The 121896-nt window shown below is 40.6% G+C and overlaps 2 protein-coding genes, 2 long non-coding RNA genes and 1 other non-coding gene across 14 annotated transcripts in view; 4 read left to right on the forward strand and 1 right to left on the reverse strand.

Annotated features, from left to right (window-relative positions):
- Nucleotides 1-7545, forward strand: part of LOC112985938 (uncharacterized) — a 16075-nt gene extending 8530 nt beyond the window's left edge. Inside the window, exons 3-4 of the long non-coding RNA XR_003259860.2 lie at nt 1-4481; nt 5454-7545. The exon at nt 1-4481 is cut by the window's left edge and continues 3932 nt beyond it. This is a non-coding gene — a long non-coding RNA (uncharacterized LOC112985938). The remainder of the gene's footprint in view (nt 4482-5453) is intronic.
- A 9107-nt stretch (nt 7546-16652) lies between these two features.
- On the forward strand, nt 16653-20838 carry RPS3A (ribosomal protein S3A). The gene is made up of 6 exons (XM_026104921.2): nt 16653-16803; nt 17472-17575; nt 18808-18995; nt 19181-19389; nt 19995-20104; nt 20677-20838. The coding sequence occupies exons 1-6, from the start codon at nt 16742-16744 to the stop codon at nt 20796-20798; spliced, it is 795 nt and encodes a 264-aa protein (XP_025960706.1). The 5' UTR covers nt 16653-16741; the 3' UTR covers nt 20799-20838.
- On the forward strand, nt 20341-20410 carry LOC112985964 (small nucleolar RNA SNORD73). Its single transcript, XR_003259871.1, has one exon. It is a non-coding gene; the product is annotated as a small nucleolar RNA SNORD73 (small nucleolar RNA).
- A 3342-nt stretch (nt 20839-24180) lies between the features above and the next one.
- Nucleotides 24181-109673, reverse strand: SH3D19 (SH3 domain containing 19). Of its 10 annotated transcripts, none has more exons than XM_064510813.1 (21): nt 109499-109517; nt 90252-90291; nt 68041-68081; nt 61447-61487; nt 60451-60493; nt 59309-59456; nt 58918-59119; nt 57258-58256; nt 46311-46418; nt 42800-42912; nt 40326-40384; nt 38261-38525; nt 37060-37128; nt 35693-35765; nt 35219-35376; nt 32863-32921; nt 30955-31160; nt 30638-30690; nt 29917-30103; nt 28910-29007; nt 24181-27556 (listed from the first exon to the last, which is right to left on the reverse strand). In XM_064510813.1, exons 4-21 carry the CDS (start codon nt 61460-61462, stop codon nt 27440-27442), a joined length of 2973 nt encoding a protein of 990 aa, XP_064366883.1. In that variant the 5' UTR covers nt 61463-61487; nt 68041-68081; nt 90252-90291; nt 109499-109517; the 3' UTR covers nt 24181-27439. The 10 variants fall into 10 exon arrangements, with proteins under 10 accessions (XP_064366883.1, XP_064366884.1, XP_064366885.1 ...); XM_064510814.1 differs by lacking the exon at nt 109499-109517 and adding an exon at nt 107397-107508; XM_064510815.1 differs by lacking the exon at nt 109499-109517 and adding an exon at nt 91853-91981.
- Nucleotides 109674-109844: 171 nt separating this feature from the next.
- Nucleotides 109845-121217, forward strand: LOC135328210 (uncharacterized). The gene is made up of 3 exons (XR_010388973.1): nt 109845-109894; nt 112251-112376; nt 116333-121217. It is a non-coding gene; the product is annotated as an uncharacterized LOC135328210 (long non-coding RNA).
- The last annotated feature ends 679 nt before the right edge of the window (nt 121218-121896 follow it).

Consider the following 121896-nt stretch of genomic DNA (forward strand, 5'->3'; position numbering starts at 1 on the left):
CTTTTGTTTAGAAGAGTAATTGGTATCTCAATTTTTCTGCATTGTATGTGTTCATGATTGGTGGATTGCAGCTATCTGTGTTTAAACAGCACTGAAATAATAAATGAATATTTAATGAGCCTCATCTTGGTGGCATTAGAAAATAAATTTCCATTCTCTCAGGAAATTATGCTGATCGTGACCTAAAGAAGCTGCTTTAGCTCATTTCTTCTGTTCCCTTAGCTTAGAAAAGATCCTCAAAATGTCAGTGTAAGATCCAAGCTATGTCAGGATATACCTCATCTCCGTCAAAGTAAAGAAAATACAAACTTTTACCAAAGTAAATTCTGAGTGAACTTAGGAAACAACTCATTGTGCCTTACACTATTTTTAGTGACCATTCCTTACTTTTTCTTTTGAGTCATACACCCTTAGTTAGCATTTTTCCACTCTCCCCTTTGTTCTAAAGATGTAGTTGGTGTTGTGAAAGTATTCTTCAGAATCCAGTTTCCAGCAGCATTGTAAGAAATGTTTACTTTGTTTTCTACTTTGGTAGTAGGCTCTGTGTTTTATCAGTTTGGGCAAAATAGAGACATAAGACATTAGCATAGAAAAAATACTACAAATCATGTTTCTTCACTAAGGCCCTATTCACTGAAACCTGAATTTAAATGACGTATTCATCAGAGCACATAACTATATGCTTGAACAGTCTGCTGGATGGAGATGGCCTTGAGAATGTGCTTCACTATCTTCTGTGCTAGACTGGAACTATTCTATTAACTTCTGGAAACAGATGTTCCCAGTTGGGCTGCTGCTCTGTCCTCCCTTTTCATTACACTGGCTTGCGTTGCACAGTGTGACTTCTTAGGTACTGTTAAAACTGTCCAGCCAACCCTTGCTTTGCTGTTTGAAAGGCAAGAACAGAACACAGAGAGTCAAAAAGAAGGAAAACACCTAGAAATAGCTCCTAACTAGAGTTTTGAGGGGGATTATGAACGGTTTTCTGCACAAAACTCTAGTATGATCTCAGAGGACTCTTTGAAATCCCCTACAAATCACATTTCACAGGAGTTGGATAAAGATCTGTGGGGTAAATGCAGTTACAGGCCTGTGGTACATCATAAAAGGGGATGAGTGACAAAATTAAACTTGAAATACCGTGATTACTGTGGAAACAACTCACTGTTGTTATGTATTGTGATGCTGCAATCATTCAGCTCTGGTGTATGGTTCCAAGTACAAAGATTAGAGTTGCTCCTGTAATGAACACATAAGCTATGTAATCTCCATCTGGCTTTTAGTACTTCTCTGGATAGCCACACTCTGAACTAAAAATCATTAGAAGAGAATAGAAAAGCCTGAGGATTTGGGGTAAGTCACTGTTTCCCAGAGACAACACAGAAACGAGTGACTACAAAAAAAGGAAAAGGAGGGGTTTCTCTGATAATTCATGTTATATTTGTTATTCTTCCTTTTAAACAGCTTTTATACATTTTTTGGACATTGTATTAATTTTGGCCTAGTTGAACTTTTATATATATTTTACTCCATCATACATATTTTTTATCATTTTGTTTTCTCTTCTCTGAAGAGACATTTGCTCCCTCTGAAGAGAGATATGTCTAGGATTCAGAGGGAAGAGGTTCTGTTGGAGTGGAGAAAACTTAATAATGCTGTGGGTATGAAGATGAGCAGGAAGAGGAAGTGGCACTGGAAGGAAGGAGAGAGACTGTATCAAAATGGTGAGGTGAAGAAAAAACAGGTGAGAGAACAGCAAAAAGTAGGAAGAATGTGGACTAAGAGGCTGTTTTAATAGAAAGAAGGATCAATGGCAAAGAGAAGGTACACAGCGAGACAGTCCATGCAGAGCAGTAAAGAATCATGAGAATCAGTTTTAGGAATGGCATGAAAACACAAAAGTTTAGGAGACTGCAGGCGTTACCAGGCTCTTCCAAAATGCAGTGTCTTTCATTTGAGTATATAATAGCCATGTGCTTGCATCTACTGAGGAACATTCTTTTACATATTTACTTACTTAAGAAATCACAATAAACTGAACTGATCAAGGATTTTCTGAATAGATTAGCTGTGGTTATACGTGTGTCATTAAAACATGTATTGAAAGATAAGAGCTGGCCACTTTGCAAGGCAGCCAAGCTCTGGAAGACAGTTGCTGATTGTTAAGTATCAGATACTGTGGAAGTCACTGTCTTTCCTGAAGATGAAAACCTTTTGCATAATCCTTTCGGTATTAGCCCCACATATCCCCACTACATTTGTGCAACTGGAGATTCACAATTTATCAGATGACTCCAGTTAGCACTAACTGAAAAAAAAAGAAAACCATAACCCTCTCCCCCACTCAAAATGCTGTGAGTGTCTAGCTAACTATGGGGAAAATAGGAGCTCTAGAGAAAATCTGGAATCCATTAACTGAAAAACCTCTAAAAAGATGAGAGGCCTGATGCCTGGAGCTAGCCGCAAGTGGTCCTGAAGTCAAAAGCTAGGAACATGTCAAAAAGAAAGCTCTTCCTCTTGTGAAGAAGAAACTGTACACTGTGATTAGGTGCAGGGTACCACAAGAACAGGCACTTACTCCATAGGTGAAGAACACACACATACTGACAAAGATTTCCATATATTTGGCAGCAAGGCAGGGCTGAATAATTGTATTTGAGGTTGGCTGTGGTATTACTTGGTAGTAAAATTTTGCCTGAACTTAAGAAATGATTTGAGCAAAGGTAGTTCTGTACAATCTGCATGGCATTATTGCCATCTTGGCTTGGTAACACTTGACCAGATGGTAACACATTGATAAGTAGTTCTACTGACGTTACAGCAATTAGTCTATTGGAAATGCCAATACTGAACACAAAGGCAGTCCTGCTAATTATCTAGATGAATACTAAGGTTGAAGTTTGTTTTCTTTATGTTAATAAGGGGTGAATTGTGGGACAAGTTGATTGAGTTGCATAGTGACTTAAATATGATATCAAATTATAACCCCAAACTGTTCATTATAATGTTATTAGTAAAAGCCAGAGTAATACATCTCTGCAGCTCTTCCATCCACTCACCTATTTAAGAGATAAGCTGATCCATTTCTGTTAAAGAGGATCAGCAACCATTATGGAAACTATTGATTTACATATGTACAGGTAAATTAAATTAAATTTGTGATACGCTATTGTACTTTATTCAAAAATCAGCAGTATGCTAGCGCTTGGAAAGCTGGCAAAAATTCTGAGCCAGACTCTGATATACTGCCACATTGTCTCAATCTAGTCCATTTCAGTAGAGTAAAAATATTATTCTGATCCCTAAACAGCTAGAAAGGAGCAGTTTGGGAATGGTACAGTACAGCCTCCATATGTATCCTCAGCCTTATCAGAAGGCTACATGCCAGCAATGCAGATTAAAGCTTCTCAGCACCTGTGATTTCTGCAGATGTTCTGTGTGCTATCAGGAAGTTGCAGGTATCTCTCTGGTGAACTACAGTAAAACCAGTTGCCTGGACATGCAAAGTGCAAGGACAAAATCAAGAGCGTAACAATTAGATTCCACAAATCCTTAGTGGTGTTCTGGAAAAGTCTGGGTGACTTTACCGTTCTAGTAATCAACTAGGATACTTGTTACTGCTTATAATTTCAATCTGGAATGTAACTATTACAGATAGCAAATGAGTTAGTCACTAGCAGAAAAATATGGCGGTTTCTTGTGAGCCTACACCTCATCCAGTCAACAGCCAGAACATTACTAGGTATCTTGCATATTTCTTGCATGTACTTGCAGTTCAAGGAGTTGAGTCCAAAATTTTAGTGTATGTTTGTAGGGATATTTGCACTGCACTGGTTCTACAACACTGGTCAATGCAAAAAGACCCCAGGCATCCCGAGTCTTTTCAAAACTGTTAGTCCAGTGCTTCTCATAAATGCTAAATTCACACACAGTTCTTCAAGCAAAAATATTCGTGTGAGGCTTCGGTTTTCAAATTCATGTCAGGAGGCTAGAGAGATATTCAGGATTGTTTTAATCAGAGATATGCGTCAGATGAAGCTGCCTATGCTTCAGGTCATTGGCAGATGCCAAAGGAGATGATGGAAAGATCAAAAGAGAGAGGAGACGAGAAAAGAGTATGGAGTTAACATAGCACATCTTATTTTCTTTATTTCTGGTGCATTTAGGAGTGGTGATTTTTCAGGTGGGAGAAGCAGCTTAGTGGGCACTGAAAATCTTTAGATCAGAGCTTCAAAAATTGTAACACATGCCAGTGTTGGCATACAGACCATTGCCAAGTGGCATGCTGTCCAGCAAAGAGGCAAGAGCTGCTACTGCCATGGGACTTCCAAGAGTTACTTCAGCTATTACACTTCTTTCTCCTCAGACTGGCCAGGTTCCGCGGAGCATGCTACCAAAGGTCTTTTTATAGGTACTTACTGAGTCCTCCTCCAGGTTGCACTGTATATGTGATCCACTTCCGGATACCTCATGTATCTGAGGTAAGATATAGGCTATTTCAAATTCTACACTTAGGTAATTCTGAGGTGAAGTCATTACATCCAAGGTGGGTTGTTTTTTCCAAGTATAGTTAATGTTGCACTACAATAATAATTTTTATTATTCTTAATTAAGGCTCTTGCCTTTTTGGCTTTTAATTTTTAATTACTCTGTCAATTTCACCACTAATGGGTTCCCTTTATGATAAAAAGTTAGCTTTCTTCTTCATGTTTCCATCTCTGTTATGTTCTTATGAGCTTACAAATCTGTAAGCACTTTGTACCATTTGCGACCCAGTGTAGGGAGGTCACGATGTTTATAAGGAGCTGGAATTCCAAAAAATTCATTTTGTATTTTAGTTTTGATTATTGCCACTTGAGTATAATTGCTACATTCAGCCAGTTTAAAGTTCAGTTTCATTGGAAATTGCTTTTTTTCCAGTAAACCTTGCTAATCAAAAATATATGAGCAATGCTTTCATAAGTAAAGAACAGTAAAATACTCTCGTAAGTAAAATAAAATAAAAAATGGAGAGCGAACAACTTTCTGTTCTAACGTGGCCATCTGTCATTTATAAAGACATCACCTCATTAACCTGTCTAATCAACTCCATTCTTTTTTCAAAGTTGGTTAAGTAAGTTTATGAGGAGACATAGATGTTCACTTGATTAAATCTGTTGTAAAACAGCCTCCCTGGTGTTCTGCTTTGTGTGCATTTACACATATAAAGGTAATTACAAGTACACATTACTACTGTAAATTCCATGCTTGTCATATTACAGTACATGACATTTTCATTTCCTCCTGGTGAAAATGAAATCTGATATTTTCTGTTCAAGCAATAATGACCAATTAGAGTTTGTTATTATTAATGTTTGTCTTAAAATGCTCCAAGTCATGAGGTGGTTTCCTCCTAAGAAGCTGAATTTATGATGTGAAAAAAAGGTTTTGACATGTTGCTATTCCACCTTCAGCCGCATTTGCCTCTCAAGTCTGGTTATTCCTTCAAGAAGCTAGGAGATCTCCATGGAAAGCCTGCTGCATAGGCAAGAACATTACTGAGTTCAAGTTTAAAGTGGAGAGCTGTAATAACATTGATTCTTCTCATCAGAAATTTCTGAAGCCTCTCTCTGATCTTTCCTCCTTGGCATTTTGCTTTTATCTCAGGGACCAGAGCTTAGTTCTGTTGCAAGTGAATGTAGCTCTGCAAAAGACAGTTAAGTTGCATCAATTTCTCATATGATTTGGGCAGAAATCTTCAATGCCTTCAGATTCTACCGGTAATTGGAGAACTTTTTGAAACTCACTGTTTGAAGAACTGCCAAAGGAGTGAATACAAATAACTGTGCTATATCTGGGAACCACAATAGAAAGGCTTTCATAATTTGCAATCACGGTTTATGTAAGTAGCTGAAATACCAAATATGTTTTAAAAGCTTTATCAGTCACTTAGATGAGATTCAGAGAAGTGATATTTGATTATATTAACCACTGCGAATTTCAGCATCTGGATATTTTGTTTCAATAGAGATATATTATCTGATTCTCCTTTTATTTAAAGTATTTTATATGTGTCTTGAAACCCTGAGATGAGCAGATTTATGCATACGGAGCATTTTTTGTAATGACCCTTTAACAGTGACTGAAAGCACCCTTATTTTTAGAGGAGTATTGAGCACTAGGTTTGAGACCCAAACGTCTTTACGTTTTATGTGAAATCTCTTTACAGTAGAAACTCTCTTCTCCGTAAATACCTGGGGAGAAAGGCAACACACAAGCCCAGAATGAAGAGAAGATGAAAGAAAATTCCAGATCATATGTGGAGGCAGAGAGGATTAAAAAATAGCAGGTAGCTGGGAGCATGTCACAACACATCAAATCATGATGGAAAGGCAGAAGACAACTTTTGGAGTGTTCCATTTGGAAGATGGTAAAAGATCTGCTCTACTCTGACTGAAATCCAATGAAGAAAGCTTGCAAAGTAGCTGTTGGGGATTATTACAATTCAGTGAGTGGCCAGCACATCTCCTGGCTGATCTCGGGGTAAGGGAAATTCAAAGGCAGCTTAAACATATTCATCCAAAACCAAATACACACCCATAATCTTGTCTCGAGCACAGAAACAGAAGAATGGAACATGTGTTCATGGATCTTTCCTGTCCACTCCCTCCTCTTTCCCAGTTTTAAGTACCTGGGGCATAGTCATAGATAGAAAATGGAAAATGTTTCCTCATCTTTTTCTTTTCCTGGAGAAACCTGACACTTTGAAAAATAAGGAGTAAGCTTATGCTGCCCTTACTGTCTGAAAGCAACTGGATGTAATGTCATGTGGCAGCTCAAAATCTCAGTGTTACGGAACCGTGAATGTTGTTGGGGCCTGGATATAGCATTATTCCAGTGATACGTCTTTTTTCTGCTTTTTGAAAATGAATTTTCCACTAAGATTATGACTGCCAGATTTCCTGCACCATTTTCTACCCTCAAATATCTTAGAGGCTCCCATCATCTTAACACAAACTATAAAAGGAATGATGTGGCCCTGGGACCACCTATGTGCCTGTTACTATGACACTTCAGACCACTGGTAGGCTGAAGATAAGCCTTTTGAAACCCTTGTGTGAGTGAATAGCCTTGCTCCCCGCTTACTAAATTCATTTAACTAGCTACATTGTCAGCTTATACTGTGAGCCGTGCATTCTTTGAGATGAAGCATGTTACTCTTTAAATAATAGTGTAAATTGAAATATTTATTCCTTCAAGAAAAAAAAGAATTACAGAAATATCTTTAACTGTGGCATGTGATCTTTTCTGTTTTTAATGTATCTGCTCAGCACAACTAATGATTAGATAAATAGACATTCAGTCCTTTTAGACAAAAGCTTTTAAAGTCACATTTTCTTTTCTTAATTTGAAAGGGGTGAAGGATAAAATGCATGAGAAAAGTCAGATTTTTCTGCCAAATGCTGCATAGTGGAAACCTTCTTGTATAATGAAGTGTTAACTAAGTCATGCTTTTGCAGAATGATTTAAAGTGTGATTTTACCAGCAAGAGATTGTAAAAAAAAAAAAAAAAAAAAAAAAAGCAGGGCTCCATGGTGTCTCAGTAATTTTAGTATAAAATATGCTGAGTGTGCAAAGAAAAAAGGTGGGAGTGTTTGCTTTGGGGATTTTTTCCCCTCCTAATTTCGAGTCCTCCAAGCTCCTCCTTTGAGTTTTTTGCATCGCATGCATCATTACCTGGAATAAATTATCATCATACTAAATGGCATGATTAACTATAGTTGAGTTGGCAGTAGGGGGAGAGAGACTTTGACTTACAGCATGAGCAAATTTGGTGGGAAATAACTGATAAAACAATCATCTTGCTAGAACACTTTTCACAAAATGATCTTTTAGAGAAGAATCAGAGATTTACAGTAAGAATAATGATAAGATAGAACAGCCTAGCTTAAACAAAAGTGTGATATTCTGGTTCCAAGAAAACAAACTGCAACCAAACAACAACCAGTTTTATGGGAAAATATCAGATTGTTCTATTAAAACAGTATTTAAAATTTCAGAAAATTGAGAACAACAGAGATAAAAGCAAAATCTTGAGAACAAATTATTTGCTTAGCAAAAAATGAAGAGAGAATAGGCTTTTTTCAATGCAAGTACTTTACACAGAAATCTTCTAAGACAAGTAATTCTGCATATTAGCAGACACTGAAGGAGAATTTAAAAGACCAGAAGATTATAGAGCACAGGAACTATCTGGCCCCACCCTATTTAATTTGCATAAATAAAAATTAACAGGCCGCATTTAACCATTCTGTATGGAGATCTATTTAAAACACATGATTTTTAATTTTACTTAAAAGCAATCAAAATTAAAAATTAAAATACTTACATGCACAGAGACAATGTTTTGCAATTAAATCAATACAACTGTGCAACCACATGCAAAAACATGTCAGCTGTAGCAACAGGCTAAAAAATATTTAAAATAAATTTCTGAAGTATTGAGACAAATGCTACTATGTGGAATTCCACCTTCACAATCAGTTACACAACTTCATTATAAAGACAGCCATCAGAAATCTTTTTTGATTAAATTGCAAATCTTTCCTTATAAAACTGGTGTAACACTTGCCTGTATCTGTCTTAAGAACTTACTTGGCCTCCCATTCCTGGAGTGTTCTGGCACCTCTCAATAACTGATGAAAACCAGGGCTCAGTGTGTGACTGACTGCACAGTGCTACCAGCTCTTCCTTATCATATGACATGGGACGACTAGCAATTGGCACAGGGAGAGAATGAAGAACTATCGCCTCACTGCCCCTTTTCTAACTCCATTAAACTTGACCTTAAATCCTCTTATCATCTGTGTAGGGTAGAAAAGTGTATTACCTTTTTCTTACTATTTTTATTTAGATATGTAAATCAGATGGATGCTTAAATGCCTTGAAGGATATGGGCTTAATTGATTTTGGTCAATGTCACTTAAAAATCTTGAAGAGGATCTTTGAAGCTACATCATAACCATTGGACTATCTTTCTTCCCAGCGAAGCACATCTCTCCTCCTTTCTATACACCCCACTCCCTCGTAACTGCACCTGCTTTAGCTCACCCAGGCCCTATCCCCTGCATCTATGATGCTAGTTCTGTTCAGTGCCCAGAAAAATCAGCAAGTCTTTGAATGCACCTGCAGGCTACCCTTTTGGAGCCTTAGACTTAATCTTTAGCAGTTGAGTCACGTGTGCCAGCCCTTCAAATATTTGGTAGGTAAAATTGTATCATACTGTGGTCTGATTCTCAGCAGATCAGCCCTTGAGGGACAGAAGTCCTTGCTCCAGGTGACTTTTCTCGCAGGACTGTCTGGGCCTTCACGCTTTAAATACAAAATGAAATGAGCGTAGCCACCTTAGACATAGATCTAACGCGTTTGTTCAGATCATTGCGCATATGTATCCTGTGCCCAATCCACAGGACTTCAAACTCTTCAGATAAATCTGATTAGACAGATTATCCATCACAGCAAAGAAGGCCGTGTCCAACCATAGGACTCTTAGATACTAGCTCTACCTGTGCAGCTCATCTTCAGAATCTCCCCAATCCATCCTCCAAAGCAGCGGCAGAAGGAAAAAAATGGTGATTTTCTAGGAGGAAGGCAGATAACAGCCCATGGGAGTCTCCCTTCCCTGCCCATTCACCAGTGTTGAGAGAGAGCGCCACAGCAAAAGGCCATTTTTACAGCAATGGTGCAAGAGGGGCTGGAGATACAGTGTGCTGCCCCATTATTGTTAACACTGGGAGGTGATCCCTGCTCGCAGTAGGTTTTTTAATCAGTAATTTGTGCATTACGCCATAATGTTCTGCCACTGTGGGATTCAAAATATTTCCAGTATTTTTAATTAGTGAGGACCCAGGAGGGAAGAAAGCTGTAGGCATACAAGGAAATATAAAAACACAGAGGTTTTGATGTGACCTCCAAATTCAAAGGAACTAGGAAAATACTGTCTAATGATATATAAGGTTGTCTGTACCTAGATTTAGACTCTGGTATAAATACTTACAGCATACCAAATAATGAAAATTCAAAGCAAAAGCAAAGATAGAACCTTAAGTAGGCTCTAGCAGTGCTATGAAAAAAACCTATAAAATGACCAGGAATGAGCATTCCTGACAAAGCATTGAGACCCCAATTCATTCTGCCTAGATTACACCTGAATTGATGGCTAACGTTACTTCAGCTAACCAGATGAAATTCAGGTTTGATTAATCTATTGCTTAATTGCTGCCAGTTGTAGGTATAAGTAGAGTTATATAGCACAATCTAAATACATTTCCTAATTTAGAGGCTTTCATGTATAATGTTAATCTAAGTGAATTTGCTATAGAAGCAGGATATCTAGCATGCTGTGCAGAGATACAAGATACAGAGATATTTTTTGCTTACTTTTGCTGTGCTAGTTATTTCTGTAGACTCACCTTGTCAATAAGATTTGCTAATCTAGAAATGCAAAAATGGTTGTATGCAGTTATCTGAGAAGGGGAGGGGGAGATTAAAAATGAACAGTTTGTGCTTTACATTAATCTTAAGGTATGTGAAATTTGTGAATAGTATATATAAATACCTTTTAGTATGCTTTATTGCAACTAAAATAAGAGGGAAGATTGACCTTTTTATATCTAGTAAGAATAATCTTTCTGGTTTAGATACTAAGCAAAATGCTGATAATTCCTTCCTGATGTATGAGCACATAAATAAATTATACAAGAATACTTATTTTGTTACACAGTATATTCATAAATATTAGATCTAAAAAAAAAAATCTCAATTACAGAAAACAACAAAAGCTAGCTAAGTCTCTTGAGTTTCCCTCTTACGGAGGAAAAAAAAAAAGGTGATCTTGTTTGGATTCTTAAAAGTTCAGTCCAGAAGTTAAATGTGTTTATATAAATTGACTGCATAGATTAGAAAGGAAGGCCCGACACTACAGTCAGATTTTTTGGAGGAAGTTTTTAATCTGGTTGGTTAAAAAGTATATATTAAATAAAGCAGGATTTCTGTCGACTACTTGATAACTGTATGATTACTTGATAACTAAAAAAATCTTGCACCGTTATGGTATTTTTTTTTGAACTTCTTAGTTAGGAACATATTTTAAAATAAATCTCTGACAGCTGTACAAGAAAAGTGTTATAAAAAGGATGATCATTTAAATAAAATTCCATTTTGTTTAGATTGGAAACATGAAAGGACAAGAATGAGCAAGACTGTTGTGCCATTTTTTAAAAAAACGAATAGTCATATCCTGAAGTGTTGACTGAGCTGTATGCTTACAGATCTCCTTGACTTTAAAGGTGCCCTTTATTTCATCTCTGCTGTATGATAAGGGCAGTGGTTTCTCCTTTCTTCTCAGCAGGAACTGATTTGATTAGGGAAGCTGAGAACAAGCAAGTTTCTCATACTTGCATTGTTCCTCTCCTGTAAAAATTAGTAGAAAAGCAAACGGCAGCATCCCTCCGTTTAAAGGAAACTGATGGCAAAGGTCAGTAGTGTTTGGTGGCAGAGATGGAGTCTCAAAGCTATTGAGCAGTTTCGTGGGAAATGGAGAAAGTTGGAGGAGGAGACAGAGATCTTGCTTCCTGTACATTTCTAAAGATTTATAGGGAGCTGGATAAAAGGTCCCAGCTTCTGCATTAGGAAACTACATCTATTCCTAAGTTGGGGTTTCAACCCCTCAGGAGGCAAATACACCTTTTTTCCAAAATTCTTTTTCCACAAAGCCCTCCTGTTATGAATAGAGGTGCTACACTGTTGTAATTAAAGTGAAAACTTCTTTCCAACATGCTGAACTGGCAGCAGCTACTTTCCTAAAGAAAGCAATTTTATTTATGATGCTAGCAGTAAAATACCTTACAGTAAAAGACTGTAAACAGTCTTTAATCTCATTTACGAAGTTTTTGCCTAGAGGCAATCTCTAGGATTCCTGTGTGTAATTTAGTCATAGTGAGAAATATTTTTTACTTGTATAACTATCAGTTTTTCAGTAGAAAGGATGCCATTTTCTTCAGCTTATTTTTGCCTTTTTTCTCCCCTCTTCCACTCCTATCTGAAGTGCTGATTTAGTTACAAGGTGATTTCAAGGATCTGAAAATGCCCAAGCTCTGCATTGTATCCAAACAAGAGAACAATACAAATGATTCCTGGTATTTCCTAGAAATGGCTGGTTTTCAGAGAAATTATTTTCTTGCTCAGCTAACAACAAAGAAACAAAGATTGCTGAAGCAGTGCTCAACAATAAGTGTAGGTAGGGCTTGGGGGGTGCTACCTTGTATTTGCAGTAGCCAGCTATACCTATGAAAAATTAGGGCAAAATGCTGCTCCAAGCACAGGACTCTGGAAGTAGGCTGTGGGGTTATCTGCAAAAGAAAGAAACTAACAAAAACAGCATCTAGTACCTTTTTTTTTTCCTTGAAGGACTAATACACTGCAGGGATAAATGTTTTGTCATCTTCTGAACTTAAAACCTAAGAACAGTTGGCTCCAGTTACTGATGTTTCCATGCCCCAACTTACTAAGTTCCCTTCCTTCCTAAGGATGACACAAGAGGAAATTTTGCAGGGCATAGTTGATTGGGGCATCAGGAAGAGTCAAGAGCGGCCCTGTGTGTTGACCGTTTCAGTAGTGAAAGACGGTTGCAGGGGGAAGGTAGCAAGACAACGTATAACAAGCCTGCTTGGACTGCCTCTTGATTCATTTTGGTAATCTTGGTACCTCTGCTTATGCCTAGGTTTTTCAGGAAGACGTATGGAATTAGAGTATAAAACTGCAGAGAAATATGTGTGGCTTTTTCTTTGTGCATCTTCTCTTGGGAATGGATGCTCAAGAACCAGAATGAAAATAAGGAAAAAGGAAGAAAGTGTGTTCTACTAGCTGCAACAGTGACCTATTTCCTGTGAGTGGGATTCTGAAAATACTTCAATACTATATAAGAACATTGAGAATAATTATAAAAGGTGCTGTCTTCTTAATTGTAGTGGTTATTGTGCAATATTTAATCAATATTATATTAGTTAGAATCCACTATCAATTTAGTGTTTCATAGAGGGTTAAGCCATAGACTATTTAATTGCAATTAGTTGCCATTAATATCTTAACTTTGAGAAGATCCAGCTTGTCTGCAATAAAGCTGTATTTGGAGTGGGGGTAGGGGGAAAGAGGGGTATCATCTACAACTGGGAAATCTGTTAACCACAAAGCTTGATTTAATTACGTATTCTCTGATATCTATATTTAGAAGGCTTTGCCCTTTTTAGGAACTAGAGCAAGCCAACCCCATTCAATTATCACACTCAACAGGGAAGTGACTAAAAAAGGAAAAAAAGAAAAAAGCCATCAGGTCCTTCAGCTTAGAGAATTGCAGGCGGAGTTCTGCAGTTTGAGAACTAAGAAGGAAAAGGAGGAAGGTGCATTCTCTGTTCATTGCAAAGAAGGTAGGAAGGAAGGGTGAAAAATGCCTCCTGGAGACATAGTTCATAGCAGATAGATTATCTGTTCTGTTTTGACAACCTGCCTATTGAGACAAATTCTGTTGAGAGACAACCAAAACCCAGTTTCCTGTGTGGCAAAGTTTGGAATCATAGAAAAAGCTACGATGTCATCCAGTCTGACCCCTGCTCAAAACAGCTAACTTCAAAGTTAGATCAGTCTTAAAGGCACGTTTCCTCCTGAAGAAACTATGTTAAGACAGAAAAAAATTTTTAAGCCTTGAACTGCTAAAGGCCTTTGAAGTATTTGCTCAGCTTTCCAATTCTTCTTTTGAAATGCTGGATGGTAGCATCTGGGAGAAGTGCCAGGCTGATTGCATCAGATTCATTGTGACTTTGTTGCCAGCAGGTTTTCCAAGGTTCTTGCTGGGCACCTCTCCTCCTCAGATTTTATTTTTGACGTTTCCTCCCTGCCTTTTCAGCTGGTTCCAAACTCATTTAGGAGAGGAGTACCAAGACAATAAAATCCCTGAGGTTGGTACATGGAAGTGCCTTAGAGCTTGGGAAGTCTTCAGTTACTGTGCAGGGCAAATACAGAGGGTAGGTATTGTCAGGTAAACAGGTTAGTTGTGGTATCTGATTGAGAAACTACTAGGAAATCCAAGAAGTTCTCCTCAGCAGATACGTAGTTTCAAGAGCTATGAGGTACCTTATTTGTGCAAGTGAGATTTTAAAGTTAACTCTCTGCTGCAGGGAATCCTAATTAATAATGTGCCAACAAAGCAGAATAATTGAGACGAGGCTCTTGCAGCTCTGCAGCCTGGAGAAGGAGACTGCAGCTTGTCGTGGTGGGGGTCGCTTTACCCTGCCATTCAGGAGAAAACATGAAGATTTCTTGTCTTCAAGCCTGATTACCTAGAGGTAGTGGGCAGGAGGTCTGCTCTTGTCTGATTGAGTTCTCAGTCCGATAGTGTGAGTTACTGATGGAATCCAGTTGCTTTAGGCATGCAGATGAAATTCCAGGCTGGCGTGAAAGAAATTGATGAAGTAATCAGAACCGTGCCTGCTGCTCTGGTTTCATTTGTAAAATATAACAGATGGTGTTTGTGTGGCTGACAACTGCCCCTTCCCAAGTGCAAGATTTTTATTACCTTGGACATGTTGTAACTCATGAGTTATAACAGATTCAGAAGCCCCAACCAGCTCATGCCCCAGCCTCAGACCTGTGCGGCAGGCAAGCAGCTGTAACGCTGCAAAAGGATGGAGCCAGGATCTGCCACCATGCCCAAGGCTGCCCATGCTTCTGGGCTGGTACACCAGTTGTGAGGCAGCCTGTTAGTTTAATCTGTGATCTGCTGAGCACCTGTGCTCATCATGCAAGCAGCCGGAGCGGGCCGTGGCCTATGCTGCAGCTGGTGTTAGCGTGTTGTGTACGTAGTGATGGAAGGCAGACGCGCCAGGCTGCAGCCTAGCATTACAGGCTCTTCCCACCATGTAACTGGTTGTGCTTGTCTTATGCCCTTGGCATGTGACTCAAGTTGATGAGTGAAAGAATGTGAAAGCAGGAACAAGTAATTGGAGAGCCAAACTTGGAGTGCTTTGAGCGCGTGTTTGGACATTTCTGTTACAAAGCAAACTACTAAGAAAGACAGCCTGAACATCTCACAGTATTAATTATTGTGCTTGCAACACTTTAATCTAAAAGGATTTCCTGTGTCTGGGATGTAGGAATCATATGATGTCAACACTTAGTTACAAATTACTCTTCATAATCATGACAAAACTTGTAAAAAAAACAAACCCAGAACATAATTATATCTGAACTAAGTATGTAGAATACATATGGCAGTATTTGTCCATGTCTGTAAGAAGCATGACGTAACACCCTGGAAAGTATGAGCTACAATTTAAGTTGATTAATCATGATGAAGCTGGAGGGGGTCAGTATGATTATCCAACCTGACCTCCTGTATAACTCAAACCACAAGTCATCTTTGAATGAATTCCCATTTGAGCCAAACTTACCATTAGGAAAAAAATACCCGTATCAATTTAGACATGCCTGGGGGCAGGGAAGGGGAAGAGGTATTGGCAGTCTGTAAGTTATTCCAAAGTCTAATTATGCTTGTTTCTTTTAAATGGCTTATTTCTAATAGGCATTCACATATTGTGAATTTACAGTGGTAGATCTCATGTAGTCTATCAACCAAAGATAAGACAGCCTTTTATGATCACGTTTCCCTTCCCCATGTAGGTACTTAGTGACACAGTTTTATTTCCTCTTTGTGAAGCTTTGTAAAGGGTTTGTAGAATTCCTAAGTATGAGGGTGTTTGTTTGTAAAACTTCTCCACATTTTTTTCATCGTCTTCAATTCATTCTTTTGTCACGGGTGCTGAATTCTAGCAGTAGCCACGGTGGTGCCCAGCATGGGGGTAATGCAGCCCTTCACCTCCCAGAACTCCTGCTGGATGGGCTGCGACGACAGTGACTCACATCACTTTAGCACAGTAACTCGCCTGAATCTTTCTCCTGAACCGCCCTGTTTAGGTAGCTGACAGCTGAGCCCTCCCTTCTTACAGGGCGCGCAGGACAGACATGTGGAAAGAGGCTGTGTCTTGTCCCAGCAGGGCTTCGTGGTGGATGTCACGCTGCCTTCAGATCCAAAGACAGTGGTGCTGGCGCGCGGGAGGAAGCCAAGCTGCGGTTAGCAAGCCGCACGTCCTGGTACGGGGCTGCCTGGTCCTGCGCTGCCCTTTCCACACAAGAAGGGCAACGTTGAGCGGCGCCTGGTGTCTTTGTGTTCGGCATATACTGTGTTTCTGTGGTCCCCGGAGAAAACTGGGATTCTTACTGTTTCCCCTAAAGAAAGGCCAATCCCAAGGTTTCCTGAGGTAGTCTGGTCTCGGGGGTTCACCCGACTATGAGATCCTCCGCTTTCCTTTTTCACGTAACATTTTATTTTATTTTATTTTATTTTTAATTTTATTTATTTATTTATTTATTGGGCTCTGGAAGGAGCTGGGCTCCGCCGAAGAGCTCGGCAGCTCCTTCTGCCTTGGGGCTGCGGAGCGCTGCCGTGCCGGAGCCGAGAAGCGCGGGACCGCGCTCCGAGTGAGTTTTTGGGGCGTTTCTGCGGCCTCGCACCCGCAGGGCGCGCTGTGCTCTCGCGAGAGGCGCCCCGTTCTCGCGAGATCGCCGCCGCTGGAGCTCTCGCGCGAGCGGCGGTCTCGTATAATCTCGCGCGAGGAGCGGCTTCCGCCTTTTCCGTCGGCGGGGCGGCACCATGGCGGTCGGCAAGAACAAGCGCCTCACCAAAGGCGGCAAGAAGGGCGCCAAGAAGAAAGTGTACGGCCGGCCCAGGGGCGCCGCGGCGGGGCGGGGGGGCGTCGCCGCGCGGGTCGCGGCGCCGGGATGCCGCGGATGCGGGGCGGATGGCGGCGGGCCGCGGATGGCGGCGGCGGCGGCGGCTGTCATGGCGGCGGCGGGAGCCGGCCCCGGTGTGGCGGTTGGCGGGGGGGGGTGGGGGCGCACAGCGCGGGGCGCCGGGCCGCGGCCTGGCGGGGGGAGGCCGGCGGGGGCCAGGCCTGGAGCCGGCCGGCGGCGTGCGGGGCCGGCTGCAGTTGTTCCCTGGTGCCTGTTAAGTGCTGCGCCCCGCGGTCGCCCAGTGAAGTGAGGCCTCAACAGAAGTGTGAAAATACGCTGCCTGCCTCATCTGAAAACGTCAGCCTGAGCTGTAGCGCTGTATTGCTTTTTGACGTCCTAGCCCCGTGATGTTTCTCAAGTTGCTTTCCTTTTTTCTGAGGTACACTGTGATTTTTGTGTGCTTCATTATAAAGTGCAGTATTAACTGTTTACATTAACACACTTATTAACCTGTCCATCTTAAGCTTGCAAACACCACATTTTGAAGTTTGCATTTCTATTTCACAAAGCATATGGGGAGGAATTACTTACTTCAGCCAGGTTTAATCCAAAAAATGAATGAAAATCTTTCTTGTTTTATTTAAATTAAGGGTTGATCCCTTCTCCAAAAAGGACTGGTATGATGTCAAAGCACCAGCAATGTTTAATATCCGAAACATTGGGAAGACACTTGTCACCAGGACTCAAGGAACTAGTGAGTAGAGGAGTTTTATGCAGTATATGCATGTCTGTTTGTTCCATGTGATAGTACTAAATGAGAATTAAGTGAAGAAATGGTGACACGTAGTTCTTGTTCACAATAGTATAAAGTAACATAAAATAAGAAAAGATTTCTAACTTGCTTGATTCCAGTGATCTTTCTTCATTTGACAGAGTGGTTTAAACCGATGGGCTTGGTTGCAGTGATTTAAAGGGGGGAGTTAATGCGGTGTGGCCCTTGTTTGCACAAGAGTACCAAAGTATGGAAATGATATGGGAAAAACACGCCTGAACTTTCTAGTAAATAGCTATTGTGGTAATTTAATGAATTTGAGAAAAGTTAAGAATTAAGGAATCATTGGGAATATCAGTGAGGGAGATGTGGAGACTGTTACAGGAGACTGTGGTCATGATAGGATCATAGAGACTTTCCCTATAGAAGGGACTGAGATTTGAAGCTTTTATGCAAGAGATCTTTGTCATGTGTATGGTTGCAAATGTAATCGGAGCATATGTAAACTTACTACTGAATGGGTAAAGGTTTTTTCTTTTTATATATAATACGAGGTACAGGTAATGCTTAGGTTGGTTGGTAGGGAAAGGAACTTTCTGTTAATACACAGCGATCTAGATAGACACAACAAAATGTTTTTGGACAGTTAGCCACATAGTATGGCTAAATACTTGCGTTCTGCTCTCCCAGTTGCATTTTAAGATATGCAGATTCTCAATACTATCTTAAACTATGCATGTGAAACAAGTAAAATTAGGGTCACTGCAGACAGCGTATGAGTCAGCTAATATTAATAAGGTTCATTGTTAGAGGCAGAGCTGTGAAATAGCTTGACTGTACTCAGATGTTTGTTACTTCTTTGTCTTTGAGTACACGTTGCTTTTTACATTTATCTTTTCATTAGTGTGTCTCAAAGTACTTTGCAACCTCTGCCCCCTTTTTTAAAACTACTAGGAATGCTGGAATTTACACCATACTGGTATTTGTTTTTAGTATCTGACTTATTGTAGAACGACTCCTCACAAAATTAATAAAACAAGGTGGTACTTTAAGTTGATTTATTTATGCTTAAGGCACATACACAGTTCAGCGTCACAAAGATAGTGGCATCACCTAACATTAGAACACATCAAACAGAAGTTCAGCATCTATCTAGTTTGAATAATACTTTTCTAAGTATAATAAAAGGTATTTTATTTTGTTGCATAATACAGAAATCGCCTCTGATGGACTTAAGGGTCGAGTATTTGAAGTGAGTCTGGCTGATTTGCAGAATGATGAAGTTGCCTTCCGTAAATTTAAACTGATAACTGAGGACGTTCAGGGCAAAAATTGTCTGACCAACTTCCATGGGATGGACCTAACCCGGGATAAGATGTGCTCCATGGTCAAAAAATGGCAGGTAAGTAGAGAACATAGTCTGTGTTGTTAGCAGTGTTGGTAGTATCTTTAGGAAAGGAAGTAACCATTGACACATTTTAAACTTATGTTCGAAGTGGCATCAGCAGATATTAATGAATGTCAGATGTATATTTCTGAGAAACCTCTCTGTCATGTTGAAGACACATGACTATGTTTCTCCTTTAGACGATGATTGAAGCCCACGTAGACGTCAAAACTACGGATGGTTACCTGCTGCGCCTCTTCTGTGTGGGTTTTACGAAGAAGCGTAATAACCAGATCCGCAAGACCTCATATGCCCAGCATCAGCAGGTTCGCCAGATTCGCAAGAAGATGATGGAAATCATGACCCGAGAGGTGCAAACCAATGACCTCAAAGAAGTTGTCAATAAGCTGTAAGCTTTGGTTATGTTATTCCCTCCACCACCACTGTTTTAAATAGTTGTATGTTTATATATTGAGTACTCACTGTGTGAGTGAGTCACCAGTGCTTCACTTAACTGTTTGGCATAGAACATGCAAGGTATCTCGTCTGTGTTGAAAAGCTAGTGTGCCATTTTGTTTGCATGTTCTCTCGGTCTCAGCATCATATATGATTTCCATCAACAATTGTGTTTGCATAAATGTAAAATCAAACTCTTGGAGATTTTTTTGATTCATGTTTCTAAAATTGTAATTTTGGTCAGCTGGAGTTGCAAATGTTCTAGGTTCTTCTGATAGAATGAAGTTTTTGGAAGTACAGTGTTTGCTTCCAAAAGCTGGATTGCAGATTCAGTGTCAAAATGAGGGCACTTGTGTTCTGTCCCTTACAACATTGCAAAGAAAACTGTATCTTGTAGTCTAAACATACTCGAAAAAATTGCCAGAGTGTGAAGGTGGTATTGAAGCAAACTCCTGCTTAAAATTATGTATTCTTAAGGATAACTTTAAATGTATGCTGCTGATTAGAAGCAGGTGAAATTTGAGCATTCTGATACTGATTTGCTCTCTGACTTCTCAGGATCCCAGACAGCATTGGCAAAGACATAGAGAAGGCTTGTCAGTCCATTTACCCTCTTCACGATGTCTATGTCCGCAAGGTGAAGATGCTGAAGAAGCCTAAGTTTGAATGTAAGTCAATTACTGCTACCATCTAGAGCTTTAAGAGGGACAGTGCTGTTTTAAAATGTCTGCTTTTAGGTAAAGACTTTTTAAAGCAGCATCACAGCTATAGCAGTTAAAAGGCTTGTCCTTCTAGTCCAACATTGGCTGTCAGGTTTGAAAGCCAAACAGTGATTATTCAGTTTGGAGCATTTTTATGTTCTTGGCTGAAGAAGCTACCAAATGTTTAAAGACTCTGGCTTGGGAATGAATGATGACAAAATGTTTCGGTCCCAGATGACTTGAAATGATTTTATTTTCCCATATTCTGACATTCCCAAAACTATTAAAAAAAAAAAAAAAAAAAAAAAAGCTTAACTAGATACTTCATTCTGTAACATAGTTATTGCACTGCTAGTTTTTGTCCCATTGTGTCAGTTAATTATGTAGTCTCCTTGCACAAGTTTTGTGGAATTGACTGTATAATATCTACATTAAATGTTCTTGTGGTTTAATTTTCAATGATGAGCAGTTCAATAACTGCTCTAAAACTCTCTTAAGTAGGTGTATCTCTCACCATTTACATTACTTTATCTTTTTAGTGGGCAAGCTCATGGAACTTCATGGTGAAGGTGGTGGTGCTGGAAAACCCTCTGGGGATGAGGCAGGCGCTAAAGTAGAGAGAGCTGATGGATACGAGCCGCCTGTGCAAGAGTCCGTCTGAAACTAAAAATGGCTCAAAAATAAAGTTTTATTATACAGAACTAGTGTTTGGTTGCCTGTATTGCTACTAGACAACTTTGCTACTGGACATGAATGGGTATTTAGTAAGGTAAAATTACTACTTTGATTTGGAAGGGGAGGGGGAGAATCCTTAATTGACTTGGACAGCTGTTTTTTGTGATTGGTGTTGCAAGATAGGTGGAACTGTGTTGCTTGTTCTTTCTTGAAAGGTGCTGTTGGAAAGTACAATACTGAGGTTTCTGCATGTATTTTTTTCTAATTGCTTGTTCCTCACAAAAAGAACATTCTTATGGATATGTGTAGAAGTTGTAGCTTCAGTTATATTGGCGGTTCAAGGTGCTTCAAAAGCTAATCTGTAATTAGGATGCTGAAAAGGGAAAGGTATTCTCATTTCAGAATTTTCTGTTATAAGGGGTTCTTAAGGCTTTATCAGACTGTTCTTGAGAGTTACATGTGTTTAAGCTTTTGGGTAATTATTTGATGTGACCTCTTTTATTGTATAGATTTGGTCTCTGACACTGAAAAATGTTAATAGGTTTTTAAGTTGTAATTTTCATTATAGAAGCAGTAATAAGAGTTTTGAGCAATGTTGAAATGTAGAATATGCTTGAGAATAGGTTTGTGTGTGTGGCTTGCTAAAACTCCCAGAATTGAGAGGTAATCATAATCGCGATTGAAAGGCAGTGCTCTCCATCTTGAAAATATAGCACTGAAAAGTCGTTAAGCAAATCAGTAAAGAGCACTGTTGCATTGTCTGGGTTTAAGATGGCTCTTCTCATTTTTGCTTGCTGATTGGCTTATGCAAGCTTAAAAATTGGAGAGTCTGTTTTTCTGGATAGAACAACGTGTTGCACCGTCAGTATGTTCTGTCCAAAATTAATACAGGATCAAACCTAAGCTTTTTGCTGTTAAACTTGTAAGTTTGTGATTTTGAAACTGAGAGCAAAATGGTACTCACTGACCTGTTTTGGGAGGTCTTTTAGAGAATAGTTGTGGTTCTTACTGTTAGCTGTGAAATCCCTTGGGAAAAGACATAAAGTAAGGAAAAGTTACAGTATTGTGGGGTTTTTTTTTTTGTTTTTTTTTTTTTTTTTAAAGATATTAGGGGAAAAAAGTAGATTGAGGGACACTACAGATACAGGCTGTACTTTCAAGAATTTTTGCCTTTTCGTAGTGATAGATGTAGACAGTCATAGATAATTCTGTTTTGGAACAAAGAACACTGCAAAATCAAAAGCATGTGCTGTAATCGGTTATTTAGAGACTTGTAGGTGATTTCATGTAGTAATTCCAAATTACTATTTTAATAGGAATCCAAATCGGGTTTTGGCCAATGATGCTTTTGGTTTAAGGTATAAAATGCCATATTGACTCAAGGTAAGTCTTTCTGGGGCAAAGAATGTCTCTTTCTGCCTCTTCAAATAGTGCACATTTTTAGTCAAAAAGTTGGGAAGCAGGCACAGATACAATACTGGTAGACACTGTGTCATTTCGGCATTCAGCCGGCGCTGCATTCCTGCACTTCGCAGGGCTGCGGAGGAGTGAATGAGGGAGATGGATACCTCCAGGCTGGGGAAGTGACTCGGTGAGTGCGCGTGGCACCCCCGCAACAACAGGAGCATGGGACTGGGAAGGCTCACAGTGAAGGGCACAGCCACAATGTTATTTCTGTACTCAGAGACATAATACTTGCTCCCACAACCCTTACGTTTCATTGTAAAAATGATTTAAATAGGTTGTTCAATAGGGATTATAATCAGGATGTCACATACTAATGTAAACAGTTACTGTAGATTGCATTTCACATAGTTGTATCTCCACAGTTTCATTCTACTCAACTGTGGCAAATCCTATTCATTCTGCTATTCTGTGCAACATTCTGCATTGAATTTTGTGTTTGTCATATCAGTGAGTGAGCGCGATACTCCAGTGAGTCTGAATACAAGCTTTTAAGAGGAAGAATTGAATTTTTTAATTGCCATCTTCTCTTTTGCTGTAAAGGAGTGTCCAAATGTGACATCTGGGATGTTTTATTATGAGGTAAGTTTATAGTCAAAACTATGTTTTAAATGAGGCAGGACTCTTTTTAAATGGTAAATCACCTTATGGGAGAATTATGAAACTCGGTGAACTGATTTGTTAATTCATCTTAATCTTACAAATCACTGCTCTGATCTGAATATGAATACCAAAATTAGCAAGATACTAAGTTCCATACCATAGATTTGTCAGGGATTAAGCGCTCTAAATGCTGTTGCTGGCAAGTTCCCAGTACAGAATGTGTTAGGCAGTGAACACATCCACCAAAAATCTTGTAAGATCTTGAAAGTGATAGGATGTTTACTTCTGCCTCCACTTTTTTGTTCCTATTTTTCTGAGTATAGAAATATCTTTGTTATGTAGCTAAGTTCTAAATCAGTTAACGGGTTAAAGAAAATTTCCACTTGCAGATTTTTAAGTGAGGAACCTCACTATTTCAGGTCTGAGGATTGTCACTAATAGTTCTGGATGAGTTATTACTATAGTATCTGCAAGATCTATATACTAAGCAGAATATACAAATGCCTATATAGGCATTTTATTGCTAAATCATTTCCAAGCTCATTTCGCGGACGTATTTTTTTGTCGTTACTTTTTCCTTCTGTTTGTTGGTGTGAGGAGTATATCTTGCAGAAAGTGCAAGAGCATTTTGGAAAATAACAAGAACATATTCTTAAGTTTGACTTCAAAAATTGTTCTGCTGTTTCATGCTGTGGGTGGGGTTTTTTTGTTTGTTTTTTGTGTTTAAACAGTAAGCTATTTGCTAGCATTGCCATATAGGAGCTTTAGGTAAATGGTATGCTTTATAAAATAATTGCAAATGGAGAAAAGTAAGCAGAAGGAAAACTTTGTGCATTTTCTGTATTTCTTTTTTTTTTTTTTTTTTTTTTTTTTTTTTTTACAAAAAAAAGACAGAAAATCATGGCTTGTGAATAGCAGCAATCGGCAGAGCACGTTTAAGGTACGCTTAGAATTGCTAATCACTTCTGTTTGTTACCACTTGGGCTTGGCCTGTGGTTTAGTCACAGTGCGAGCGGAGTATTAACTTCCTGTGTGATGCCAGGTGGTTGCAGGTAGCAAATGTTTTGGATTCTGCAGGGGGCAAGTGAAACACACCTGAAACTGAAGGCTTGATTAAGCTGTGTTAGAGTTGTCAGGAGCCTTTGGGGGGTTTTGGACTACTCATGAAAGGATGCAATACTGTACTATATTAATTTTTTTTAGCTCTTTCGTTAAAAATCTAAGCAGAATAAAACCATCATGCCAAGTGGAGACCTCAGCTCTCCACAATATACAACGATAAAAATGCAGTCATGACTTAATTATATTTAAAAAAAAATTTACTGGTTAATTACATCTTTAATTTACAGTGGTACCATAACAAACTTAGTGGACTTGTAAAAGTTTACTTAACACACTGATATTTGTACACAAAACAAAGTCTTCCTCCTAAAGGTATTTCCAGAGGATGGGTCAAACAAGAGAAGCCTTGAGTGTATCAAAACCATTCTCTATCCTACTAATGTGTCAGGCCCTAGCTGAATTTCAAGGTTACATCTGAGATTTGCTACTATGCTGCAGGTATGATTTGTGACCTCATTCCTACTTTGGTACAAATTATGTACTGTATACTTTCTGTAAAAGCCAAGCAGTTAATTTCCTTCATTTTTAACAAAAAAAATTGATTTTAGCTGACTGCAGTAATGCACACAGCCTTCAGATGGCACTCCTTGCTCTGAATGTCAGGCTTTGCTGCTCTTCTAGCCCTACATAGTAAGGAGGAGAGGATTAAAGTAAAGCAGAGTGGGTTTATCTACTGACAGGCACAGACTTTAAACACCGAACGTAAGTTACAAAAACAACTGATCAATGTACAATTATAAAAATAGGGGGAGAGGAAATTGAAAAAATATAAAAATTTAATTCTACTTTAAGACTTGTATCAAAATTTTAGAAAACTGCCAGACAAAAAATAAGTAAACATCATACACTTAATCCTCACCTACCTCCACAATGATTACGTGTATCTTTGGAGGACTTGGGTATTCTGTTTTATTTATTTATTTTATTTTGTTCTCCCCTTCCTGTGCTTACAAGAGGTTCATGAAGTGCCCTGGCAGGGGTCATGGAGAAGCAGCATGTTTTAATAGAGTGATCCACTGAAAGTTTGTGGCTGAGAAGGCTTGCAGCAGTCAGAAACCTCTCTCTCTCTGCTTCCTCAGAGTCCTACAGAAGGAAATAGATGTTATCTCTGAATAAACAATAAGAATCTTTGGCCTTTCCTGGCAGGAGAGCTTGCGGAGTGGGAAGCGTTGTCCTCAGACGTGGTTTGTGTTAGTCTGATTCCACAGGAGCTCAGGACGGGCTCGGCGGTAAGGTAAAACTGAGTAACAGCTGTATAAATTGTCTTGTTTCCATCTTTGTGGAATAGCACAGGGTTTATAATTCTGTTTTCCTAATGTTAATCCCCTTAAAGAGTAAAAATCCAATTCTCAGCTTGCTAAAGCTGTGTGTGATCTTCATCCCCCAGATGCGGTAGCAAGTACTGATGCAGAATAAACATGTAATGCTCTTTCATGAAACTTCGAGAGAAGCTGCGGTGGTAAACCGGAGCGCTAATGACCGCGTCTGCATTTGCAAGCACTGTGGTACCGCAGCGCCCCTCGGGAGCAGAGCGGTGCTGAGGGTGTCCGGGCTGCACGCACTTCAGCGGGGGGTGGCAGCAGGTGAGCTCCGGCCTGCGCGCGCGATGCTGCACACCCATTCCCTGCTGGGGAGACTTTCGGGGGAGTTTTGGCTGAAAGCTTGCGCCTGCTGCCATGGGAACAACAGTGCGCTGAGTGGGGAGGGCTGCCCTCAAGGTCCGGCTCGCTTACCTGCAGCTAAACGCTAATTTAGACGCAGCCCAGCCTACTGTAGCTGTATGTCTTCGTTGCCGTACCTGGATCTCCCATCGATAAACCTTTAAGCAGATACGTGACTAAATCAAACTCTCCCAAGGTCAGTCATGATGATGCGAGTTTCCACCATCTCCACTTGCACTCAGCTACTGGCCCTTTTGGCCGCCTGAACTTTCCAGGCCTGCAAATAAGCATTTGTAAGCAGTGGTCCTTGGGAAAGGCGTCACCTCCCTCGCTGAAGTAAGAACTCATGCTTAACAACTTATGTTTCCTTTCTTACATGGTACAAAAGCAATGGATGGAATACTGTCAATGCTGAAAGAGCCAACCACAGCATAATTTTGTTTTATATTTCAGTCTGGTAAGTTAGCTATTAATCAAGATACGTTTAAACTAGTTTGTCAGGGGCCAAGTGTCATGAGAAGTAGTTTACTTCTCGAAGTTCTTATAATCTGAAGCTACCTCAATCATGTTTGTTTTAGTTTATGTACTTCAAATTGCACTGCCTTTTACTAAATTATTTTGTTACAGCTTCTTGAAGTAACTTCTCCCCAGCTGCTTGTTTTTTTTCCTTCCCTTAAGGCCTTGATAAACCATTTATAATGATACTCAGTATAGCAGTATGTGGTAACAAAGTGAAAATGAATCCCTGTGGCTGCTGAAAGCTAAAACTGAGGCTGTTTCATATCCTTCACGTCAAGGATAGGAATAGCATTACTGAAGTATGTTCCAGTGCTGGAGAGTGACAAATGAAACGCAGAGCGAGTGAGGACTGGCTTTCCCTGGACGTACAGGAGGAGGGGGGGGGGGGCAAATAGCCTAACTACTGCAGAGGGGGGATCTGAGGAAGCTTGTGCTGGACACTGCTTATTGATTTAACTTCAGCCAGGAGAAGAAGGGTAGGGTGGTGCTTGAAGAACAGCAGATCATGGAAAAAATACCCTACAACTGCAAAGGACTGGGGGGGTGGGAAGGTTTAAGAAATGACTTGCACTGGTTTAAACACTATCAAGAGGCAAAACACTTAAATTTTACTTTTCTGATCCCCCTGTATGAACAGTTTTAGCAGAGTACTACACACAAGGATTCACTTCTGAGTTTTTCCTCTATCATTATTAGATTTGATAGTTTTCTACAGAGATAAGTTATCTTCCTTATCATCTAAGTCATAAAACAAGTGGATTCTACTTCAATGTGGAAGTCAAGCAGTAATAAAACCTGAATATTGAACTTGATCTACATACTGAATGCTGTAATTATATCTTAAAAACTATTTTTTAATTTAGATTTAAGAAACAGTTTTTAAAGAAGCTCAAAGAAGCTTATTTTATGCAGACTTTATACATGATAAATGTACTACCAGACAGTAAACTTAGTAGAATGTTAAGAACAAGTTAAAAATTTAAGTGAAAATGGTACTTCACCACCATACTTCCCTCGTTGGAATCTGCTAAAAATCCTGCTTTTACTTACTCTCAGAGCATTCATGAAGCATGACTGAATACACTGTCACAAAAGACTAAAATTATCGTATCTGACTTCAAGATACGGGTATGACTGTCTAGAAAAAGTAGTGCAAAACATTTTGATAGTCAAAAAATGGCAATGTCCTTGTTTGCTGTGCCTTTGGGATGGAAAACATTCTCTCCCACACGCAGGGAGCACGAAGGCAGGCAACGCTTTATGGTGTTTTCAAAATTTGAACAAAGTTTTTGGGAAATATCCCAGATTTTCCTTGCATCTCTCCACTCATCCAGTCCTCATCTACAGATTCCAGCTCTGTTATCGTATCGCCTGCCTGCAAGAGAATGAGTAATGTGAGCCAGGACAGCTTACTGTAAAATGTTAATGCATGCAAAGCTGATGTTCTTCAGAAGCAGTTTGTATCAATCACACAGAAGACAAGTAGGACAAGGTCAGTCTCTCTTCTCCTGGTAGTTAGGCCTCTTTGAGACTACATTTGCCAAAAAGGGTTCTAACTCCTATTAAGGTAAGCAAAGACCTGTCATATGTTGAAAAATCACCACTTTCTGGAAAGAAAAAGTAGTACACCTAAACAACTTCTTGTGTTGCTCAAGCGCTTTAGGGTAGGTATGTTAGCTGGCCTACAGGCTGCTGCCTTACGCACTGTTTGAGCATATTCTCGCTTTATTAAAGGGTTTCTTCAAATGCTTCAAAGCTTTTCTTTCAATTTAGTCCCATTATTTCCAGCACTTTTGAGCTCTCCTCTCAGTAGAAGTTCCCCAAAAGGTATGCAGCGGTCTAACTTCAGTCTGGTCTTTCAAATAAACTCCAGATCTTGTTTGATCTTTGTTCCTGTTTTCATCTTCCCATGCCCCACCCTTCATCTGAAGTATTGTCATAGCCCTCGCCTTTCTTCCAGTACCTCAGAGTCCCCCTTTTCCTCTTTAAATAATCACCTATTCTTTCAGCATTGCAAGCTCCTAATGCAGAAACTAATTATCTTGCCAGCCTTAGAAAGAGAAAAAGAGTATGTTCTTGCTAATAAATGCTCTTTTGGACCTGCTGTCAAAGTCTGCTGCTTCTCAGAAACTTGCTTTTGAGGATATAGTTATCTAAATCATGACTTGCAATCTAAAATGGCATGCTGTTTCTTATTCATGCTTCTTAACATTATCTAGGCATCCAGCAAGAATTGCATTTCTCCCCTTGCCCCCACAGCAATTACGTATCATGCTGCCAAACCCTTTTGGAGTCCCAGACTCTTCTATACTACGCGTCCCTTAGAGCCATCACTGCTGTAACACTGGTGCTCTTGCTGTTATCACACCTTCTCTGCTGCCTTTCTAATTAAACAAGAGGCTCCTTTAACTGTATCAACTGATCAAGAACTGAATATAGCATTTCTGCAAAATGAGGGTGGCTTTGTTTTGTCAAGTTTGCTGGAATAGTTAAGTCGGAGGTAGACTGATTCCTGACCTTTTTTCAGTGTCTCCTGTTCCATATTGGTGAAATCTTTGAAGTTTTGGTAAGGACAAAACCTTCGAGAAAGGCTGTTTATCAAATATGTTAGTATTTATTCCTCATCCTTGTGCTTCATTCATTTTATGTCTGTTTTTAATACAGATAAATCCTTTTTAAGCATTCCTTATGACCACAGGTTTTAAAAATTTGGTTAAGAGGTACTTACTCTGAATGAAAGCTCATCTTCATTTTCTCCATGAAAATTATAAAGAGCTTTGGCTTTTCCTTTCCTGCCTCCTTGAGATTGTGACGTCTCTACCCTGGCTGCAGAATACAGACAACACAAGTTATTTGGGTTGGAGTGAACTACATATCTTTGTTTCTAGAGAAGTTTCCTGTCCTCCTTGTGGTCTCTCCCCAGTACAGTGCCCACTGCTGATGTTTAGTAAATGCAGGGTCCTGCTGGGGGAAAAAAAGCCTGTCTCTACTCATGCCAGTTCATTTTACGGTACTAACTCATTCTCATGCCCTGCTTATAAAGGGGCTACATTTAAAGTCAACTTTCTTAAACTTTCCAATGGCAGTATTGAATGAAAGCTGTATTTTCCTCTTTGGAAGTGAAAGTGGGTTTGTACAGCTGCACTTCCAGGTAGGTGGGCTTTATTCCTGCTTTGCTTTCACTCATGGCTTTACTTTCAAACTATGAAAAACTTGATTGTTTGAGTCCTCTGAGAAGGTTTTGACTGCATGGATTCTAGGGAAAAGGAGCAGCTTTCTCTAGGGAAAAGAGAGCCAGCAGTTAATCTCCTCTTCCACCAACACAATTACAGTAGTTTTGTGGGAAGACTGAGCAGTTGCAGTAGTGTTTCTGTCCAGCTGAGAGAGACTCTGGGTCCCCACCATCATTTACAGCCCTGAAGTCCTACGGAAGATAGCTCAAGAGCTGCATGAGTGAAAGGGAGGAATCGGACTGTGGCTGATGGCCCTGTTTTGCCGGTGCCCAAACCAACCATTTCAGAACCTAAATCACGCTCCCCAGATTACTTGATGTCTAAAGCACTATATTGCCATTATTTGTGATAATACTTCAGGACCTGGTTTAGCTTTAGGATATTATATCAGAGGTGTCACGTGGCTTGTAATGCAATGGAATAGTTGGCTTCTCCCCAAACTCAGTATCTTACGGTCACAACCTATGAAATAATGATTTGCCTTCTAATAGGAGCACTGTACCTGAGAAGGTCCGAACAAAAACTGCTGGGAAAATCCCTTCCTTTTCATTCAGTCTTCCTCTGTACCACTCTGAATCTACTTGTTCCAGGATTTGGATGCAGTCTCCCTTTTTAAAGGATAAATCATCTTTGGTTTCTGCTGTAAAATCATGAAGTGCTTCACACCACTCTACTGAATGTCTGTTGTTCTATTAAAGTGAACAACAACAACAAAAAATTAATTTCCGAAGCGTTAATGGAGACCATAAGCTCATCAATTCTGGTGAAAACAGGGGCAGACTTGGATATCCTGACTTTTCCCTCATACAATCCCGTCACTGCACATGTAGACTAGAATGGCATTTCAGTAATTATCACAGAACTCTGCCTGTGCTCAGAAGCATTCCTTTTTATCGTTAGTGGCTGGAGACAGGATTAATAAGAAATTCAAAATTAATCCACTGCAACAATACTTAAAAAAAAACAGAGCTAATGAAAACTTTGCATAGGCGCAAAGGATTAAAAAAAGAAACTTAGGTTAATTTGCAAGAAGTTATAAATTTATCAATTTAGACCAACTGTCACATTTCTAGATGTAACCATGCAACACTATGCAACTGTGGGAGTTGTGTTAAGTTTGCAATTTAAAGCTGTGCAGCAAATCTGCCATTATAATAGAAAGTCTGTGTAAGTCGATGAAAGATCTACATAAACTCTGGCCCCAGCCTATAAAATTCTATTACCTGAGGGAGGGAAGAGGAAACTTCCATCTTGTTCTTCAGTGATGCTCCTACACCTGTGTAGCAAAGGACAGCTTAGAATAGCAGCAGTGACTTTCAAAATGTTACTAATGCTGGAAATTTTAAATATTTGAAGTAATTATTAAGAACAACTTTTAAGTCCTACTATTTCTTATGTCTTCTCTCCTCTTTCCAACTCCTTCCCCCGTGCATTTTCCTTTTGGACTTTTACCCTATATCTTTTTATACTACCTGTATGTATGCAGTACAAAACTATGTTCTTGAGGAAGTTTTTTGCAGGGTTGCTAACATATTCATACCTGTTTCTGGCAGATCTTCAATTACTTCCACAAAATTCAAGGGGAAAATTCCAGATGTGCCTCTGAGCTCTCCTTTGGCCCATTCTTCATTTACATATTCTTTAAGGATAATAGTTTCACCTTCTGAAAAACTGAGCTCATCTTTCTGGTCTCCAATAAATTCGAATCGTGCAATGCATCTTGGGCCTCTGTACAAACAAGAAAAGCTATATATTTACTATTATTATCCACTTAGTAGTAAGAAGGCAGCATTATACAAAAAAATGATTGATATTATTTCATTAAAAAAGGGGAAAGAATGCACTGAAGATAGAACAGGTGGAAAACTTGGGTCTAACTCTGGTTATCTCTGCTCTCTAAGGAGGATGAATATGGTGTTTGAAGGGGCTGGATCAATACATGCTTTTTGCATTCAATTCCTGGTTGCTGCAGTATTTGGCACAAGCCCTTCTTTCTCTTCCAAAGGTAGCAAGAAAATCACCTTGATTCTGGGCTGTTAAGGGTTTGAGGGTTTTTTGAGTTGGCATCCAATTCAGACACAGTCAACCATGGCGGGGGGGGAGGCTTCTATTTGTCCCAAGTTTCAAATATATGGAGGTTTCATAGGGGAAAAGTAGTTTTTATGTACTTTGACAAACTTTATTCTGTACAATCCATTCCAAGGGTGGGAAAGTAAGTTATCTACCTAAGAGAGCAGCATTCATACATCTGTTAAGTTTAAAGAATTTGGTATGATACTGAACAGTGAATTAAGCTTTTTTTCCTAGCTTAAATAGAGTGAAAAAAATGTTTTCAATAAAAATTTGTGGACTACCATAAACACCATGCCAGAAAAGCAGAAATAGTAGAAATAGACTTTACTTCTTTCTACAGCATCATTTAATCAAATGTAGAAACTTGATTTCCACCCACCCACCCCAGTCATTCCTTCCTAAAAGGTTCAGGACGGCTGTATTACTTTGTTTTTATTTGTCAGTTGCAGGAGCAGCTTTTAAAAATAATATTTCAGTTAAGACAAGTCAAACTGTTAATTCCATTGATACTAGTCCCCAGCTCAAGCTGTGCAAGGTTGTTTGGTTTCTCCAAAGTGAAGACTCGCATAGCAGGTCACCTCAGCCTGACTCTGCTTTAATCACTGTTTAAACTTCACTTGGTTGTGAAATCCAACAACCCATCACTGAGTAGAAACACTATGGAAAGTTATTCCTTGTCCGCAACTCTTACAAGTTGTATGCAAACCAGAAATGAAAGTGCTTAACCCTGCAAATAAAGTGGTTGATGCATAGCCCAGTACATCTGAAAATCTGGTCTAAGAGAATCTCAGATTCACCTGTATAATTACAATACTTTAAAGTTAGATAGAGCGCTCTACTTAAAGTATAGCTATATTCCGGTCTATTTCTTCTTAATCTGTCAAACAAGCAGAAGCCCTGGAACGTCACCTCTTATTTAGGACGTGGGAGGAAAGTAACACAGCCAAAATCAGGAGAAAAGAGGACAGCGCGATGCTGCTGAAGTTAACCAAATAAATGCTTCAACTTTTCTCTAAATAATTTTTAGGATAAATTATGGGAGCTGCTCTTCTAATAGAGCTAAAGAGGAGGGAAAGGGAGTGAAGGGGGCTACATCTGTTTAAACAGACTTATTTTAAAGAGAAAAGTGATCAACTGATTTTTTTGAACCCATTAAGTGAGTTTTTAGTTTTTAATCTTTTACTTAAATGGAAAAGTCTTATTAAAACTTCATAAACTTTTAAAAATTAAGCTGTCAAAACATTAAAATATATTTTGGTGAGGTAGCCGTTAACCATATTAAGTTCAGTGCAGATGACACCAGCTTCCAATTTATCTTTCTTTTTACTTCCTAATAAATCAAGATGAAAAAGAAAGTAAGATTTATCTGACTCACTTAATAGAATGTGATGAACAGAGTATTTTTTTCCTGTTGTTTTCTTCTGGAACATCAATCTAATAAGAAAAAATACATACATGTAACTATAGTAAACTTAGCTGTTGTTAAAAATCATCTATTTGCAATTAAGCATCAGCTCTAGTTGTGACATCCATGTGACACTACACAATCACTCATATGCTCTGATATACGACTGTATTTATGAGCTTTTTGGTTTTTTGTACGTCTAATTTCTCATTTTTCAACATCATGCAAACAAGAAGCACTATTTAATGCTTCTATTATTAGTATGTTTTAATATTTCTACTGTGCGTGGTTGATTGACAGAAAAATGGGACTGGATGCTACTACATAGCACCAAACTCAATTGATAATTGCTGTGTGATCTACTAGCACAAAAAAAAAAATCTCACAATAGACAAAATTACTGTTTAGATGTTTGGGGTTTGGTAGTCCAGCATTTGCCATCTGTACTCGAAACAAAAACCTCTCACTTCAGCATGGATGCAGTGGCTGTGTACAAAGAAAGGTTAGTCTGGAAAAAAACAAAGTAATTGTTTTCATCTCATTTGCAGCTAGGCACCATGTGCTAATTATAAGACTTGGAGAAATCTAATTAAAACAAAATCACTATGTACACATCACACAGCCAGTTCCTTATCGCAAGAGGCCTGCAATTGTATTTTTGTTATGATACGAAGGATGGCTGACGAGATTGAGGCTAAGACTACAACCCTACAAACCCGAGCTAGGGGTCTTGGGTCACCGCTCCCTGTCACATAAGCCAGTGCCCATAAAAACAACAAGAACCTAATGTTTGTGGTGCTCTGAAAGTTTTAAAAGAAATAATAATAATGTATTGTTATTGGACATTCAGACATCAACCTGCTATCCAGCTCAATATTGTGAGACACACTGTACTGTACAGAGACCTTGCATCCAGATCACATCTCTGACATGAATGAGCAGGAATCAGAATTTACTCAGTAAATTAGTCCAGGTACTGTTCTCTTTCCCTAGTAGCTTTTTCAAATTTTGATGAAACAAAAGACTTTTGTACTCAAAGGGCAATTGTCTTTCAAAACTAAAACAAAAGTTTGAAAAGCATCTTCCCTCGCTTTTATGAAATTCTACGTTTGTATCAACGCTGAATTTGCCCCAAATATTCATTCCATTAACACAGTCTTTTTTTTAACTAGTCATCAGTAATGAGAACCTGCACATTAAATCGGTTGTGTAGAAGAGGCTAATTGATTTAGCTAGCAAATCTTCCTTGTGGAAGCAAGTTGAGCGTTGTTGCATTATTTCTAACCATGAATCTGTTTTTTTTTTTTGTTCAGCAAGTTTTCAACTGCTAAAATTCCTCTACAATCACACCACCACAAACTCAACAGGCACCCTACCTAACACGTTGTGATGATTACCGAATATTTAGTATTTTCGACGTAGCAGCGGTTCTCATCTCCTGCCAGCTGCCCCAGCTGAACACAGGCTTTTGCCGTCTTTAACGCCCAGCCCAGCCGGCCGCCTTCACTGCAGCCTGGCAGCGGTGCAGCGCTGCTCCGGGCCCGGGGCTGGTGAGCACGGCACAGCGGCCCTCTGTGCTGCTGCAGAAGGGACTTCACTCTTAAGAGGCCGGCAACGGACACAACCCAGATTTTTGAGGCACCGAACCATCCTCTATCTCTGTCCAAGATGAGCTGCCCAATTTGTATCAGCTGGGCTCCAAAACGGTACCCGTCTCTCGCCCGCAGCTCACAGCGAAGCGTCCCACTCAGCGACAGGCTTGCTTACGCTGCTCGGCTGCAGTAACAGCCTCCCTGCACTGTGCCAACGCACCCATTTGTGCTCCCTCCATACGGGGAGCACAGGGGACGCGATCCAGGTGAAAAATAATTTTGGAAAGGAAAACAACGCTTTGTTGGGCTGAATTGCTACCCTGCTCCAGCACGCTACTTGGCTGTAAAAGCACTGACCCTGGAACAGGTCAAGGGGACAAGAGCGAGAGAGAAGCCGGGGCAGGGGGCAAAAAGCAATCACCTTGCTGAATTTTGATTCTTAAATGCAGCTGGGAAAAATAACCTGCTGTACAGTCCCAGAGAAACTACCCCCGTTAACAGAGGAAATCTGGTGAGGGCTGTGGTTTTCCCACTCGGCTTGAAATTAACAGGAACATAATACCCAGACCATAAGTGGGGCTGCCAAATCAAGCATCTTTCAAATACCATGCAAACACGTTGATACCTCTTCTGTGCTGCCAGAGGGAAAAGGGGTTATTGAAATAGCGAATGGAATAGAACACACAGGAGCTATAGTAAACTGGAACCAGAAAACAAATGCAGTAGGATCTTACATAGCAGCATATACAAAGCCTACATACAACTACTTTAACAAAGCTGGCAGGAAATATCCCTGTGCGATTCCCACATTTTCCTCTGTACCACTCAGCATCGATTTTCTCCAGAAGGCAAACGGTGTCTCCAGAATGAAGGTCCAAGTCATCAGCGTGCTCTGTAAGACAGCATCATTACAGTTAAAGCAGCTGTCACAGGTGCTGATTTTTTTCTAAGTAAAGCCTTCTTGATATGAATACCCCAGACAAAAGCAGAATGCGTTTTTAAAAAGCCTTAAATAAACACTGCTAAACAAGTTTAGTTTAACTAAAAGACTGGCCCAACTATAGCTAAACCCATGGATTCGAACAACTTCACACGCAGAACTTGCAGGCTGAGCTTCCTGATTATTTTTAAGTTGTAATTCCTAAGAAAATTCCCATGTTGAAAGCTGTGGAGTAAAACAAGCTTCCAAAATATTAACCTGTACTTACCCGCAGTAAAATCATGCAAGACTACAGCATGAGGCGCATTTCTGTCAGAAACCTTTGGAGAATTGTTTGAATCCTGTCAACAATAAATAAATCCAAGTAGTGTATAAATCATGAAAGATACTAATACAGATTCCCTGTTATTTATTCTGAAAGTCATTTTCTGATTTTGGACACAATATTGTTATGATATCATACCTTTGGAGGTGACAATCAGTATTAGTCACAGACTGATGGGTCTGCGTCCTGTATGTCTTTTACCAATATAAACCAGAAGGGATTTCACTGAAATCTATTTTTCATCTAGTAAAGGGGAGGCAGGGAGTGATCACAGCAACCTTTCCTAGTGCAGACAAAGCCTCAGCTCTCTGGAGCTATCTTAGCAACCCTCAAGGCAAGGGTTATGCCCAATTTTGTGTGCAGCAGTGTGCTGTTGCTTGCTGTGTCACCAAGTATTTTCTTACTTCCTTGCTTTGAGAGAGCATCTCAGCCCAACTATCCCTATAACACAGAGCAGGGGCAGCAGATCTGTCACCTGCCAAATATTTTGGAGGGGAGAACAAGCCACTAGGCCTTTGCTTACAGGAACATAACGGTGAGGATAAATGACAAGTTTGTTATGGGATCTTTATAAAGGGAAATTATGCTATCAATGCTGACCCTTCACCTCTATCTCACCCACTAGGCTTTTCTAGCCTGTACTGACAGTCACTGTGAATTACTTTGAATGTAATTCATTGCATGCAAAAAAAAAAGAAAGAAAAGAAAAAAGACAACTCTAAAAAAAATCCCCAGCATGGATAAAGATAAGAACAGAATAGTATGAATTACAACCGATTCCATAGAAATCTATTTAAACCATGGAGGTTTCTGATAAAAATCAAAAAGGCTGCTTATAGCTCAGTTACTTGTTAAAATTTATCCTGTAGTAATACAGTCATGCCCTAAAACAGGTTAAGTCCTATATAAGCAAAAAGAGAGGAAAATACTTTGAAATCCATACGTCAAAGCTAATTCACTGGTGTGTCACGTACAGCACATTACAAAACTAAATGCTTACCTTCTGCCCACTTTTCAGACATGCAGCAAGGGAAGTGAGAACCTTCATATGAGACAGAGGAACTTTACCAGCTTCCTCTCCATTCTGGCACTCCAAGTAATTACTGTCGCTCTGCTCCACAGCAGACTGTCCCCAGGCTTTAAGGCGCTTCATTTTTTTTTTGTGGTTGTTTTGTTTTTATTAAAGATTTAATAAACCACTACTATATTTTTCAGTGTAACTTTCTATAGCTTATGTTAAAGCATTCAATGCTTTAATATAATAGGAATCTTAATGATTAAATATGTATCAGTAGAGACACATGCTTTACCTTACAGGACAGTTCTCCATGGTTCCTGGGAAGAAAGTTTTCCTTGGCAACTCCATGAGGCACAGGTAGCTTGAACAGAAACAGAGGGGAACAGAACAGTTTGTTTCATTTCTAAGCATCTCAAATTTCTATTGCATGTGAAAATACTCAGATGATGGAACTACTCAGACCACCTACTATACCCATTTAGGAGTCTGGCAGAAGAAGATAGGTTCCTTTGGAAAGCATTCAAAACAAGTCTGCAGGCGGTATGAACTGCCTTTGGGAGAAACCTGAGTGTTGTCATCAGCTTTAAAGGTATCTTAGCCACCTAACTTACACCACGCCACACGGTACCTGATGTTCAGCAATGGACTGTAATACAGGAAAGCGTTCTTCTGTCACGGAGGGCACTGGAGAAACAGTCTGGGAGGAAAATTTCATAGACACTAACATGTGAGAGCAGGGAATTACTAGTGAACTGCTACTGGAAAAAAATCTCACCTATGAAATACGTCAAATGTTTCTTACATAAACACGAAGGAGTATACCAGATAGCAATCAACATGTTTCCCTTATCTCAGCTCATGTCCCTGCTCATGCTAAGATACCACTTTTTCTTTTACTCCTCCTCTCCACCAAGCATCTAAAGGCAGGAGTGCAGATCAAAGAGAAGGCAACAGAAGGCTTCCACTTTGGGCTGAATGTGGTTTTTATGCTACGGTTGTGTGTTCACTTCTTTGGCAATAGCACTGGTTCAAGCAGTCCCTAGCTCTGCTCACTAACCAGTTCTAAGCATCTAGAGGAAGACTCCTTTTTATCACTGATATTCATCTATTTATACTTCCTATCCTCTAAAAATGCACACAATACCAAAAGAAACACTTTAGAATGAAAAGGCATGGCATCAACAGGATGAAAGCCCTAGGAGGCACAGGCTCAGTCTCTGAGCTGATTGTGAAGGCTGACTTTTTTTTTTTTTTTAAATACACACACAGACACACACACACACACACACTTAGCATTTATATAGTGCTTTCTCCTCTGTTACATTCCATTGCATATTACTACTTATCTGTTAGTGTTTTCTAAGGAAGACTTTGCTGATAGATGAATTGTGACAGCCGTATCATAGTAACCTACCTTCATATTTTTTTCACTACTGTTTTCACCAGCACTGTTTTGTAAACAATAATCTCAGACAGAATATCTCAACTCTCACCATGTATTTCTTGTAGAGAGGATGACCTGGTTTAGGCCTAGGAGGTAATGCTGGATCCTGATTTTTTAAGACTTGGCTCTTTGCTCTCCTGGGTCCCAGTCTGAACTTGCTGGGTTTTTTATCACAAGCGATGTCAGACGTGGAACAAGAAAGAGGGTCCTTTAGGGAGGAGGTCTTGACTGCAGAGAGTTTTGGTGGAGGTGGCCTTCCAGGAACACCTTTAGGTGGGGGAGGTCGAGCCGGTATAATCCTTCCATCCACAGGCCTAAAAAATAGGGTGAACCATCAAAGTAATATACATCTTAGTAAGCCTGCCACCTTATCCTCCACCATAGCTTTAGCCATGGAGCACTGAATCAGGAAATCTGACTCACGATGACCTGTATGACTGTGGTACCTACAGCTCTCCAGGCATACATGAACCCTTCAGATACTGGGACTCAATGATCAAATCCTTAGACAGATTCTTTTACTACATATTTCCAAGTCTGCTCACCACTTCTGCTAATCAACGGCCTACTAGCTTTCTTGGGACCTCAACATGCACTGCAGATGTAAAATCTTGGCTACATGTGCTTATGGGCCCTGGAAGTAAAACTATTCCAAAAATACAATTTTGTTTGGGTGTTACTGGAAAATCTTTGGCCCCTTACTGCAACTTTCTGCTACAGTTCGTTCTCTCCCTCTCTCCCATATAGCGTAATTCAGCATAATTATTTATTAGCATGAAGTTCTCAACGATCCATAAAAATTGTCAAACCATAACAGAATGTGCACTAATGGGATTTTGGGGTGTCCTAATATGTCTGTGTTATCCACCACTTAAGAAGAATATTACCAGTTTATTACTGCACCCACTAGGAGTTCTCTATTGCTATTGAGCATGGATTTTTTTAAAAATTTCAAAGCAGATTTACACTTACATTCACTTCCACCTCCCCCCTTCTTTGCCTCATCCTTTTTTTAATTTTGACAAAAGAAGAAATTTCAATTTAGACTGTTCTAAATCTAGACACAAACCAACTCACATGTTTGTGAGGAGACTCAGGTAAACAAGAAAACCGTATCAGGCAAATCACTGAATTATTATTCCTTACTTTTTTTTTTTCTTAAATCAATTTGAGCAGAAAAGCAAAGGGACAAAATTTTTTATCTACTGCAATTCCAGAGAACCTCAGGAAAATCAGAAATACTGCTAAACAGATGAGGAAAAAAAGTAACAAACACCTAAGGGGCAATATTAAAGTGTTTCCACATCAGGTACAATCACACTCCTTCCTGCGAACAAACACTTATTATTATCATTAGACTAAGATTCATAACTGAAATAAGATTCTCTTCTCCTGACACTACGAACAGAGTAAACTCTGTGTTTAAACACACAGATTTACTGTGTGGATAACAACAGAGCCTTATTGGGTGTATCTCCCACCAGTTTGCCTGTGGCAGCCTGAATCTAAGGCTGGTCCAGCTACTTTCGCCTCTGCAGAACTTCCCTGTTAGTTCAAAAGAAAAAAAAAAAACAGAACAAAACAAGAAAACTTATAAAGGTTGTCATCGCTTCCGCAATTTCACTGGGATTTTAGGTCTGGAGTGAACAGCAGAGGCATTGTATAAACTAGCCACTGCTTCAGGGAAGGTGCCGGCCCAATATCTGTCCTTTTTGGGGAGGTTGCATCTGCCGCCTCCACTCCTTCACCACTCAGACCCAGCCACAAGCGCAAGGGCTGTTGATCAAAAGGTCAGCAACAAGCAGGAGGCGATGTTCCCCGTTCAGCTATGGGTGAATAGGTTAAAGATGCAGAAAGGAATGACTGTCAACAGCCACTGTACATCAGCTGAAGAGCCAAACAGCTGTCCTCCTATCACGTCCCTACTCATACTGACATGGTGTGAATCAGCTAGCTATGTGGTCCTGCCTATTTAATAGCGAGTGTATTAAAAATAAAACATACCCAAGCTTATTGGGTTAGGAACAGAGTTTGTAGCATCTACAAAGAGACTAACTGAGCAAACTAACATAGAAACACATCTTTTAAGCAAATCGCTGGAAAATGCTGCTCACCTCGCGGGTAGCACAGGTTCTAGGTGAGGTGTTCCAGCCTGTTCTGAATGATCCAACTCCTAAAGGAATAAAAAGAGACAAGACATTTCATTAAACCTAAGAAACAAAAAGGATCTCGTTTAAATGATGCATTTCGTATTTTAAATTATATTCTACAGACAAGAAAAATGAGTTTCTGGAGTTCTGGGAACACAGTAAAAAAAAAAAATCATGTTTTGTTCTAGCATTTTAAAGTCTTGATGGACATGCACAGAGATGTAAATAACCTGGCTGACTACCTGAATCACAGCTTAAATTGTGCATTAGGCATGAGCCAGCCCTCTTTTCCTACTACATTAAAATTAGGGCCTAAAAGCCAAGTTCAGGCCAGACAAAAATGTACAATTTCACTGCCTGTAAGATGCCAGTTTGGCTGCAAGTACATTATCAAATTTGATTTAACATTGACAGATGAAGCACTTAGCCTGGATCAGGCTTAGAGCAGAAAACATGATGTTGATGCAACTCACACAGCAAATAACGTTAGCTGTGATTCAAGAAGGCATCTAAATATGTTTCCTAAGGATCTAACAGGTAAGACCTGGGGAATCTTGCTTCGACAGATTAAGCAGTTACTGCTCCCAGTTGCCCATCCTGTCCCTGTCAGAGATTACTGTCCTGCAGCAGAGTCAGCGGAAGGAAACACGTGCCATGTCTGAAGGGCTCGGACCGCAGTAATGGATTAAGGAGTTACCATCCTTCTGCCTCCTGCAGTTCGTTTTCATCCCAGTGCCAGAGGGTACTGCCAGCTCAGTTGAACCAACGCAACTCTTTGTGGGACAGCTTAGTAAATCATATTGCTGAATCTGGGTTCGAAAATAACCTTGAACAAATAATTTTAAAAGGTCTGAACAGTCTCCTTTACTTAACTGGGGACACATGTGCTTGAAACTGGTGAAGAATTTCTCTTCTTTTTCCTCACCTAGAAAATACCTGAATGTATATTGTAGTAAAATTTTGACCTTTGACTAAGTCCCTAAATGCACGTTCTTGATTAATAAAAAGAAAACAACCTGCCACTTTCAGATGGGGATATCATCCTATTACCTAAAATTTTCCTCTTCTGTGTGAAAAGGCACAATCATGCCTCAACTGCGGCCTGTGCTAAACAGCTTTTATGGTTGCCAGTTAATCACTTCCACAGAGAAACAGTCCTAGTTTTGGAAGCGCTGGTTTATGCAATACTTTATTATGAATTCATTCTCAATATTCACCACTTAACAACAGAAATAGGTTGAAATAACATATTCAATTTGGAGTTTATATTTAGAGGGGGAAACTCAAAATAGGTAACAGATTGTTGAAAGATTAGTGTATGAAGCCCCCGCATTAAAGGCTACTGATGGACGTAACAGCAAAAAGAAGTTTTAATCTTTGCAAAGATAGGATTTAAATGTTTCGCTGGGTCTGATGCAGTCTTTTCTAAGAAGGAAAAATGAGATCCTCTGAAGCTTACCCGAGATCTTCCACACGTTTTTCACAACCGCCTGGATGATCACACAGTAAATGTTTCAGGGTTGTATTGTGTAACATGCTGTTTAGCGTCTTATATCTGGAAATTATTTCTTCAGCATTATTGAGAAGAGATAAGACCTCTAATAAACAGCCTCTTCAATCACAATGGTTAAAAAACACTTTATCCTCTTAGCAGAGGTAGTCACAAAGACATTTGTTGGCAGCTGTCCACCTAGCGAGGGTTTTTGATTTGATTCGATCTTGTTACTGCCTATGGTTTCCACAAGAATCTCTGCCATTCTTGCCAACACAGCTCTCTGCATTTGGAAATTCATTTGGCTATGCCACATTCTAGTTTATTTAGTAAATCTGTGTCAAAGGGCTTGCAGGATGCAGAACTATGATGTGTACCGTTACTATTTGCTCAGGAGTGAGGAGCAGAGCCCTCCTTTTTGAAACAGACTGTTCTGCTCAGGCTCTGACCAAACCAAGAGAAAACAACCGTGAGGGAAGAGCTCAAAAAAGCTGGCTGCCCTCCCCTTTCTGTCTACAGCACCATTTTCTTTTGATTTGAGATTAGCACAGATATAGCGAGGTGCCTTCTGTGTGAAGGTAAAAAAAAGTGTCTAAAGGACTTTGACAGGTTTTGACTATGTAAATCCTAGACTTCGAACCACTTTGCAGTGTTTTGAAAACTAAACCGTAGAACGCCATGGTTCCAGCCGCAAAGTACAGAAAACTGAAGACAGATGTGATCAAAGTTTAGTAAAATCAACAAAGTGCTTTTCAGAACTGAGAGCAGTTTAAATTATCTGATGAAATTAGAGGACACATTTAAAAGAGGCAAACCTTATATTTTTGAGTAGTCCCTTTCATCCTTTGGTCCTTCAAGTAACTTGCTTTACAAATGAGTGAGAGTCACAGGAGATTGTTAATCAAAGCAGACGAAGTTTTAACACAGGAAAACAGTTCTAACTTACCCCTTTTTTTACTTGACCACCATTGCTGGGTTTTCCCACTGTGATAGTAGAGGTGTTCCCAATTGGCTTTTCAGCAGGAAGTGGTGGAGGGCTATGTGGAATTTCATTTAAAGCTGTAAAAAAAGTTCCCAAACGAAAGCTTAATTAATAGTTTCTTTACAGGGACCAAAAACAGAAGAGAGAAAATCCACCTTGTTTTTGTGTGTCTATCACATTTTTGCGAACACAGCTGCCTCAAAGCCTGGGCAGCCAATGGGCAGGATCACTCAAAGACTAGCAGGGGAAAAAAAAGGATGCAAAAGGAACACCCTCACTCTGAGGCTGACCGTAGGACTACTTCCCCTTCTGCATAATGTACCTTCACTGAAATAACTTGCTGATGTCCTGCAAGTTAAGGGTTTCAGCTGCGATACTTGTTGCTAAAATAGTGGAGGGGTAGCATGGTTTCTACCCCTGGGAATGTCAGACTCATCACTGGATACCCTGAAACACCATCACCATCTCTCAGCCACATTTCTAAACTGGCTCACTTTTTTCAGCTGTCAGCTCCTGGAATATCCTTTAGACTGGAAAACAGCTGAGGGTTATTTCAAGTAACCCTGAAAGATCAGGAGACTTGGATGGAAGAATCACCAGAAAGGTAAAAGCAGAAACAGAAACTGTTGCCTGCTAGAAAATTCAGGGCGAGAGAAAGAAGAGAGAGAGACAGGAGTACCCTGATAGTCCTAAAAGAGCTAAGCAAATTTAGGACATCAAAGAGGAAATGGTACCGCTTTTATTATGGAAGAGAGACGACCTCCTTAGTCTCAATAAAGAACACAAAAAAATGTTAATTATCATATGAGATTTGCTTTAAATGCCTCTGCTATTGAAACCTGTGAAGCACATGGACCAGTTTTGCCAGCATATTTACCACTCAATTTGTCTTTACATGTTGGAACTTTGCCATCTATTTTACAGGGTATTTGTCTATCAAAATAATTCATTTCATACAACAAACTTCAGACACTTAAGGTCTTTCCGGCCTTGGAACTATGTAAAAACATGTATAGACACCCTCTACATTTACGGACTAATGACAAATATGAGGGGAAATTCCACCCAAATGAAAACTTTTGGTTGCTCATTTCATGAAAAGAACTCTCATGAAAGAAAGAAACCCACAAGAAGATGAAGTACTGTTTGTTTTTAATACTTCAGTTGCCTTGCCATGATCTAAAAGGCTGGTGGGATTTTTTAAAATGGATCAATTCAAAGATAAGTCTCTCCCTCAGTCTTAAGGGCAAGTGTTGGCAATGACTGAGCACAGGAAGAAAAAAAAAAAAGGTAAAGTTCTTCCACTCTTCTAAACCAGCGTGATGAGAAGTAAAAACAATGCCCGCCAGTAGCTGCAAGAGAAATTTCCTGTTATTATACCTTACTGATATATAATGAGCACTAGAGATTTACATAGATACCACTTCCAATCTTAATATATACACAGATGGCTTAATTTCTTTACCTTTACTCTTTATAAAAACAAAATTAAAAGCATTAAAGGAAGAAAGAAGCCTCAATAACCAGAAAGTAGGTGTTATTTTCAGTGATTTCTAAGTGTAAAAACTGAAGTGGAAGTTCAGTGCTGCCCTTGTAATCACAGCCCAGTAAAAGTGCTGATAGGGAACCACTAAAGCACTAGCTCAAATTCCCAAGCATCCAGGTCTGCCCCCTCTTTGATAGTGCTGGCTTTTTTGGTTTATTGGAGTTTTTCTTTTTGGTTTGCACTGGTCCTTATAGAACTAATCTCCCTCCAGTCCCAGGAATGCAAAAGACCCCTTGTACTGAGACCACGTGGCTAAGGCCCACCTACAAGGCAAATCCTATTAAATCCACGTGTGGAGGTTACACCTTTGCCCAACTGTAGCTGTCTCATTTTTAAACTTGCAACAGCTTACATTGCTACAGCAGCTCCTATCTGACAAAAGGCTATTCTGCTTACTTGTAACCTGCTCCTGTTCCTCCACATCCCATTAATCTTCCAGCCGCAGCCTCCTACAAAGCAGTCATTCACACCCCTCTGACAACTGCAGTTAAGTCCAGTATGACTGGCAGCCCCTTGCGGGAAGGTCAATCGCCACTAGAGAGCAGCAAGGGGCCAGTTTATCTACAAGTTCAAAAGAGAATCCAGTTAAGAAAAAGATAATAGTGAATTCGTCAGGTCATCTTTTTTTTTAAATGGAAATTACAAGGAAAGATTTCCTTTGTGGAGAATAATTGAGTCTCAGGTTCTTTATAGCGGTTCATAAACACATTTTTCCAATTGAAAAAGCTTTTTATTTATGCTCAGTTATTAACAGAAAGACTTTTCCTAACAGACTTATCTTCACTCTCCTCTGCATTTTTAATCATTTCCACTGCATTTCTCACATACACAAAGGAACAGAAAACCTAGAATTTGAGCAGGGAGGGGAAAGGGAAATCTTCTGGAAACAATGAAAGAACGCCTTAGGAACAATACCACCAGGACATCTTGTTCCTACAAATTTGGCTCTACACATACTCAGTGTAGTGAAACATGAGTTTGAAAAATGAGTTTTAAGAGTTATCTTGTGACATTTTTCCTAAGCGTCAACGATAAAACATACAGCTAAACGTAAGCAACTATTTACTGAAGCATACAAACACCTCTCACGCCTCTCTGATAAATTCCTAGTCTGTGAAGCATTGTCAGTGTTATTTCTAAAGCTGTAGAGGATTGGAGGTGGAAGGCATTAGGGATAACTACCAGAAACTATAGTCAGGACCTTTACACTACAGTGAACACATAAGGTTTTTGCACGCAAGTTCTTGCATGCATTTTTCACTCCCTCAATTGCTACCAAGCATCCAAGTTCCTGCATGCCTTTTTTACTCCCTCACTTACTACCAAAACACTACTGCTTAAATAGCCAGAGATTTCAGACCCAACATTTCCCTTGACCCTTGTTAATACAAGCTGTGAAAGTTATGTTTACATCCTGATGAAGCAAAATGTGTGTTTGAAGCAAAGCTTAATACACTGATGTTGGCCCTCTGACAAGTGCGGGCCCTGCTCCCAGGAAGCACGGGAACAGCATTAAAACATCCTCAGCTGAAGTCAGAACATGAGTCAACTTGACTGAAGATACAGATCAACAATACAGCTGAGCTGACTAAACTAGCTCGCTTCTGCTCCCCCACGCTTCGGTGCTGGCCCTTAGATCTCCCCCACTGTATCCCCTCCGATGCCTACAAGCTCTGCAAGATTTAAGGAGCATCCAACTCAGTGCAAGGGAGGGTGCCCACAAAGTAGCTGGGAGGCAGGGAGAGGAACAGGACTCCCTTCTCCCCCCCCAGCCCTCAGACTGCCTCAACTGTCTTGTCAAACTGTGCCATGAGATGCCTTTGATAGCTACTATAGCTAGTTAGCACCAATTCGATTTGTAAATAGTAAATCCCAGTTAAAAGGATTTCCTAATACAAATTTCTCAGATGATTCAGGAGAAGAACTTACATTTCCCGGGTTTAGCTGGGATTCGGATAACAGTGGGTTTCCGGGCTAAAGCTGGTTGAACCGTCTGTTCCTTTGCAGGCTCACTTTTGGAGAGGAGCTGAAATGGATCTAAATGCAAAAAAAAGAAAAAAAGAAAAGAAAGAGATAAATTAATATTTCTTTGCTTAACACAAATCTCACCAAGTATTGCTTTCATTACTAAGGATATTTGTATTTCATGCCTGAGGGAGTAATCAACAAAAATCTCAGTTTCCAGGGACAATAAACAACAGGCTGATGAAAAGAGAGTACTCAGCTCTCTCTTTTCTGTGCATCTGCATTCAAAGTTGTGTTAACATAAATATATTCCAGATGCCTTTTGAGATTATCCAAGTCACTGAACAAGAGCAACTGCATTGCTTGGTAGTAGGGAGCTGAAATCAGGATGGCTTTAGGGAAACACGCTCTAAAAGCAGTTGCTGTAATATGCAGGCATAACTGAACACATTGGCCAAAAAGTTTTAATCAATTAAATCTCGCCAAAGCTAAAAAGTCAGCACCACAGCAGATAAAATGCCTACAGAAAGAAAACAAAACAAAGCATTTAAACATTACACTGACTACAAAATATTTTTGCTGTAGAATAACTAATTCACCTTGAAGAGTGTGTGTAATTTTGCTGATTATAAACCTCAGATCAGGGGGAAGACTGGGAGTCCTCTTTGAGCTCTGCCCCTGTGGCTATCACTCATTCCTGTATAAGCCTGTCCAATCATTCAATCATTTTCCATCGGTAAGATAGGAGCAATGTTTTCTATGCTTTATGAATTTAAGCACTGGTCTCTTATTAACAGGCACAGGAACATATGTGCATGTAGAAGGCAGCTGTAAAAATACATGTGCATAAATAAAATCCAAATCAATTAGTCCTTTCTTAAGCAGACCTTCGTGTCAAAGAGCAATACTTCATTTATACCTGTTCTATGTTATTAACAAATGTTACCCTTTTCTCTGAATGCTACCCTTTTCTCCAGCATTACCAAAAAGTGCGGTAAAATGACAACATTTAAATGCATCAAAAATGTATAAGGTAGAAACTGGAGAAGCCCTCTGGCCAATAAATTCTCCATGACACATATTCATAGTCCCAACAACGGAGTTTGATCTCCTCTGGTGGCCTTTTCAGATGTAGAGCTCAATGAGATGTTATTTATGGAGTGTCAGAATCACTCGGAGCATGCTGGGCATCTCTTTAAATTCTTCGGGGCTTTTAATAAGACATACCCCTTCCCAAAACTCCTACCACACTTTCTGAACAAAGTTGGAAGCCTGGTATCTGGTACAATTCTACCTTTATGTTCAACACCTAGAAATAGCTTAAAAAAAAAAAAGAAGTACATAGCATGAAGTCATGATTTCTTACAGATAATTTTGGGTACTACAATATAATGCCTTTTATCAGTACATTTGAAATCTGAGTCTGGAAACGTAAGTTAGGTTTCAGAAAATTCGGAAGTGCATGAGTTTACTTATGAACAATCTTATTAAGAGCCATTAAGAGTTTTTAATTAAAAAAACTTTGGGATTTGTTTGAAGAGGATGAAAAACTAGCATACTCAAGCTCTACAATTCAACCAAACCAGGCTCAGTTAAACTTCGGATGGAGAAAACGCAGTGTAATAAATAGCATCTGCATCATGGTGCAATGGACTGCTCTCCTGCAGGCGGATGACTTGCGGTCCCAGCTCTCCCAGCCTCTGCTGCGGCTCTTCCTTCCCGGGCACTTCTGGGCATGGCCAGAGCCACCCCTGCCCCAGCTACCTGGCCAAGCCTCCCAGTCAGAGACAACCCGCGGCAGGGCCTGGGCGTGCTCCCCCTAGCCCCTTGCTTAGGGCTCTGCTGGTGATGGGTATTAATTACCCACAGCCGCGGGGACCGGGTCACGGTCCCTCTCAAAGCCAGGGCATCCACCCACCCACCATCTCCCAGATCTGCCGGGGTGCCTATCACACGTCAATCGTGAATCAAAGCGTATCGATTCTTGTCCACCTGCTATCCGAAAAAGCTTCGAGCACACACTTCCGGTGGCAAGCACCACGACCGGTCAGTGATCTGTCTACAGCTAAAGGCATACAAGACTACAGCTAAGGGCAAGCTCTGCTTACTGTCTGCACGCGAGGTGGCTCTGCCGTGTTGCGCCCAAAGACACTGGCGCATCTAGAAATTCGGCAAAGGCAGTCAACAGCAAGGGTAAAACTAACACCTCGTTTACGTTACGGATTACCGCTAGTCAGTAAAGGTAACACAGGTGTCTCTTCAGTGAGAGCTGTATCAGAGCATGGGTTTTGCCAGCAGACTCAAACATAGACCAGAACACGGCTGTAAGCACTCTGCCAGAATGGTAGTTACAGGAAACAGAAAAGCCTGCAGAGGTAATTTTATTTTATTCCTTTATAGTTATGCCTCTTAACCTACCAGCTCTTTAGCCACTGCTAAAATTTGGATTATCTTTAAAAAAAAAAAAAAAAAAAGATGTATCTGATTTTAAGTGTTAGGCTGATGTTCAGAATGGTTTTAGGGCAACTGAAGAAAACCCAAGCTTTCTACTCCTACGGAGGTAACACTCTTCCAGTTATCTGGCAACCCTCTGCCCGATTCAAGGCGCGATCCAGACGAGGAAGCAAGGCTGTGGGCCTCAAAGCCGCGCAGGCCCATGGGGAATCCCGAGGGGAAGGGTAAGCACGGCAAAGGCGACCAGGGCTGCCCCGTGGCTGCTCGACACAGCAGGAGAGGAGGGAAGATGCCTGCACAAAAAGCACCTCTTGAGTCAGCGCTCTGCACGGAGGTGGAGAAAGTCCTGCATGAACGATAAGGAAATAATTTTCAAAAGCCTCCATCTTATAAAGGCATATCCATAATGAGATCGAATGGGACGGACTACTCTAAACAACCAAAATAATCACAGGGCAATGTTCTTGTAAACGAGGAGATTTAAAATTGTTCAAAATTACTAGGTGTCAGCTGTTAATCGTTTCTACGGTTTCCTCCATCATTCAGCAGTTGGCTGAGGTTTCCACATCAATAATTGAGAGAAGCTGTTTTTAAATCTCAGTTTTTAACATTTTCCACCTGAGGCTCAGAAATCATTCCACGAACCTTATTTTTTTCACTCATTATCTGACGTGCAATTATACTGTTGTCACCTCATAATTAGTTCAAATCTCATTACCTTGTTTGCGCCATCCCATTCCCCCGTGTTGAGTCTGCAGCAGAAATTGGCTGAGTAAACAACTCTGCTGCTTTGTGCAATGGGGCTGACAGCATATAAATTTTTTATGTTGTTTAACAACGGTTGGGCATGGTTTGAGCATAATTCTTGGAAGTGTGAAAACAGAATTGTTAATATACTCATTTAAAGCATCTCAGTTCAAGGAAATTAACCTGCCAGGCATTCTTCATAATACATATCAGAAGACTTCTATCAATCTTTTTTTTTAATAAACTTTTAAAATGGTATTTACAGCCTGCGTTTTCCTTAGCCTCACTTCCTACAGCTTCTGTTTCAAAAGTTTACTTGATAACATTTTACTGTGCTTGTTCTCAGGTAAGACAAAAGAAAGCTAAGTGTCCAAATACAGTGTATGTCACCTCCTGCTTTTACCAGTTTAGGAGCAACAGCTTTGCTCACTCGCTCCCGTTTATCATCCTTGCTCAAAATCAGAAATGAGCAAGCTACAGAACAGACGTCAGCGGGACGGATGGACTGGATGGATGGATGGACGGACTCTTTGTCATCTCTAAATAGAAGGTAGTTTGATGGTAACAGATACCTCAGCAGTAATAAGGAGAATCTCCAAACAAATCAGATGGGGAAAGCTGGAAACACAGAGCAACGTTACCTACTCGGAAGAAGCCTATCTGAAGAAGTTGAGTCCTGCAGAAAGTACTCTCGGGACACACAGGAACAATGCAATATGAGAGGTGTTGATGCGGGCACTGCAGTGCTACCACTGCAGAAGTATGCAACAGCGTCTACTTTCAAAGTAGAATTAAAACTAACAAACAAAAACCCACCCTAAACCGGTGATTAAAGGCAAGGCTCACACGTTCCCTTCACACAGAGCACAACTGTCATCTGGGCTTTCCAGGAAAAGGGAGTAGGGCTAATCCTCATCAACACAGCTTTACTAAAGCCCAGCCCAGCGCAAGCACTTTGTGGGAGCACGCTTTACCCACACACGGAGGAGTATTTCCAACAGGCATGTCCTAGGAATACAGCCGGAGACTCAATGGAAATCCGGCAGATAGCATCCTAAACAGGAGCAGGATCAACGCTGAACAACTGCTACAAAATACTACGTTACAACTGAAAGTCTGACCACTGAGCCATTACGACTCTCAGTCTGCGAGTATGAAGGGATGCACTACTACAGGTATTCTAGCTCAACTGACTGATTTTCCCTATCTCGGTTTTTCCCCAGTATTTTTCCATCAGAAAATTTTCAGTTCACTGTTGTTAGAAATGGTATTCCTGACACGGAAAGGATAATATGGACTACACAGCCTTCTTCAAAATATGCAATTTGCAACTCCCTGCATGAAAAATGCCATGATCAGGCCATGACCATGTTGGTCAATATGCTGGGAGATTGTTTTAAAAAAAAGGATGTAGGCACTTCAGGGTGCAGTCTGTGTGTAACCTGAAAGTATGCCCAGGTGAAACTTGGGCTTCTCAGCATTACCTTAACAGTAGGCGAGTAGACCAGGTCACTCAACAGGAGGGAATACTATAGTCAGGGGGAGAGCTAGTATGGCTTTGGAAATTATTTCAGACTTAGAATTGGAGGAAAGACAAGCAAATGTGCTCTCATAATATTCTAAGATTTCTTCCTCCTCCATCCACACAGATATTTTTCATTATTAGCCCAGTTATTGAGGCAGAGGCCAGGAACACACTGTGCGGCCCTACTTCAACCAAACATACGCAGTTCATGAGGCCAAGGAGACTTGCTTTACCTGATACGGCACAATTAGTCAGACAGGTATTTGCATGGGCTAGTAAAAACTTCTTGTAAGTAACAACCTTAACATGTAACCAGCTTTTCCAGTGCAGTTGCCAAAGTATTAGTTTTGTCTGTTCACCTGCTTATGTTTTTGTACCACAAGCACACAGCACAGGGGAGCAAGAACACAGTGATTTCAACAAATTTTATCATAAGCATTGTTTTTCCTCCCAGAAACACTGTGTCCAGATGCCCAAACAGAAATTTCAAGCTTCTCACACATAAACCAGATTAAAAAAAAAAAAAAAAGATTGTGCAAAAACTTAAGGACAGGGGGAATTCATCTGGCAACAGTCCTTGCTACTGTGAGGAGAGAAAATGTAGCGAACTACTTGCACAGGTTTTAGGCACTGCTCCCTGTTCACTGCTGACATCTGATGGATCAGCTATTTTTTTTTTTTTGAAGAATGAGTCTGGTCCAAAGAAAGAATGATGTTTACAGGATACATGCAGAGCTTGCAGAAGCCGCCTAGCGATCAGCATGACGACAGTGCATAAAATCACACATCTTATGTAGAGTTTGATGTTCTCTGGAAAGTGTCAACAAAATTTGCTGAGATGCAACAGAAGATCCAATATAAGGGTGCTGGTTGAAAAAAACAAGATGTTCTTAATCGAGTGATGAAATATCTCATCTAAGGTATTAGAAAACAGACACAAATCAAATTTACTATTAGACCAGCAAGATCTCTTGGCATATCATAACACTTAATAGCAATAGAAACATTTTGGCAGTGTAAAACTACAGCGCTACACAATACACAAAGACACAGTTATAAATGGACCTGTTCTGAGCTGTGACTGTCAGACGGCTTTCGTCACTTCTGTCTCAGAAACTGCAGGAATGTCTACATCTATCTGTCTCTTAAAGCACAACAGTTGAGTCTACTACTAGCTCGCCTGTACTACTAGAGGTGATAAGAATTAGTCCTTGTGTGCTTTTGGCATCAACGGTTGAAACTTCTGACTTTGATTACGTGACTATGATTTGAAAAAAAAGAAAAAGAGAAAGAAAGAAAGAAAAAACCTTATGTTTCCCAAACTCAGATCTAAGGTCATCTCCTCTGGTAACAGCAGAGTCACTTCCAAGCTCCCTGTGGGCTCCAACTGCTCACTAAGCAAATATCCACAGGGTCTGAAGAGATGACGGCTGCTTACTACCACTGCTGCTGGAGATCACCAAGCTTTTAGCAAAACCGACAGGACTCAGCACGCACCCATACATCAGCTCCAGTTCACAACACAATGTCTTAAAACAGCCCTGTTTTTATCAGTGGTTTAAGCCAAATAGTGGATTAAAATGGATGAGACAATGTCACTCTGCTCTGGGGATGACACTTTTGGCAGCAAGGCAAAAAGACAACAGGTAACTTTTTAAAATAACCACGGGAAGACTCATTGGAAGTAACACAGCAGAACCATAAGAAAAGCTATGTTATTTTCAAGATAACTCTGGGCTAATCTACCACTTAGAAATATCCTAGGTCTTTCCCCCCTGCCCCAGAAGCAATTAAAAACAAGCAGCTGAGCAATGTCCTGACGGCAGACAAATTTGGAGCTATTCAAGCAGCGGCTCTGAATTAGCGACAATGTCACAGAGACACCATCATTCATGCCACAAGAAGGAACAACATGCATAAGCGGATAGCAGTCACTGACTTGGCTGGGTTTTTCCCCACACAGGCAGAACTGAACTTTCATACCGCGAGGAAAGGAGCAAACCAGTTAAGAAATGCCGCAACTGTATTACTGTAAGAACTGAAATACACTAATATGACAAAGATAATGAAAGAGAAAGCTGTCTCCTGCTGGTAAGGCAAGACGCTATCTCTGAACTGCTTTTCAAAGCATTTGGTTTAAATTGAGTTCCAGTGTATCAGGAATAGCGGAATCAGTGAATTATATGACATCTTTTAAAGAGGGAGGGGGAAAAAAAAAAAGAGAGAGAAAACAGAATAGCTCTGCACAGCAAAAGAACGGAAATATTCTAGCAAAATCACCTCCAGGTTTTACTTTAAATATATGCTTTTAATGCATTGTTACTCTATTTCCCTTGTCTGAAACATATCAGAACACTTAGCTAGCAGGCACACTGCACTCTTTACATAGCAACCAATATAAGTTACGGTATATATATACACACACACACACACACACACACACACATATATATAAATACTATACAGCATACTATATATGGTATACTGTATAGATACACTATACTATAGTGTATATACTATATAGAGTATATATAAGTGCAGTAAAATCCTGGACCTAGTGAAGCCATGGAACTAGATCTACTCAGTCTAACTTGCACTAGGATTTCATTTCTGAGCCTTTGTAAAAGCAGATTAGTGAGAAAAGAGCCCACCTCATAGATCACTGAAACTTTTAACCTTAAGGAACATCCCAATGACTGTACAAATCCCCATTTACCAGCTGCAAGAGAAATCTAACGATTTCTGAATCTGACGATCCAAAACATCACAACTGTCACCAAAGCGTTATAACACATCGAGATTTACAGTCCCAAGTAGATGCATTCACATTCTAAATAACTGACTTGAACACGAGTAATTTCATTAGGATGCGAATGCCTTTGAACATTACCTCCAGCCTTTGAGTCCAAAATGACGTGGTTAGTTATTTAAAACTGGCATCAGTTTTGGCTACCGATGAAAGGACCTGTCCTGCAGACTTGTCATTCCCAGCTTCTCCTTTCTGGTACTTCCCTTGTGCCAGCATCAGAGACATGAATCAGATATGAGGCTCTGCCACAATTTACTTCCAAGTCTCAGAGCTGCTGAACCTCTCATGCTCCAGCGGACTTCAGCCGGCACAGTGGATGCTGAAAGCTTTCAAAGTATTCTTGGCACCCAGAGTCTCTACTTGCACCACAAGGATGATTCCCCCTCCCCAATTCGGTTGGAAAAGATAAAATCTTTAATGTTCGGGTACGAGCAGGCTCACTCTACAAACAGCTGTGCTCTTGGAGATGCTACCAAACACTGACGAAAGCCACAGCTACAACTCTGCCACTGGAGAGGGGATAACGGGACTGCCTGAGGGAAATCTGAAAGAAAATCATCCAGCTAGCTATGCTAGTTAAACTACTGGTTGAATACTGATAGCTAAACTGGTGAAACTACAAACTGGTTTGTAGTTCACATGCTTGATTTTGGCTAAGTAGAAAATGTGCAAATGTCTTCTACTACTATAAGGACGGTAGGCTCCTGTTGGAGGTAGCTCATGTTTTCTGTCCATCAGTTAAATTGCTGTGGAGACTCTGAATTTGTTTCTGTTTTGTGTTTTCAATCATATGCTCACATCAATTCCTGCACCTTTCCCACCACCAGCTGAACAATTTGCCTCCTTACTTTTGCATTAGGCATCAGCAGAAGCAGTTAATTTATCTGTCTGTCCGATTCTATTACATTAGTCTAAGCACCAGGCACATTCATGCTGCAATTCAGGGGAAAAAAAAAAAAGTTTCATGAACGTTGTAATCTGTGATGTAAAACTGCTTTTTGACAAACAAGTTGTTGGTGCTCACTTTCAACCAGCACTGCATAAAAGCCTTCTTCATTTCCTAAGGTTGCCATGACAACAAGCAGAGTTCTGTCATTTTGCTAAGTAATGACAATGACAAATATGTAAGAAATGCAAAAGTCTGGGGATTTGGGAGCAAGATTATAGCTTCTTGTCCTGCCTTTACCAAACATTTTACTGTGGATTCATCTCGCGAATCCTAAGCTGTTCCTATGGGAACAGGAGAAATAGCTAGCGTTAGTGCTGTGTGCTGCCTCGTTTTTCAGAAAGTCAGTATTTTTCTCGTGGGTGCTTTGTCAAGACGTAGCACTAGCATTAGTAATCATGGATACAGGATGGAGTCCTGAGCTCACAGATGGCTGCAAAAATCTGGAATGAACCCTAATTTTGCACTCTACTAAAGCAATAATGCTGTCAGATCTTTTTCTCTTTAGTAAGTAAGAAGGGGTTACAGCAAAGATGCCATTTTATTAAACCAGTAAAATCATGGACAGTTGACTGAAGAAGAAGCCAGGAAACTATTAGCTGAACAATTCTTCCGTTAACCATAGGAATGGTATTTTCTTCTTAATTAAGTCAAGAATATCACCTAGGATATCAGAATGGTGAAGAGTGCCATTCTTACCATTTCATCATAAGAGCTGGTTTCTCAGGTAAATTTCTTTGGGATCACAGAACTTCTGATTTAAAAGCAGAATTAATGTTATTTAATTTTTCCAGGCTGGAGAGAGGCAGTCTTTTTCCTTTTTACACATTCCCCAAATTAAGAATTCTCTTTTCTTTCCTGCTACTTGGAGCACTTACATTTGCCCTTTGTTTGTTGCATCCCTTAATCAAAAGAAAATAATTGAAACTACAAGTTCTAACCTAAACACATGGAAAACAATCATCTTCTCACATGCTTCTAACTTTCTTCTAAACCATCACATCCACAATGGCTGTTCTGTAACTGCAGTCTCCAGAAAAGATGATTGCAGCTCTATCCCCAGCTAGATATCGTCAGTCATATGCTTCCTTGAGATAAATAGGAAACACCTCTCATCATTCAGTACTCCTCCCTCCTCCTGGGCTTGGCACAGCTCCTGCAGGGCTCCTGGAACCTCTCAGTCCAAGGAGAAATGGACTCATGCCCATGCTGAGCTGGTCACCTCTCCTGCAGGACCTTCTGCTGCTACAAGTATGCTCATTTCAGCCCTATTTCATGGCTTTCACAAGTGCCCTGAGATCCGTATGTCCACGCATACCGCTCTCAGCAGTACAGAACCGTAAGGAACTTTCTACATCTGCCTTAAGGTTTTTACGCCAATATAGAATAAAAGTGGTAACAAATCAGAACTTCATCTAATGACATAATCCATGAACCATAACAAAATCACAATTCCTAACAGCCACTAATAAAGATTTACCTTGACAACTACATAGTATTTATGTATCCCTTTTCAGAGAGCTGAAATGTTTCATGATAAATGAGGCAAAAACAGATTTAAAAAATCACAGTTCTTCTTTTAAACATGCATCTCATACAACCTACCATTTATTTTAAAGCAGAACTCTCTCTGGATTGCAATGGGGCTGAATAGGCTACATCAGCACATGCTTGAATACTAGCAGGGAAAAATCCATTGCTGTAAAATTCAGTGACAGCCCAACACCCATCTGTGTCTTAAACTACCTAAAACACCTCTAAAAATGGCCTCAAGTGCTTACTGGAATCAACTAAGGTTTATGAAAGGGATGTAGCTGTAGTAATTAATCCATCCATATGAAATAATTATTGTCACTTAACAGAAAAATTTGAAGTTGTGTAACAAAACACACTCCCCATGACAAGACAACACACAAGGATAGGGAAGAGAAAATAAACAGATACTTGTGAAAAGGACAGAATAATCCAGTATGTTTGATAGCAATTTTCCCTAAACGTGATAATCATTGCTGCTCCTCTGGATGGCCTAATGCTACAAATACCTATACATACGCTACACTCAGAAGGTCTCCAATATAGAACGCGGGCCCTCAAATAAATTATTTGGACTAGACAGCAAAAGACAAGATGGCCCAAGTTCCCGAGAGTGAGTTGTGATACTTTCTGAAGGAGACATCTGGCATACAACTTTATCACTATTTTAGCAATCATGTAATGAAACCAGCAGGCAAGTTCTGAGATTTATACAGCCTAGAAGCCTTCTGAGCCTCAAATTACTTGGAATTTCGTAGAGATTTTGACATAATGGCAAACAAAGAATTTCATATACACAAATAAACCATGTTAGGACAGGCAGAATAGACCTAATTCACATAGTAACATATACCTGCAAACTAACCACAGTGACAGTTTTAAAAAGTTTATTCTTACCTGCTGCTGCTTCAGAACTGCTGCTATCTTTAACTACACAAACTGGACTTAGGGGCAAAACATCATCATCAAAACTGATCAGATCTCCTTCCACGTCTAGTTTACTTTGCAAAGCAGGTGCTGAGGAGCTGGTTGAGAGCGACTCCCCCAGAGGCTTGAAAGCTTTTTCTTGGGCAGATACAGAAAGACGGGGAGCAGCAGTAATTGGTTTTACTGAGGCCAGTGGAAGGGCAGGATTTTCTACATAACGTGACTTTTTGGGAACAAGTGGCCTCGGAGCAGGAACAGGAAATTTCTTTTGTCCATCACTGTTCTCTGCAACTGACCCACTCCTTGCACCAACAAAATCGCTACTAACACTTTTTACAAGGCCAGGTTTTGGTTTTTTTGGCAGTTCAGGTTTGGTTACAACACTGCTCCCAACTACTTCAGGTTGAGGCTGCAATTCCTTGGAAGAAGGTGTTGACTTGCTTTCTGTCCATGAATCCCAGTCTCCTGAAACTCTGCTTACACCTGGCTTCGGAGCAACTATTGGCTTCTTTGCAGTTACAGATCTTGAGGTGAATGATCGTGGAGCAATTTCTGGTTTTCTTGATGATCCTGAGGTATCATTAGTTGCTTGGGATTCAAAAGCTTTGATCCTTGAAACAATACTATTTTGGCTCTTTTCTGTACTCATGCTGTCCATTGCCAAGTGATTGTCCAGTAAGCTATCATCTAAGAGAGATAACTGCTGAGTTGGAGGTTGATGCCTTCTTGTGGTAGCCTGATTCACTTCTTCCCCATTGTCTGGTATTCTACTTTCAGTATTTTTGACCACAGGTCTAAGATTGCTTTTTGATCTTGGCTTTGGCACAGGACATATCACAGCATTGGGATTTTCTTGGCACCTCTGACCTTCAGAAACTTCAAAGACTATTAAGGAAGTCTCATTTTCTGAAGGAGACCTATTCAGGAGAGATGCAGAAGGCCTAGGAGGTTTGAGAGGACTCTGCCCTGCTAAAAAAAAAGAAAAGAAAAGGTTTCTGTTATCTATTCCAGCACAATATGCTATTTTTGTCACCCATTACAATGGGAAACCTGATGATTTTCATTCAGAACATATTGCTGCTTGTGAAATTTTGCAATTCTCTTTCTAAAAATATACATTAAAAATATCAATTACAGGAAGAAGCTGGTGGTTGGTGAAATGCATGAAATCTACAGGTTATGAGTTCAAAACTACTCGTTAGCTCACAGCACAAGGGTGCTATGTGAGCAATATCTCGACCAAAGAACAGTACAGCAACTTTCCCAGTTGAGTTTGTACACTTTGCAGCGTGTGTAACACTGCTGTTATTCCGACTGGAGGTCTGAGCTCCTCTGGGTCCAAAGCAATTGCCATTATGGCTAAACGGACTGAATTGAGCAAAACTTTAAGGATTTTTATTGTAAAGTCATAAAGACACATATATTACATCTTCATTACAGAACAAATTTAATTAAAGACTAACCTATATGGCAGTTCTTCAGAAGAGAGGAGTCCTACTGGAATGTACAGAAGTAATCGCTCCCAGAAATTTTACTGTTTTTCATGTTAATTGCTGTACACATCAATAATGAAGAGCATCTTCATGAGACAGAGTAAGGCTTTTGTCAATGGAAAACCAAAACAGCTCACCTGGATAGCTTGCAGATTCCCAGCATGCAGGCAGACTGTTTTTTACATTACTTCCTGGAAAACGACTGATAAGTTCCTCTGGAAAGTCAGTTTGTGTTGCAGAAGTAGTGGTATGTCTAGGAGCAGCAGCATTATTGTTATTTGTTGTATTGACTTGCACTTGATTGATTTCTTTTATCACCTGTTCATAAGATGGTGGAAGCTACAAAACCAAAAGATAAAAATTTATATATGTTCAAAGGTTAACTTAAAAAAACCTTATAATTTAAAAATACTAAATTAACACGTGCAGAAGAAAAGAGCCCTGTCACAGATAATGTTGTTTCTCTCTAGCTTAATGAGCTTTTACCTTTAAAAATCAAACATATACCTCATGTAAATATGTGCTCACCTCAGCTGGAATAAGTTCATTTGTTCTCCACTGAGCATGAGACGAAGCAGAAGGGAATCCTAATCCCTGGGGAGTGACAGGGCTCGCACCCGGAAACCAGGAGGATTGCCGGAGGGGTTCAGCAGCAACTATTGTAATTTCAGGACGCCTGGAAATTAAGGCAAGGGGAATAATTAACAAACACATTTTAAAATAGTCATTTTAAAAGAGCATGGTTTTCTCAGGATGGGAAATCAGAGCACCTCACACCTTTGTGACTTAACCAAAGATATCTTTCATGATTTCAAAGTAACTTACCTGACCTTTTTATCAAGCACTCAGGCTTCCATTCAAAGCACCTAATTAAACGCCAAAGCCAAAAAGTAGGTTTATTGGCTTCAGTGAAATAATTTACATGCTTAAATACAAGCGTAACTCAGTCAGATGGAACAAGCCTTAGTCTTCATGGGATAATGAGAACTGATCGTGTGCTTGCCCTTAGCCTGCTGCAGAGTGAAGACAACAGGGCAGTTAAAACTGCTTGTCTACACCACGACTTCATGGGGAGCAGACCACCACCGATCTCTTAAATCTGGCACAAAATACATTTTGAGAATTGAGTTTTGTGAGTAGATGAAGCCTCTGCTACAGAAGCCTCTGTCTGCTAACAGAAAAAACAGTGCAGAAATATAACTTTTAAAACTGTTTTAAAAAAGTGAGAGGGATACAGCTCATTTACTCCTAAAATTATGACAGACTCAGTTCACTAACTATCCAGGTTGGTGACCTCCTTTCTCAATATCCTTTGAGAAACTGGAAGGAGGCCTGAATGTGTGCATTTATTTACATTGCCAAGTGAATCTATAAATAGGCGTCAGGAAAGTAAAAGGAGATAGTTGGTTGACTGCATTTTTTTTTAATATTTTTTTAAAACACATAGAAAACTTGACCAGAAAACTCCTCAAACCCTTAACCCACCCTGTGCTTAAGAACCACAATATTTCTGTTTTATTCGAAGTCTAATTTATTTTTAAAACAAAAAGGAAAGTGAGATGGAAAAAAACAAACTGGAGGAGAAAGTAATACATAAAAAGTAATACTGTGACACAATCTAATAAGCTTTTCAACAACATATAATTGTAATATAAATAACTGCATCATACCTTCTATCCCTCTGCTGCTCACTATGGCTAGAGGTCCGAGAAGCTATTGAAATAAAATAAACAAAATTTTTAAGAAGTTAAAATATACTATCACAGCAGTAAGATGAGGATAATAGCACATCCCTTACCAAACCACCATAAATGAAACTGAGAGCATACAGCATCGGATCATGAATTCCAGATTTTAAGAATGGCCACGTTCAAATAAAAATTATTTGTATTAAATATGAGGGGATGTTTTTAAGGGGTTGAGGGCGCAGCTTCATAATCAGTTTAAGTCATTCTATACATCTGAGTTACCACCAAAAGAGATGGTCCCATCCCCCTTCTTCTTCTTGCTTGCAATGTGTTCCTGCCTTGCGCATTATGGTGACCCTAGAGTTGGAACTTCGTTTTTTTTTCATTAGTTACAACAGTCCATCAATGAATACAGAGAAGCGCTAAACACATCCGGCTTTGCTTTTGATAGCTCATTTCTGAGATATGTTCTTTTATCCCTTTCTTGGGGAGGTAACAAAAAAGACATTTTTGAAAGAAATAAAAGCACTAAGGCACAAAATTCTAAAAACGCTTTCACCCTCCTTATGTTAAAAAAAAAAAAAAAAAGAATAGAATGTTCTTCTCTCACATCATATATCATCAGATAAAATTTACCAAAACGTAATCACTTGCAGATTAAGAGTCACCAACATTTCTTTCCACTTGTTTTAAGTCACATAAAGTAAATAAATCCTGACCTCTTCTTTTTTCTATTTTTGCCATATTTATATTCAAATAATTTTTTTCAATGGCCACATTACTTTTTCATTTTGATTCAGAAAAAAAGGAAATTAGCTGAGGAAGAAATTTTTGAATAGCAAAAGCAATTTAGGAAGTGGTAGAGTCTTATTGTGCGAAAGCTGACAACTGTGCTGTTCCTGTGCCATCACAGAACCAGAGCGGAAATCGGCAAAGCATACTCGATTTAAGAATCACAGAGTGCTGTGTCAGACATACCTCTTCCACGGGGCATTTTTGATGTGCACTATTCATGAGTGCTAGAGGAAAAAAAGAAGGGGTTACAGAAGAGGAAGAGGAGGTGAAAAAGAAGAAGAACAAACCAAGGCTTCAGAGTGAAAGAAACCATGATCAAATGGGTTAGTCGCACAAGGAGAGCGCGCATGCCAGTGTCTTAGACAGACAACTGTAATGTCTATTCACAATATAGTGGCTTAAAAAATTAAAAATTGAAGCAGATTTTATTTCTAGATTCATGCTGATTTTAACAATGGCAGTTTAGAAGTCTCCCCTGCAACAAGTTAACAGTGAAGAATTCAACTGAATATGGAAAAGTCCACTGCAGAGTTCAATGACGTGCCACCGCAGGTAGGAGGGGAGGGGAAGTCGCAACTCTTTGAATGCCCTGTTTAGTCTAAAACCATGTTCTGTTTGGGTCTGAGCTTTTTCCTTTCCCAAAACAGAAAAAAAAAGAAAAAAAAAAGGGGGGGATCTGACCCAGATCCCACGATGCTGGGATGCCACGATTTCGTACTCACACCTCTCCGAGAAGCGTGCTCAGGCATGCTGATCCACCTAGGAGGCAGCAGGTATGCCAGAAACATCTCCGAGCTTCTGGCATAATCGCATGACTCCTAACCCAGCTCCATAAAAGTCATTTGACAGAAAAAAAACTCCTACCTAAATAACACCTCAGCTTCACTTTCTTTTCCACGCACCTTAACACAGCACTGATATTACCCACTCATCTGGGGGCAGAGGGGAAGGGGGACGAAAGCCAACCTCTTCAAGCCTACTTTTGCAAGAGGATGGAAGAAAGCGTCCATTTGGTAAATGTATTCAGTACAGCTGCTTGGAGTACATGCAAATTACAATGATAAGGGCGTTAGAAATAAAAACCAATTAATGAGGGATGTACAACTGAACTGATAAACCTGTCAACTTCTTTCATTTCGTCTTCATTGCTAGATAAATTCTCCATGCTATTTTGTCCTGTGGGACTTTGAAAGTACTTCTATTTAAGTTATTAATACAAATAAACAAAAAACAAAAAATGTCTAGAAGACCTTCCTCCCTCCTGGACAGGGGCAGAAAGCTACAGCGGGGTGTACGGATCTCGGGTAACCCATCGAACTCCAAATCCCAAGCAGTGAGGTGAACTCACTGGAAATTAACATCACTTAGAATATTTCTAGAGAACTCATTTTACTAGTAGATACAAATATCAAATCTGTCTCTTCAAAAGGGTTAACTCCTAAGCCATCATATACATTTTGACATGGTACCTATTGCTTGAAGAAAAAAATCTTACAGACATCTATAGAATTAAGCTACTTGCATGCATATAAATATTTAATACAAACATTAATTTCTTAAGGAACTTGACTAAATTCTTCACTCCTTCCCTCCATCAACCCCTCCCTTCTTTTTGCTTTTGCATTTCTGTTACAACCTTAGCAACCTCAAGTATGGCCCTTCATGCTTTTAGTGCACCTTTTGTTTCGGAAGCTCTTAAATCTCCACAGAAGGAGCAGAGGTGAAAGCTATTCCATCTCCTGCTCTCAAATACTCCTTGGAGTTCAACAAATGCTAGGGAAAACAAAATACAAACTGTCTAAATAACCCCTGCCTCCTGCCTTGAACAGCTTTCATTTCTTTACCATTTCAAAGAAATGAATTTGAATTAAAAAGTGTATGAGAGAAGACATGAATTTTAAAAATACAGCACACACCTGATTTAAAAACAAACAAAAAAGCCCAGGCATTCTTCTGGCCTTGTCATGGACTTTTAATACTGTAAGTCTATTCTTCATTCCCTTTATGTTTTCTCAGGAAAAAATTTTACCTCTGGATTTCAAATTTTACTCCCAGATTTCAAATTACAACACCTTTAAGATTTAAAAAATTGCTCAGTCAGGGAGGTCAATGGAGATGGTTTCTAGCCCTGAGTTACATACTGATAGCTAAGACAGGTGGCTCCTTAACTTCCATACTAAGGAATTCTCCAAGGAGAAGCGCTGGGATTTCCAGCAGCATGTATTTAAAGGTATTTAAGTGAAAGGTAAGCAAAGTAGTTAAAGCAGGAATAGGAGAGGAAAAACCCAACCCATAAGACTCACGCTTTTTATCCTAGTAACTATGTTGGTCGCGGGAAAGAAAAAAAAAAAAGTCAGATCAACCCATAATATTTTCACTAGAAATACTTACTTCCACTAGTGTCAAGGAAGCATCCAAATGTGTTTAATCTAGTACAGTAGTATTTAATACCTCATCTGTTATCCTAAGGAAAGGATCAATGGTAATACTGTAAATAAAGAACAAATCAGTAACCTATCTTTCTTACAAGTACTACCTACTGGGCTTTATCCAATTGTTTTTGGATGCATAGTGGCAAAGGGTATTCCATTTGTGCTATATATGTAAGTTCTGGAATGTTTTTCTTCACCTATTTCTCCTCTGGGTAGTATTTTTGCAAGGGTAATTAATATTTTCCTTCACATTTGAAACACACACAGACTATGGGGCAGGAGGCATTTTAAGCTAAGAGGTCAATATGCTAGTATAGGTACGTTTTATAGTAGCTATTATACCACAGATTTGCAAGTTACTGTGATATAAAAGAGCTGGTGGCAACAGAAGTCTGATGTGCATTTTAGAGTCTTTTGAAGAGAGTTTGGCCTGGAATTTGTAGTCTTTTAGGCAACACAGAGGCAACTACAAAATCTGTTCACGGACCTGCTCAGAGGTACCATCCTGCTGTGAGCACTGAGTGCTTCCACAATATAAACACTGCATAATCCTTTTTATAGTCCCATTAGCAAATCCATATGAAACACTGAACAGCTTTGTCACTGTAGACTCACTGTTTTAAAAGCAAGTTTCTTTTCCCAAAGATTGGAATCTTAACCTCAAATAGCCCAAACCTTGTGGGAGATCAAGCTTCACATCTTCCTGATGATTTTATCATTCTCTCTCCTAGCAGCTGTAAATAAACATGGTCCTGCAATTAACTATTTCAGTTAATTTATATTAACTATTATCAATAGTTTTAAAGTAATAATATTACTTTTTGCAACAAGGATATGTGCTAATGTTTAAAAATACAGCTTCATTCAATGCTTTTTCAACACTGGGCTGGATATTTCTACCATCAGTCCCATAAAATGTGCAGACTATTAGACTGAGAAGTTATTCTTCTCACTGTTTATATGCTTTGGAATAAAGATAATTCATTATAGTACCTAAGAGAGAGCCTCTAGAGCAGGCAAACTGAAAGAATAAAACATGATTTCTGCTCTTTTCCTTACCTACAAAGTAATACACCAGAAGAGCTGATAGAAAGGGTCCAGGTAAGAGGTCTGTCTTTGCAATACTGAATGTGTCATATGTCTGCAGAGATACCTTCTTCAGGGAAAGCTAAATTGATACGGTACCCCTCAGGCCAAAACCAAAAATAAACAAAAAAAAAAAAAAAAAAAAAAACAGCCAGGACCTAACTGGACAATTTACGCAGAAGTGGCAGAAGCAGAGTTTCAAACAAACGAAATTTTCCTAGAACTCTGGAAAAAGCAGAGCTGAAGCTTTTCTCCTGAACTATTTCTTGGCACAAGGGGGAGGTCTTGCTCCTTTTTCTCTTAGTTCTGCTTCCAGGCACCTCAGGCAACTAGGAGGGTTGCCTGACACTATAGCTAGGCTGATTTAATTAACGCTCGGATGTCGCTAAAAGGGAATGCGCCACCCAATCCTCCTTCCAACCACTGACTTCTGTCCCCTCTCTTGAACCAGCATTAGCACTCACCTGACCCCACAGTCAGCCAGTTGAGTGTTAAATACTTATAAAATGAACCACTTCCTGTGAGGTTAGGTTTTGGCCGTTTTATCTCCCTGAACCTGCTCCCCTTGGGTTGGGACCACCAGCAGCACAGAGGAGGGAACGTGCCACTCTCCACAGCAGCCTCCATTTCCTGCCTCTCGCTGCTGTTGTTATTATAAAGTCTGCGTAACTCCACCCTAAGAGCAAGCCTGCCACTTCGCACAAATGAGGCAGCAATGATTAATGAAGACAGCTGCCTCCTTGCCTCGCCTCTCCTCGGGCTGCCCGGTGCGTGCTGCCTCTGCAGCCCTCCCTGCACCGTGCCAGCCCCAGGGTCCGTGCGGCCGGGCAGAGAACGAGGTCACCCGGCTGAGCTGGCTGGGGAAAAACCGGGAGCCAGAAGAACCCAGGAAACCCGCAAGCAAAACAAAACAAAAATGAAAAACAAACAAAACCCCTGGCCAAAAACGGCTGCAAAACTGCCAAATGGGAAGCCACAGCCTCAGAGCATGTACTGTGGTCTCCAAGACAAGCTCTTACACATCCCTCAGCCACATATTTGCTTAGGATAGAATGAGAATGGAACAAACTTGCAGCCTCTTCCAGCATTTTATGGCAGCAGATTTGCTTCTGCAGCCGTGTTCCTTAATGCCACCTGACAGTGGAAAACAGCGCAAACACCATTCCCCCTTGGCTCGCCACTGTAGCATTTGGCTTGCCTCTTTTTTCCTTCCTTTGGCATCAGTGTGCATGATGCCCTCCCTTAAGTCAATGGAAATAGTTCCACTGATTTCAGTGGGGGCTGGATTTAGTGGTGTGTCCTCTGCTGAGACCTTCATTAAAAATTCAGGGGCACATTTTGAAGAGTTTAGACTAGAAAATGACTCACAAGCACATGCCATCACATGCTTGTTTTCTTCAGACATCTTGGGCTGACTTTTCTCCAGACAGTATGTCTTGGTGAGATCTTATACTGCACAGCTTAGTTTCCTATACACATTAAGCATTTTCTGAAATTCTTCTCTATGGTGCATACTGTATTACTGTTCAGAGCAGCCATCAGGGTGGAGGCCTCATGTCAGCATGCCATAGATACAGTCGTCTCTTAATGCAAGCCATTAGAGCACTTACACTGCCATGGACAGAGAAGAAGAAAATGAGGGAAAGGGTTACCTTTTAATGTGACATCTTCAGTCTTACTTCATAACGTACCTTTTCTTTTTTTTTTTTTTTTGTCTGAGGAAGAGGAATTCTGCTGAGCTGTCAAGCAATTGAAACTAGATGACACCACCTTTCTATCCAGAGTTGTAGTCAGGGTGCCAGAAATGAAAACAGTCTATCTTCCTCTTCGGTCACAAGAGAGGGAGAGACCTAACAGTACTAAATAGTTTTAAGCATCGTCCACAGGTTGGAAAGCTGAAACCCTGCAGACACCTATCACATGTCTTGAAAATGAGAGTTAAATATCCCACAGAAGATGTGATTAAGAAATAAAAGTAGATTTTTAACTCTATTAAGGAAATATATTTTTCCAGAAAATACCATACTTTCTTCAGATTAATGGCAAGGAGAGCTAGGAATTTTTCAGGGTCCACTTTCAATTTGGATCTCTCCATAGGTATGGTTACTGGTATACATAAAGCTATGGTCTCATGTACTCTGTCTCAATATATGTAGGGAGTTTTCTTCCAGCTTATCATCTGAATAATTCACATGGTATTTATATTTTCTCAGTTATTCACATACTAATATTATTACATATAATATTAGTATAACATCCATGAGCCAGGGCTTCTTGACTAGATACATTTTTTATCTGATTGTGCCTCAAAACAAGGTATCACTTGTGACTATTTTTTCAAAAACATATGTATCAATTGTTTAATGATCTTTTAGACAGTTTCCCAGTTAGACCAAAGACTGGGGCGGAGGCAGCCTAGGATCAGTTCCTGACTCCACCATAAAAGGCCTTCTATGGTCTGGTGCTGTTTTCCAGTTTCCTATGTATGGCAGCAACAGCACAGATAAAGCTCTGCATTTTAACTACAGCATCATGCAGACTTGCTCTGAATAAAGCTTTCATGATCTGCTTCGACTACCTCCAACCCAATCCATGCTAATAAGCCCCAGGTCCAGGAGAAACAGATCAGCTGCACATACACTAATGTCTTTTTCTCCACAGCAAAATCCTCAGAGTTGTTTTATTAGTGTGAAATTGAAAACATGGACAGAAATGAAATAAAAATGAAAGGGGAACAAAGGAAGAGCATACTTTGGAGGATGCAGATGAAGAAAGTCTCTGCCTGGAAATACCATGATTAGGGAGAGAGAGAGAGGCGATAAACAATAAAATCAGGGAAGAAGGGATTGGTCTTTCATTCAAGGTTTATGAACAATTTTTTATTTTCCAAAATGAGTCCAGTGCATGAATCTAATTCTGTCCCCAGTAAAGCCAGTGAACAGTTGCTGGAGATTTCTGAAATGAACAAGCTTCTGCTTTACCAAGTGAACTAAAACTGAGTGTGTGCAATCCAGGGCCAGAGATGTTCACTTCAGTACTAGTGCACAAGTAAGAAAATGTTAGTAACTGGCAGGAAGGAACAGCCCATCAGCAAAAAAAAAAAAAATGGAAAGCAAACAAAAAAGAGTTACAGTCCCAAAAAAGCCTGTCAGCTACTATCTTTTCACATACAAAGTTAACCAGTTCATCTAAAAATTAAGATGGAACAATCTTACAATACCATGATTCTCAAGAAGTAGAGGAAAAAAAACAGACTTACATCTCTTGATTGCTGCTCTTATGGATGACAAAGGTCCTTGGCTTAAAGAAAAAAAAAATTACAATGAGGTTAATGTCTCAAAGAGAAAACAGCTAAGTAACATCATGCAGAGATCCCCTACACACTGTACGGTGCTTGCCAAGTTCATTTTTCCCCAAGGTTATCTTACAGAAACTTGTGCAAAACTCCTGGAGCATACGACCACACTCAGTCCCTTCTAATGAAAACCAGGACACAGCTTTCCTTCCATCTTTGCAAACGTGGAAAGCTAACTTTACTAACCACTTGTTCTCTGGACTGGGTGTTGAACTTCACATTCTGCCTCACTCAAATGGAAAACCAGGAGAAGAGCCCTTGTGCCTGTGCATATTCTCACGTTATTTAGCATCTAATGACTTAACATTCTTGTAAATTTACAAAACTTACACAGTCCAGGAAAAACCGACACCCTCTTTGCTAAGTATTTTTAACAATTACTTAACAAGCGATCTTCACTGTCAGTTGGGGTTGCGTTTTGCAGTAATAACTTGGTGGGTGGGGCTAGGCAGGAAGACAACGCGACCCAAAATTTGTTGATACACAAGGACAGAAAAATGTTTCCTTTTGCCAAATCATCTGTTTTCTTGGTAAAACCAAGGCACTTTCTGATGCTGCTTCTCTGAAGGTCTTATTTAACCCAGACACAGAAGCCCTTACTATTTTTTGCAGGTAAAAACCAAAAGTAACTTGAGATAACTGATGTCAAAAAGCATGAGCATGATATTAATAACCTGCCACATATATAAAGCTACAGAGGAGTCAGAAAAAAACAACCAAAACTGCTTCAGAAAAGGACTTTTTTTTAAGCACAACAGAGAGAGCATACTTGTTGGTGGGAAGTCTTTGAAAGCGCCGAATAATCTTTTTTAAGACTGAAAATAAACAGACCGTATCTGGTTCAAATTAATACAGTGTCTTTAACACAAGACAAAGACACACTACTCGAGCCTCCTCCAGAAAGCCTCCGCCGCAGCGCTCGCTGGCGGCAGGGACGGCAGGAGAGTGAGGGCACGAGCCTTTTGACACCAGTCTCGCTATGCCCGCAGCGGGCAGTTTATCCGTCAGCCCCGTTGGGCTCCACGAGCACTTCCGCGGCGATGGCTGATGACTGCAGCTACACCAGTGGGTGAAGAACAGGGTATCTGGAGGAGAGGGAAAAAAAAGACGGCAAGAGCCACAGTTCAAGAGAGTGTGGATGAGAACGTCCTCCCTCCGCAGCCTTTCTGGAAACTGCTGAGGACCAGAGATGAACGTTGCCCTCGCTGAGCTGTTTTCTGAAATAGTTTGGCTGGTCCAGGATAAACAATGCCTATTTGTCTGGTTTCAGAAACAGCTCAGAAGTGGCTTGGCCCCTGTCCACACAGCTAGCGAAACTGCATTGGAAAACATTGCTATCAGTCATATTCCACTGTGCATTCTCAGCAGAAAAGGAGTCTCATTTTCCTTCCAAATGTCCTATCCTAATACAGCCTTATCTTTAAAAAACACTTATAGTTGTACGTTTTTCCCCAAGGCACCTCATATTCCTTTTTTTCTTCCTTATAACTAAAGTCTACTCCTTTTGGATGTTCACTTTTTAAGCTTTCTCCTTCTTTGATTGCTGTAAATAACGACAATATTTAGGGTTTTAATAAAAAGAATATATATTTTAATTATATTTAGTACCAGACAGAAAGGAGAGTAAAGTCTGGCAACACAAATAGGAAATCTTCTGGAACAGCAAATACTTTCTATATTCAAAATTCAGGATTGACTTAAGTTTTACAGTAGGAAAGTAGGAAATCTATAAGATATGCATACTCAAGAACCCATAAGAATCAAATGGAACAGGTCAGCTCTTTCTCCAATGGGCAAGATCGCTTCCAACCATTGCAATTTGCCTCAGAATATGATGCATCAGATATGAGCAGGTATTTTTGGCCAGAAATCACAGGAGTCATCATACACACACAAGTTAAAGTTTTCCATACAAGATGAGGGACCAAAAGGTGCAGAAAAGATTTTAAAATCAAAGGGCATGCATACGCACACACACACAAAATCCTTCATGAAACCAACCTGGTGAAGTTGAAGTACCGATATACCAAGAGCAAGGCCATTCAAGCATGCAGCTACCGGTATAATTGAGAACCCAGGACAACATCGTTCTGTTACAAAATTTATGATCTCACAGGCAAAATAAGTTGTTATCAGATAGCGTTTTTTTTCCCTACTTTCCATTAACAGGTCACCATCAACACCCTTCCTCTCTTCTGGCAAAGCACTGCTCTTCCTACCCCCAAGAGAGTTCGATTCACATTTAACATACAATTATTGTTATGTATTACTTAAGCCTTTTTAAAAGAAGGAAATGGGAGTGAATTTAGAATTTCTTTTTTTGTCGTGAAACCCTGGAAGGGAAGTGCAGATTCCATAACTTTATCACCCACTAACCCCCAGGAATTTAAAAGCAATGCTGTTGTCAGGGCAGACTGTGATTCTGCCCACACCAGAGCCGACCCCTTCCTGCTCCACAGGCAATGATTTCTGGCCTCTTTTCCTGTCTTGCGAAAAGAGAAGGGATAAGGTTGCCCACATCCTCCTCTGCCCCCCACTTCATGGCCACCTTTCTCTCAAGCCCTCCAAATAATTCACATAACCCCATCCAATTTGATCCTCCTACAGCTGCAGCAATAATCCTGCTATACAGAGCTGCCGCCTCTTTCCCACCTCCTCCTCCTCCAGGCCGTAAGGCAGAGCAGCGAACAAACGAGAGCACGTACAAAAACCCCACAAACACACACGGCGAGGAAAAAGGGAGCGGGAAGAAGCTGAATCTGCATGGGATCTCTGATCCTGTTCCCAGCGCGACTCCCAACCAGCCACACAGGCACAAGCGAGGGGACGGCGCGACGGCACACAGCCGGCGGGGCGAGGGCCAGGGGCTCCTGCGCTCCCCCACAACGTGCACGAGCACAGCTACAAACTCAAATTGCTGGAAGAAAACAGAACAGACGGCAGGAAGTTTAACGGCATTAAAGACGCTGATAAATATTAGCTCAAACACCATCCCAGCCATCCCTAATGCGGAATAAGTAAAGATGCAAATCGTTCATACGTGCCTGCTGCTAGGTACCACGCAGGCGTGCACAACTGGAGCAATCCCCTGACATCTGCAGATCTGCCCTACCTCCCTCACTGCTAGCTTAAAGCACAAACTCTGTAACGTTTCCGGCTAAGGCAGCAGGTTTTTCATGAGTTATCGCCTCCCAGCCCCTCAACAGGGGGAACTAACTCATCTCTGTCAGGCTCTCTGCCAGCTGACCAAGGGGGCTCACCAGGTTCAGAAGGGATCTGTGACCTGCCCTGAAAGCAGCGGGGTCCTTCAAGCAGGCAGTAATACGAGAAGGGTCCCATGGGTCACCCTTTCCAAAAGGAAAAACCCTGGAGTGGTTTGTTTGAAGATGTTAAACACCCACTCACTCTCCCTCGCAGGCTTTGTTTTGGATTTCAAGCACAGATTTTCTAAACATAAACACTTGAGGAAAACGCTTCGGAAAGTGCTTTTTAAGCCTATGCACTGGGAAATAAAATTGTGGCAAAGAGCTGTGAACTGCTGCGTGGAGCAAGGGCAATCACTGCCTCTAAAACACGGCCTCTCCCTCCTTAGGGGCTCTGCCCAAATACTATTCCATGCACTGAGCACTGTTATCTCTTCCAAAGCAGTTTCACTGTAGCTACAGTATTACTCAGAGGCTACTCCCGACCCAAGAGAGCAACCACGTGAGCACCGCTCACCTGCACAGTCCCGCACAGTAAATGAAAGCAGGTGCTGTTCAAGTGAAATAAAGCTGAACTCACAAAGCCATCTCCTGGTGAGCACACGGGGATTCGCGTGGGCCTGGAGCGGGACGGCACCCAAGTCAGAGGTACCCACGCGGAGAGGCTGGGAGGTTCGGGACTACCTTTTCGTCCACACGTCTGAGCACATACTGAAGCATCTGCTGCAAAGTCTCAGAAATTTACCCATCGTGTCATGTTACATGGAGCTTTTCTTAAAGCATCAGTCCTTAGGATCACAGCCCTGTGTCTAAGCTTTTTAATGTATCTCTAATTGTGACAGTTACTGATTTTGTCTTACGCAAACAGCCTAAACAAAAAAAAAAAGTTAAATGCTGCTATTTTTTAAAAATTTTGTGACTTTTTAGAATGTGAGCCAAGAATTTTAAATAGCTACTGTTGACACTACTGTGAGGAAAAATACTCATTTAATAAAAGGCATGACATATTTCTCTCAGTTACTTTAGAAATCTTGCCATCTTTATAAAAGTCAATAGACTACAGTGCAGTATTTTTACAACTTATTAGAAAACCATTAATATTATTTAGAAAACATCATGCCAAACACAAAGTGTTTAAAATGTCATCTAAATGATTTCATGGCAGACTGAATTACAAAAAAATTTAGCAATTTTAAAGTTAATTTAAGGGTGGTGCAAAAGATCAGATTTACCATCATCCAGGTAACAGACCTATTAGTTCTACCGAAAAGCCTTCAAACTTAAGGACAGACGAGGCAGCTATGCCATCTTCATGGTGTGGATGCAGTAGACAGAGTTGTATCAATCCTGTGGATTAAGTGAAGCTACACTGAAAAAACAGATTAATGCACAATGATCAGTCTCTTCAATGGCTCAGCTGCAGAGGTCTTTCAGGCCTGTCAGTGCTCTAATGCACAAATACTATGCACAAATTGGATTAAGTGATGCAGCAACTCAAGATGCAGTGTCCCTATCAGGGCAAGACAAACTGACGCTATGCAGCTGGTAGTTCCACCTTCCCACACTCACCATTTCCAGCAGCTCCCTTGTGCTGGTGCTGACATGGTCACCGGTCACCTGGATCAGCCACCTAATTTTGATAACAACAAACAACCTTGTCCCCAAATGTCCCGGTTAATTTTCAGCCAGACAGGCTGTCTGGTCCAGGCAGCTGCAGAGCCACACGAGCACGAGGGTGACGTGAGAGAAGCAGCAGGAACGGGCAGCCAGAGATGCCAGCAACTGTCCTTGCGGGAAGCAGCACAGTCTCCACTCACAAAAACAAACCTTGAGTCTGTGGCTCACTTCTAATAAGAAGTTAATCCGACAGCACATCACCAGATCTTGGCTATGCCTCAGGTTGGCTGTTCTTCTCACCCTTCAGCATGAGTTGATTCCCCGTTTTATTTTTTTCTGCTGATGTTGGTTGTCCAGATTGGCTCACTGTGAGATCAGACAAGCACCAGAAAAAAGCAGCTGGCAGCAGCCTGGCACCACAGCGGCCTCTCTGCAACACTGAGACGTACCCTCACAGGCCCCGCTGAACAGTGGGGTATTGTCAGAGCCCTGCCTGTGCTGAAGGCTAACAGAGCCAGTCACCTCGGAAATCGCAGCAGCACAGATCTGGTTATCTAGGAAATCAGATTCACCCTGGTATAATCCTGCTTCTCTCTTGGGTCCAGCCCCAAAAGCAAGTAATCCTGAACCACTAATTAGGTCCAGTGACAATTCCAGCCTCATCACTACGCTGAAGCTGTCTACTTCCACATCCCTTATTAAATGCCACCACTGTGACTTCTCACTGTCTGAACAAGCAGGGATGTAGTTAAGAAGCAGCTAAAATCCAGCTGTTCAGCTAATTAAAACAGCTCTTGATAATCAGCACAGGGAAATCCTTTCAAGGAATGACTCTCCAGCTATTTCTTCAGCCACTTATTACATATTAATATGCTTGTCACTGTCATACTTGGGGATCCTATTCCAGAGAGTGAACCTTTGGTTTTAAGGCAGATCATAGTCCAAGTAGATCATGCTAACAGATGATAACATTTCACAGAGCAGTTCCTGCAGCAAACTAGAAGTCATCAAGTTGTAATAGCTTTCACACTTAATGCTGTCAAACTTGAAACTTGAAGCTGAAACAGCCAAAGTTTCTCTGTGAACTTACAAGTCACTTAGTTCATGTGTATCCTGAATTAACTCTTTCCTGATCTAGAACTACGGACACCCTGGAAAGAATCCCTCTTTTCACTTAGCATTTTCTTTCAGAGAACAATCTGAGCTGAACTACACCTTGCACCCAAGGATGACTCTATAAACTTGCCCATCCCAGAAAGGCAACTCCTCAGAGCGTGGCTCGAGTTATTCCCATTCTTCACTGAGCATCTGTTGATTGCAGCTCCCAGTAAAATGTGCACTAGAAGAACGGAGGTCTCTGCTTACTCAAGAGTTTGGCCCTTCTGTAACAGCTAAGAAGATGCTCCTCTATGCTATCTATCAACATATTTATACTCACTGTTGTGATACCCCTGAGAACACGTCTTGTAGAAGAAAACTACGAAATATTATTGCAATGCTTTAGAGACAATTTAACCTTGGTAGTAAATATTTCTAACAGTAGAAAGCACCTATAATTTTAAGCTTAAAGTCACTACAACATAGCAGTAATGCAGTACAGTAAACAAATAAAAATATAATTGAATTGCTTTGGTGAGAGTGACAGGATATTTGGGCCCAGCACCATATTCAAAGGGAAGAACCAACTCTTTAGGATTAGAGAACTTAGTAACAAACTGTGCAGCTCTTCTTCCACATGGAAATCCTTTACCATTAAAGTCTACATAGTTGCAGCATTTGCAAATGGAGTAGGATGACAGTGCACTACTTCTACAGTTAAACAATACAAAATGAAGTTTGCTCCTGAAGAATGGTTCTTTGGTTCAATTATTTGCAGTAGCTTTTTAGTCAGAAAATCAAAGCCCTCTATAGCCACTGACAGGACATTCTGCTTGCCACGTACATCTCTGTACACCAAAGTCCTATCTGGTGGCTGAATGAGATCCAGAGTCTTTGTAATTAACATCACAGATGAATAAAACCTTTTCTGAATCATAAAGGATGAACAGAACAAAGACATAAAGAAAACCTGTAGATCTGGATCCACATGACTCAAGATATCTTAACAGGCCTTTAACTATTATTAAGTATGGATATTAGGTTTTCTTCAAATAGTCTGTGTACTTAACAGAACATATAACTATAAATTATAGTCTTGTGGCTATCTTTACACCTAAACTTTTGTAAAGAGAGAAAGCTGTATGTGAATGCCCTCATCCGACTAGAAGCATTAATAATGATTACTGAAAAAGCAGATAACACTCTGCCTCACAACAGTGGATATCTTCAGCTCCTGTTCAAACCAGTTACCACCAGAATATGAGAGAGGAGACTGGAGCGGGAAATCACTCAAAAGATGGGTGTATTCCTGCTAGCTTTTGAAAATACAGAGGCTGAGAAATTTAGGAATAAAAACACGGAGCTTGCTTTCAAAGGAGAACGAGCAGGGACTAAAGGACGCTGACCGCAAGAGTCAGAACCACAGAACGCAGGGGATGCCCAAGCTGGAGGGGTGAAAGCCCAAGGAGAATGCTTCGATGTAGTACTGAAACTGAGGTAGCAACTTATAGGTGTTTCTTGTTTTGCCTAGATCCGTGCATTTCCTGTGCAAAAATATCTCTGTGATGTATGGGTCAATTTGCCTCAACTATCACGTGTTCTTCACAGAGGGAACTAGTGGGACATATGAGGAAGCAGCTCCAGGGGGGTCTTGAGGAGTCTTAAGGCCTTCAGCAGATGGATAACCGAGCCTCATTTCCATGGGAGAGTACCAAACAGCTTCTACACTCAGCATTTAAGACGGTATCTGGATCCTGCCTAGTCAAACAGAGATTAATAGCACACAGTTCCAGTTCTGAATATAAGAAACAACAGCTTGAGGAGCATCTAAAATGTAAAGTTCAACCGCAACTACAGAAATGGGATTATGAAGGAGCATCCCATGCTGGCATAATTTCAGTTGTCAGCTGAGCACTTTTGATAATTTTATAGCACATCAGCAAATGCTGAGCACTTACAAATTCCATCCCGTTGGATTTTCAGGCTCCTTTAACCTAATTCAACTTCTTTATAGACTATCTGAGTCATATAAGCAGTGTGAAATTTGCTGGAGTTTAAGCTTTAACCGATTGAGGAAACAAAAGGAATTTGCTCGTTGCTTTAATTGTAGGCATATGCTGACAGTAAAGACATTTGTTGTGAAGGGGCAGGCATTCCATAAAACAGATAGGTTAATACGTATGCATCAAATACAGCGAACTCTAAATCACCACTTTTCTTAACTCACCACTTAAAAAAAAATTAAATAAAAATTACTACAGTGTAAATGTAGACCAAAAGCTAAAAACTTTGTACAAGAATATTACAAGCACATCCATATAGAGAGACATACTGACTTCAAACTGGCCACTTATATCCCTAAAGCAAATAATAATATTAATTAACGAGCAGCAGAAACGCTCATTTTCAAGCCTCCCATGTTAAAGCCTCACAAAAGTCAAACTATCTTTGTGCGTGATCACATCTTGTTCCAATGTACTGCTGACTCACTCAGTTACACCCTACGACACATCAGCAATGTGAACTTTTAACAGCGGGCGGCCCTTGCAGAGCACAGAGGTTGTACGTGCAAGTCTCCTAGCCGCACCCTCCACCAGACCTGTCCTTCCAGAAAGCACCCTCTCGGCACCTCTGTCAGGGAAGCGACGTGTTCGCCCATACACTCCTCATCCCTTTTTTTCTAAAAAACCCGAAACGCTTCCTTTTCTCCTACGCCACAGATACTGACAGAGTCTTCGGTTACAAAATGCAGAAAATGATTCCTCAGAAGTTTACACTGGGTAATCAAAGACACATTCGGACCTCTGCAGGTCTGCAGCGCTCACACCCGGGCTTCAACACAGTCCTGAGAACTGCAGTGCTTATCGGTCATTCACAGAGACTCAGCGACTGAGATCATGGTCAACCACTACCAAAAAGATGTGCATTAAAGATTATTTTTCAAAGTAATAATGGTCTTGCAATCAGGACTGTATAAAGATACAGGCAAGTTATGGTTTATAGATAAAGGTAACAGTAGTATCTTTATCAGCCCAAGCTGGGAAAAACCACTCAAGTTTTTAGATATTCAAACTCTTCTCCAAGTGTAAAACAGAAGCATCAACCATCAAAGCCAAACAGACTTTTAAAAACACACTTAAATCTACAAAACCTGCATCTATCCAAAACACACTGCCGTACCCCAGTGGGCAAGCAACACCACTGAATTTGCCCTAAGAGCACTCGAAATACCTACCTCCACAACCAAAAGGCGGCCTTAACCAAGCGAGGACACTTCTGCAGTGAAACAGATTTCATATTCGAGCGAGCCACCATACAAACACACTGCAAGAAGAAAAGAACCTCCTCCACCCTCAATCATACATCCCGGCTGCCTTACTACATCAGGGACCTCGAATTACATGCCGACTGAGTAAACAGTGCAGCCTCTATTGGATGATTATACCTTGGAAGAAATAATCACTATCATCACGTTTCCCCACTCAACTAAATTGAGCTGCAGCAGCAAACACCTTGTGGAACAGATCGAACCAGACCTTTCCGGGGCAGCAGCTGTAAGAAACACCTTGCCAAGACATCTCTCAGCCACAGAAATCAACGCCCCTCCCTAGCCTATAAGAATCACCAAAATACACAGCTCTTTCACATGCTCAGCCATGCACTTCATTCAGCGCACCAAATGCCAGCACGTAAACTCGGCAGAGGAAATTAAAAGCCACCAGGTCTGAGAATCAGCTTACCCAGGCAACTGAAAGGCCACAAACACCAGCTACCAGCGGGGTAACCCTCCTCCCGTAACAACCACTTCATCTCCGACATTTGAGTAATAATCCTTGATGCTAAATCTTTACAAAGGCCTAAAAAATAAAATTATCTCCAATGCATGTTAAAGACTCTGGATTCAAATGAGACACTCGTCCAATAAACGTGGTAATTTCTCTAACGTCTACTCTCAGCAACGCTCTTAACTCCATAGGCAGTAAAATGTTCCTGTCCTTTTTCTCATGCCAGCCAACCTTATCTCCCCCTCCCCTTGGCAACATCCCTCTGGGCCTCCAATAGTAATAGTGACCTTTTCTTTAAGACTGCCTAATTGATCAACACAGTCTAGTTAAATCCAGAACAACCGCATTTTAACTTTCTCAAGAAACAGCAAAGCTACAGGGAATGAATCCTATGGTACAGGAACGTAGAAAGTATTATATAAAACTAGCAGATGCCAAGTCTAAAGCGATTCTTCTGCATGCAACACATGGTTAAGCTGTGGCATTCCTTGCTGCAGAATATTGTGGATGTTAAAAGCTTACAGGGGATCAAAAGTAATCCATAGAGGGCTATTAAATATAAAGCATCACCTCTCTCAGGAGGCCCCTGAGCCACAGAAGTCTGGATGCTGAGAAAATGCATGGATACTACCCAATATATATGTTCTGTTCGTATGTTGTTCCTTAGGCCTCTACTTTGCACATAAACAAAGACAAAATAAAAATATTCGATTAGATGGACTTTTTTTCTGCTCCAAAATGGCCCTTTTTACACCCTTGGTTATCTCTCAGCCTGGAGGAAGGCTGCCTGTCTGCAAGTTTGTCCATTTTTTCCAGTTACTTCAGTTCTAATAAAAAGATGAAATTTGACTTGTTTACTCTTTAAAGACATTTGAAAAATCTCATTTCTTTTAAAAATGCAGATATAGTCTTGTCAATTTATATTCAACTCCCTCCACAAATGTAAATGGTTTTTTTTTCCACATCACTGTCTAGGTAGATCTGTATTACACTCAGCAAAATACCTGTTTTTAACAGCTGCAGCAAAGCAGTTATGTCACTAATTCAAACACTGTAACAGACATCATTTAAAAAGCTCACAAAAGACAGTATGGGAACAGTAATTAAGGAAATACAGAGAACTTTGTCATCAATTCAGATCTGTCCTACATAAATAAAAATTAAATGCTGTCGCTAACAGAAGGCACTGGAAGTTTGTTCACACTGGTCAAAGCTCATTTAACAGAGGCCATTTCCTTACTGGCAGTCTGAGAAGGAAGACGACGGACTGAGCAGTAATGCAAATAATCTTCCGTCCCCTACATCAGGTAGGGTGTGGTGGGAGAACCTGTATTGTGTCTGTCCTTAATGCACTTGTCCCACAAGACTGTACTCTTCCTTCCTAGCTGTCCAACCTGTGCCTGCCAGAAGCACTACATTCATTCAGCTATTCATGGACTTACTATTTTAGAAGACCCAATGGAAACAAGGTGATAAGATGACACAGTGGTCTCAAAAGCAGGTCCCCAAAAGAAACTCTGGTCTGGGGAGAGGAGGGAAGCTTCCTGAACTGGTCCAAACATAAAATATTATCAGAATTGTTTGTATTAGGATTGCATTAAGGCTAAATGTTGATGTGTTAGGGGATGGGGAAGTAGGACTCCACACTCTATGGAATAAAAAAATTGTAACAGTAAAAACAAAGCTATTTCCTTCCACCAAGCATTTACTCCAAGCAAAACATTGCTTAATATGATACGAGATCACTCATGCACTTCTTTTGCTGGAACCTGAAGTTACGCTGTGTATCAAAAAAGAGATTCAACAACAACAACAAAAGTATTTGTGGTTGGAACATTTGAATTAGATTTGGATTTTTAAGGATCACGATCTTCTCTTTAATTAAAGTTTTCTCACAAAAAATAAAATAAAAATAAAAAAGAGAGAGATCTGTTCTCAGGGTTCCTAGGCGAAAAACCCATACTTAGCAAACTTAGCAAATTCTTGGTTGCTTTAGCATATGCTTACAAAGAAGACAGCGGCAGTTTCACTAGCATCGCTGAACAATGTAGTTTCAAAGTTACTTTCATTCTGTCTATGGGAAGGAGAAAATATAGGCTGGTTATATCCGAAGTATGCAATTTTTCAGTGGTTGTTTTCCAAAAATAACTGGAGAATGTGAAAGTTACCTTCTCTGATTAATGGCATACAACGCTCCAGCACAAAATAAACAACCGCGAAAAGGACATGGTTGCCAGAAAAGCATTCAATGAGCGATGAGATACTGTACCAGATAATACACCTACCCTGTGTCTTCCCTCGTCATCCCCTCCCGACCCAATCTGTTTTGCTGTGCTTCGCAATGACGGATTGCTCAGCTGGTCGGGGGACTCTGCGGTCCCCTAGGCAGGGAATTAGTCTTTACTCTGTGAAACGCTACCAAATAGTACTGCATAACCTGTGTAAACTAATAGCAGCAGGAATAAAAAGGAACTTACTAGCCTACAGCTTAGCCTGTCCCCATCTTTTATTTATACTACATTTCATTAGCAAAAAAAAAGAAAAGTCTTTAAGCATTGTCATTCGCTCCAACATTGGGCCATTCAGCAAATATCTGCTCTTAGCATGGTTAATAGATTTTTAGCTTTAGCTTTGTTTTCTTTTGTTCATTTCAGAGTTTATGTAGTACTTTGTGATCTTCCCCAGGTTTCAAAAGACAAAAAAAATTGTAAAGCTCTTCTAAACAATCCCAAGAAACAAATTAAAGCAACAACTAAAAATAACAGTAATGGAGCAAGGCAGATAGTCAGAACAGATCTCATTTCCAGGCTGTTAATTTTACAAAGTAAAGGGAAACTATTGTTAAAGTAGAAAATAGACATTGTTAAAGCAGAAAATAGACAACACACTAGTTAGAGCTTCATGCTCCTGCCTCTGTATATGCTAATAGCAGGTATAGTACAAACTCTGCAGTTTGTTTTCTCTCTTCATTGAGAGCTAAAAATACAGTGCAGAAGCACCACCACTGTCATCTGAAAAAAAAAAAAACAGTTTTGTTCAATTACTGTACTGTATATTTTAGGAAAATAATTCTGTCAAAGTTACTGTAGTATCTGGTTAGAAACAAGACAGCATTTTCCCAAAAAAATGATTTTTGGGAAAAGTTTAATATTTGGAATTTACCATTCATAATTACATTTGCAAACATTAAATCTTACTTTTATAAAAAGTCCTGTGCATCACTGAATATCAGAAGTCGCATATGTAATGGTTATGCTCTCTCAAGTTTCTTAGTATCTAGGTAAAAGAACATTAAAAGAAAAAGAAATGTATCTGGCAAAGTACTTATGTTTTTGCTTAAAAAGTTATGAAATCATGACATCCATTAGAATTATAACTAACCTTAAAAAATGATGAGAATTCTCTTGTGATTTGAAGAAGGACCAGTCTTCAAATAGTCAGTTGTCTAACTATATTTTTATCTTCCAGGATTCTGACTCTTTCCTGGACTTCTGCAGTGACTCTACAGCCATTCAAACTTCTGTCCATCCATATTGACCCAACTGCATGTTACAGAAGGCAAGTACTTTCAAGGCAGTCTAACCTAAATTCTCTCAGGCCTCAGAAGACTGGGAATGCCCACTGTACCCAGATCAGATGACAAATCTCTTGAAACAGGGCTGGCAAGAACAAGACACAACTATGTATAAGACCTTACCTATGTGGATACTGTCCACACTTAGGGTCCTGCACTCTTATTTCAGTCCTCTGTATCAAGGGATCTGTCTGTGACCACAAAGCCTCCTAGGGAAGAGGCAACACTACTTTTTGCACCAAAGAATCTTAGTTCCCTTCCTGAAACCACATAAACTGAAGCAGTTGGAATCAGATGCAAAAGCAGTTCATCCTTGTCTACACTAAGGCCTTCCCCTAGGTTAGCAAAGCCTGTGGTTTGCCACAGATGGACTAAACCAGGATAAAGCCCTTGGGTAAATGTGACCTAAATTCAAACAGCAGCAATACTTACGCTGAGCATAATAGCACAATACCTCTGAAAAGAGAAATCTGGTAGCAAAATCAGGACTGCAACCTGTCTCACAAATGACAGGATCAGAGCCTAACAGACAGCTGTACAATCAATACGGCAAGCAACAGATAGAAATATAACAACAAGGAAAAGACTACCCAGGTGACAAGCCTCGCTAGGAATATTTCTTCCCCATGACATAGTCTGAATGCAACTGTAACAGGCTTTGAAAGAGTATTTGATCAATCACTCACACATTCAACCTGCCAAAATCAGATGCTACTTAAGGTAACCGATAACCAATACTAGAATGCTCTGCAGAGGACAAAGAATAACATACCATAAAATAGCAAAGTAACTAAGCAGTACACAAAGAGAGACTAAAAAGGAAAAAGTAACAATCTCTTCCCTATTGTGCACATCGGAGTAAGAGGCCGTGGAAACCAACACAATTTAACTGCAAACCGCACTCTCCCACTCAAATTCCAGAGATGAAGGAAAACACAGATACTAACCTGAGTTTAAACAGAAACCTACACAAATCCTTACGGAAATAAACCAAAACTCAAGTATCAGCTTTAGCACTTTTAAAATATCAGCATGAGAATGTTTCAGAAAGACCCCGAGCTACGTCCTCTTCTGAGCTGGCAGTTCACAACTCCCCGGTCTGCCGTCTCGGTCCTGAAACTCTCCCATGGACTTCACTTCACTTCACTTCCTCCTCCAGCCACGAGCATTACTGTTTTTTTTGAGAGCACTACAAACACCTCTGGAAAGGATTCTCTTCCAGCTCTCTTTTCCACCCACTGGATGAACTTCATGTGCTATTTATCATAGAAGTGTCTTTGGAAAGAAAGAATAATAAAGAAGCTGAATTATACCCATGCCTGATTGATTAGGCCCATCACAGTACTTAGAGAACTCCAGGTCTCCTCACAGCTTCCAGCAACCTCAGATCTTGTTTGTTTTTTGCAGGGTTGAAAAACAAAGCCATCTGGTTGTTTTGAAAAGAATTATTGCTGTTTTATAGGGGAAAAGTGAAACCTTCCCCAACTGACTTTTGAAAGGAATGTCCAGCCATCAGAGTATCTGCAACGTGTAATTGTGTGCTTTCTGAAACCACCCTTTCTAGAGCTAAGGTCTCTCACAGTTGTTTATGCCCCAGATAATTCCCCTAATTGACAAGCAGAGCACCCTTGTGCTTCAGCGGTCCTCAGTGCCTTCTACTGGATTCTCCTCAGACAAGTGGTGAGACAGTGAAAACTTGCTCGTGTACACAGGACCCCCAAAGGAAAACTGCAGTGCTTTCAATGAAGAGGAGAGTGAACCCTTTCTTCCTTACTCCTTCAACAACCATCTCATTCTCAGCATTATTTTCCATTATAAATCAGCATTTGTGCTTTCCACCTCATTCACTTATTCACCTTTGTTATGCCTTGCATCCTTCTCACGAGGTCCACGTCTCTTTCAAGCACCCAGCTCCACCAGCACCTCAGGGAGAAGCACATCTCTCGTGACTCCTACTGCTGCCTGGCTGCAGGCTCCCATGTGCCCTCTCTTCCTGAACTATCCTCTGCCTCAGATGATGCCTGAACATACAAAAAGGCGCTGGTGAGCAGCCCAGACAATGGAAGTAGTTGTACAGGGCACCAAAGCAGCCAGTCCTTCAAAATTCCCTCCCCAGAAACCAGGAACACAGTGTTTTCACTAAAACAAATCCTCTTCTGTGTTTAGAAATAAGGAATCTGGAACACTGGCTAGGATGCTCCCTTTGCAGTAACTCTTTACCACTATCTGCAAGGTGAATAGACAAAAATCCCCAACACCACAGTGAAAAATCAGTGGTATTAAAAACAAACACACATAGCAACAGGCTCCAGGCACACGCAAGCTCCCTAATTGCCAACGCTTAAGTTGAACTGATCTGCCATTAATTCCTCGGCTTTGTCGGGGGGTTTTCTCCTTCTTTAGAAATGAGTACAAACCGAACATGGAAAATTAATGTTGCAAAGAATATATTAAACATAGTGATTTATTGTGGCAAGGAAGCTGCCAAAGAAACAGGCTGCACAAAATTGCTCCAGCTTATTGTGCGCTAAGGAGGCATAGCTCTGACATTCGTTGCACGTGCTGTTTACCAGAAGCCCAAGATAAACAAAAGGACAACGCGTGAGCAGATTCTAGTCTCAATTACACCAGTTTACATCCACATTTAAGCAGTAGGATTACATTGTATTCTCAGTGACTGAACCCAAAATTCAGCTCTGAAAACACAAAAATTAGATTTGAGCCATCGAGATCCTACTTTTTAGATACTAACAACAAGGTCATGGCACCGAGCCTCTACTTCCAACTCTGCCATTGATCTATTGGGCGACTTGGAAGAAATCACTCTGCCTCCCTCTGCTGAACCTGCTTCATCTGTAAAATGAAGACAGCTATTTTATTCCCTTGGAGATCAGCCTTCTGATCCAACCAAGCACATGAGCACTGATACGAGTCCAAAGGAGGGAACGAGATCGCTCCTTCTGGAGAGGCACAGGCTTAGCTCAGCTCAAGGCAGTTGTGAAACTGCACCCTGAGGGTTTGGGAAGGAAACTAAATTTCTGGAAAGATATTTTTTAATTAAATCAATTTCTGATGACCTACTTGGAGCGTACAAAAGCAGGATCTTTCTCTTTTCCACACCCTAAACGTACACTTAGACAAAGACTAATCTGCTACAATCTAGTCTTAAAAATCCTAAGGGCTAAACATAAGCAATAAGAATGCAAAAGTAAAACAAAGGTCATCCCCCAACATGCATTCTTTCTCCTAAATGCAACACTGCATCATATTCAAGGCTTTCATGCTCGCTTTTTGTCACACATGCATTGCTTCTCCTTCCTCTTCACAGGGATCAGCAAGATCTCAAACTTTGGATCCGTAAAGCAACCTGTAACATGGGATGGAAGGGGAAAAGTCTGAAATATTCCTTTAGATGGAACAGCTGCATCGACAAGGTAATGCAGACACTGCCAGCAGATAATACAGGGCTTTTTAGTGACAGGAACGGAAAACTAAGTATCAGGATGCTTGAGAGAATGAAATTGGTCTCTCAGGATGTAAGTAGCCTAGTGTTTGAACCAAAAAATTTGCTTTTGACTGGTTCTTTCATCACCGTCTCCTACATTTGGAAATTGAGTCAGTATGGGACAGACAAGCAGCCGATAAGCGGGCTGAAAATTAACTGGATCACTGGGCCCAAAGGGCAGGACTAGCTATCAGCAGGTATCTGGCAGCCAGTAACAAGGAGACACCATTCTGAATCTGAATCAACTGCACACACGAGTAAGGCAAACTGCAGACTGGGCAACACCAGAAGCAGCACAGCCAGCTTATCAGGGGGATTTATTATTCCCCTTTACTTTGCCCTGTGAGGCTACACCTGCATCCCCCAGTCTGAGATGGATGTTGAGAAGACATGGATGTCCACCAGACAGTCATCAAGATGGTCAGAGCACATGACCTGTAAGGAGAGGTTGAAGGGGCTGGGCTTCTTTGGGTGGCAAAGGGCAATCTAATTGCCAGGAGACAGAGGAGACAGAGGCAAACTCTTCTTCACAGCAGCATACAGCAAAACAAGGGGCAACAGCCACAAACTGCAGCTGGGGAGGTTCAGCTTGGACACGAGGAAAAATTTCTTCACTAGGAGTAAGTATACCGCAGCACTGGCACAGGTCACCCAGAGACGCTGTGGGATCTCTCTCTCTGGGAGGTTTTCAAGACTTGGCTAGACAGGGACAACGCTGGCTTGATCTACTGTTAGCAGTCTTCCCACTATGAGCAAGAAGTTGGACTAGATGACCTCCAGTGGTCCCTTCTGACTAACATTTCTGTGATTCTGTGATTTCTCAGTATAGAAGAAGCAGTAGCACCAGAAGTCTCTCTACACTGTCCATCTGCCTAACACACAGCAAAGAATCAGATGTCTTCGGGTTACAAGAGTAACTCTCACCCTTTCCAATGCCCGATTCCAACACAATAACCTGGATTTTAATTTACCTAGAATAAACACTATCTGTTATGTGGTGGAGAAAATTAGCTGCAAAGTTATTCCTGATGAGAAAATAACTCAAGTTGTTAGATGCGAAAATGCTAACAGCAACTTGTGGAAGGTTTCAAACAAGAACCCCTAGCTTCCAGGCTTAGGAGCTAGCACAGATCTGTGGGGAAAAGAAAGGACTCTTGTATTCCACCTTCAGATGGGCAAAGCTGGAATTATCAACTGACTGGCTACCATACAGAATATCCTCATACTGGCTGTTTTCTTCAGACCTCAAGAGCATATCAATTTAACTGGAAAGTGAGCAGAGTTCCACTGCATTGTCAGGCCTGTCCCTTAAGACTGCCTCCGTGCTCTGTTAAAGCAGTAAGATCTTAATTAACAGGCGAGGCTTCAGAGATGCTCTAGGAAAACACACTCTTAAGATACTGCCAGAGCATTACTGTAATATTTACTAAACACAATTTTACCAAACCAGCATCATATAACAGAGGAAACAAAAATGTAGAGAAGCTTTCACTACTGAGACTCTGCTACACAAAACACTAAAAACAAAGTAAGATACAAAATACCGTTCTTAGAAATCACAGCTTGACTTATCAGAAGCTCTGATAGGCTACTCACTAAAAGAATTCGTAGCCCCTTTGATCAGCTTCAAGTGCTTCTTTATAAAGGAACAGGAGAAAGGTTGTGTCTGTTGGTATTGTCATCTTGATTTATTTTAAATAAAAAACGAGGCCAAATTTTGTACCAATCAAATGCAGACAACTAGCCATAAAAGAACTTTAGTACATCACAAAAAAAACAGCAGGTAGGCTATGTGCCAATAATGTCTAAAATCCATTCTGGGAATGAACCTATTATTTTCCTCCCTCTCCCATTCTTGAGGTCAAATTTGCACAGTAAATTACCTGATTTAAAAATCAAGATCTCTTACTTGACTTCATGTCCCAATAAACTGTTCCAAAGTTTTTCTACCCTCATCCTCTCGCCTCCAAGGCCAAAGCCTTTTTAACAAGTTATGGAATTTGGCCAAACAGATCCTTCTTGGGACAACTTATTTAAATGTCTACCTCTGACTCACCAAATCCAATAAAACTGAAAACAACATACCTAAAATGAGTTATATCACATTACAAAACTATGTTTCAAGATTTTGTAATCCATTAAAAAAAAAAAAAAAAAAACAGTGAAATTAATCCCATTCCTTTTACCAGTTTTCCTCATATTCAGGAATTAACTGCAAATACGCAGATGCCTCAAATCTTCTGTTTTATTACTATCATATAATTTTCAGTTTGAAAAGGTTTAGAGGCCTCACACTAAACAGTATACTTCTTTTGACCTAACTCTGACCTGGGTTATAACAGTGCATGATCTGAATCTAATAGTGAAAACCCTGACAGTAAAATCAAGACATAATGGTAACTATAGATCACTGTTGCCAGTACAGAGACATCTTTAATAACGCCTGAAATTTAACAATTGAAGTACCATTAATATCAGGTCATGAAATCAAATGTCCCTAGATAACAATTTAACATAGCAATAGGTATTATTTGGATTCAGGGAATGTCTGATTTGATCTTACCAACGTGCTAATATTTATTAAAAATCAATGAAGAGTGGTTCATGAAAAAAAGGTACTTATAGGCCCTGTTCTGCTACTCCTCACTCCTCACTGTATCTAAACTCTCCTTCATGGCAGATGGCTGCTAATTGCATAAGAGAGGCAAAAGGTAGCGTATCAAAGGCACATTTTGTAAGCAGTATCTGGTATCTATTTCTCTCTTTGAAAACCACTACCTATGGTCTTTGATTCATTCATGCTGCAAATTTCTTTCCAATAGCATGCTAGATCCCAGTATCATCCCCAGAATACTTTCCCTTCCTTCAGTACTTCTCCCATACTAAACATTTGATAGGCTAGTAATAAAACCAGAATATTTGTCAGAGTCCTTGATATCACTTTAAATAAATTTCATCCTGCATAATATAAATGGCATCATCCTATGATAAAAGAAATGTTAAGACAGTTTATACACCTTTATCTAAAACAGTTTCTTATCTACTAGTCATTGCAAATGCGTCGTGTTCGAGCTAAGTTTTCAAATTGTTCCTGCTTCAGTGTTTGTATGAGCTTTTCATCCCTCATACTGTAAACACTCAAGCACAAGCTGAAATAGAAATACACAGACACAGCAACATAAGAGCGCAGTGATGGAGAGGACAAACTTCAGCCCTCTGCAATCACAAGAAATATTGTCATACTTTACTTGTTTTTTTTTTTTTTTTTTAATTGAGCTGATCATGTTCTGGATCAAAAATCCTTAGCCTTGGGAGCTTTGGGGGAGACTGCTAGGCTTCTTTTGGCTCTTTCTATTCCACCATTCCATATTCATGATTTGACCCGCACAGATTTCTGGAGGAGATCCCACCAGAGCTTTGTATCAAATAAATTGCTACTTCTCTGGCTCTCACTTGGAAAGATCTACACCCACTACTTCATCTTAGGATATCTGCCTTTCTTAAGGCTCATTGCATTATGCCTTCATGTGGTCAGCTAGGATCCCCATATTCTCCTTAACTATTTCATACTAATTCTAATGCAGAAATTCTTGTTATTACATCTTGAGTTTGGGTATGATGACCTGCAGTGTCAGCTTGTTTCACTTTAGATCATGAGAGGGACTTTATGTTGCATCTTGAAGAGATGCATCCCAGAACATGCAACCTAAGGAAGAAAAGAAAAGATGAGATGCCTTTGATCCCCCCTTTTTTTTTTTTTTTTTTTTGGTCTTTCTGTTGTCACGAGCTGCTCCCAGAGAAAAGATGACTGGGGGAATATTAGCTCATCAAAAAAATGGCATAAGCCACAAAATGGTCCCCAATGTAACTCAAACTCTGAATTGCTGCCCATGTTACATGAGCAGTGCTGCACTGCACTTTAATGAAGCCTTGCATACTTCACTGCTTGGTTGTCTCTCAGTTCTTATGCAGCAAGAGACTCTGGTCTTCATGCAGCTGCAACTCTTTTCCCAGACGCATGTCTGGGGCCAGAGTGGGGATAAGAATCTCACCCAGCAATTTGTCTCCTCAGGATTATGCTTCCATTTATAACAAGAGATGAACCTAAGAGTGTGGCGGTATCAACTAGCAGAGTATGTCACTGAACTAAGGCAAATAGCTCTGGCCTAGAAGGAGCAGCAAGGCATGCACAAAGCCACATTATCCTGTTAACAATGGCTCTTCTTCCTAGAAAGCAGAAATAACATGACACAATGGCTACTGAGATTGAAAAGGGGACAGAAGACACATAGATACAGTTAGAAAACACTTACACTACTGACAGGAATGAAAGACTATTGAATGAAAGACCGGTTTCCTCAACACTGTAAGCAACTTATACTACACTGTTAATTTCTCTGTACGTTTCATGTGAGAATTTGGAACCTGTAATCCAGACAACTTACAGCAGTATCTTATTTTAAGGGCTGGTCCACGGTTGAAATGCCAATTCCATGGAAAAATTTTGAGATTTTACTTTGCTTTTGGTTTCAAGTGAAAACTTCAAAAAAGAGGGGGGGGGGGAACTGGCTCTAGCTGGTGCGCTCTATCACTTTAACTCATTAAAACCCCATTACTGGCCACAGGATATGGAAGAAATCATATTCCTTGCTGGAAGATTGAGCAGAAGAGTTTAGAAATAAGGCAAAAGAGAAAGAGGGTTAAAAAAAAAAAAAAGAGAGAGATGAAGAGATGAGAAAAAGAGATAAAAAGAAGACGACTACATAATATTCAGATGTGTAGGGGGTCACGTGGCCTTGCAAAACAATAGCTTTTGGAGGTCCAATTGCTGGTGGAAATACTGAATCAACATAAAATATTTGGGTCTATGTTTTGTTTAATGCCCTTTTGTTTGCTTTCCCCAATCTTGAAACTTTAGGTATGATAAGATCAGAGTCAATGGAATAAATAATCAAGTGCTGCTAATCTTGACTGAATCAAAAATTATTTTCCCTGCTACAGAATCGAATGTTCCAAAGCATACAGAAGCAAAAGTCACGAGGGCGTCTTGTCTTAAATCACAGTTTTATCAAATAACTTTGTGCATGTGATACACAAACAAGCCTTCTGGTTTTTAAGTGCACACAATTACAGTGTAGTAAAACCTGTTAATTCCTTGAAATAACAATTACCTTTAACACAAAGCTATTCAGGTATTTTCACACTGTTACCAAACAGAGAAGTAGTAGAATGGCATTTTTATTTTTCTGGCTGATTTCCTTATTTTTTCCTTTTATGGAATGAATTAAGAAAAAAAAGGAGGGGAAGAATAAATACAGGAATACAGTTCTTACCCTGAAGAGCGGCAGTCTGGTTTATTTCTTTCAGAGCGATCTGTGAGAAAGGAGGCATAATGTCAGCACAGAACTTGGATGTTCTTTAGCAATACTAATACAGAAGCCTTAAAGAATTGTCATACCATGTGACTAGCAAAAACAAAAACTGATTCTGTTGCAAAATTCTGTTTTTCTGCACTGGACTACTCTGCTCAAGACAAAGTAAAATTACTGGAAGTTTAACATTTGTTAAAATTCCTCTTCTGAAAACATAGTGTATTTAATGTTCTATATTAATGCTTTGGAAGCTTCCCCTCCCTTTAGCTGAAATGAATAGGACTTTAGGGTAAAACTAAAGGAGAGCGAAAAGGAAAAAAGAAAAACCACAGATTACTCAGCGCAAAAAAATCATTCCATGAATCATGGCTGGCAGAGTTCCCCGACAGGATGGGAGAAAAATTAGCAGTTGGTTGCAGCAACATCTGCAAATACACTGAATCCAGCGCAGCCCCATCATTAACTCTTTGACGTCTGGGTGTTCTAGGTACTAAATCTTCTTCTGTTTTCAGAAAGAGTTTTGTTTATTCAACGAGTATTTCAAGCAGTTTATTTGCACTAACAAGACCGACCAGCAAACCAAATCTACAAGGTACAATCATAGGAGCTCAGGTAAACTTTTTTCCACTGCATAATTTAACAGTTCCTAAAGCCAGGTCTAGATTTATTTTGTAAACTTTTTCTTTGTTGTTGTTGAAAGTTCTGATATGCAAAAGTGTAAAATAGTTATCCCAAGTAAAAGAGTTTAAATTTATCATACGAGCGTTATAAAATAACCACTGTGTTGTGTTATCAGAATTGACATATTATCAGTTCATATAGAAAGGTCCGGTATGTCTCTTACCATATGACTTTTGAACTACCTGAAATAAGTAAGTGAGATTTGTGTGCTCCTGAAATACATATACGCTAAAACTGGAGGGGTTTTTTAATCATTTATAATAAAAAGATCCATTGTGCAATTAGAAGGATGTTTTTACAGCTGCAGATAATCTCCACTAATCATGGTAGTTTTGCTTCTCATCCCCTCTGTGTCTTTTAGAAACCAAGCTATTTTTCCCTGTGTCAGTAAACAGTTTAATGAAAAACTTGGCTATACAGAAGAGTAAGAGACTTCATAAGAAGACATTTCACATTCACAGACTGTATTTTGAACTTTATAGCACTGCATTTGAACTGAAATTTATTCTCTTAGTAGCACACATTTGCTTGAACAGTTTTGACTCATGTATAGAAGAAGTATTTTCCTCTCCGGTCCTACGTGTTTGCGTTTGATTACATTTTGATTGAAGTCGTAAAAAATTACTGTACGTCAACAGCGCTCAAAGAAATATTGAGTGCTCTTTCTGTCCGCAGGTGCTCCTATTGAGCTGTTACAGCCACACAATACACAATTTACTACGTTTCCGACTTAGAGCCATCTCTATTCCATCATATCCTGCGCTCCCCTGCTAGAAACAGCATATAATAGCTCGCATCAGAGTTACAACAGCAGTTGTTCAAACACACGCAGAAAGACTTGCTCTTTCCATCCTTATCGCTTGCTCATGTAACCCCCTTACCTGTGAGCACTGAAAACCAGGCAGGACTTCCTATTTAAATCTGCTTGCCATCTGTCGCGTGTTATCGATGCTTCCCCGGCATTTATGCAGCCATGATCTAACAGGACTCAGACAAGACCTTCCCACTTCTAAAACATTAGTGTGAATGTGCCAGTGAAGAGGGAGAAAAGGAGTCCCAGAACATGTAAACACAGCATCTCGCAGCTCTTCTCCACAGCCCGCTTCCTGCTGGCAGAGCCACTGCAGCCCGTCCGCACCACCGGGACCTGGTCAGCCAGGAAATCAATGCGATTCCCTTCACCCTTTCATTTTATTGAACTGCTGAAACGGGAAATATTACGGTTGTTTTTACACGTTTTATTTACCACTAAATTTAGAGAAAGCACATCATCCGTACATACACTGGCCTCACTAAAAAGAACAAAGGGAAACGTAACACTACTAGCATGTAATTAGCACTTTTAAGCAGAAAATAAACCCTGTGCAAACTTAAGGTGATTATAGATTCAATCTTCTAAATTTGATTTAGTATCAAGCATAACGAGAGACTTGGAAGGAACTGAATTTTTCAGTTCAGAGCTTAGATTTTGATATTCTGGATGCTGTTTTGGCATTACATACAAGCACCAATTCAAGTAAAGTCCCACACCACACAACCCTAGAATACACCACACGCTCCTAGAATACGGGTGCACATGAGAAAGAGGCAAATCTCACACTCAGGCACAGAAATTTACAGGCAAAGTTTTGTCTCCTGTGACAGCTACTACCTTACAGAAACAAGTTTCTGCAGACACGAAACTTGTACCATTTCACTGTCTTTGTGCTGCTAAAGTAATACAATTCCTTACTGTGTATGTAGTTATAGTCACATAAACCAGAAAATCCTAAACAGCTAATACTCACGCGATAGAAGACTGGATCATTTTGACTGTAAGTTTACTTTGGTTAATCAATGCTTTTAAAAATCATCATCACCCTAACCTGGCATTTATATAAGAACTGTGCGTAGCCTGGGCTTTGTGCTAGCATGGCAGATCTACTCTCCATCTATTGACAACTGGTGGTGGTGCAGTGCTATCACGTCTTTAATTTTACCGCTGCAGATTTTGCCAGCTAGCTCAGACAGCTCAGGCGTATCTGAAGAGCACAGACATACGCTACAGAGATGGTTCTTCCACAGCCAGGGAAAAGTCCTTTCTGCTTGTCCTCCGGTCCAAAAACCACACGGCCGGTTAACGCTTCCTGCTTCAGCTGCACAGCCGTAAACAAAGCCAACTGCAACTGCAGTTTTCAGCTCAGATAAGTCTCTGTTCTGACGAGTCCACTATATGGGCAGAACAAGTTCATACATACCTGCAAAAGACCACACTGACACATCTAAAAGGTTGGTATACACCGTATAACGCGCTGCTGTTCCAACAGATGGGAAGTGACTGATAGGACACACATGCCTTCTACGCCCTGACTGCAATCACACATACCGATGTTTTTAAACTATAGAGATAAACGAGAAGCTATGTTGGGATTTACAGCACAAGAGTCTAAAGTCACAAACAGAACTACACTATCTTCTCACCCAAGCAACAGTCCATTGCAAGAGAGAAGTGAAGCATCAAATTAAAAGGCTGTCCCTACAGGACACTATTTGCAGTCTCTCGGTCTGTAAGACTTGACCATCCAGTCACCTGCAGTCCAGACTTAAAGAGATTTTCCCCACTTGATACTGGCATCTGCTCTTTACAAAACCTTTGCTGCTCTTCTACAAATACAGCCCATGCAGGAGAACTGTATTACCCTTATTCAGCATGCAGTGCTGGATATAGCCTAAGAAGTCAAGGACCTAGCGAGCAGAACAGACAAGGCAGAAGAAGTTGGAGACTTCTGGCTGAGGTCAGGAAGACAGGCGCCACGTTTTAAATACTGCAGAAGAGTCAAGGGCAACACCAGGACACAAAGATCTGCTGCTCTTACACCACTGTTCTCCAAATCTAGCGCATTTCTATAAAATTGTGCTGTGTATATACCATCACTAGCATGTGTTTTTTTTCAGCACTCAAAGGTTAAGCAGAAGATAGAAATGTCATAGTACAGTTGCTTTCCAAAAGGGTCAGGTTCCTTTAACTGGCAATTTTATTGCCCTTTGAGCATGGGAAAATTATCCTCTTTGTTTGTTTGCTTTTAAAATCACAGAACAGTTTTTCTTCTCAAGGAAAACATAAACATAACCATCAGGAGAAAAATAACTGACAAAAAGTTATTTCAGTGCTCCTCAAACCCAGAACAGCTTAAGTTTTTGCCAGAAAGATCACCAACAAAGCAGAAAACAATAGCACTTAAGTCGTCCTCTCCTGTCTTTGGAAGACAGGCAAAGAAAAGAAGAAAGGCAACTCACACCAAGAAGAACCATTGTTTTTCTCTGTTTATTTTCCAAGACTCTTCAAAGTATCTGGTTGCTAAGTGTGACTTCAACTGAAAAGTGTGCTCTCACTTCAAAAAAATTTAAGTATAAACATCAAGTGCTGTTGAAAAATGAACTGAAAGTTAACATGCATTCTGCTGCTTCAAACCTCTAAAGTGACTTGGGAACATCCAGTGCACTTAGACCCCAAGGTACAGGTAGAATTCCTACTTTTATTCCCATCCCTCAACTTGCTCGCTCTTAAAGCTGAATTGGCTCAAGAGGACAAAGGGAGAAGGTACCATTTCCTATGTTAGGAAATACTGTATTTTCGTCTTGATCATGGGTCCTGAACAGAGCAGCCACCAGAGGGGGCAAGGCAGGAGGACATGCGTGCTAGAGCAACCAGCCGTCTCCATCGCTACGCATGATGGCCAGGCAGAGTTTTCAGAGCAGACGGTAGAGCGAGATGCCTGTCACAACGCTCCTGCAGCAATGGCAAACCTCTGCCTAGACCAGACAACAGGAGCAGCCGGCTCCCGAGCAGTGCTGCCAACACCAAAATACACGTAGAATTCATATTGTCAAAACAGGTAATTCCCATAGTCCAAATGCCTTAATCCCCCACGAGCATACTTTTGCTAGCTTTCAGGCCTTAACAAGGACGGATATTAAGACTGATTCAGCAGCGTTACAGGCATTATGTTGAAATGTGATGGCTCCTACCACTATTTGAATAACGTGCACCTTCACTGTTACCCAGCTGATCATAGCTAAACGTTGCAACAGTCCCAGCTAGCCAACTGTATCAGGTCAGAAGAACCCCAAATTTCCACTTGAGAGCGTCAGTGTACATGGGGCCCAGTCTCAAAATAAACTGCATGTTTCTCAGGCAAAAGATCTCCTCCATCTGTGTGGGATTTTCAACGCTCGTTCTTTATTTGCACCAAGATGAGCAATAACTGCCACTGGTACTGCAATCTTTTTCTCTTCCATTCTGTTAAGGCAGAATGAGGCCCACAGTGACTCTTCCTTCTTTACAGCACTTCTCTCAGGTAAGATGTCATAACAATGCAAATTAATTCCATTGTATAGAATCTGCTATAAGCCTCACTCAATTTGATTAGGAGCTGCTACACAATAAACCCCATAAAACCGAGCACTTATCTCTGCATTTTAGTATAGTACCGGCAGAGTCCCTTATCAGTAGTTTAAAAGGCAGAAGACATGAGGAGAGATTGAGAGGCATGGAAGAAACTTTTCTCATTTAATTTAATGTTTAGATTTCTCTTCACTCCAAAAGGCCACAAAACCAGAACACTGCGCATGAAAAGGAACACATGCAAAGTTCAAAACTGTAAAAGCAGACAGATTTTACATCTGCTTTTAATTCTACAGTATGCCGCTAACTTCCAGTAAATTGGGGAGAAAAAAAATTACATTACTCTCCCCTCCCAATAAAATGACATTGGTCTGCCGGTTTTAGTACTAGTCACCTTTAAAGCCTTCTGCACACCTATACAACACAAATGAAAAGTGAATTTACTGGACAAGCGAGACCATGGCTGCCAGTGCTACTAATGCTGGTTTGTAGCTGCTGCTCTGGCCTTCTCCTTCTACCCCCTCCTTCTTGCTCCTATGTCACTCCTGCACTGTGATGGCAAAGGCATCTCTGCATCAATGTAAACATACATACCAACATGAGAGAGGACATGATACAGGAACCAGAGAGAGAAGAACTGGACTACGTAAGCTCTTCCTGCCCCTCAGAAAGGCCCATGTTATGAGAACCTAAGCTGAGACCAACCTCAACACCTGAAATTGGTGTTGTTCTCAGTACATGAATGACAAAGATCAAACATATGCAGCACATGCACGCATTACAACACTTGCACTTTCTAAAGTTCAAGCAGAAAATGTAAGACTCGATCGTTCCTGAAGCTGTTTTTCCAATAAACGCAAGACTTCTGAAGGTATAAGTCAGCACATCTTTAGACAAGACTTACTCCAGCTGATCGGTGCAACATAATAATGATGTATTTCAACTAGGTATACAGTGCTGAGGCAGACATGCGTATCCACACCCCACCAGCATCACACAGGGTGCTGAGAGGAACCCTACTACTTAATTTCCATACTTTCACAGTGGAAAGTACCAACTGACTCAACACTTTTTGATAAACAGGAGCTTTATGACCACAAAATACCTTTCTCTCTAGGTATTTCAGAAATGTTAGCTCTGTTTTTCAAAATCATTTCTCTGAAGTTGCTAGCATTTCCAGTAAAAGGAAATTACCTTTAGAGAATATGGTAGGGCACTATCATTTTCTTCCCAAAACAGACATTTAGCATGCCTGTAGAGACTCTGCCAATTCCTTAAATAGGGCAGCACATCTCAGGGCCTTACATTGGGTCTGTCTGCCACAGGTTGACAATAAATGCTATCTAGTCAGACTAGTGTGGGTAAACTCATGGTTTCTTATCCTTATCTCACGGTTCCTCAGCACCTTATAAACATCCATGCACAGAATTCAAAATCTAAATGTATTCCGTTCTTTCCTTCCTCAGTGATTTCTCCAGCAGCTCTCTCCTGCTTGTGAACCAGCACACGCCCCATGACCAGCTACTGGTCAGAACATGCTCCTTGCCATACTGAGTTTCGCCAAACTTTATGCCTGGAGACCAAAAATATATGCAGAGAAATATTCCTGTCTCAGTGACTAAGCCAAACATGATAAAAGGCTTTCTAAAAATAATACAGCAAGAACTACTTTAAGTTTTCTGCAGGGTGGGTGGCTTGTTTGTTTTGGATTTTTTTCTATTGAATGACAGTTTCCTAAACTTGTGCATTCCTGTCCACACACAGGGATAATTTCAGGCTATGATAGAGGGGGAATATCACTTCCACAATTTAAGCAATTTCCCTCAACCTACCCAATACAAAACCACACGCTGTAGAAACAGCCTTTGTTACATGCCTTTCAGGTAGTCATTTACAATTTTTGCGGAAGGACACCCTTATTACTTTCAAAAGATGGAATCTCCATTTGTGAAATGCTGATCGTATATAAAGAAGATCTCTTTTGGGATGTGAAACGTTTTGCAAATTTCACCTCCCTCCCTCGCACAGCCAACAATCCCCCCCTCCGATTTTGGGGCAATTAAGTGTTTTCTGAACCTGTTCACCCAAAACAATATAGTCTTATTGATGAGATGGCAAACGTCAACAATAAATGTCTTCAGTGTGGTTTAACGTATTATGTACTTGGAAGCTGTAACTTGGCAGTCGTCTCATTAAAGCGTCAAGACATGGATTCACAATAAAGTGCTGAACAGCGATAGCAGCTGAAGAGATTCCCACTTCTGTGACACAGGAAACTAGTTCAGCTTTAAAAACAAACAAACAAAAAAACCTTTTTAGTCACTATTAGATTATTTCATACTGTGGGCCCATCAACAGCAGAGGGGAGACAGCTTCCAAACCTTCATAAATTCATCCAGAATTTAGATATTATGGAGAGTGCATAGGCCTGTATTTTGGGAGGAATTTGGAGAACACAGAAATGAAATGAGACAGAGAGAGAGAAACAAAAATCCGTATTAAAATAACAGATTGTAATACACTCCACCATAAAAAACAGACTCTCTCTAAAAATACAAGAAATATAGCAGGCAATTAACATTTACTTCTCTTAAGATACCACTGAAATACTCAATAGCTTGTTGTTGGACTATTTTGTGGTGTCTTGTCAATATTCATGAGACAGAATCCCAAAACTGTCTACCCAGTACAAATAAACACACCTAACCAGAGAAGACACTTAAGCCTCAAGGATTTTGTGACAAGAACTGATATTCCACAAAAATGTGTTTGAAATTAGCCTATTAACAAAAGATTTTCCCTCAGTGACATTAGTAACTGTGCATGACAGCCACATGGAAATAAAAAATTCTGAGCAAGTTCGTATTTTTCACCACTACCACGGAATGGATTATTCTAAAATTCTTCAGGCCTCTTGCATTTTATTGTAAAACAAAGATTACAGGATCTAGGAATGTCATTAAATAAGAATATCATATTTGAAGGTGGAAAAAAAAGGGGGGGGGATTTGCTTAATGTTGCTGGTATACCAGTAAGTCATTGGAATCTGAGCCTACCTTGATCCATTAGATTTGAACATATGCTCAAAAGCTATGGAGCGCTGGTACAACAAAAGAAGCAGCTAAGCACTTGTCTATCCTTCAAATGCGTCATATTTTACTGCATATTATGTGATAATGAAGAAATATGCACTCAAAACTGATAGTTTTAGATGAGAATCACGTGGCGTTCTGAACACATTTTACTGAGATGCGAGATGAATTTATCCACATCCCATCCCAAAGTAAATGCTAAACATTACCAAATCCTCTCTAAGGTACCTCAGACTTCCTTGTCACTTCCAGCAGCCATCTGTGTACTTCTGTGTCTTTGGGTCCTTGAGGACCATCCTGACCACAAGCCAGGGTGCTCTTTCCACGCTGTGTCGAGCTGCATTCCATTTATGGCGATTTTACCTCATGTAGAAGGTGTGTCCGTACAGTACGTCTGATCACACAGTAGTCACGTCTTGCGCACCAGCATGGTCCATGGGAAAATGAGGATGTGCAGGCCCATCTGATCAGCACTAAATTAGGATCTTAGGACAATATGAGATAGAAAGTTGAAAAAGGAAACGAGTTCACACAGTGGGAGAATGTCAGAAGTCCTGGCTAACCTTTACAAACACCAGAGTGCAGAGGATCACCAAGGGAATTCACAGAGTCCTCAGCGACTATGAAAAGACAGAAACATGCAATTGCTGGAAGCGAGTGCCATGAACTTCTGATCACAGGTCCACTTGCCTAACCAGTGGGGAACATACAGATGTCTTCTCAATCTCCAAAACAGAAGAAAAACAACAATATTTCATAAAAAGGGAAGACAGAAAGAAAAGAGAGATGGATAACAAGGAAATAGCAAGTCAAGAAATACAAACACAGGCCTCGAGATGGCAAAGAAGCAGACAACCCTTCTAGAGCACAAGGCCTTTACACAACCTTGTAAGAACATCATGCATGCTCGGCAAAAACAAATACAGCACACAACACACTGCTTGGTATACTGGTTGTTTAAAAATTGAAAACGTTGAATTCAACGCAAGTTACAAACCACATACACACATTAATCATAATTAAAATACTGCGCTTCTTTGTACATAAAAATAAAAGCTGTATGTCATAATTCTAAGAAATGCTTTACAGACAGCCACCCATATCACAAACATACACCTTTCAGTCTTCACATGCGGCCCCTTACTTCAGGTAAGGGCTGAATGCATCCGTCTCTGAGCTCCTGAGAAATTACAGTGTTTCACAAAGCCTTTTTTTTTTGTCAAAATGTTTAGTATTGTGCTTCCACCTCCTTCCATTCTCTCAAAAAATATACTGTAGAGAAAGCAGCTATTTTAAAAGTAATTTCTTAGCAGCTTTCAGCCTCGACATCAGGTTAATGCACCTATTTTTCAGGCTTCTGTATGCAAAATCCACTCTCACTCTGTTGCTACTCAAGGTGGCACAAAACAGTTCTTCTCCACTGTCCAATGAAAGGCTTTAAAAAACATAGGGTAGCTTTAGATGAACAAGGCAAAGTCATAACCATCCAGAAAGCCTGGGAACAAAGGTTCCCACACCTACCGCAGAACAGCCCAGAGTCTTGCACACCTTGGAGAAATACCTCTCTCTTCCCATGAGCTCCAGATCTCTCCTTTCCCTCATCCTGCTCTTGTGCACACACCAGAAAAGCCTACAGATCTCATCAGAGGCATCCAACCTCTGTAACAACACTAAAAAGCATTTCTGCACTATTGCGATGCCAGGAATACAGTCTCATAATGACACAACTCAATTAAACAGCACTTGATGATTGATTCACCAGTGCCAAACTACTGGACAGGACTCAGAGAAACGAAGAGTGCCTAGTGTCACAGTAGCAGCTACCACGCATTTCCTAGAGCAAGCCTGGTCGGTCCACTGGCATGGAAAAATACATTTCTGTCACCATTAAGTTACACCCATGACTGCTCGATACATGAGGTCTGCAGCACTATCCCATCTCATCACTCAGTGATACATGTCCCCTCTGGTAGGGTCACTTCCAAGCACCGTCTTGACTTGCAGCAGGCACCCCGCTCTTCGCTGAACTTCACTGTTCAGGTTTTAAGGTCGCCAGGCTTTTTTTTTTTTTTTTTAAGACATACTTGCAAAGGTTGCTTTATGAGTTGTGATGAAGTTTACAGTACTTGCCAACAGATTCAACTAGAGCACCTGACACCGCCATTTTCAAAGTACTAGCTAAAATGCTGAGCGTATTTCCAGGTGTTTATGTTCTGTGGCCCCAACATTATCAGGCAACAACATCACAGCACAGGGATCACTCAAAAATTCTCAGAAATTGATTTAACACAGATGTGCACAACCTGTATCAATTTTCAAGTGTAGATCTGTAATATAGAGTGCTCATGTTTTAATGCAAGACAGAGTAAATGATAAATATAAATTTGTCACTTTAAGAAAACAATTCATATTAATTTTAGCTTACTTCCCACAAACAGAAACAAAATGTTAGAGTTGAAGCAGAAAACCCGTATCAAATGGCTTTTTCCATGCATCCAATTTTCCATTTAGAAGAAAAACAGATTGGAAACATACTTCAAGGTAAAACTACAACCCATTTTATTTTTTAAGGAAACATGTACTTGAAAATTTACCTACAGTTTTCAAACAGGGTAAATCACCATGCTCAAAATTATATTAAACAAGAAAAATATATGTAAGAAATTAATCATCGTGATTTAAGAACTAGCAAGCACCTAGTAAAAATACCAACCAGCAAGTAACAGTAGTAATTGATTTTATACACTGTGTAATTAAGCTGTGCCCCTTACTACCATGTAACATTTGAAGATCAAATGTATAAGTGGATTCAGAAAGAAATGAAATTCATGAAAGACAAATCCAATGACAACTATTTAACATGGCACTCCAGATGCAGCCTCCAAGAAGATGCTAAGTCACTAACTGCAGAAGGGAAGGAACTTATCTTGATGTAAAGATTAAATCTTAGGAGAGAGCTCTTGCATATTTTCTGTAAAATTCCAGGAGGCCAATGTAAGAAACAGGTTACTGGGCTAGATGAACCTTTTGTCTGATCCAGTATGACTTTCCTAAGGACTTGAAAATTACAAATTTTTTGCCAAAAGTTTTTTTCTTTTTCCACAATGGGGCACACATGAACCAATACTAGGGCTCTGAATGGCTGTGGTGATACACCCTATTAGTAATCCGTTTTATAGGAGTGCCTATGTTAATCATTTGAGATCTTCAGCATGTTCTGATCTGATCACATTTGTCCAAAAGCTTAAAAAAGCTGATTGAGTGGGTGACTCATACACAAAACAAACGCAACATCCCTTTAAAAAGCTTGGAATAAAAAAAAGTAGGAAAGAGTTTCAAACATAAGATCTGTGGCATTCAGCTTCTACTATGACAGTGTGACATTTTCATAAACTCAGGATCAAAACACAAGCTTTGCTTTCATCCAGCCTTTCAACTCAAAGGGTTAAGGCCCTCTGGATTTGGCCCCACACCCAGCTGTATACAGACACAGAATGCAGGCAGAGATTTGTTTTGTAATGTATGCAAGACATCATAAACCAATTAAGTTCATCTTTAAAGCTCCTCATTTTAAATTACGTCTTGTTAAAAGATCCTGAATTCTCAAGTCAGAATGCCAAACTAATGTTTTTCTAATAAGCTATCCAACCCATACAAAACTCCACTGATGACCACCATCATCTGAACCAGTTAGTATAATACAGCATGACATCAGATAATCAATTTCAAAAATATCAATACCCATAAAAACCCTGTGTCTTTGAAAATTCATACAACCTTGGGGAAAAAAAGGAAGCTTTCTTGGTAAGTGCCATCAGCCACTACCTCTATGCTTTCATGTTTGCTAAAAGCACTCCCTCAAAACTCCTTTTTGTCCTTCACTGCAGGGAAGAATGCTTGCCAAGTGCAAGCCACGGATAAACAGATAATATATTGTCTTCCCAAGTCTGCTGCTGGAATGCTTCGGTAACTTTGGTGTGCGCTGTCTTTCAAGAGAAGAATAAAAATCTTTGCTAGTAGTGAGGGTGATGATTTCACTTCATTTTTCTATGGTTTGAGAAACTAAACAAGCAAGGCAGAACTGCGCTGTAAGAAGGTTAAGAGGGCTGAGCTGCTTTAGTCTGGCAAAGAGAAGGCCAAGGAGCAATGTAATAGCAGCCCACAACTACTTGAAGGGGAGTTAAAAAGATCACAGACACAAACTCTTCTTGGTATTAGCAGACGATACAACAAGCAGCAATGGTCACTACTGTGGCTTGCGAGATTCAGGTTGAACGCAAGGAAAAATTCCCTTTCCAGGAGGCAGTGCAGCACTGCAACAGGTTATTCACAGAGGCTGCAAACCCCGCTCTTTCAGAAGGTTTCCAAGATTCAGCTAGACAAAGCCTTGTCCAGCTTGATCTAATGTTGACAACATTCCTGCTTCAAGCAAAAGGCTGGATTAGGTGACCTCCAGAGGTCCTGCCAGCCAACGCTTCCATGCTCTAGGCAACAAAAATGAAAACAGAGTAAAGAAATTAAACAATGCTATATGTAAATGTAGATAATAAGCATCAAATGAGGACCTCTACATCAAATGGCTTTAAGTGTTATCAAAATAAAAAAAATTCTTTTCTTGTTACGAGATACTTATTAAAACAGCACACTCAGAACTATGTTAACTTTTAATGGAGAGAGGGTTAACTCTGCTTCTCTGTTGTTTCCTTTAAAGCAAGGCTATACTGTCAAAAGTAAATATTAACAAATATGTTTATAAATGTTATTTATCCTCAAACAACCACCACTATGGTAGAAACCTTTTGCGACAAAGTTAAAGACTCATTCTGCCCTTTGCAGTCCATCCCCTTGCTTTATGCAACCACCCTCGTTTCATTATTTGTTACCATCACAGGAAATGATTGCCTGCAACGCGCAGTTAACAGCATGGTCTTTGGACGGTCTTAACTGCACGGATTACACTCTCTGGCTGCAGTCTCAGTGCTCCTTTTGCAATGGTATATTTTTATGCCTTGCTTTAGCTAAAACCTAAGCGACGGAGATCCATTTCATCACACATTAAGTCTTTTTTGTTCTTTTGCCCTTTAACAGGATCACCCTGTTGACTATCAGAAGTTATTTAGTTATTTCCCTTAGAGCAGCATTCACCTGTAGAATAGCGGTTTCTTTGGAAGACCCAACACTCTGCGGCTCAGTCTATACTCTTGCCCAAATAACTGCAAGCAATTTTTTTCTTCACACTGACAGTACACTTGAATTTCAAGATATGTTGATAAACTTTCAAGTAGACTATGTTATTTAACTTGTACAAAAGCTTTAATTAGTATCTTAAATTTACTTCAACAAGCTAGATTCAAAGACCGCTAAAATTAGTGGAAATGTTTGCAATAACTTCAATGGGCTCTGGAAAAGGCCTAGTCAGGTAATCTTTTTAATGCTTACATGATACAATATATTACATGATACAACATATTAGCACCAGTTAATGATTATTACAGAAGAATTATAGATTACTTGTGCTCTTTATATTTTAAATGTTTTACTGTGGTAGTGCCTGAAGCAATTACCAAAACTGAAGCCTTTGCACTAGGCACTGGGAATGCACAAACAAACAAGATAGAGAAGCCCAGGAGAAAGAGGCAAGAGATACCCAGTCGGCAATCAACTCTACCATTTCTTGAACTCCACGATCCAAATGATTTAAAAAAAAAAAAAAAAAAAAAAAAAAAAAGGGCCACCCATAAGGTCTCCTCTCAGGCCTCTTTCAAAGGACTTCTTGTGTGCACATGGACAGACCAGCAGATCATAGGTACACCTTATGAATTTATTCAGGACAGTTGATATGTTCTGTTGGGTTTTTTTCCCTCTGAATATGAGGCAATAAATGGCTATCCTTGCTGTGGACAAGCAGAACAATTTCCAGATGAGCACTGAAGGACACAAGCATGCAGATGGCTAAGTTACCTGTTGAACAATGCTGACTTCTCTGTTCTGTGAGAAGCAGATCTTTCTACTCCTTCTATAGAAGATGTAGTTAAGATTTTGAGAACATATATACTAAAAATAGATCATCTAATTCTCAGAGCCACCTTTCTCCTAATCTCTTTTACTCTCTGCTCTGAAGTCATGTGCACCCTTGGCAAGTGCTAATGCCAAGCTGTTTATGTTATGTTAATGGTGGGATCCAGTGAGCCCTAATGGAGATCACCACTTACTAGTCTCAGGCTTAAGAACTTCAGGAAGAATCTGAAATCATCTGACTCTTTCTTCCTTAAGATCAAGCACATATTTTGCACTGACAAGGGAACAGCTACTGAGCATTCTTGTATCAAATCCTTAACTTATTCAAAAAAAGTCTACAGTGCCTGCAAATTACTGTTCACTGAATTTCACCAGACACACTACACAAACGCACCCCTGTAATTTCTCAGCATGTTGAGCAGTGAAATATTTAACCTTCATTTGTTATACTGGACACAGCTTCTGTTCTCAGCTTCCAAAACAAGTCAGCACAAGTTTGATGTGGGAGTGTAAAGAATTGATCCAGCTCTGAACTAGATCTTGCTCTGGCAAAAAACAGAACACCCAGCCAATAAACCAACCAAAACCAGACAACGTATCAAGCTAATGATTTCACCCATAATCTAAAATTTCCCACCAGAGCTGAGAAAAGGTGCCAGAGAACCATGGCATTTGAAATACTATGGAGAAACAGAAGAATAAGCAGAGAAGTCAGTGTAGCAAAGAGTCACTTGTAAAATTTACAGCCGCTGTGTGGGAACAAACCACAGACAGGCATTTGTGATAAGTAAGAAAGAGCAATATTAAATTAAGTCAAAGCCTTTCCTTGTATTACTGACCATCTGTATTTTTAACTACACATTCAAGTACAAATCACAATAGCTCTTCATTATGAACTCAAATAAATTTCATTATTGACATCTCTATTTGGCTTTTATTTTTTTTTTAATGGTAGGGAACACCTGTCACATCCATAACTGGCTATTCTTCCCCTAGAAATACTGACCAGAATTGAAAGTAAAACAATATAGACACTAAATAGTTTTTTTTTTTAAAAGTGCATTTGAGATAACATCAGAATACTGAGATTATTTCACAGTCCTAATGTGGCAATCCTTTTTTGTCTGAAAGGATGTGCACAGACACGTAACGAATCAATGCAGTTCACAATTAAGATTTACTATACTCAGTACAAGCTTCCCTGCACTTATTTTAGTCAGAACTCAGGAAAAAAGTCAAAATGGGAAAGCACACCAGATCCAGGTCCAAAATTAGACTGGATACAGCCTGCAAGTCTAACAGGAAGAAGAGTTTTTACTTTGTGGGTTTTGTTTTTGTTTTTTTTAGTACCCACACCACTTACTCTGTTAAAAACAAACTAAACAAAACCTCTAAAAATACTAAATAAAAATGCAATAAATATCCAGTGTTCTCAATTCCTTCCTAGAGTAATACTGCATGTGATAGAAATAAGGGACAACAGGGTGGAAATCCATCACATGATTTTACTTATTTATATTGCTGTAAAATAACCTAAAGGCTTCCAACAAGACTGGCTTCCTTTTCCACAGCAGGTGATTAGATGATTCAGTTTAATGAATCTATGCAACTATTTTTATTCTTCTCAGTTTCTAAAGAATAAATCATAGTTTTCCTCCCTATCACTTTGTTCCGTGCTTCCCTGCCCTTTCTCTCCTCCTGATGACTCAGTCTAAAACCCTGATACCACAACAAGCTCTGTAGAAACAGATCCCCTCCGTGGCTTTTGTTGCAAGCTTAGTAGGTACAGACATCCATTCCAACGTAGCGATGCAGAATGTGTTTAAAGAGTAGTTCATATTCAAGCTTTAACAATGAGTGTTAGGAGTTTAGATTTTTGTAGAAGTATCACTACAAATTGATCTGATCCTTCAAGACGTCAACAACATTTTTTGCAGAGAGAAGGCAACAACATATCAATGTTTCAGCAGCGCATAAGCCACTTATTTTATGCCAACTTGTGGCATGACAGCAGCCTAATAGAAAGCCTGGATTTTCCGGAGTCCAGCTTGGGGCTCCAGCAGGTCAAACAGGAAAGGAAGAAGGTTTCCCTGTCTTCTTCTGTGACAATGTGCTGAACTTCACATATTCTCATTAAAAAAAAGTCCGCATTTCAAAAAGGGAGGATCTTTCCATCAGAAGATTCTCAAATTGTTTTATTTGTTATCTTTTCCCAAGTTTTCCAGAACACACTTGTTAAAAAGCTTTCTTGAATTCAGAGAAAACTACCTCACCTTCATGACATGCAGCGGGGCAAAGAGGCAGTCAAACCAGAGGACTGAGCTGTCTATAACAATTACTGCTATGGAGAAGGATGGTCTTGCTCCCATCTCACCCACTCACATCTCCAAGCTCCCTGCTTTACATCAGCTCTGGCACCTGTTTACCACGTCAGCAAGCCTCTTCAGCTCATTAAACCAGCTAAAAAAACTAATCCAGCAAAAAGACACAAACAGATTTCTAACAGCTCAGGCTGCAGCTTCACTCCTGGCTAGCACGGTCCCTGACCTCCCCCCGGCTGCATGTTCTTACTCTTTTCCTTGTGCCAGCTTCAACATCCATCAGATCCCATAGCAAACCACTCCAGAAAGCTCATTTAGCAGAATCCCATCCGTCGAGGTGAACAAGAAAAAGAGCTTTCTGCCGGGCTAGCGCACCTGAACTGGCTGGCGCAGGCTCTAATACGCACTGGGGCCAACGCAAGGGCTCCGGGAGAGACCTGCAGCAGCCACCAAGTACCTCAGCCCAGGCGGCCAGGAAACAACAGCTTTGGTGGCTTTGCTCCCCAACAGGTCAGACCAGCAGCAGCAGCAGCAGCAGCTGCGCTGACATAAGAGGGAGACTGAGATCGCTCCTCCGGCAGCGGCAAACTATTAGATTAGTTTAGCCTACCTCGTCCTACTGTACCTGGAGTGGTACAACTGTGACTAGCTTCAAGGGAAGATACCACTTCTTTGTTTGACGGTCTCCTGTGCTCGGATCCTCCAGTAAAATGCTGCTAGTTACAAGAATCATTGGTATTTATACGTCTGATTATTTGGTAAGTCAAGCCCTTTCAAAGCATTTCTGAACTTTCACCTTTCAACTACCTTCTGCTTTGCATACAAGCCACGCACGGGCAGGACAAAGGTGAGCAACCCTGCGCATACTCACTTTCGCGCTTTGCCATGTTAAGCTGAGCTCTTACGCATGCACCAGAAATCTGATTTGTTCACATTCACTAATAATTTAACAGAATGAAATGCTTAAATTGACCGTGAGCCAAGCTGCACCTACAAAATTTTTTTTAAACCCTGTAAAGATATCCAATAGGTTTATCTGGCACTATTTACATTACCTATTCATCACTACAACCACACATGGCATGCAAAAAATGCATTTATAGACTTGTACACAAAAGTATAGGACAATTGTCAAGTAAGGGAAGGACAGCAAACTCATCCACCTTAAGTGATATTCTTCAACGATGCCTTTAAGAACATCCTGCTTGGAGTCTTTTTGCTCTGTGTTCCACTGTATAATCTTCCATACAGATGCAAATAAGGTGCAACAGCTAAAGCAGAGTGGTAGTCGTTTACACATACTTTACACTAGTAAGGTCACTAATGCAGGGCACATTCTAGAAGGGCGTTGTCAGGTCAAAAAATAATAAAAAAATAAGAGATGGACCCCCTATTATTGATTAGTAGCATTTTATCCAAGATAACCTGCAGGATCAAGAAAGCTAAGATTATATACATATATAAGCTGTAAGACCAAATATAGGTTCTCTACTAATAACAAATTCCAAAGTAAAAACTTTAAAGAATAGTCATAATAAATAGCAGCCCAAACATTCAGCTGCTGTGGAAAATGTAGGAGAACCAACACTCTGTCTTTGCACCCTGCTCTAGACAAGGCAAAATCCTGCGTGCACGCCAAGCCACAATGGTTTCAGTAGGCTCCTGCTAATCCTGCACCTGCCCAGAACAGCCCTGACATGGCCTGGCTCCCTGGAAGTCGCAGGGCCTCTATGCTCCAAGCTTCTCCCCACAGCGAGATCCCTCAAGCTGCTACGCTTTGTCATCTATAAAGGAACGCTCAATTTCTTGTTGCTCAAGCTGAGACAAAACAGGGTTAAGGTTGTATCACAACTACTAAAACCAAGAATATTTGGAATTCAACTTTAAATATGCAGCGCAGCTGACATTTTCCCTGGAAAAAGACTTTCGGAAACCAAGTATTCCTGGAGGGATTCTACGCTGACAGAAGAGGAACATGCCGCATTCACCACCTCAGCGACTGCCCAAAAACTGATCTAAGCAATGTCAATTAACAGTGCTGTCAATTAACAGTGACAACTGAATTACGGGAACACTTTCCATTGCTGGGCCAGGGTCCACTGGATTCCACCATACGAAACAAAAGCTTACTGTGAGCTCCAGGTCTCTAAAGCCGCACCAGTCTACCTTCTCCTGAGGTCCTGTCTCCACGCTTTCCACACACCAGCTCTTGCCTTCCACCTGTCAAGCTCTGCTGTCCTCACCTACAGGACGTTACTAAACGTGGACAGGTTTATAATCGGATGTTCCTCTACGTTGATAGCTACAAGAAAAATCGGTGACGTACTTCATTCCCCGACACGGCCGGCCGCATCTCTGGTGGTCACCGTGTGCCCACGCCAGCGTGAGCCTGGCAAGGAGGACTTGCAAAGCCCACCTCCCCACCTCCTGCAGAAGCGTGCCCCTGGGTCACGGACGCGCACGGGTCGGACCCCGTCCAGGCAGCGCTGACCTGGGCGACTCCTGCAGCATCGCTAACGCGACCCGACCTGTGACAGGAGTCGGGTCGCCGGGACCAGGCCAGAGCTCCACGACGTGCTGGGGCGAGCGGCCCGGCGGCGGGCGACTGAGCCCAGCCTGGCGGCTCCGCGCCTGCCGTCGGGGCCGTCGTGCCCCGGCGCGGCCGCCTCCCTCCCTCCCTCCCGGCCGCCCCGCTCCCCGCCCGGCCCTCACCTGCCGCCGCGCTCAGCGCGCCCCTGCGGTGCCTCCTGCCCCGCTCCCGCGGCTCCTCCTCGTCCTCCTCCAGCCGCCAGGCCTCGGCCATGGGCGAGGGGCGCGGCGGCGGCGCGGGAGCGCGGGCGGGGGGCGCCCTTCAGGCGGCGCCCGCCGCCATGTCGCGCCGCCGCCGCGGAGCCGCGCGCCGCCCCCCCGCCCCGCTCCGCTCCGCGCCGCCGCCCCCGCGGCCCGGCGCGGCACCTGCGCCCCGCCGCCCTGCGCGGAGGGGCCGAGGGGAGCGCGCGACGGCCGCCGTGGCCCTTCCCCGCCCGCCGCCGCGCTCCGGCGTCAGCAGGAAGCCCCGCGGCCGCCGGGCAGCGCCGCCAGAGGGGGCGGAGGAGGCGGCGGGGGGAGGTACCTGGCGGGCGGCCCGGCCCGGCGCGGCGCGGCGCGGGGGGCTCCGCGGGCGGCGGCGGGGCCCGAGGGGCAGCGGCAACGTGAAGGACCTGGGCGCGTTTCACAGCGGCACCTCCAGCTCGGGGGGAGGGGGGGGTTAACCTCAGCTTTCCGGGCCCCAGTTCCTTGTATCTGGAACCGAAGTGACACCGTTTCTTCATGGTGTGGATATCCTAAAACCAAATCGGGGATGTTTTTACAGTTGACCCCATGCTGGGCACCATAAGGAAAAAGTATGAGGAAGTTAAGCTGCGGCGCAGGTGAATAATGTGCAGCGAATAAAGTGTGTGACCGCAAATTGGACCAGGAAGATGCAACAAAATACTGAGTAATCTTAATGCTGAGCAATAGCTGCGCTGACTCACTGAGCACCATCTGCTCTCTGCACTGAATAAATCAGATACACAGCAACAACAACAAAAGTATTTGACCGTGAAACTGAAAAATTTATCACGATACATGAACACAAATAAGTGTCTATGCATTTTTTTAGTGTTTCAACACTTAACTTTACAATCATTGTTCTTTGACAGAGGATTTTTCTCCCTGAAAAGTCTTCTGCTCAAGTGGTATCTTAGTTATACTTCAGAAGGACGTAAGGCTAGGCTTAAAACTGCACGCCCAGTAAGAATATATTACAGACAGACAAGTCAGTCTGCCGCTACAGATACATATTTGCAAAAGCCTTATGTTTCTAGATGATGTCTGCAGGGGTAGATCGGGGCAGACTGCATGTTGGTCGAAGGATCTCACCTCACAAAGTTCAGTGCAAGATCAGCGCGCCTTGTAGTGGACTTAGACTGGCTCCGTAATTCCTCAGCGGTACAGTGCTGCCACAAATACTCCATAGGGCTGTGCTGCAAGGCCTCACCTGCAACGAAAAGCACAGAAAATCAGTTCTATCAAGGAGAGCATGAGGAACCACAGAAAACACCAGAGAGAAACTGCTGGTACGCCTGTGCTAGAGACAAAAGAGACTCCCCAGTGCAAAGCAAGCAGCAAGCACAGTGTTTGTATTCAAGTCCTTTGCTGCGGAGCCAAAATCCAGCACCTGTATTCAGGTCCTAAATTCCAGTAAGCACAAAGAATGACCAGTACCATCCATTTTTCACTTCCTCATGAATATCTCCTTTTTATACTACATGTTTTACTACTAATGGGGGAGGGAAGGGAAGCTTGCCATCACGTAAATTACCGAGATAGGAAAAACCACAAACATAAGATAGACTATAATACAGATTGGAAGGGTCCAGAAAGCTGAATTAAACTTGCTTTTGTTGTTACTGACAACATAGAGGCTTTCAAGCACATAAAATAGGAAAAATATGTTTGGAAAGACCTTAGGCTTAGGAGAAACATGCTGAACAGAGTAGTTCTAACTGTGAGTAAGGAAACCTTCCCCAAAATCCCAACTAATCCAGACAGTATGGAAGGATCACGGGTATTTAACATTGACCATCACGGAGAGTTGCTTTGAGTTCACAGAGCAAGATTAATTCACTGAGACTGCCTCAAAACTCTGTTTTGCAAGCTGTGCAACAGTTAGAGTAGGGCTTCTGGAGCCAAAGCTCCAGACAAAAGCATGGCTACAGGTGAGGGCCTGAAATTATTCCGACAGAGTGGGAAAATGGATAATGAATATATTAAAAACAATCTTCTATATTTTTAATATGGCCGAAGCACAATTAAAAAGACCTGAGGGAAGTCCTACTTACAAAATGAAAGTGCAGTACCTAAATTGTATAATGTGATGAATCTGAGCCAAGAGCTTGGCAGTTTACCAAGGTCAGGCAGCAGGAAATGCTCTCAGGACAGGAACTGAGGTTCAGGACAAGAGATGCCTGGAATTGACAGAGGACAGATTTCTCCAGGAAGGAAGAGATCAAGCTATGATACCATTCGTACACGGACACGAGATTCAGTTGGCAATAACCAGCATACTGTAAAGGAGCACTACTGGAAACAAGTAAAAATCTCCAGTATTTAAACAAAATTTAAATGGAAGACAGTGGCACATGAAATATCTGAATTGTATTTCTGAAAGATGAGATATAAACCTACTTTGTTCTTACATTTATTACAAAAACCATGCAGTAATGCATATTGCCTCCTAAAGGAGGTTGCTCACCAGTAGCTGGAGTTCTTCAGGATACACTGTCCAGAGGTATAGCCACGCTGCCTGTGTACGTGTCCCACCAGCATTCAAGCTTAGAGACCTTTTTTGGCTTTAAAAGCCTGCAGAACAAGTGTATAGAGGGTAATATAAAGGAATGTGTAGGATAGTATATATTCACATACTCTTCACTTCTCTTAGCTGCAGGATCCTACTCATATGCAAGGACTCCACGGGAGCAGAGGTGGAGGGGGGACGTCTAGAACTCCACTTCTGAGAAGTTACGTTTTTCTAGTGAGCGCCTGTCCAGACGCACCCATCCATGCTGTAAGTGCCTGTGAGCTGTGCCTCACTTTTAATTTATGTCGGTATTTTCAGACGATCAACAACTTTAGGATTGCTCTGTCAAAGACAGCATCACAACTCTGGTGTGATGCTTGACATAGGTGCGCAAATAATGGAGGTGTCCAAGTGTAAGTATGTGTTAACAAGTCGGCAGGAGATAAATCGTCGTCCGAAGGAGTGCTCGAAGTGCTTCATCTGGGTAGGCAGTTTCCAGGGGGAAGAGTGCTCTGGTTTCAGGTCTTTCGACAAGTAACAAAACCAGCTGTTGAAATAATCAAAACAGCCACATTTGCTGGCTGGTCTAATAACAGCCTAGGCCAGACAGAGTAATTTGTAATAATTTGGCTCTGATCAGAACAAAAAAAGGTTCAGCTGGGTTGTGGTATCCAGGGGAAGAAGGAAACAAAGAGGAGGAGGGGAATGGACCCAACAGTTTGAAGTGTAGCAGAAATTAAAGCCATGCAGCAAATTCTCTCTAGGAAGTCAAGAAACAAAGCTCCTCTTTCAGTTTTCAGCAAATAAAACAAAGAGAAATTATCAAAAAAGAATGAAAATAAAAAGAGAAGGAGAAATACACATGGAAGAAAGTTCAAAAAGTAAAAATAAAAGGCAGAGCACTAGCCCTAGTCTCAGGTAGTTGAGAGGAACAGATCAGCATATGATGTGTGCTGCCGTGAAGCCCTGTATGACATACAATATATTTGTGTCTTACAAGTAGGTCGAAGGCAAAATAATCTTGCACTGTAGTACTGCAGTGAGTATCTCTGCGTATGTGTGCACAGGAATAAACCGATTGTGTACATTTTCATAGCTGCACTTCTCCAAGAAAACACATTTTAATGCCTCAGAAAGTCTGTAATTTAGTTGTTAGAATCTGGAAATTTCTCACTGAGGTTCTACTCTGTCATATTTATCTTTGCTGTAATGTACATACTTGGAATTTCACAATGGTAGAGTAAAAGAAGGAAGCAAATGGTAAATGGGTCTTTGTACTCTCTGCTGAACATTTACAATTGGTTGCCTTGGCAGTTACAATTTTTTACGTATTTTGTTCTGATTTGCATCCCTGGAATTGCCACTTTGTTTTGGCCCTGCAAAAAGATACTGTTTTTCAACAAAAAATATCATCTCTAAAGAACTGCTTAATTGAAGTCACCCATGTAGCCTCAATGTCTATTCAAGTTCTGCAACACAGCCGAAGCCTGGAATGAATGTAGCAGTGCTTGGCCAGGATACAGGAGTCCCAGACCACAAAAGAATGGAGACAAAGGATTTTTAAAAAATGTGAGGGATGCAAAAAGACTGTTTTCAAAAGGGAAAATGTAGCCTTTGGACACAACAACATTATTTTTATTCTGAGTAAAAATAACAAGGATCTCGTTCAATAGACTGACTGACATAGGCAGTATGGCCAGTATAGTAAACTGACGCTGCCAAGGGCCAAGATCTGACAATGTGATCTCCATTTGTGTTCAGCAGATCCAGTGGGCTTTAGTGTGGCTGGAAAATGGCATATCACAAGCCTGCAGGCTTCTTGAAATGTCTCCAGCTAAATGTGGCTTCCCTTGCGTTGTTGCAACTGCTTGTGGCTCTCATCACATCAGCATGATGAGAGTCTACAGGTAGATGGTTTTGTGATAAGTGAAGATGATTAAGTTAGAAGAGTACTGATTTCCTTGAATAAGGACCTTTCCTCTTGAAACAGCAGGAAATTATCTTTACTCAAAACTAGCAATTTTGAAACTGTCCTCAAGAAAGGAGGATCTCTGCATCTAAGGAAAAAATCCAGTAATTTCAAAAAACCGAACAGTATAGTGCAATTTGCCAAAAAATATGGCTGCCATGTGGGCAAAACCTGTTCAGAGAGGCATTTTTCTATTTGTCAGTTTTTAGATTAGTTTTACTAATGATTTTGGTTATTTTTGTGGCTTTCTGACTTTGGTGGACAACAGGGCCCTTTCCTGTCCTGTCTTGTTATATAATAAAGATCTCTTAACATTGTTTTTCTCTGTTATTAATTATCACTCACTGGGTAATAAATATATCTGCTTCTACTGCCTTCATGATTAAAGGAAGACAGGTCGAAAAAAAATCTGAGGAAATACGGAAGCAAAAAGAGCTGGTTCAGAGGTGAATGCTTCTTAGAAAGAGAAGCTGTCATGACCAAGTTGTTGATAGGTTGTGTGAGTCCTGAAGTGTTAATATTTACTGTATAAGCACAGATTATCAGTAGACAGTGTTGATATTGTGCAAAGTGGGCTGGAAACACCATGATGGAAGAAGTGTTATCGCGCTGGACACATGTGAGTGTAATACCTAGGAACAGACAATGCTAGCCCCAGGATGAGAGTCCAGCTTTTCTGCTGCAGTTTGTGCTTCAGTGCAAAAGGCTGACAAGGAAAAACTTATGAAAGATAGCAAACAGAGTCCAAAAGAATTCTCAAAAGGTGAAACAGGGAGTTATAAATTGGTCGGTCTCTTGCAGTAGGCTTGTAAGCTTCCCACAGTTCTTAAATTGGTTATATTTGATTTGCTAATGGTTTTGCTTTCTTCTGCTCTGCTGCCATGAAATGCAGGCAAAGTGCTTTTCACTGGATACTTATACAACATGCACATGGGTAATCTTCACAGTTTAATTCAGAATTTGCAGTCTCCTTTTTTGTTCCACTGTACCACCTGTGAGCAGTCAGGTACTCCGTTGTACTTTCCTTGTGCTGAACACTGCCACAATTCACACTTACCAAAAATGTTCACAAGAGAATGTTAAAATTCAGCAATAGGAGAGTTCTGCAATTAAATAATTGTAGGATAATTACTTATTTGTGAGTTCAGCGCTGAGCAGTTTAATGTTAATGAACTCATAATAGTCTAGTTACGCTGATGTGTGTTTGGTCATGGAAAAATATTTTTCTAGTGTGGAAGTTTTTCAAAAATTCAAAGTAGACTATAACAAATAGAATATTGCAGGTTTCCAAATTCTAAAAAAAATTATTTTGATCTGTTACAGACATTATCTTTCAGTCACACATTCAGCAACACTCAGCTTCTTAAAACAATTTGTTTTTAATAAAAGCTGATGAGTAGAAAAACAGTTTGATAGCTTTGATTGAGTACTTGACTAGGACCCTTGACAAAATGTTGGATGACATCCACTCACTTTAAGCCAGCCAGCCAAACGCGATGCAAGATATAGCAATGTTTCTCAGACATTTATTTTTCAATTAATCTGACAAGACTGAAGGACCTGCATAGATCAGTAACAATTAAGAGGGAAAAAAATCCTACATGATAGTATCGGTCCTGTCTTTTTCAGTTTTACACCACCTCCTTTAATCACCAAATGTCAGTAGACCAGATGATTGCAAAAGTCTTCATCATCAGAGCCTTCACATTGGCTTTAAAGAGGCTTCCATCAACTGTGGGTTTTAAGCATTTCTCACTCTTGACTGCAAGACTGTATTTTGTTAGGCTTTAGGAGTTCTGCACTGCAGTTACATGTACTTATATAATTGTAGTTTCTAAGTTGACAGCTCTTGAATAATCAAGGTAATATCTATAATATTTAAAGAGATAAAAAATAGAGTTGCATAACTTTTGTTTTCCCGACTACCTGAAAAAGTTTCATGTTACTCATATGTTGCTACTATCAAGCAACCTGGTACTTTTATTGTCAATGACAGACCTCTTGCTAAACCCATTGATGTTGAGTTTTGTTAGCAACATAGCCCAACAATGGAGACCCTCTCTGATTTTTTTGCATCCTTATTACTTTGTATACACATACACACATTCACTGGATTCAGAATTCTTTTCCATATTCACCAAGTATAATCACAGGACTGTTTAATTTGAAAGAAAACAAATAATATGATAAAAAATTACAAAATTAAACTTTATAATGTGATGGCACAACAGTAACCAAATTTCCTTTGTTTTAGTTACGTAAGTGGAAGCCAAATATCTGCCAAAATGTCTGGAGCTGCCAATGAGGTCTGGATTGAGGAAGGTTAAAAGGATTTTTGCAAGATGCTATTGGGAAAATCCTGTGTTCCATGGACAGTTTCTTGCAGAAGACTCACATCTTGCAGGAAAGCTTTGCTCTAAGCAGTTGTTGAGACAGAGCTGTACACAACAGATAGATGAAAACTGAAGCAGCTCATATGTTCCCTAAGGTGTGATTTTCAGCCTTTTAAGACTTCCACCTTCTCTTCTGTCACATTCCATGACACCATAGTCTCTCCTACTCTTCCCCAATATATACATACCATAACTCTTCTAGCCTGCCCCAAACCTCTGCCTTTCTCGGACTATAGCTACTCATACTGTTTATTCTTCTCCACAGAAAAAAAATGCACTCCTTCCTCCAAGAGAAATGGCTCATTCAGCCCAAATTTTATAGCCCAGATTCCGGCAAAGGCTCCTTACACCTTTTAGTTTTTGTCTTTCTAGCTATCATGTCCAGAGCTCTGCACTTCAGTTGCCACTAGAGTCTTTCTGTCAGTCCTTGTGTGTCCAATTCTGAGGATTTTCAGCATAAGTATCTCTCGCTCCTTCTCTCTTGTTGCCCCCCACCTTCCAAAAAAGGGCAAGGAGAGTGGTAGGATGGAGGAGAAGATGGCTGCTGCGCAACCAGCCAGCTCCCAGGCCATGTTCACGTCACAGCTTTTGGCCTGCTTTTTTCATCTTCACTAGCTCAAAGGAAATGCCATATTCTTCAAGGGGCTGCAAACCAGAAAGCTTTGGGAGTGTGGAAAGCGTGAAGGGCAGAGATAAACCTGGGCAGAACTTCTGGGTTTTTTACACCTTGGTAGGAGGTATGGGCTACTCCTCCTCTCCTCAGATGAAGGGCCTCGCTCTAGTTTACGTGAGTTTCTGGTGGTTCCAAGAACATGGAGTAGCATCTGGGAACTGGCAGGGCAAAAAGGATTCCAGACACATTTACCTGTGCTGTCTGTGCTCTTTCTTGATGTTCCCATTGGCTAGTTAAATTGTCTTTATGGGCAAAATCTGCTAACTGATCATCACAAATTAACTTCACCAGTTCAGGATCTGTTTCACAGAAAATAAATCATTTAGGTGTAATGTGAACTCCCCTTCTCCCAATACTGTCTAAAAGTCAGAAGCAGCTTAAAGGAGCTCTACAGCATTCAATTCCAGACCCATAAGAGCTCAGTGGTCCGGAAAATAAGGAAGAGAGTGTCAGAATCAGTTCTTGGGATGTCTTCACAAAGCCTGTGCATTCAGAGTTGTGCTGGAGCCTGGAACAAGCTCTCGGTCCTGAAGCAGCTCTCTCAGAGACTGCTTTATTCCACAAAACAGCCCAGAGCCTGGAGTATGCAACTGGCTTCACACATAGCATCTTCTTCCTCCAGGGTGTGAGTTCTGTGTTGTATCTCCTAGAGTCAACTGGGCGATCAGCAACAAGCCTGAGACTCCAGGCCAGTCTAGCTCAGCTGTGATTCACAAATGACTGCATCTTCACCAGGATACGTCACTACAACTTCAGGGAGCATGTCCTACAGTGAGGTGAACCATTCTGTGATTCTTCCTCAAGGAATATTAGAAAAAAACATCTATCTATGAGGGGAATGGAAGAGAGGCACTGGAAGAAACCACTTAGTGTTTAATAGCTTAGCTTATATCCTGACTGCAAGATAAGCAGTTATATTCACACTAAAAGCTTCACCTAGGCCTTCACTTATAGCCTTTGGGTCCAAGCAAGATAGTCAGGGTTATATACTCTGTGAAACTCAAGAGATTTTCATCTGTGGATGAGCAGAGGATTTAGGGACAAAATTGTGAGCTGAATTTACACTGCAGCAAACATGCCTTCAGGGCTGCAACACAGCCTTTACACTCTACAAATCCACAGATCTGGTCATGCCCCAAATTTGTAGCTGGACTACAATTTCAGACTTCTTTGGAGCTGAGGAAAGTGAATCAGATGTCCTGATTTAATTAAAGACATAATTAAAAGACAATATTTGATCCAGAATTCACTGTGAAATCTACAGTAAACCTCCTTTGGCCCAGGCTGGAGGGGTGCATATAAAGGAGGTGGGTTTGAGTCACTCTTCTGTCTTGCGTTTCATCTGTGCCGCAACATATGGAACTTCCTGCTGTTGATAGCTGTAGCACACACAATTACTATTGGCAAAACAATGATTTAAGAGTGAGAAAGGGATGCAAAAATTTGCGAGAGGAGAATGTAAAATATGCAGATAAAACCTTCGTCCCACCTCACACAATTATAACAGCTGTAACTTTCCGAGGGGATTAATACGGGTTTATCAGCCAGTCCCAGGGCAAGATATTAGAAAAGTTTATAGCGAAAGGAAAACAAATACTGAGGAGATGTTCTGGAGTAAATTGTCTCTCATTTTACTCTGAAGCTTACACTGGCTGAATGTTGATATACTGCTGCAGCACCAGAGCTCATCATTCTCTGGATTAGCACTAAAGAAAATGCATTAGTTTGACAGTTATGGTAAATGAGCCTTGATTTTTTTCTTTTTTATTCATGGCTCGTTAGGTGTGCAGGTCACGTTCCAGCCTCATTAGTGAATGGTGGCAACTTAAGTCTAGTTATTAATTCTCCAGCTTGCAAATTGTTAGCAACTAAAGCCCACTAATATTGACATAATGTTGGCTGAACCAGAGATTTCTGAGTCTAGCAGGACTTTTATTTTCATTTCTTGATGAAAAATGTGTTGTCAAATAAAAACATAACTGTTTAGAACTAGACAGGTTCACATGGGCTGGCATTACACCTGGTGTGTTAACAACTGGCAAAAATGACATTGCTTGAATGTTTCCATTTTGATTATTTTTTTGGTAATTGTTCAAGACTTTTGAAATTTTACAGGCCTGATTTTTCCCTGGAGAGCTTAAAAATTAATTTAGTGAGCCAAAACACTTAAAAAACACTTCCTTTTCTCCCCAGGAGGTGAATTTTTGCCTGAGTGCAATGGTCCTTGGTAACTTAAAACAGCATATCTTGTATTAGCAAGATTTAATCTCCATCTTATTTACTCCTAAATAGTCCAACAGTCTTAGTCTTCTCCTGGCATAAGTCACCTATTCATTCTGTACGGTTACTAGTGCAAAACTTTCAGGGGACAATTATAAACATTCACAATTTATTCATGTTTGATAGAAATGAGATTAATAGAGAGCATGAGCAATGGAAAATCATCGCTGTTAAGACATTTCTAATGTGTCCATGACCACAATACCCCAGCATGTTACTGAAGTTAACTGAGGCATAATTCAACTTATGCACTATTTTCTTCCTTCTAATTACGATAGCACAGCTTTGCTTGTGTCACACAAGTGTGTGTTTATACATGCATGATCATTCCTGTTTCCTACAGGAATAAGCTAAGATTGATTTCTGACCCTAGTAATATAATGAAAGTCCATAACTAGACAAAGTAAAACATGATGTTACATGACAGAAGAGCATCCATTGTCTCCTACTAAAATGTAAAGAGAGATTTAGTACCTCATTTTGCAGTCTATTCATTACACATCTTTTTTTTTATTGTAAAATTTGACCTCCCCTTTGCAAAACTCCTGTAAAATTAACCCTGTGGCTTACCTTCCAATTTAAAATTAAATTCTTGGGAAATCCAGTGAAACAATTCTCAGGCTATGCATGGTTACACGTTGCTTTTCTTGCTGTGACTCTACTCTGAACTGTTGAGCTGAAGGTATATTGAAATGTCAGCATGCTGCTTGCCTATAAATAAAGAACAGGCATGTAGAGTGAGTGGTGTCAAGAGAGAAATGACAAATCATGTGCACATATAACCCTGTACTTCCTGTGTTTATCCCCCATCCAGCTATCCAATATTGAAATATAATTTGTGCAGTGTGATCTGAATCATATTCAAAGGATGGGCAATTTTATTACCATTCATCCTTCTCAGGATCACTTTTAACAGCATGTGTAGCTGAACTTTCCAAGACATAATCTTTTTCTGTGAGAAGTGTTATCTGAATACAAACAGTGGGTCAAGAAGAAATTGGAGAGCCAGAAGTTCATAGTGCTCCCGAGAAGGAGAACTGGACAGATTCTACTGAACCAAGTAAAAATTTTTACAAACTGTGTCCATTGGACTTAATCTCTCATTTGTCCAATGTCTTGTTTCCAGAGTCTGTCACTTGAATCTTTTTGTATTGAAAATATTCACTAAAAGGCCATTCACTACTCACAGTACCTCTGTCTTCAGTCAGTCTGGCTCATATACACATGCTACGTGAAACCATATTTCATGCAGGAGATTCTTAGGCTCCCGAAAGTATAACTTTTTCAGGGCTAATAACAAGGACAATGACAGGAGAAATGGTAGAACAGGAAACCAGCCAGAGGTACTGTCTCTTAGGACTTTTCACAGGTGAGGGGCTGTGACATGATCACCAACAAGGACAAGCAGTTCTGCAGAACAGCAACAGGGAGGTGGAAGCGGGAGAGCAGAAGAGTGTGGGTAGCAGTAGAAAAAGGAGAATCAGGAAAAAATTGCTACCTTCTATTTTATTTATGGCTCTTAAAGGCCCCAAATGCCCCCACATCATTAATACCTTAACCCAGGGAATTAAAAGAATAGAAGGAGAAACAGAGATTTTTGTTATCGTTTATTTCACAGAAATTCTGGCCTTATATCTGATATCACAGTTCTTACGTTTGTGCTGTCATTTTTCATGTACTTAGCTTTTTGCAATGTATTTCAACTATACATTTGATGAATTCTTCATTTTCCTCTCTTAAAAAGTTGTGTTTATGTATTTATTCTTTGTATAATAAACATTCCTGTGCATTTAGGATGATCTCATATGGTCCACTCTGATGCAGACTCTGATCAGGAGTAAGTTGCTTAGGTCTCACCAGGGTCTCAGATGTCATGTCTTCTGCCTTTCTCCTGGTTTCTCATGGTGCAAATTCACTGATGAACTGGAACAGTGATGATAGAGCTGGGTCAGCACACTGCTTCCTGGTAAGCGGACCTCATAAAAATCACTTAAGACATCTCAACAAAGTGAAGTAATTCCTGTGCACAATAAATATCATCACATGTGCTCTAGCCGCTTTATGCCAGTTAAAACATTTGGAGTGTTCTGCAACTGGTGGAGTCCTTGCCGGAGGCTGTGTAAAGACAGTATAAAAGCTGTTTCTTCAAGGGCCTCTTGCAAAACATGGCAGATGGAAGCTGTCAGAGCCAGAACTTCAGCACCCAGTCTGGCAGAGACTGTTGTTACGTTGGGGGCCAGTTCAGACATCAGAGCAGCCCAGAATCAGAAGACTACAAAGATAGTTTAAAGCTAGTCTTGCCTATCCTCCCCTAGGTCTGTGAAATCAGTCCTCCTGCTTCTGCAAGTGCAGTATAAAAATTCTCTTGTAGTCTTTTGGCTGCTGCATTCTTCACTTAATTTGGCAGGCTCCCTTCTACATCAAGATTGGGTTTCCCCATTTAGAAAACAGCAAAAACAAGAATGCTTTCCC

This window comes from Dromaius novaehollandiae, chromosome 4, assembly GCF_036370855.1.
Source record: "Dromaius novaehollandiae isolate bDroNov1 chromosome 4, bDroNov1.hap1, whole genome shotgun sequence".
Lineage (NCBI taxonomy): Eukaryota > Metazoa > Chordata > Aves > Casuariiformes > Dromaiidae > Dromaius > Dromaius novaehollandiae.

What these genes read in the sequence shown, in the direction of transcription:
- RPS3A (XM_026104921.2), top strand. Translation starts at nt 16,742, where the DNA reads ATGGCGGTCGGCAAGAACAAGCGCCTCACCAAAGGCGGCAAGAAGGGC. An exon ending in AAGGGCGCCAAGAAGAAAGT is followed by an intron (nt 16,804 to 17,471) that starts GTACGGCCGGCC and finishes ATTTAAATTAAG; the next exon opens with GGTTGATCCCTTCTCCAAAA. An exon ending in CACCAGGACTCAAGGAACTA is followed by an intron (nt 17,576 to 18,807) that starts GTGAGTAGAGGA and finishes TGCATAATACAG; the next exon opens with AAATCGCCTCTGATGGACTT.
- SH3D19 (XM_064510806.1), bottom strand. Translation starts at nt 109,589, where the DNA reads ATGGCCGAGGCCTGGCGGCTGGAGGAGGACGAGGAGGAGCCGCGGGAG. An exon ending in GAACCTGTGCTACCCGCGAG is followed by an intron (nt 38,526 to 40,325) that starts GTGAGCAGCATT and finishes CCTATTTTTTAG; the next exon opens with GCCTGTGGATGGAAGGATTA. An exon ending in AAGATGAGCTTTCATTCAGA is followed by an intron (nt 27,557 to 28,909) that starts GTAAGTACCTCT and finishes ATTCTCTTGCAG; the next exon opens with GCAGGCGATACGATAACAGA.